Source organism: Bos grunniens, chromosome 8 (genome assembly GCF_055505025.1).
Source record: "Bos grunniens cultivar Pamir isolate PY7600 chromosome 8, Bosgru_T2T1.0, whole genome shotgun sequence".
Taxonomy (NCBI): domain Eukaryota; kingdom Metazoa; phylum Chordata; class Mammalia; order Artiodactyla; family Bovidae; genus Bos; species Bos grunniens.
The window spans coordinates 47,878,457-48,022,635 of record NC_141172.1 but is presented as its reverse complement, the minus strand read 5'-3'; the positions used below and the strand labels follow the sequence as shown (position 1 = coordinate 48,022,635).

The 144,179-nt window shown below is 37.6% G+C and overlaps 1 protein-coding gene and 1 long non-coding RNA gene across 5 annotated transcripts; one reads left to right on the top strand and one right to left on the bottom strand.

Moving 5' to 3' along the window:
• Nucleotides 1-48,475: 48,475 nt before the first annotated feature.
• Nucleotides 48,476-66,367, bottom strand: ANXA1 (annexin A1). The gene is made up of 13 exons (XM_086414340.1): nucleotides 66,303-66,367; nucleotides 60,336-60,412; nucleotides 60,131-60,239; nucleotides 59,412-59,506; nucleotides 58,239-58,352; nucleotides 57,712-57,802; nucleotides 56,030-56,109; nucleotides 55,781-55,837; nucleotides 53,905-53,998; nucleotides 52,476-52,571; nucleotides 51,323-51,381; nucleotides 49,846-49,968; nucleotides 48,476-48,821 (listed from the first exon to the last, which is right to left on the bottom strand). Exons 2-13 carry the CDS (start codon nucleotides 60,399-60,401, stop codon nucleotides 48,765-48,767), a joined length of 1,041 nt encoding a protein of 346 aa, XP_086270466.1. The 5' UTR covers nucleotides 60,402-60,412; nucleotides 66,303-66,367; the 3' UTR covers nucleotides 48,476-48,764.
• Nucleotides 66,368-79,810: 13,443 nt separating this feature from the next.
• Nucleotides 79,811-138,153, top strand: LOC147367034 (uncharacterized). Of its 4 annotated transcripts, none has more exons than XR_015169738.1 (4): nucleotides 79,811-79,941; nucleotides 125,647-125,723; nucleotides 133,330-133,544; nucleotides 137,871-138,153. It is a non-coding gene; the product is annotated as an uncharacterized LOC147367034 (long non-coding RNA). The 4 variants fall into 4 exon arrangements; XR_015169739.1 differs by lacking the exon at nucleotides 137,871-138,153 and adding an exon at nucleotides 122,363-122,491 and having other exon boundaries at nucleotides 133,330-133,610; XR_015169737.1 differs by lacking the exon at nucleotides 137,871-138,153 and adding an exon at nucleotides 107,763-113,221 and having other exon boundaries at nucleotides 133,330-133,610.
• The last annotated feature ends 6,026 nt before the right edge of the window (nucleotides 138,154-144,179 follow it).

The following is a 144,179-nucleotide window of genomic DNA, read 5'->3' as shown; positions in this document are numbered from 1 at the left end:
AGAGAAGAGCAAAATAGGCTCGATGCCCTAGATGAGCAAAATGCTTCTGGGTAGACACACTGATGAGCCCAGGAGTAACGAGCACAGCATCAGTGCTCAGTGGTAGCTCCTCCCTTCCTTTTCCTCTTGTGTGCTTCTGCTCTGCTCTTTTACCTGCGGTCACCTCCTGGCATTGATCCCAAAAAGGAGAGCACGTGCAGTCATTGCCTAATAAAGCCTTCTGTCCTAGGCTTTGTTCTCTCTGGTCACATTTAATATTTTTCATATTCTTTTGACAGTTACACGTGAAATGTAGGATCAGTAGGAATTTGATCACAGACTACATGAACGTCAGAAAGCAGAACAGAAATTACATGTACTATTTTCTCTTCAATCTGCATAGCAATTCTGACGTGATTTCTGATCAGAAATATATATATATATATATATATATATATATATATATATATATTTGGTTTCATCTCCATTCCTGGCAGAACTCCTTGGAATTTCCTAAATGATGGGGGAAACTCCTAAATTTCCCAAATGATGGAGGGTTTGTTATGTTAATAAGGTAATTTTTGGGCACCACCTAAAGATAGGGGCTGGTTGCCAGTCAAGCTATCCATGTGATTAGAGGACTAGAACTTTTAGGCCCACTCTGGACCTCCAGGGAGGGGAAAGGCTACAGATTGAATGAATTGCCAGTGGCCAATGATTTAATCAATTATTTCTATGTAACAAAGAGCCTATAAAAAGACTGAGTTCAGAGAGCTTCCAGTGGGTGAACAGGCTGAGATTTAGGGAGAGTAGTATGAGGAAATTCTGTGCCCTTTCCTCAAACCTCACCTTATGCTTCTCTTCCATCTGGATGTTACTAAATTATATCCTTTTATAATAAACCTATAATCTTTAAGTAAAATAGTCCTCTGAGTTCTGTGAGCCATTCTAATGAATTAATTGAACCCAAAGAGGAGGTGATGGGAACCTCTGATGTATAACCAGTAAATCAGAGGCATAGTTAACAACTAGACTTCTGACTGATGTATGAAGAGTGTATGTGAAGGAGAGAGGAGAGCCTTGCAGGACTAATTCCTTAACCTGTGGAATCTCATGCTGTCTCTGGGTAGAGAGTGTTCGAATTTACTTAAATTCTTGGGGCTTTGTGCTGGGGTCCAGGAATTGCTTTTTGGTGGTGTAGGAAATCTCTTCTCCCCTCACAACTGGAATCGGTACCAGAAACTACTTAACGGGTAAGTATCGGATGGCCCATTTCTGTGACTATCTATACGTGTAGTTTTGGCTTATGTTGCCCGCATGTGTCTCGTTTCTTTCTTTCAGCTGAAGGAATCAGAAGTCACAAATCAGAAGTTTGAAGTCTGAGTTTCCCAGGACTTGGAGAGTTCTGTGACTCTTTAGTTGGAGACTAAAGTCAGTGATTCCTGTAGAAGGTGAGGAAGCATCTGGTAGACAAGGCTCAACAAAGTGGCTCTGCTTTTTATTGTTCCATGTACGATTTCTACTGGGGAAGAGCTTGCATTCTCTAAATCCTCATATTCTGAGTGCTCACCAGACTGTGTACAACTGATCAGAGGACACATTCATAATCGTTCCTGCCTCCTCTCAGCAGCCAATTATCCATGGCCTGTCTTTAACTTATATCCAAAGTTTGCCCAGCTCTCCACAGCTTGTAGACCCTAAGGGGTTCATATTGACTAAAAAAATTATAGGCCTTCTTGGCAGATGCATTTACCCCCATAAGGATAGACCTCCAGCCCATCTAAGTTCACTTTCCCAAATTTCTTTTTGCATCCTCACTAATTATGCAGTGGAGTTTTTCTGCCCTGGCTGCTCCCTCCTTCATATCAACCATTTCTGAAGCTGTCTGAGGTCAGCCCTACTTGTAAGAATGTGGGACTCTCTCAGAAGTTAACCACTGAGGAGTTAACTCAATGCGATAACATCCCATCCCCCACAACCCTGAGTGTGTGGAGTCACACGTATTCATGCAGAAAAGAAGTCACTACTCTGCCCCTTCCTGCGATGCATTTTGTCCTCTCTGACTAAAAATACACTTCTTATACTTTCAAGGTCTTCCTTTCTGGGATTAGCTTATTCCTCCTATTTCTGCCTGAATCCTCTTCTATCCAGAGAGGGAAAAAAAGTGAAAGTGTTAGTCACTCAGTCGTGTCCCACTCTTTGCGACCCCATGGACTATAGCCCGCCAGGTTGCTCTGTCCATAGGATTCTCCAGGCAATAATGCTGGAGTGACTAGCCATTCCTTTCTCCAACAGATCTCCCCTTGGACACAAATTAAGATGGTGATGGCATAGCAACATCTTCTTACTTAGAACCACACTGATTTTCTCATCCACCCATCTCTTTCACCAGGAAAGCAGAGCAAAACTTTTCTTCCCACCTCCCCAGTCCCTTTATTACCTCCAGGGGACTTATCACATGAAAATAGCTGCTTTAGCCAACCTGATTTATTAAACTCTTAGTTACTTCCAGGCTTATGTGAGTGAATCTCAAAAATGCCTGAATTCCAATAATATCCTATCAATGATTATAGATTCCCATTCCTTCAAAGATTATGCTCTTTACAAGTTAAAGGGTGCATCTGATGGCATGCTTTCCCCATGATTCCATACATATTCTTTAAAATCCATTAGAATCTTTTATGGAAGAAACAGACAAAAGAAATGTGAGTTGGTGAGGTAGGCAAGGACTGGGGAAGTCTGAGAGAGTTTAGATACATGTACATGGATAGACAGATACATATACTGTATAAATACTATATGATGTGGTATGTACGTATACAGGTGTATTTGTACATATATAAATAGACACATATGTACGTGTATAAGGCCCCTTTTGTACATGTATAAATAAACACTGGAGACTTACGTCCTGTGTGAATATTTCTATTTATGATCCATCAAAGGAATAAAGGTAGAGCACTAATATAAGAAAGTATAAGAAAGCACAAGAAAGCAAGAGCTTACTATAACAGAAAAGTAAATCTCAACCATGACGCCTAAAGATTTATAAGAAAAACAAGCAAGTCAGTCATGTCTCTAACTTTCCATTGGCTGTAAAACGAGCTTTAGATCCACTTTTGTTGCTTCCCTGAAACAAGTATACAGATGTACATCATACACTTTGTGCACCTTAAACTGTCTCCTGGGTTTATTGTCTCTCCTAGGATGATCTCATTTTTAATACTGCATGTGTTTTTAAAAACTAAGTTTTTTTGTTAATTTTATCAAATTATTTGTTAAATAAAATGTGCTAAATTTTATTGTGAAATGTATAATAAACACAAATATATACATATACAAACACAATCTATGTGTGTGTATGTGTACATAGATCAAAATTTTTTAATATTTTAGAAGAATGCAGCAAATAGAGCATGTTAACTTAACAAAGGCTTATATAACAAAACCAAAATAGCTTTTGCTAAATGTTTATCAGTATTATCAATAATCTCTAGGTGCTTAAAATTGTACTATGTAACACAACTAAAGTGATTTTACATCATATGAAAAAAAATTTTTTTAACTTATTTTTAGGAATTAAGTGTATATGAGAAGATGTGAGAATGAAGGAAAATGAAAGAAATAAGGCCCAGTTCTAGAAATGGTGATATTTATGAAATCCAGAAGTAAATTTATTATAATATTTTAAAATATACAAGTACAAGGAGAATTCATGGAACTCTAGCTCCAATCCAAATGTGTTGGTCAAGCACATTAAGTTTATGGTGGGGTCTAGAAGGCAGTGAGAGGGCTTCCCCTATGGCTCACCAGGAAAAGAATCTGCCTGCAATGCAGGAGACACAGGAGGTGCAGGTTCAATCCCTGGGTTGGGAAGATCCCTTGGAGAAAGAAATGGCAACCCACTCCAGTATTCTCGCCTGAAAAATCCCATGGACAGAGGATCCTGGTGGGCTACAATCCAAAGGGTCGCAAAAAGTCAGACATGACTGGGTGGGTGAGCTCACAAAACACACAGACAGAGGGAGTTAGGTATGTATGTCTACAGCAGTGCTTTGGAAAGTATGAGTTAAGGTATTCACTGAGTCATGAAATCAATAATGTATTAGAAACCTTTTAAATGAAATAGAATAGAACTCTGCATATTCACTGGAAGGACTGATGCTGAAGCTCCAATACTTTGGCCACCTGATGCAAAGAGCCAACTCATTGGAAAAAACACTGATGCTGGAAAAGATGGCAAAAGGAGAAGGGGGCAGCAGAAGTTGAGATAGTTAGATTGTATCACTGACTCAATGGACATGAGTTTGAGCAAACTCCAGGAGATAGAGAAGGACAGGGAATCCTGCAATGCTGCAGTCCATGGGGTCGCAAAGAGTCAGACATGACTGAGAGACTGATCAACAACAAACAAAATAGAAAAAATAGAAACATGAAATAGAAAAGATAACGTCTGTGTATTATCCAAGGCAAGGGTGCTATTTCAAGATACTTCGTTTCAGGGAGACAGATATACGGTGCTTTTGGTTTAGTTATTGTTTTTATTGTGACTACCTATTGTATGTTTTGATAGCTCCTACCATTTATAGAATTAGTGAAAAATAATTTGCATGACACCAATAAGGCAATGTTCTACTTTGAAAATATTGTAAATGGTGACCTTCCTGTTCAAATGACAAAGTACTTCACAAATAAAACTCTACAGTTGAAATAATCAACATGAAATGATGATGTGTGGAAAGAAAAGGAGTGGAGAGTGGAGCAGTGGGGAGTGGTTGACAGTGATAGAGAGCCACTTCAATCTATCAAAGAAAAAAATTCAGCTATTAGATTAGCCACTGTCCACAACTAGCGCTTTCTTCTCCACTTCTACATCCCGTACACTGTGCGCTTTTTTTTTTCCAAATGTGTGAGTTCTTGGACAATACAGATTTTGACATTTCCCATAATATAGAATGGCTCAAAAATCATTACAATCAACAATCATTACAATCAACTGGGTGAAATGGCTGGAAGATGCTTAAATGCCTTTAGTGCCAGCTTCTCACTCACTGAAGCAGACCTCAGACCATCTCTCACTGTTGATTAGGCCACGGCTTAATGCATTGTAGCTGGGACTCTGATTTGCTAGGAAAAGGGGAGAAAGGGGAAAAGAGGCGAAAAGTTGAATGTTTTAATATGAACTGAAAGGTCTCCCTCCTTTCTATATTCTGTAACTTCTTACCGCTCATATTTTCCTTCTGGTTACATGGAGAAGATATTTTGGGGATTCTGCATTAGGGCAAGGTTCTGTGTGCTTCCTGTGTGACTTCTCAATCTTAAGAGAACTAAGTTTGAGAAGGTTTTCCTTAAATGCATGTGATTTAAAAATGTATTATGAAAATGAGCTCTGTGCTCATCTCAAAGATCCGGACAGACATCTCCACATGATGGAGAGAATCTTAGTCTGTAAGTCAGTTCACCCAGGATTCTTGTCCAGTCACTGACAGATGTTGATGTAAAATGGACACATTCTTGCATCTCTCTGGATTTAGTAATCTGTAAAACAAGTTAGAAACTTGGCTAAACGTTCCTAGTATTTCCTTCTATTCTAAAACCCCTCTAATTTCTCCCTGACACCATGGGATAAATACAAAAATCCTCACCAAATAATCCATGTGTTTGTTTAAGCATCAAGCCATGATAATACCAACTAAATAAATTATACCTATAGACTGCTCATTATTTGCAACCTCTTGTTAGTTATTAGTTCTTAAAAACTAGAACAATTCTAAGGAAATTATGTGAATGAAAGAGGGAAAAAGTAAAAAATAAAACCCATGTAAGATCCTACCAAGGAAAGGATCAGTACAGATGTATCTTTATGGAGAAATAATAATAGTAGAAAATTCTATTCTGATGTCCTCTGACTGGAGATAACCAACAATGCAATAGTTGAACAGAGCCTGCCCACCATAATTCCACTTGAAAGAATGATTGAGGAAGCTTGTAGAGAAAAAGTGATCCTAATGGAAGAAAAAGTTATTCAGGCTTGACCCATAACATCTCTGTATAAATACCAACAGGAGTGAGGGTGGGTGGACTGACTCAGCGCCTAGGACCTGAGTTCTTGAATAACTCTTATTTTAACTTGTTTTCTAACTGATGTTGTGGCGTAGGGTGAGGGACTAGGTAGGAGGAGGAAGTTGGCAATTATTTTGTTGGTAGATTTAAGCCCCCACACTTCCTGGTGAGTACAAATGACATGAAGTGGTTCAGAGTTGAATACTGTTCTATTTTAATAGAAATATATTTAACAACCTATAACTCGTATATAAAAACCTATGAATTTTAAAGATACTGTTGTTTAGGATGTCCAAGGAAAATAAGTAATTAATCTGAAGAAAATGGGCAGTAAATAATAATCCTTGTGGTGTGCAGATATAGCAAGCATCTTAAAGGTGACCCATGAATGGGCAAAGTGTGGGGAAACACTTGACTTTGTAATTTCCTGTCTGTGCATATGTTTGGATTTTATGCGAGCTTTCATTTCTACTTTTTTTTTTTTTTTTGGAGGGCATTTGAGAAGACATAGTTTTAAATAATCAATTTAAAATGCTAACAGCAGCCTCCCATCTTTCTACTTGTTTAAAGGGGGATTTCCTCCCTCTCAGAACAAGGAAAGGTAGGGCTAAGCACAGTTCATCAAGACCAGGAATCTTAGCAGCAATGGTCTGTTGTAGGCACTGTTGAAACAGATTGGTTATAACACCATGTCTAATAATATCACGGAAAGCAAAACTATGATGGGTGTCCAACTTGGCAGGCCTTCCTCCAGAAAGACCATTTCGTTTTTGGCAACCAAAAAATAAAGCTTCATCAGATATACATGAGAGATGATTCACAGCATCTAGTCTCCAGACCTTACTTTCCTTCCTCCCATGGAGACAAAAAAGCCACAGCTCTTACCTCTAAAAACTGCATCACAGGAAGATGTTTTCAAAGCACTCTTCCTGGTCACTAACTGCTATAGACTGGAGAATTGTCCTGTTTCTTTAATGGTAATGAATAACAATGATAATACACGTTTTCCTAACTATGTTGGGAAAAAAAATCAAGCCTTTAACCCTTAGGGGACGTTAGGTGGGAAAATGTAAATTCTTAAATACATCATTTTATAGTGATTAATAAGTTTGGTAGGGTTATGGGAATTATAATAGATACTAATTTTTTTATTATTATTGAAAAATGGTAAATCTTGAAAGGGACATTCTGTTGCTTCAGAACTATAGTATAGAGCACTGATTTGGGGGTCATATTTAACCTCCAGTTAATTAACTGTTTGGCTCTAGGAATGATATTAAACTTCTGTAAGGCTTCAGGTTACCTATGCAAAATAAAATGATAAGAATATGAAATTTAAAAGGTATATGTAATATTAAATGATATATTAAGTGCATAGGAAAGCAACTGGCATATTTAAAATTAAAGGCATTATTTTTGCATTGATTTTTATACATACAAGTTTCAAGGTCAACTTGATACTGTAGTTAAAATCTGGAAATGTCAGCTTTTTGTGCATAGCTACACTTTCATTAATGTTGTTCATTAAGTTTCTACTTTCTACATTTCCCTCCCTGCTTTGCTCTATTTCATTCTCTATTGTCTTCTTTTAAGAACTTGTAGTTGCTTGCATTGTTTCCCTGCATAGTGGAGGATATTGGCAACCCAAGTTTTTGTTGTATTTCATTTTTAGGGATGTGTTCTCAGCCCCTTAAATGTGGCACTGCATCTCCTTTTTGTATTGTCAACTTTTTAAAAAGCTTGATTCATTTAGCTGTGCACAGGCATGTTGTTAGAACTAGACTTTCACAATCCACTTGGGAGAACAAATAAAATCTTCCAGCCTCTGCTGATGCATAATCAATAAGGACCTGCCTGTTTGAGATTTTACTTATCTTATAGCTACCTCTGGAGCATAAAGGGAGATTAGAACACTTAAGAATTCTGGGGGTATTCATAAACTTTGTGGAGAGATTTTGGTTTCTGACTTAATGGACCCATGGTGAATATTTTTTATTGTTTTTCATCTACTGGAGATAGATTATCCATCTCTTTCCCTTAAGACATCCGATGTTAGCACCCGATTTACTCCTCAATTAGCAGGTTCAAATCCTTATCTCACTGCTGTTTTTGGCAGTGCTTTTGGGAGAATATAGAAACATAGACGTTTCCTGATTGACAGTTGGTGAAGGGGACTGCAAACTTTTTACTATATTATATTGTCTTTTGCATTTAGCAAGTAGGTAACTCAGATACTAACTGTATTAGTTTCCTAGACCCACAACTAAGTACCACAAAATAAGTGGTTTAAACAACAACAAAGTACAGAAAGCTCTAGGCTGAATCTGCTCCAGGGCTCTCTTCTAACTTCTGACAGTTCCCTGTCTTGTGGCAGCATGACTCCTGTCTTCATCCGACTTTCTCTCCATTTGAGTGTCTGTGTGTGAGTCAGTGTGTGTGTGTGTGTGTATTCAGTGGTATCCAGCTCTTTGCGATCTCATGGACTGTGGCCCACCAGGCTCCTCTGTCCATAGGATTTCTCAGGCAAGAATTCTGGATTGGGTTGCCATTTCCTTCTCCAGGGGATCTTCCCAACCCAGGGATCAAACCCACATCTCTTGCATCTCTTACATTGGCAGGTGGATTCTTTACCAACTGCATCACCTAGGAAGCCCTCCCTATGTCCAGATTTCCCCTTTAAATAAGGATAAGAGTCCTATTGCATTAAAGGCTTCCACCCCTACCCTGGTATGACCTCATCTTAACTACAACCACAAGGCTGTATATCCAAACAAAGTCACAAGTCAACCCATAACACAACTGAACACATAAAGTCATTTATGAATTAATTACTATATTCTAAGACCTAGTCTATAATAAGAGCTTATTTTTCGATTGATCTCTGGTAGACGAATTTACAGCATAGGGCTCCCAAGGATTTCACTCAAGATACCGAGTGACAGAAACACCTGGAAAAACACAGGGACGATACTTGTTGACTGTGAGCTGACTGTGTAAGGAGAAATAGCACCTATCTTTTCAGCACTGTGCCCCAGGTCTCTAGCAATCCCAACACACACACTAGCCAAGCATGGAAGATTCTCACATACAACATGGATTCACAACATGACAGCACATCTGTACTGTATAAAAAGTCTAGACAGACCACTTCATGAATGTAATTCACACCTACACCGAGGTGTAAAGCTGTGAATATGTTAGCTCCAATTCAGATACATTAAACAATTGTTAAAGCATCTGATTCTTATTTCATAAGAGTGAACCTGACATAGAGGTCCATCTTTACATCTAGCCACTCTATATTCTTTGAACTTACAGGGACGGGTCCTCACCATTCACATTGACCTAGGGAATTTAGTGAAAGCATGATGATAGATTTCAGGTGTACATTTACCCATAGAAGCAGAGCTTTATTTGGGAGACAGTCACTTAAATAGTTCCTTTAAAAGACTATGGTTTACTGAAAATTGTGTCTATGCCTAACAATGCTTAGCGCACAGCTGGTGCTGAACAAAGTATTTGTTGAATGAATAAAAATGACTTACCAAGAAATCAGTACTTACCCTACTTTAAATTTTTTCCATAACTATTCATTCATCATGGACATCATTTGAACTAGAGACTAAGACAAATGGGAATAAAGGAGAGAAAAGGCTGAAGACAGAAAGGTGAAGAAAAACGCAAAGAAAAGGAGAAAGAGAAAGGACATCAGAGAGATTAAAAGATCATAATTCCTGTTCTGGGCGCTACACCACATGGCCCTTTCAGAGGTCATTCTTACTAAAGTACACTGGTACTTTCAAACAGAACTTGGAATTTGAAATGGCCTATGAAAATGTAACATTCATTTAGTGTAAGATAAATTATTTGTTTCAGTGAAGTGAAAGTTGCTCAGTCGTGTCCGACTCTGCAACCCCTTGGACTATACAGTCCATGGAATTCTCTAGTTCAGAATACTGGAGTGGATAGACTTTCTCTTCTCCAGGGGATCTTCCCAATCCAGGCATTGAACTGAGGCCTCCCTCATTGCAGGCGGATTCTTTACCAACTGAGCTATCAGGGAAGCCCAATTATTTGTTAAAAGATTTTTTTTTTAATGTTCAAGAGGCTGAGTTATAGCAAGAACTCTTAAATCCTATTGGCTTCTTTTGATTGCATTTGCAAGTACCTCATGAAAATGTGCAAATCAGCCCATTCTCAGTGTTTCAAGCTTCCTGTTGATTGTGTGACAGAGTTGCCAAGCACATAACACATTTGTTTTATAGCACCACATGATGAACCCACAGTGTTTTACCTCCAGGACTGAAAGTCCTTAATTTGTTCTTTGAGGAACAGCCTGTTTTCATCAGGAGACATGCTTTCATTGATCAAGCAATTCTACAGAAAGTGAAATTCAAGAAAAAGGATCTGGAGATATGGGTTAGTGAGGAAGTATCTGCCCAGTGCCTGTGAAACATAGCAGTTCTTATTTTCCAATTAAACACATTTATTACTTTTTAAATGAAGTTTCCAGAATAGGCCTACATCCAGCATAACAGCAATCTCCAGGGCAAAGAAAAAAAAAATGAAACAAAAGCAAAGAAAACATTGATTAGTGACTCTGTACTGAGTGCTCTGTTTAAGAGAAGTCATATAAGTGTCAAAGAGTATATAGCATATTTAAAATATGACTTTGGTAAAACTTGCTCTCTGCTTAAGAATCTATTATCATTTTTTAAAATCCAGCTTAAATATGTTGTAGAGTAAGGAAAAATATATGTACAATAGATACTGTTTTTCTGGTTGGTTGGTATTAGAATTCCTCTTAGGGAATACAACAATGCATTATATATATATATATATATATATATATATATATATATATATATATATATATTTTATCTCCTCCATGTCAGCCACTCATCCCCCAGCTACCCTCTTCAGACACTGAGGAGGTAGGGGTGAAATGGCAGACACTTCTACTCCTCATGTGCAATCTACACTCTAGTCTGCATTAATGTGTGCTCAGTTATATCTGTCTCTTTGCAACCCCATGGACAGAGGAGCCTAGCAGCACTACAGGATAGTCCATGAGATTTCCCAGGCAAGAATTCTTGAGTGGGTTGCCATTTCCTTCTCCAGGGGATCTTCCCAACCCAAGGCTTGAACTCAAGTCTCCTGAATCTCCTGCATTGGCAGGCAGATTCTCTAGTTTGAAAGCATCTGAAAAAAATCACTGGGGTTTAAGGTGAGGTTTGGGGAGCTGGGCTGAAGAAAAATAAGAAAGACTTGTAATGTACTCAGAATAGGAAAGGAGGAGTAACGTAGAGACAGGGCAAGCACAAAATCAAGTAGAAGGAAAGGATTTAGAGAAAAGAGAGGGATAAGAATAAGGCAAAAGCTTAAACCTGAGGTAGTGAAAAGGTCTGAGAAACACTGAAAAATCAAATTGTCTAATATCCAGCTTTAAAATATCTGTTGAGCAAGTATTTTGTCATTACCCGTGAACAACCAGAAGAATCCTCTACACTCCTGGAACTACCACCATACATAGAAAACTGGCATTTAGAAGAAGCTAGAAACTGGAGCAGAGATGTCTAGTAAACATCACACATAGGGTAAGTCAAGGGACTCAGATAGGTCTAAATGAGAGATGAAAATCTGAGCTCATCTTAAAGTGCTGTGGGGCCCCAAATGAAATCCATTAAGGAAATCTCTTCCACTCATATGTGTGTGTGTGTGTGTGTACATACCTGTGTATATTTATTTATTATATACAAATAATTTCAGGTTAGAACTGGACATGGAACAGATGGGTTACAAATCGGGAAAGGAGTAGCTCAAGACTGTATATTGTCACCTGCTTATTTAACTTCTATGCAGAGTACATCATGAGAAATGCCACACTGGATGAAGCACAAGCTGGAATCAAGATTGCCGGAGAAATATCAATAACCTCAGATATGGAGAAGACACCACCCTTATGGCAGAAAGTGAAGAACTAAACAACCTCTTGATGAAAGAGGGGAGTGAAACAGTTGGCTTAAAACTCAACATTCAGAAAACTAAGATCATGGCATCTGGTCCCATCACTTCATGGCAAAAAATGGGGAAACAATGGAAACAGTGACAGACTTTATTTTGGGGGCTCCAAAATCACTGCAGATGGTGATTGCAGCCATGAAATTAAAAGACTCTTGCTCCTTGAAAGGAAAACTATGACCAACCTAGACAGCATATTAAAAAGCAGAGACATTACTTTGCCAAGAAATGTCTGTCTAGTCAAAGCCATGGTTTTTCCAGTTGTCATGTATGGATGTGAGAACTGGACTATAAAGAAAGCTGAGCATCAAAGAATTGATGCTTTTTGAACTGTGGTGTTGGAGAAGACTCTTGAGAGTCCCTTGGATAGCAAAGAGATCCAACCAGTCCATCCTCAAGGAAATCAGTCCTGAATATTCATTGGAAGGACTTATGCTGAAGCTGAAACTCCAATACTTTGGCCACCTGATGCAAAGAACTGACTCATTTGAGAAGACCCTGATTCTGGGAAAGATTGAAAGTAGGAAGAGAAGAGGATGAGATGGTTGGATGGCATCAGCAACTCTATGGACATGAGTTTGAGTAAACTCCGGGAGTTGGTGATAGACAGGGAAGCCTGGAGTGCTGCAGTCCATGGGGTCGCAAAGAGTCAGACACAACTGAGCGACTGAACTGAACTGAACAAATAATTAACCTTGAGAATTTAAACTTGAATCCCAAATTCAACAGCTAGCCATTTCTGTTTCTTCAGTTGTAAAATTAATCATGCCTGGTGCTACCTGCCTTCACAGAGCCTCAGTATGCACATCTGTGTGGTAGGGGTTATTTCTTTCTGTTCCACAGAACAATTCTGAAAGCCAAATTCAACAATATGCATTACAGCAATTTGTAGTTTGCCATCTCCTAAACAATAAAATAATAATAAAACAATAATTTTTATTTGGACACCTCTGAACATTCTAAACTCTTTATTGTACATTATCTTCTTTTTTGTTTACAACTACTCTGCAAGATAAACCTTACTAATACAACTGAAAGGAAATAAGAGAAAGCTCTGAGAGGCTAAATGAGTATCTCAGAGTCACACAGCAAATGTAAGAGGTCACTTCCTATTTCAAGAATGGCATTTTTTTACAACATGCATTTTTTCTAACTGCTTGAAGAGATACATCAAATAACCTGCAGGAACATCAGTTTCACCTAACCCATCTTGCCTCTGACAGTGAACCAACTCTGTACAAATGACCCACTGTCAGAGACTTTGAACTGTCTTTATATTCAGTTAAAAATGAATATCCAGAGGTATGGAGCCATTCCCTTCTCCAAAGAATCTTCCAATCCAGGGATCGAACCCAGGTCTCTTGCATTGCTGGCAGAGCCACCTTTACCATCTGAGCCACCAGGGAAGCCCAACACATGGAGAGGGTAGACTAAAAGGGAAGAAAGTGAAGAAAATGTTGACGTTGAAAACAGAGTTTTTATCATGCTGGGTAATTGCTTTCCATAGGGTCTTTTTTTTTTAAGCAGAAATTATAGATCCATAATATGCTAATGAACATTCACACTCACAGCGTGTGCTGTAATGACTCCAAGTGGAAAAGCATGCAGTTTCCATTCACTTTGAACAAGCTGCCAGATGAAATCCTACCTGGTTTCAAGCAATCACAGATTAAATAATATCAGTAGCTTACTTTAAAATACACACACACCCCACCACCGTTACCACCAACACCACTACCACCACAATAAAATAATATTCTGAATTACAGTAAAATAGAAATAGAATCAGAGAGGAAAAGGAATCTTTAGAAGAAATTGTGGAATGACTCCCAAATTAAGCATTTTAAAAGGTTAAACAAAGCAGAATATATTAGGGAATCTGATGGAAACCTCCTTCTCATCCTACTTTACTGTCAATTACGGTTGTTAGAAATGCCAGAACCTGAGAGGCATAACATCAATAAAAAATGTTGTAGTGATATTAAGCATAGGACAATCCTCTTCACACTTTTTCTAGACCAATACAACTTCTCACCTCTCCATATGGCTCAGCTGGAGTATGGGTGTATTATACATGTATGTGAATAGAGTACCCAATCTAGCCCCTGCCACCCATCTCTTCATAATAACACAGTTGTCAGCATTTCAGATCTGAGCACACTGAATTTAAATCATTTACTCATGTTCTCCCCACATCATTTTGCCAACTGATAGGGAAAACCCCGGTCAGTAAGTGCTGATAATTTTCATTATTCCTCTGTCTGTGCTGTGTGACTGCAGTATGGTACAGACATGACTCTGTGTGGTAGTCACCTCTTTTTTTCCTGTTTTCTCCACTTAGGACTACAATAGATTTAGCTATTTGTCCTAATTGCTTCCTGAAGATGAAGTTATTCTACTCTTGCCCTTCCTTCCAAAGAATTCCATGCATGGCTGAGACAATACTTCCTCAGTCCCAGAAATATACATCTTATCTAGTTCCCCAATTTAAGACAGTTCTATATTTATGTATACATGGATATACAAGTGAATATACAGGTATGGTTTTAGGTTGGGTTCCTCCAGAACCTTGAAATCAGGACTGAGTAAAAATAGTTGGTTTGGAACTTTATCCCAGGAAATGTTAGTGAAGGAGGGCAATCATAGGTTGTGTTAATTCTTCTTCCACTTTGCAATAGGGCAGACCTGACTCCAACTATTAAAAAAAAAAAAAAAGCCACTGGTCAAAGACAAACGGAGTGTGGCATTTAGAAGCCAGCTGTTTGTCAAAGACAAATAGAATGTAGCATTTAGAAGTCAGAACTGGATGCATTACTGGTTAATGTCCTAAGGAATATCACCAGGCACCAGCAGCATTTGCTTCAAGATAGATATAACGCAAACAGGATAATAATGGAGTGCACATGTCAGGGAGCTGTTAGGATAAAATGGATACATGTGTATAAGCCACTAGGGTCTGTGCGTGATAAGTATTCAATAGGCATGTTATGCCTATGATAATTATGATTATGATGATAGATTATTTTATCAATTTGTTGTTTCTTCATTTTCATTTCCATAGTTATCATTCATCTCTTCCTTTTCTGTATTCCTTGCCTGTTACAGAAGTTACTTTATTGACATGATTATAGTAAATTATTAAAATGTAGAAAATAGAGAGATACAATTGGAAATACAGAAAGGAACAATGAGTGGGACTGAAAACACATATCACAGTGACCTACACATTTGTCATGACAGATATATTATACATCAACATATAGATATTTCTCTAAAGCTGTTTAAAAGGCAAGATTAGCAAGATGGCAAGCCAGAACTAGCTTCTTGTTAAATCTGAGCAAAGATGCCAAGAAAGGATTGAGAATCTCTTCTGAAGTCAAGAGACCTGGGTGTTTCAAGATCCAAAGACAGCACAAGGAAAAAATCAGCCACATTTTCCCTAAAAAGTGTGTTCTATTATCAGAGATACAGAACACATCAGCATATGATATGTTTGCTCTTTATACACAGATGTAGTGTGTGGATTGGTTGTATTTTTATGGCACTGAGACCAGAATTAATACTCCACAGTTCTATTTATTAAGTAGCTAGCTCCAAGCAATTGAAAAAGTATTTATGGTTCTAACAATGTAGTAATCATTAAAAAAAAACACATATTTAAATAAAAAATAATATTTCTGTTTATTTCTTAAGTAAATCTTATAATGGAATCTGCTTTCTGTTGGACACTGCATGCTAACACTACCTGCAAATTCTAACTCTTGCTTTTCTTCAACTAAGAATAATCTTTGGCTTTCTCACTTGTGTTTCTTACATGCGATGGCAAGTGAGAAGTGCCAGGGAATCAAAGTCCCCCAAGAGCATTTCTTAATCAATTAGTGATAAGAGTTGATGTATAAATACTCCAGCTCCCTTAGCCATGAAGGGGTGGAACTGAGGTGTTTGTTCTAGTCTGTCTCCTTGAGTTCCCTTATGGCATTAAGTTTCAGTTACCTACAGTAGAATTCTGCATGATAATGCACCACTTTACTGGCTGCTTTTCCTTCTGTTTAATTTTCTTACTCCCCTTCTAGCATTTCCTGAAATCACCACCTAATCAATAACCTTTGTACTCGAACCCTTGTCTGAGGGTCTTGTTCTGAAGGAAATCAAATTAAGAGGAATTAATGATTCATCAGCCTTGTGCACTTGCTAGCAATTCTTTCCTTGTAAAATTTCTCACTTCTTTCCTTTTCCTTTTATCTTAGATGCTAACGCAAAGTGTTATGTATATGACCGGCACAGTTAATCATTATATTCTCACAGAGCCTAACCACACTACTGTTCACTCAACTGCAATACATCAAGCACCCAAATTTTTTATACTGTGCTCAGTGCTGGAAATACTAACATAAATAAATATAAATAGAACATACAATTCCTGCCTTCACAATTTTATAGTCCCCAGAGAAGAAATACTTACGAATTGATGACTACTAATATTAAGTAAATGCTTGAAAACTCTCAATAAATAGTTCCTGAGTACTTGAAGAAAGATAGACATCCTTCTCATCCCCATAATTTTCCTTCTTTCTTTTTATTTTTGCTGTCTTCCTCTCTGTCACTTCATACAGCATTGTCAGAAAAGAGCAAAAGCAGTGAATACAGGTCATAAATCACATGTTAGGAAAACCCCTGTTTGTTGTTTCTGCAGTGAATGTAGGGTCTATTTGACCCATTTGTTTAGAATAATGCATTGTGAGCCCAAGATTATAAATCTCACCTTGGGCAGACATAGAGAAAAGAGAGCACGAAAGAATTAACACCCATCTATCACCACTGCTAAAGAAATAGTTTAAAATTACCACTCATGGTGGGATTAGTAAAGGAGGTTGATACATAAAAAGAGTCACTTTCCCCCTTTCACAACTTATCTTGTTAATAGTAAAGGTCCCTTGGGAAAGTCATCGTCACTGATCAGGGATCAGGAAAGTGCTACCTAGGCCATAAACATGAAGTTGAGCAGTCCTTTGCCAGATTACCCATGATTCCTCAAGTGAGATTAAATTAAATAGCTAGCTAGCTAAACATAAAGATATATATTGAAGGATGCAATAATTAATTGTGTTAATTATCCTTAATTCCTTGCCCACGATCTACAACAAAGATAAAATGACTTTTAAATAACTAGGAGTTATTTTCAATTTAACTATATTTTCACCAAAGGTCTAGGTTTCCCTGGTAGCTCTGCTGGTAAAGAACTGCCTTCAATGGAGGAGACCCAGGTTTGATCCCTGGGTTGGGGAGATATCCTGAAGCAGGAAATGGCAACCTACTCTAGTATTCTTGCCTGGAGAATTCTTTGGACAGAGGAGCCTGGCAGGCTACAGTCCTTCTACAAAGATTTGGACAGGACTGAGCAACACTTTCATCAAAATTCTAGAGATGTCTTGTTAGGGGAGTAGAAGGAAAACATATATTAAAGCTCAACATTCAGAAAACGAAGATCATGGCATCCGGTCCCAACACTTCATGGGAAATAGATGGGGAAACAGTGTCAGACTTTATTTTTGGGGGCTCCAAAATCACTGTATATGGTGACTGCAGCCATAAAATTAAAAGACGCTTACTCCTTGGAAGGAAAGTTATGACCAACCTAGATAGCATATTGAAATGCAGAGACATTACTTTGCCAGCAAAGGTCCATCTAGTCAAGGCTATGGTTTTTCCTGTGATCATGTATGGATGTGAGAGTTGGACTGTGAAGAAAGCTGAGCACTGAAGAATTGATGCTTTTGAACTGTGGTGTTGGAGAAGACTCTTGAGAGTCCCTTGGACTGCAAGCAGATCCAACCAGTCCATTCTGAAAGAGATCAGCCCTGGGATTTCTTTGGAAGGAATGATGCTAAAGCTGAAACTCCAGGACTTTGGCCACCTCATGCGAAGAGTTGACTCATTGGAAAAGACTCTGATGCTGGGAGGGATTGGGGGCAAGAGGAGAAGGGGAGGACAGAGGATGAGATGGCTGGATGGCATCACTGACTCGATGATCGTGAGTCTGAGTGAACTCCGGGAGTTGGTGATGGACAGGGAGGCCTGGTATGCTGCGATTCATGGGGTTGCAAAGAGTTGGACACGACTGAGCGACTGATCTGATCTAATCTGATCTGATTGCATATAATATCATAAGGCAAGTTATAAAGTTACCATGATCCCAACTAGTGGTCACAATATGAAGACCTCAAATATCAGGAAGTGGTAAAATACAACCAAGTGGCTACCACAATGAGGGCTTGAAAGGAAGATCATATTTCCCTTGAACAATTTAATACTCTATTGGTCTGATATAGCCTACAATTTGTGTCCTTGGAATTAAGCACTGAAGGAAAGGAAACTTGAAACTAAACCAGAGCATTCCTCGAATGAATTGTTGATAAGGAGATATTGTGTTTATATGGTTATGGATGCTATGTTGCTATGGCTGCCATGTCTAAACAAGATACAAGGGAAACAGGAAGCTTTTCATGGCCCTACCATCTCCTTCAGTTTCGGACAGCAAGAAAATTCACTTCTCTGCATCCATGCATACTTTTATATAGACACAGACCCACACACACAAAGACAAGAACATTTTAAACCCCTATACAAAGTCACACATAGTACCTATGTCCCTGACAATTTTCAAAGCCAGTCACTGGTTAAATACCAGGAATTAACTAGTGGCGATGAAATGTATATTACATCATACTCAACAATTATGCATCACTTCCAAGAACAAAGGGACAGAAATAATTTATAAAAATACCTTTTTTCTCTGTAATTATTTGTAGTGACCTTTTAGAAAATAGTAGTAAAGTAACTGCTCCTTTCACCTTTTTGCTAGAATCAACATCACAAACTCAGTAACACTATACATCTTACATTTTGTAGCATTTTTTGGTAGTACTTCGAAAAGGAAAGAAGCTTCAGGCTTATGTGTTTGTATAATTTGGGGGATTTTAAGTGGGTGTGCTGAAGCAGGGAGAATAAATAATACATTTAGCAAAACTCCCCTATTTTAAACTGACTAAAAGGGAACGTCCTGAATTAATGACTATGTTGAAGTCAGTGGTATCTCTTTCCCTCCTGAGTATGTTCAGTGCCTCACACTAGGCTAATAAAATGTTGCCTAGAAGCAGTCATCAGAGAAACTACTTCACTAAGTAAGAATGTAAATAAGAGTAAGTCACAATTTGTAGTGTATTGATTGTTTTAAGGGAATATTCTGAAGTAGTATTTACATTAATGAATTGAAGATGACCCTAACAAACTAGTTTATGTGATAAAATCAAGTCATGAACTCTTATAACTAGAGAACTCATAGTCCAAAAGTTGTTAGACATTTACACAGCAAGCCCAATAAAAATGTATCATTTCAAAATAAACACTACACATCTACAGTCTTGCTACTATATCCCTTTTACTTATACTGGACAAAGAAAAGGAGCATTGGCAATTTGCCATATACAGATACACACGCATACATCCTTTGTTGATATTTAGCACAGAAGAAATAAAAACCTCATACATTTTTTTTTGTCTTGCTATCTAGGGCCTAAAAGAATATCATAAAGGGTGAAAAGTACAACATCTAGAAAAAAATACATATACTAATAACCAATAAATGGCCCCTCTGGAAACAAAACAAAGCAAAGATAAATAACAAAAACAATATTTTTTTCTTCTAGGGAATAATAATTTAAATACATTTTTTAAAGATTTAAAAATCATGATATCAGAGACCAAAGAAACAAATAAAAAACCATTGCAATGATAGTTTTGGGCAAATACTGATGAAGAGATGTATTAGAAGACAATTAAAAGAGCATCTTTAAAAACATGGTACTACTGACCGAACTAGGAGCCCAGCAGGCAAATGCCAAGAAATAAGGGTCTGATATTTCCCCTTTCCCCGACATTTGTATTCAAGAGTACTGTGATTTTTTAAATGTAGGAGACAGCAGTGTCTATAATCAAAACAAAACAAAAACAATGCATTTTAGATGTGTAATGAAGAGTTGTCTTTGACAGGCACAGAGAACAAATACTGTTCTTGGACTGATTCAGGATAACTTACCACCAATTCTATAAAGAAAGATAATATTCAAAGTCATACAAAAATATATGGTTCTTTGTTTCAGTTTGAGCCAATCTCTGTCAGTTATCAATACAGAAAATGTGAATTATTTTTATCATTAAAAAAATAACCGAAATTTTCTCCATTGATTCTTGTCTGCTTTCAGTGAAATTTCAGAGGATTTTATGCAGCCTCCAAACAAACATCAAAGCTGCAAGAGTTCGTGAAATGATTTTCTCAATCTCATAGATATTTAGAAACCCGGTTTCAGCTCAAATAAGCTGTCCTGATTGTATCTCTTAAAGAACTTAGCAGAGTGGATGTGTCTTTGGTTCAGAGATAGAACAATAGCTGACAGACAATAGAAGTTCATGTTTCCCTGTTTTTATTTTTTCTCATCAATGTTGCAAAATCATCACCAATTAACTATCCTGGCAAAAACCGCATTACAGTAATCAGCCGCCCAACAAGATGGGTCTTTTACTAAAATGGAGAGAATCTGAAGAGAGTACATTTTGAGTGTAGTTAGTCCTTGGCTTCTCTGCTTAGGGTGGTAAAGGAGAGTCAGGCTTCATTAATGTCAATGCTGATAAAATTGCTGGAGACATGGGGACTTCAGTTGTGGAGAAGTGGACTAAGTCTACCAATTCTTTTAAAACCAACATCTAACAAAGCTTTCTGAAAATATTACATATGGCATGTATCAACCTATGACATGTGACCAATAACAACAGATATAAATTTAACATGGGAAATTAGATATGAAAGGCATACAAACTCATTAATAACGTGTATTATTCAACTCTAGAGACAATGCACAAGTAATTAAGCATGACACAGTCAGAGGGTCAGAGGACAGTTTTGACCACCAGTGCTGTCAGGGGCGCAATGCAGGAATTTACAGTGAGGGACGATGGAGGTGTACCTTTTGAGTTGTTGGAGATGTTTTGGGGGAAGTTTTCCAAGAGATTTGATAGTGAAAGGAGCCATCTTGCGTATTGTCAAGATTACATAGGAATGAGAAGGCTGGTAGCAGGGAAGAAACAGAGCTTTATTACTGTTGAGAGATATGTTTGCATTAGAAAGGAAAGTCAACAGTGGATAAATAATCTTGTTTAAAGAGTAATACTGTTGTCAGATACCAAAACCAGTCATTATCTGTGGGCAATGCCCAGCACTGGGTAACATAGAGGGTATGATAGAAGTAACGGTTATAGTCCTTCCATCAAGAAACTTGTATTAGAATTGAGATACTCACAAACTAAAGGAAAGTAAAAGACTGTGTGAATAAGTGCATGCTAAGTCTCCTCAGTCATGTCCAACTCTTTTGTGACCCCATGAACTGTAGCCTGCCAGGCTCCTCTGTCCTTGGGATTCTCCAGGCAAGAATACTGGAGTGGATTGCCATGTCCTCCTCCAGAGGATCTTCCCAATCCAAGGATTAAACCTGTGTCTCTTATGTCTCCTGCATCGGCAGGCAAGTTCTTTACCACTAGAGCCACCTAGGAAGCCCAAAAGAATGCAACCTCGATGCCCATCAGCAGATGAATGGATAAGAAAGCTGTGGTACATATACACAATGGAGTATTACTCAGCCATTAAAAAGAATACATTTGAATCAGTTCTAATGAGGTGGATGAAACTGGAACCTATTATACAGAGTGAAGTAAGCCAGAAAGAAAAACACCAATACAGTATACTAACGCATATATATGGAATTTAGAAAGATGGTAACAATAACCCTGTGTACAAGACAGCAAAAGAGACACCGATGTATAGATCAGTCTTATGGACTCTGTTGCAGAGGGAGAGGGTGGGGAGATTTGGGAGAATAGCATTGAAACATGTATAATATCATGTATGAAATGAGTCGCCAGTCCAGGTTCGATGCACGGTACTCGATGCTTGGGGCTGGTGCGCTGGGACGACCCAGAGGGAGGGTAGGGGAGGGAGGAGGGTGGAGGGTTCAGGATGGGGAACTCGGGTATACCTGTGGCGGATTCATTTCAATATTTGGCAAAACTAATACAATATTGTAAAGTTTAAAAATAAAATAAAATTTAAAAAAAAAGAATGCATAGCAGTATGCATAAAATAAGTTACCCAAAAAATGTACTGGAGAAAAGTGTCATTATTGTTCAGAAAAGAAGTTTAGCATTAATAAGAGAAGAGTCAAGGCTCTTAGAGGAATTACAATAAAAGTGGGCCAATTGAATTTCTTTTTTTAATTCTATTTTATTTTTTAAATTTGTATTTAAAAAAAATTTTAAGTGTTGTCTTAGTTTCTGCTGCTAAGTCACTTCAGTCATGTCCGACTCTGTGTGACCCCAGAGACGGCAGCCCACCAGGCTCCCCCGTCCCTGGGATCCTCCAGGCAAGAACACTGGAGTGAGTTGCCATTTCCTTCTCCAATGCATGAAAGTGAAAAGTGAAAGTGAAGTCGCTCAGTCATGTCCAACCCTCAGCGACCCCATAGACTGCAGCCCACCAGGCTCCTCCATCCATGGGATTTTCCAGGTAAGAGTACTGGAGTGGGGTGCCATTACCTTCTCCTAGTTTCTATTATACAGCAAAATGAATCAGCCACACATACACTTATATCCCTTCCCTTTTGGACTTCCCATTCAGGTCACCACAGTGCACTAAGTAGAGTTCCCTGTGCTCTCCAGTGCGTTCTCATTATTTATATATTTTATATACAGTGTCAATAGTGTATATGTGTCAATCCTAATCTCCCGGCTCCTCCCACCTGCCCCCTGTTTTCCTCTTGGTATCCTTGCATTTGTTCTCTACATATGTGTGAATTTTAAAGTGAGAAAGGGGAGACGCACATGCAAGCTGTGAAGTAAAAGCAGGTGTAGGTAGGAATGATCACATTCTTTCAGGGGGATTTTGAGTAAATAGATTGGACTGAAGCACTGGGTTCTAGACTGTGGACTTTTTGATCGTCATGCTGAGAATGACATTATGTTCATGTCCAGTAGAACTTTCTGTGATGAGGGAAATGCTTTATACTGTTGCTGTCCAATGTTGTAGGCTTATGTGGCTATGCTGCTGCTACTGCTGCTAAGTCGCTTCAGTCGTGTCCAACTCTGTGCGACCCCATAGAAGGCAGCCCACCAGGCTCCCCCGTCCCTGGGATTCTCCAGGCAAGAACACTGGAGTGGGTTGCCATTTCCTTCTCCAATGCGTGAAAGTGAAAAGTGAAAGTGAAGTTGCTCAGTTGTGTCCGACTCTTAGCGATCCCGTGGACTGTAGCCCACCAGGCTCCTCCGTCCATGGGATTTTCCAGACAAGGGTACTGGAGTGGGGTGCCATTGCCTTCTATGTGGCTATGGAGCACTTTAAATGTGGCTAGTGTAACTAAGAAATGGAATCTTAATTTTATTTAATTTTAATTAATTAAAATTTAAATTTAAGTGGCCACATGAGATAAGTGGTGTCAGTGTTAAGCAGCACAGCTGTAGAGAGTAGGGAATCACTGTAGGTTTTAAGCAGGGAAAGACAAGATAAAAAATATATCTTAGGCAGATTAATTTAGCAGCAGTGTTTAGGAAAGGGAGAACATGAGTAGTTCTTTGAGATTGTGCTAAAGTTATAAATTGATCTGGGAGAATTCACGTTTTTAAAATGTATTCTGATCATGAACATGATGTACTCTTTCATTTATTTAGTTTTTAAACTTCTAAATGTCTTTCAACAGGTTTTAGAAACTTACAGCAACATAGTCCATAATAACAAAAATGTGAAAATGACCAAAATGTTCGTATATGATATGTGAGTAAAATATAGTCTAATTGTCTATTGCAAGAAAATGAAAGAGCTATAGCTATATGCAACTTTATGAGTAATATTGGATAAATGAAATAACAAAATGGTATATATAGTATCACTACATTCAAAAAGGACAAAACAACAAGCAAGCAAAATTTTATTATTTATATACATAATAAAATCATAAAGAAAAACAAATAAGGGACTTCCCTGGTGGTCCAGTGGCTAAGACTCTGCGCTCCCAATGCAGGGGGCCTGGGTTCGATCCCTGGACAAGGAGCTAGATCCCACATGCAGCAACTAAGACCCAGTGAAGCCAAATTAAAATAAATAAATGATTAAAAAAAAAAGGAAGGAAAACAAATAAATGATTTACTATAAAAGTCAGAATAATATTTTTTTAAATATGGAAGGGATGCTGTTGCAACACAGGAAATTTCTAGGGTTATTTTAAATTGGTTTTATTTCTCAATTAAGGTAGTTTGTGTAATAGACCAGTTATATTGTATATATTATGGCTCAGATGGTAAAGACTCTGCCTGCAATGTAGGAGACCCAGGTTCGATTCCTGGGTCAGGAAGATCCCCTGGAGAAGGGAGTGGCTACCCACTCCAGTATTCTTGCTTGGAGAATTCCATGGACAGAGGCACCTGGCAGGTTACAATCCTTGGGGTTGCAAAGAGTCGGACATGACTGAGTAACATTTTCACTTTTTTCAAAAACATAATAGTCATACAAATAAAACTATTATTTGCAACAAAAACAAATGTTGCTCAAATGCTTTGCTGTTACTGTCCGTAAAATTTCTAAGCTATATAAACTCATCAGTTTTCTTCAATACAATTACTTACAAAGGCATCAAAGGCTATAGAAACCTTGTTTATGCATTAAAAATCACAGGGTTTAAAAATTTTCCTACTTATTGATTATAATTTGTCCCACTTGACAATCTTTCATTATCCTGTTCCACAATTGTGTAATTTCATATTGATGAATGTGCTCCTATTGAGTTGTATCAAAATCTTCCAATATTGGTAAGATTCTGAAATTTGGTAAGCTGGCTAAGGCAAAAGTAATGATAATCTCAGAGTACCTGGCTATTAATTAAAAGAAACCTCATTTCTCCCATTCAAAACAAAATAAAAGCAAAACACAAAAAACTAAGCCTTCGAAACAAGTATACACATTAAAAAATCAAAAGAGTGCTGATTTGTATGTGTCCAGAGTTCCCTGTATTTTGTAAATCTCTGAAGAATATTATCCATGTGAAACTAACATTGGCATATGCCACCTGGATGTTTTCGGAAATAGTAAAACAAATAAAAGAGAGATGAAGATTTTTCAGGGTTATAGAATCTGAATACAATAATTTCAAGGGCATATAGAGGATTTAGAAGAGAAATCTGGCCTGCACGGGATGAAAATTTCCTCTGTTTGTTATTTGGTCACTCCCTGGTTCCTTTAATAGCTTTTCAGTGAAAGAATTAAAAGAGAAGAGCAGAGGATTGTTTGGGGAGTGACCAGGACAAGGGGATAGGGGAGCTGCGGCCTCTTGAGAAAGGGGAAAGGATTCTGAAGAGATGGGAAGAGAGTTATTAGACCCAACTATGGAAAGAATATAAAAACATTCTGAATCCCAGAGGCTCAAGCAAAGGAAACCTTGGGGAGCTTTTCTGGACCTGAAAAAGGAATAAGGGCTGAGAAGCAAAGGCAGAATGTAATTTCCTGACGTGGAGAAAAACTGCAATAAGAGCCCACAAAACAATTAATCCTGAATGCTGAGAAACAGGTACACCAGAGGACTTGTCTTTGCTTTATTCAATGAGATTCTGAATGTGAGTTCATGGTCAAGAAAAGTATTTTTCTCCTCAGCCAGTAATAGCACACAGCTAACATACTTAACTCCTTTCTGTTTATATAGCTATAAATGGGTTACACATCTTTGTATAGTTTCAGAAACAAATAAACAAACAAACAAAAAAAACCCTTACCTTTATTTCAAAAGATGTTTTCACAAGAATCCATATTATTTCCTGATAAACTCCTCTACTACCATTAAGGAAAAAAAGTTGTAAAGACTTCATGGTATAAAATTTGAGTGATGTAAAAAGAGAGTGGTGTAGCTTGGCCCCTTTTGAAAGCTTCTGTGTGGTTTTTGTGTGTGTGTGCCTTCATTAATGGATTTAGAATCATTGAATTGCAAAAAGAAGGCAGAAAGGTGATGTTTTGACAAAATGAGCTCAGTTGTTTGGAAGCGGCCCCTGAGGCAGTAGCTCTGAACTGAGGGCCTTGTGGATTTCTCCATAATGCAGATAAAACTTCATGATATATTTAAATCCTTTTCCGCAAACATTTTCCTGATTTGTTGCCAAGCTGTCACTGAATTTAGTAATCCAGACAGATTACCATAGGGGTTCTATTTTTAGGGTCCTTCTGTTACTGCGGCAGTTGCAGCTGATCGGATTACAGCTATATCCTACCCATGTAAAATGCACTGATGCTTCAAGAGAAACCTGCACTCCACTCCCGTAATTACAATGTCAGACTCATTCCTAGATATTTCTCCCTAAGTTGATTTTGTAGCTGCATTGTGGCCAATCCATTATTAACTTACTAGATGGTGTGTTTTCTTTTAGTTTTGTTCTGCGCCTCTCAATACTAGCTTACTATTGTGTGTTTTAGTGATGGGGGGTGGGGGGTGGGACGTGGTGATGGAAAATGCATGGTGTGGGTCGCAGAGGACATAAAATTTCTCTAATTTTGAAGGCAGAAAAATGTGTAACCCAGCCTTTGCTCTCTCCTATAAATGACAATATCTCCATCTAGTGGTGAAAATGAACTTAACCATGGCGCTGACTGATGAAGAAAGAGGCAAATTTGCCTCGGAGCATAAATTATATTTTACCTTTAGAATGCAAAGGGATTCCCTGGTGGCTGAGATAGTGAAGAATCTGCCTGTAATGCAGGAGACTCAGGTTTGACCCCACGTTGGGAAGATCCCCTGGAGAAGGGAAAGGCAACCCACTCCAGTATTCTTGCCTGGAAAATCCCATGGACAGAAGAGACTGGTGGGCTACAGTCCATGGGGTTGCAAAGAGTGAGACAAAACTGAGCGACTAACACTTCCACTTTAGAATATAAATTTTTTCTTAAGAATACATAGTCACTGAGCCAAACTAGGCTTCTTCCTGCAGTCTTTGCCAGGGAATAATAATTCAATTTACTTCAGGGGAAGTTTGGCCTCCAGAAACGACTTTTCAATAGCCAGGTGTACAAGTTGTCAATAATCTTTTTTGTGATTTTTTACAAGGCTTTGGAAGGGAGGCAAAGTATAAGGAAATACTAATCACAAGTGGATTTAATATCACATGGATTCTTGTATTTGGTCTAATTTACCCAACAAATTTCTCATCTCCCTATAAAACTTATATTAATTTCATAGTATATAGATTCCAGTGAATTAGTATATATTATACACACCTAAGCAATTAAATTACATTATTTCCTTGAAAGTATGGATGCCAAAGAAGAATGTTAAGATTTTCCCATTCTGTAAGATATTGCAACCTTAATTAAAAAGTTCTTGTAATATAAAGTCAATAATTTAAGGCTGTCTTTTACAAATGTTCTTGATTATTGCTATTTGTATTTGCAAACTCAGGATTGTTTTAAATTCATCTTCCAACTCCTATTAAGTTGTAGAACCAAGACAGCCACTGAGCTTGCAGCAGATTTCCACCAGGTGGCAGCACTTTTGTGGATACATTCCAGATCCTGGTCCTACGACTCAAATTCCCAATTTTGATGTGCTATGCATAGCATTTTGAGCTTCTCTTGCGACTCAGAATCTGCCTGCAATTCAGGAGACCTGGGTTCAATCCCTGGGTCAGAAAGATACCTTGGAGAAGGGAATGGCAACCCACTCCAGTATTCTTGCCTGGAGAATTCCATGGACAGAGGAATCCGGTAAGCTACAGTCTGTGGGGTCACAAAAAGTCACACGACTGAGCGACTAACACTTGCACTTTTATAGGAATTTGGTCTCTCTAAAAGGACCGCGTAGGGTAACCCAGTGCAGAAGTCAGATATTTCAAGTCAGAATGCCAAATGATTTGTGTAAAATTGAGGATATTCCTTTCCTGAAGTTATAATGTCAGAATACATAGAGATCAGAGAGACAGCTATGAAAATAAATACAAATACATGAGCACATACACATCTATTTTCCAGTTCTGTGTGCTGAGCAGCCATAAGAACAATCACATTCCAGTAGTTATGCAAACACAGTGACTAGATTTGACTAAAATCATTCTAAAATCATAGTGACTAAAATCATTCTCCTTAAAAAGAAGTGAGAAACAGAGAAATGAGTGATTTCAGGACTCACTGAGGGAAGTGTAAGATGAGCCTCGAACATATTTTTAGCCAGAAAATATGGAAGTTCTCAGATAAGCTGGAGATCTGTCAAAATAACAAAGAGTCCAGACCAAAGAGGCTCCAGTGGTCCAACTTTAGACAATATGTACATCAAAGTAAATGATAATATTAACAGATTATAAGAAATCAGGTTTATGATTATCAATGATAAACTGCGAAACTCTTCTAAAGCAAAGAAAACTAAAGAGACAGGACAACTGAATACAGCACGTGAATCTGGATTGGATCTTGAACCAGATATCGTCTGTTGGAAGGAGGACGGCTATAAAAAGACATTATTGGGACAACTGAAAAACATAAAGTGGGCCTGAAGATTAGATAAGAGTATTGCATAATGTTCATTTCTTGATTTTGATTATTATGCTATGGTTTTGTGGGGGAAATATTCCTGTTTTCAGGAAGTGCATGCCGAGATATTTAGTGGTGAAGGCTAAAAGTTGCTTTCAAATGAATCAGAAAAACATGTGTCTGTGTTGTGTGTAGAAAAAGAGAAGAATAGAAATGAGTAAAATGCTACAATGCAAGGGTCTGAGTAAAAGTTATATGAACATTATTTGCATTATTCTTACAACTTTCTACAGTCTGACATTTTTTTCTTCAAAATAAAATTTAGAAATTTAGTGTCTAGAAAAGTAATACTAACACAGTTCCTGGCACATATCATCTTCCCAAATATCAAGCTTAGAATTCATGATTTCCATAGAGCCTTGTGAATTTATCACATGGTATGGGCTTCCCTGGTGGCTCAGCAGGTAAACAATCTGCCTGCAACGCAGGAGATCTAGGTTCGATTCCTGGGTTGGGAAGGTTCCCTGGAGTAGGGATAGGCTACCTGCCCCAATATTCTTGGGCTTCCCTGGTGGCTCAGCAGGTAAACAATCTGCCTGCAATGCCAGGTTCAATCCCTGGGTTTGGAAGACACTGTGGAGAAAGGAAAGGCTACCCACTTCAGTATTCTGACCTCAAGAATTCCATGGACTGTATAGTCCACGGGGTCATTAAGAGGTGGACACGACTGAGCACCTTTCACTTCTCTCTTCTTCATGATAAACTAAGGGGCTTCCCTAGTGACTTAGACAGGAAGGAATCTGCCTGCAATATGGGAGACTAAGTTTGATCCCTGAGTTGGGAAGATCCTCTGGAGACAGGAAGGACAATCCACTCCAGTATTCTTGTCTGGAGAATTCTATGGACAGAAGAGCCTGGTGAGCTACCGTTCATGGTGTTGCAAAGAGTCAGACACGACTGAATGACTAACACTTCCTTTCTTCATGATGAACTAAAGTAATATGCCCCTGCCATTCAACGTTTAATAATTCACAGGGTGAAAAATAAAATACCTGTGTGTTATGTTTAAGTTAGAAGATATACTTTAAAAATGATGTAACAAACAGTTTAAAAAGCTGAAATGATGACAAGATTTTTCTTTCCTTCCTTCTTATGAGCTCCCTGAAATAATAGTAAATATACACAAGAAGAATAAATTACAGAAGTAAAAATAAAAGATGTCATCAAGCAACCACATAAATGTTGCATTTCTGTAATATAGAAAATATTGATATATGGATATATTCAAATAGAGGGAAAAAAAAAAACTCTGAAGGAAAAGCCTAAAAAAGATGAGAACAATTTCTTTCTAATGAATCACAAATGGCCAAGCTCAATATTGCACAAAATGGAGAATGTACAGGGGCAGAACTTGTCAGAGTACTTAGTATTAGTAAAATGTTGAGTATAGAATGGCTGAGCCTCTGTAAGATCATACTATAAACTCCCAAACAACGGCACAGAAGGAGGAGGTAATCTTGTGGGTACACTCTACCCCAGCTCTCTCTTGTGTTCAAATGAGTGAGGATATCAGTCATAGTGTAGAAGGCCAAGAGATTGCAGAATTGTTGCCAGTTAGCCTCTTGGCCAACCGTGGAGCCATATACCTCTGGACTTTATATTATGAGCAGAGAATAAATTCTTATTTGTTTAAGCCATAATTCATCAAGCTTTCTTCTATCTGGAGCCAAAAACATTCCGATATTGATCCAACATTTAAATGTGAAAATGCAATCATTAGAAAAACTCACAATAATAATATATGCTATTAACAAAAATGTGTAGGAGTAGGTGGGGCTGGGGAGATCAAGTAAGAAAGATACCTTCCTTTTTTGCAGGAGAGATAAATTAAGAAATGGATGTTGCTAAGTCACTGCAGTCGTGTCCGACTCTGTGTGACCCCACAGACGGCAGCCCACCAGGCTCCCCGTCCCTGGGATCCTCCAGGCAAGAACACTGGAGTGAGTTGCCATTTCCTTCTCCAACGCATGCAAGCGAAAAGTGAAAGTGAAGTCGCTCAGTCGTGTCCGACTTAGCGACCCCATGGACTGCAGCCTACCAGGCTGCTCCGTCCATGGGATTTTCCAGGCAAGAGTACTGGAGTGGGTTGCCATTGCCTTCTCTGAAGAAATAGATGTATAGGTTTATAATAAGAATTATTGAGTTGAGACATATTAAAATACAAACTTTCGAACGGGTTTATTTATAGATAGAAGTGCATTCTCAGACAACAGAAGAACCAATTAAAAGAAAAGAATTGATTCAAATGCCATCATTATAAATTAAAGCATCCAAAATTATGGGATGAGATGAGAGAAGATGAAAGAAGATATCATATGATTATCATTTTCTTTATTTTTTAAAGTTTATTTCTTTATTTTTGGCTGTGATGGGTCTTTGCTGCTGCTCAGGCTTTCCCCTAGTTGCGGCGTGTAGGGGCTACTCTCTAGCTGTGGTGCCGGGGCTTCTCACTGCAGCGGCCTCTCGTTGCAGAGCACACGCTCTAGGGCATGCAGGCCTCAGTAGCTGTGGATTGGATGTGTGGGCTTAGTCCCTCCATGGCATGTGGAATCTTCCCAGCCCACAGATCGAACCTGTGTGCCCTGCATTAGCAGGCCGATTCTTTACCATCAGACCACCAGAGACGTTCTTATTTTCTTAATTTAATAACGTGAATATTTACTGTACAGATTTCAAAATAAAACTATAAACAATGATTTAAGGTTTTTCCCATGTGTCTGTTGTGCAGTTTTTCCCTCAAAAATGGACATAAGAAAGCCAAAATATTTTCTTTTTTTTCTCTCTGCATAGTTGAGAAAGAATCAAATATTCACAGTGTAAAGAAACCAATTTACTTAGTCTTTGAGAATAGATTTTAAAGATCCTTGGAAAGAAGTAATTGAATGATTATCTGATTTCATACACTGTCAGTGGGTGCTTTTTTTCCCCTTACATTTCCATTTTCAGTCCTCTCATTTCTTCTCATTGTGTTAGGTACACACCCTCCATTTGATGCTAGTGGTCTTAAACATCTGCAAACCTTCCTTTAGAGTGTGACCTGACTTTAGGCAATCTCCAGTACATCCGAGAGTCCATTGGCACAGCACCAAGAAGCAAGAGTATTTAAAAGCAAGATCATTCATCCAAGAAGAGGGATGCTTTCTGCCAGAGTTCTATTTTCAGATTACCGAGTTCTAAATGGAGCCATTCATTCTAATTGACAGTTGACGATGTTAATAGCCAGCAAAGTGCTTCTGTGAGCAAACATTCCTGTTCTCCTTTGTGTCTGCTTCCACCCCAGTGATAACCATTGGCAGCAATCAGTGCCCACACTATGCTTCTGTACCAGCCCAGATGATTCTTGTGAGAGGCTGCTGTGCCTCATCCCTGCTCTCACAGACCTCACTCACTTCATCAGGACTAAAATTTACTTTCAGATTGAAAGTGAAGACATGGTGAGCTTTACTTCCCCAGGGGACATCCAGATGTTCAACAGGTCACCAGATATTCAAGGCTAGAGCTCTTGGGAATCAATTCTTACACATTATATCTGAAGTCCATCAAAATATGGACGAAGGATAAAAACGTAATGCTATATAAAATCATTACTGCTTCCATTATACACACAGCTTTCCCTCGTTGATAATTTTTGTTTTTATATTCTTTGAAAAATTATTTTCCACATTTTTCATGCCTACAGCTTATGCATCATTGGCTAAATTGTAAATCCCATGAAGAAATAGAACTTGCTTTTTAATTTCTTTACATTTTTTAATACAGAACTTTGTACATATTTAGGAGGACATTCATAGTTTATCACTAGATGGCAGTAAAGATCAAAAACTGAATGAAACCAAAAAACTTCGAAGTAAGAATTTTGAAATAAAATTTTAATTTGAATAATTGAAATCAATATAAAAGTTATGATCAAATACAAGGACTAATACATATCTGAAAAACATGCTGGCTACTGTTTGCGCTTGCTGCTGCTGCTGCTGCTAAGTCGCTTCAGTCGTGTCCGACTCTGTGCGACCCCATAGATGGCAGCCAACCAGCCCCGTCCCTGGGATTCTTCAGGCAAGAACACTGGAGTGGGTTGCCATTTCCTTCTCCAATGCATGAAAGTGAAAAGTGAAAGTCAAGTCGCTCAGTCGTGTCCAACTCTTTGCGACCCCATGGACTGCAGCCCACCAGGCTCCTCAGCCCATGGGATTTTCCAGGCAAGAATACTGGAGTGGGGTGCCATTGCCTTCTCTGACCATTTGCGCTTAAAAAGTGGATTATTCAGGGGAAAAATAGAAATATTGAAATCAAATGGTTAAAAAAACACAACTAATAATGATATGCCTGTTTGTATGATAATTATGCATACAAACAACTCCCGGGAGACAAACTTACAAGCATTTTACATTATGTGACAATCTTGCCTAAAATATTAAAGTACAATTCTGTGCCTTCTGTCAAAAAAAAAAATGCATTCCCCAATAAGTAGAGAAACTTCTTCATTTAGTATTTTAACATTCTTCATTCTAGTATAATATTTTCTTCATTTTTCAAGAACAATTGGATAATGCAAAAACATAAAACAGTATTAGAATGATGCACAATAATTCTCATTATATTTAATGACACTTTGCTGTTGTTGTTTAGCCATTCAGTCCTGTCTAACTCTTTTGCAACCATGGACTGTACCCTGCCAGGCTCCTCAGTCCATAGGATTTCCCAGGCAAGAATACTATAGTGAGTTGCCATTTCCTTCTCCAGGGGATCTTCCTGATCAAGGGATAGAAACTGCATTAAAATTTTTTAATAATTTCACAGTTTCTTTTTTTTTTTTTTTTGCCAGTGTTTTATTTAGAAAAAGTATACTGTTTGTATAGTGCTGGAAGAAGCACAAGCTGGAATCAAGATTGCTGGCAGAAATATCAATAACCTCAGATATGCAGATGACACCACCCTTATGGCAGAAAGTGAAGAGGAACTAAAAAGCCTCTTGATGAGAGTGAATGTGGAGAGTGAAAAAGTTGGCTTAAAGCTCAACATTCAGAAAACTAAGATCATGGCATCTGGTCCATCACTTCATGGCAAATAGATGGGGAAACAGTGGAAACAGTGGCTGACTTTATTTTGGGGGGCTCCAAAATCACTGCAGATGGTGATTGCAGCCATAAAATTAAAAGATGCTTACTCCTTGGAAGGAAAGTTATGACCAACCTAGATAGCATATTAAGAAGCAGGGATATTATTTGCCAACAAAGGTCCGTCTAGTCAAGGCTGTGGTTTTTCCAGTGGTCATGTATGAATGTGAGAGTTGGACTGTGAAGAAGGCTGAGCACTGAAGAATTGATGCTTTTGAACTGTGGTGTTGGAGAAGACTCTCGAGAGTCCCTTGGACTGCAAGGAGATCCAACCAACCCATTCTAAAGGAGATCAGTCCTGGGTGTTCTTTGGAAGGAATGATGCTAAAGCTGAAACTCCAGTACTTTGGCCACCTCATGCAAAGAGTTGACTCATTGGAAAAGACTCTGATGCTGGGAGGGATTGGGGGCAGGAGGAGAAGGGGATGACAGAGGATGAGATGGCTAGATGGCATCACTGACTCGATGGACTTGAGTTTGAGTGAACTCTGAGAGTTGGTGATGGACTGGGGGGCTGGGGTGCTTCGATTCATGGGGTCGCAAAGAGTCGGACACAACTGAGCGACTGAACTGAACTGATAGAGTTTGTTAGTCAGTCATCTCCAATTCTTCTCAAGTACATGGACTGTAACCCATCAGGCTCCTCTGTCCGTGGAATTCTCCAGACAAGAACACTGGAATGGGTTGCTATTCCCTTCTCCAGGGGATCTTCCTAACCTAGGGAAGGAATCCAGGTGTCTTGCATTATATGCAGATTCTTTACCATCTGAGCCACCTGGGACCTATCTTGGAGCATATTTATCATTTTGTTTATTTGCTTACTGTGAAGAGTTATGATAAAACATTTTGTTGTATAGACTTTGCCCTCTAAACAACACCATTTTGTCTTTTGATCAGAGATCAAGGGAACCTACGTGGACAGATTTACCTCCAAGAAAGATCACAAAAGTAGGATGGATTAGTGAATTGCTCAATGGATTAGAAGATCTTCCTCTCAGCTCTGTTTTGGTGTCACTTTTCGCTAAACAGTCCTTGCAATGAATTACCCTTTACTTAATTGGAGAAAGATTTGCAAAGAGTTGAACACGACTGAGTGACCGAGCGCAAGCACGAGCTTAAGCTTATGGTGGCACCAGGTGCCAGGGACTTGTACTGGACCAGATACTATTTTTCTTTTTGTTTTATCTCTTAAGATAAAAAAAGTCTTGACTCTTTTGAGTGAAAACAGGAAAGAACCAGTAAAGGGGAAGATTAAAACACAAGTAGTTAATAATCAGCCCCATGAAGTGTAAACACCTACCTATTTGATGCATTTATATTTGTATTCTGTGCAATCCATACAAACACAGAGAAGCAAGAGGAAACAATGGTTGTATCCACTTAAAAAAAAAAACAACTAACAAATGATTTTACTGCAGGTTTTTTAGTAAGAAGTCAACTTTGTGATTTTATATAAAACTGAAACTTTTTGGTTTGACTTTTTAAAATTATTTTAGAAAAAGAAAAATCATCAGAACAGAAACTTGCAAGTTTTAAGAGAAAATATTAGAAAAACTACTATACGTGACTAGGTCATAAATTCCATATGGCTAGCTTGGATGTAGAGCAATGTACAAACCTCTTATTTTGTCTTTAGTTAATTGGGTCTTTCTCCCATGCTCCCAAACACTGGAAGAAAAAATAATTCTGAGCCCTATCTTGTTTAAAATCCAATAATGTCACTGCCTCTAAGGAACAAATGAATGGCCAGTGTCTCACAGCCCAAGTTAACCTCTAATGTCAAGTTTTTCCCCCGAGTAGACGAGAAATGTGAACCAGCAAACAGAATGTCCAGGGGACACTGAGCCAGAGCCCTCAGTCTTTCCCTCGACAGTGACTCACTTCACCATGGTACACTCCAAAAATTCTTAGAGAGTAGCCAAGGGAAGAGAAATGGGAGAGAAACTAAGAAACTGAGCTGTTTTTTCTAGACAGATAGAGGAGGATCTAAAAATAGATTATTAAATCAGACTAAAATTCACACCAGATGGCACTAAAAGTTCATTTTTTTCCTCCTTAAACTGAGTATGAATTTTTTGAAGAATAATAGATTATATTTAGACAACAAAAAAGAGCTGCATTCAGGGTCGGCTTCATGAATACGTAACCTCTACACATGGGGCCCCACTCAGAAGTCACCACCATTTGGTTCAATGGTCTGCTCTATCTGTCTTGAACTTCTTAATAATTTTTGGACAAGGACCCTCACATTTTGCCATGTACCCATGCTGGGCTATATTTTCTCTGATCGATTTAGAAAGACTAAAGTAGACTTCTGAATGTGGAGAATTTAAGAGAAAAAGCACACATGCTAGATAAATGAGGACAAACATATTTAAAGTATAAAAGTTGAGAGACTTAAAGTGAATAGTTGGTTTGCATGCTGACAGCACAACATTCCCAGTGGTCACGATCTTCATGAAAATAAAACAATAATTGTTTCCAGCTAGAAGCCAGAGACTTGAAGTTTATTTCCATTACTGGCCGAAACAAAACAGACTTCTTTCTAGATGGGTGGTGTGGTGGGTGACTCAGCTTGGGACTAAGCCTGAATTTCTATGGATTCCTGTGGTGGGGTAAAAAAAAAGGTAGAAAAAAAAACAAAAACAAAAAAACCCACATACACAGTGAAATTCTTGAGGTACAGGTATATTCAAGCCATTTTCTTTTCCTTTTCTTTCTCTCATACTGTTTTTGCATTCTATTCCTGCTCCTTTTTTGCAGGTGCTTTTCCTACTTTTACCTTGGACCCATTTTTAGTTCCATGGACTTCCCAGGCGGCTGGATATTTCAAACAGCAAGATCAATAGATACAGATAACCAGAGAACATTGTTTAGAGCCTAGTTCAGAGACCCCAGACAAAAAAATAACTGGTAGTTAATTACAATTTTTTTTTTATTCTTAGGTAAAAAACCAAAGTTTTTAAGAAGAGAATGATAAGCATTAAACCTTTTATCACATTAGAACCAGAAGGATGATGTACTAGAATAGTGTAGTATTTTTATTTTCTGACAGCTCCATTCAAGTTCTAACTTATCAATAAGAAGTCTCTTTACTTCTGTTGGGCTTCCATGATTGTTCAGCAGTAAAGAATCCACCTGCTAATGCAGGAGATGCAGGTTTAATCCCTGGGTCAGGAAGATCCCCTGGAGAAGGAAGTGGCAACCCACTCCAGAAAATTCCATGGACAAGAGGAGCCTGGCAGGCTACAGTCCATGGGGCCGCAAAGAGTCCAACATGACTGAGTACACACATTTGCAGAAAAACAGAGTCAATAAATAAGCTTTTCACTGTTTGAAAGGCTAACACTACTGAATTTAATAATCTCCAGTGAGGTGAGAGTATAAAGAAGATAATCCACAACTTAGTTTACTACATACAAGAGCTCTCATTTCATTGCTCTTTGCAGCACCTAAAAATGATCTGATGGTTCTGATATTATTGAACATTTCATAATGTATTCTCGTATTAAAGGAAGCTTTCTTTGGCAAAAATGCATGGCAAGCTCCTCATCATAGCAGAAGCTACTGTGTTTTAATTTTTACTGAGTTCTTTATGTGAGCTCAATGCTGATTATCTCATTTATTAATAGTTTTCATCACAACCATCAGTGTCCTCATTTTACAGACGAGCAAACTGTGGCACAGAGAAGACAGGAAACTTAGGCAAGCCTCACAATCAGTGAGTGGTAGGGCTGGATTGGAATCATGAAACCTGACTAATTCTCAGTTATGATTATGAAGATGCTGATCGCCTGTGAATCAGTCTTCAGAGCCAGAAAAGCAAACAGTGGTAATAATTATAAGACGATGCATTGTTTATACATCACGGCTAAAGAAAAGATTTGGAAGGTGGGTCACTTTGGCTATTGAATCAATATCCCAGGTTTCTACCACTGAAACTAAAGAAAGGATCATTTCCACATGACTACACCTTAGGTATCCAGAAACGAAAAAAGACTTTTCTTTTCCACATTTCTGGCTCAGCCTGAAACAGGTACACAAACTCCACAACAAGGATTTCTTTTCAGAGCTTTCAATTTTTTAAAGTTATTTTGGTTTGGAGTTGAAAACTAGTTTGCTACTGCTGCTGCTAAGTCACTTCAGTCATGTCCGACTCTTTGTGAAACTATGGAACGTAGACTGCCGGCCTTCTCTGACCATGGGATTCTCCAGGCAAGAATACTGGAATGGGTGGTCACGCCCTCCTCCAGGGGATCTTCCCAACCCAGGGATTGAATCCATGTCACTTATGTCTCCTGCTTTGGAAGGCAGGTTCTTTGCCACTAGCACCAACTGGGAAGCCCCAAAACTATTTAATCCTAGTTTAATCACTATAAGATCTATATCATCCATAGCAAAAGAAATGGATGAAATATAAACACCATTCAATTGTATTAACTGTTTCACCTATCATTACCAATTAACTTAGGATTTGAAAGCATTGGTTTTTTTCACTTTCTCTTAGATGGTTTAAAGTATATAGTTTGTACTCCTCCACACCAGAATCTACAAGTAGTCTGTGTGTGTGCATATTTTAACAAGATCACTGTAAGTGTACAAAAACTCATGTAATCAAGCAAGGAAGGATAAATGAAATTTTTTTTTCAGCAAATGCAAAACACTAGCTACCTGCTTTGTGTGTTTGTTCATTTATTCCCTAATAAGGAGGGGGAAAGCTTTCTTATTAGCATTGTACTTAATTTCATATCTTGTCAGGGAACCTGAGTTGACAGTTTTTTATTCTTTTTCCTCTGAATTTTGACAATGAATACATTTCTCTAATATTTGATACTTACATCTCGATTTTTTTCCTTTAAACTTGGGCATTAAAAGAAAATTTGCCGTCAAAAAAAGAAAAGAAAACCACCTTTATGGCCTTGTTTATTAGAATCACCAAAAGAATAAATAAAATCACTGACTCTCTAAGGAACAAAGGACATTTTGATTGTTACCTATTAATAAAAATAACATCTTTGTCAAAAGACATGGTGTCTTCTGAAGCAGGTTCTCATTCAGTCTCACTTCTTTCTTAATTTTCCTTTGGGGTCAGAAGACCTATGTTCAAATTTATGTTCAAAATTCACTCACCATTCACATACTGTGGACCTTGGGCAAGTCATGTGATCTTAGGAACTTTAGATTCCCCATATGTAAAAAGCACACGACACTTCCCTGCCAGCCTTGTTTGAAGACTAAATTAAAAATGTGTATATGTATAACAGCTTAGACTAGTTCTTAAGAATAAGAAACTCTCAATAAATTTATTCATTCAATAATTCAATAGGATGAAGTTTTACTGATCCTTCACATATTCTTCATTTCATAGCTTTTCCCAATTCTGTTACACTCTTATTTCACTAAAGTATTTCATATATGTCTGCATATAATTATTATTACATTATATTATCAACTTTTGCATGATTCTTTCTGGATTCAAAAGTTGATTACCAATTTTTTTCTTAATATACTTTTTTTTTTTAGGAATATTTTAAGTTTGCAGCAAAATTGTATAGATTTCCCTTTTAGTCTCTCTCTATATCTCACAATTTTCCCTATTATTAACATCTTAGATTAGCAGGTACAATTTAAAATTGATGAACCAATATTGATACATTATAATTATCTAAACTCTATACTTGGGTTTCACTCTTTGTTTTATTGTCTGTCCCTGGAATTCTAAAGGTAAGAATTCTGGAGTGGGTAGCCATTCTCTTCTCCAGGGGATCTTCTGGACCCAGGGATCCAACCAAGGTTTCCTGCATTGCAGGCAGATTATTTACCATCTGAACCACCAGGGAATCCCATATAACTCTATCAGTTCAGTTCAGTTCAGTTACTCAGTCATGTCCGACTCTTTGTGAACCCATGAATTGCAGCACACCAGGTCTCCCTGTCCATCACCAACTCCCAGAGTTTACCCAAACTCACGTCCATTCGGAGAAGGCGATGGCACCCCACTCCAGTACTCTTGCCTGGAAAACCCCATGGACGGAGGAGCCTCGTAGGCTGCAGTCCATGGGGTCTCGAAGAGTTGGACACGACTGAGCGACTTCACTTTCACTTTTCACTTTAATGCATTGGAGAAGGAAATGGCAACCCACTCCAGTGTTCTTGCCTGGAGAATCCCAGGGACGGCGGAGCCTGGTGGGCTGCTGTCTATGGGGTCGCATAGAGTCGGACACGACTGAAGCGACTTAGCAGCAGCAGCAGCATGTCTGTTGAGTCAGTGATGCCAATAACCATCTCATCCTCTGTAGTCCCTTTCTCCTCCCGCCTTCAGCCTTTCCCAGCATCAGGGTCTTTTCAAATGAGTCCACTCTTCACATCAGGTGGCCAAAATATTGGAGTTTCAGCTTCAACATCAGACCTTCCAATGAACACCCAGGACTGATCTCCTTTAGGATGGACTGGTTGGATCTCCTTGCAGTCCAAGGGACTCTCAAGAGTCTTCTCCAACACCACAGTTCAAAAGCATTCTTTGGCACTCAGCTTTCTTTATAGTCCAGCTCTCACATCCATACATGACTGCTGGAAAAAACTTAGCCTTGACTAGATGGACCTTTGCTGGCAAAGTAATGTCTCTGCCTTTTAATATGCTGTCTAGGTCATAACTTTCCTTCCAAGGAGTAAGCGTCTTTTAATTTCATGGCTGCAGTCACCATCTGCAGTGATTTTGGAGCCCCAAAAAATAAAGTCAGCCACTGTTTCCACTCTTTCCCCAGTTTTTTCCCATGAAGTGATGGGACTGGATGCCATGATCTTAGTTTTCTAAATGTTGAGCTTTAAGCCAACTTTTTCACTCTCCACTTTCACTTTCATCAAGAGGTTCTTTAGTTCTTCTTCACTTTCTGCCATAAGGGTGGTGTCATCTGCATATCTGAGGTTATTGATATTTCTCCCGGTAATCTTGATTCCAGCTTGTGCTTCATCCAGCCCAGTGTTTCTCATGATGTACTCTGCATACAAGTTAAATAAGCAGGGTGACAATATACAGCCTTGACGAACTCCTTTTCCTATTTGGAACCAGTCTGTTGTTCCATGCCCAATTTTAACTGTTGCTTCCTGACCTGCATACAGGTTTCTCAAGAGGCAGGTCAGGTGGTCTGGTATTTACATCTCTTTCAGAATTTTCCACAGTTTATTGTGAGCCACACAGTCAAAGGCTTTGGCATACTCTATAAAGCAGAAATAGATGCTTTTCTGGAACTCTCTTGCTTTTTCGATGATCCAACGGATGTTGGCAATTTGATCTCTGGTTCCTCTGCCTTTTCTAAAACCAGCTTGAACATCTGGAAGTTCACGGTTCACATATTGCTGAAGCCTGGCTTGGAGAATTTTGAGCATTACTTTACTAGCATGTGAGATGAGTGCAATTGTGTGGTAGTTTGAGCATTGTTTGGCATTGCCTTTCTTTGGGATTGGAATGAAAACTGACCTTTCCATAACTCTATAGGGTTTGACAAATGCATAGTACATGTATTCACCATTATGATATTGTACTTAGGTGTTTTAATTAACCTAAAAATGTCCTGTGCTTCACCTATTTAACTCTCCCTTCTTTTTCCTAACCTTTGGCAATCACAAAATGATAGGATACTGAAAGAGAAACTCCCCAGTGTCAGTAGGTGCCCAATATGCTACTGGAGATCAGTGGAGAAATAACTCCAGAAAGAATGAAGGGATGGAGCCAAAGCAAAAACAGTACCCAGCTGTGGACGTGACTGGTAATAGAAGCAAGGTCCAATGCTGTAAAGAGCAATATTGCATAGGAACCTGGAATGTCAGGTCCATGAATCAAGGCAAATTGGAAGTGGTCAAACAGGAGATGGCAAGAGTGAATGTCGACATTCTAGGAATCAGCGAACTGAAATGGGCTAGAATGGGTGAATTTAACTCAGATGACCATTATATCTACTACTGCGGGCAGAAATCCCTCAGAAGAAATGGAGTGGCCATCATGGTCAACAAAAGAGTCCGAAATGCAGTACTTGGATGCAATCTCAAAAACGACAGAATGATCTCTGTTTGTTTCCAAGGCAAACCATTCAATATCACAGTAATCCAAGTCTATGCCCCAACCAGTAACGCTGAAGAAGCTGAAGTTGAACAGTTCTATGAAGACCTACAAGACCTTTTAGAGCTAACACCCAAAAAAGATGTCCTTTTCTGGAATGCAAAAGTAGGAAGTCAGGAAACACCTGGAGTAACAGGCAAATTTGGCCTTGGAATACGGAATGAAGCAGGGCAAAGACTAATAGAGTTTTGCCAAGAAAATGCACTGGTCATAACAAACACCCTCTTCCAATAACACAAGAGAAGACTCTATACATGGACATCACCAGATGATCAACACCGAAATCAGATTGATTATGTTCCTTGCAGCCAAAGATGGAGAAGCTCTATACAGTCAGCAAAAAAAGACCAAGAGCTGACTGTGGCTCAGACCATGAACTCCTTATTGCCAAATTCAGACTTAAATTGAAGAAAGTAGGGAAAACCACTAGGCCATTCAGGTATGACCTAAATCAAATCCCTTATGATTATACAGTGAAAGTGAGAAATAGATTTAAGGGCCTAGATCTGACAGATAGAGTGCCTGATGAACTATGGAATGAGGTTCGTGACATTGTACAGGAGACAGGTATCAAAACCATCCCCATGAAAAAGAAATGCAAAAAAGCAAAATGGCTGTCTGGGGAGGCCTTACAAATAGCTCTGAAAAGAAGAGAAGTGAAAAGCAAAGGAGAAAAGGAAAGATATAAGCATCTGAATGCAGAGTTCCAAAGAATAGCAAGAAGAGATAAGAAAGCCTTCCTCAGCGATCAGTGCAAAGAAATAGAGGAAAACAACAGAATGGGAAAGACTAGGGATCTCTTCAAGAAAATCAGAGATACCAAAGGAACATTTCATGCAAAGATGAGCTCGATAAAGGACAGAAATGGTATGGACCTAACAGAAGCAGAAGATATTAAGAAGAGATGGCAAGAATACACAGAAGAACTGTACAAAAAAGATCTTCACGACCAAGATAATCACGATGGTGTGATCACTCACCTAGAGGCAGACATCCTAGAATGTGAAGTCAAGTGGGCCTTAGAAAGCATCACTACGACCAAAGCTAGTGAGGGGATGGAATTCCAGTTGAGCTCTTTCAAATCCTGAAAGATGATGCTGTGAAAGTGCTGCACTCAATAGGCCAGCAAATTTGGAAAACTCAGCAGTGGCCACAGGACTGGAAAAGGTCCATTTTCATTCCAATCCCAAAGAAAGGCAATGCCAAACAATGCTCAAACTACCACACAATTGCACTCATCTCACATGCTAGTAAAGTAATGCTCAAAATTCTCCAAGCCAGGCTTCAGCAATGTGTGAACCATGAACTTCCAGATGTTCAAGCTGGTTTTAGAAAAGGCAGAGGAACCAGAGATCAAATTGCCAACATCCGTTGGATCATCGAAAAAGCAAGAGAGTTCCAGAAAAGCATCTATTTCTGCTTTATAGAGTATGCCAAAGCCTTTGACTGTGTGGCTCACAATAAACTGTGGAAAATTCTGAAAGAGATGTAAATACCAGACCACCTGACCTGCCTCTTGAGAAACCTGTATGCAGGTCAGGAAGCAACAGTTAGAACTGGACATGGAACAACAGACTGGTTCCAAATAGGAAAAGGAGTTCGTCAAGGCTGTATATTGTCACCCTGTTTATTTAACTTATATGCAGAGTACACCATGAGAAATGCTGGACTGGATGAAGCACAAGCTGGAATCAAGATTACCGGGAGAAATATCAATAACCTCAGATATGCAGATGACACTACCCTTATGGCAGAAAGTGAAGAGGAACTCAAAAGCCTCTTGATGAAAGTGAAAGTGGAGAGTGAAAAAGTTGGCTTAAAGCTCAACATTCAGAAAATGAAGATTATGGCATCCAGTCCCACCACTTCATGGGAAATATATGGGGAACAGTGGAAACAGTGTCAGACTTTATTTTTTGGGGCTCCAAAATCACTGCAGATGGTGACTGCAGCTATGAAATTAAAAGACGCTTACTCCTTGGAAGGAAAGTTATGACCAACCTAGACAGCATATTCAAAAGCAGAGACATTACTTTGCTAACAAAGGTTCGTCTAGTCAAGGCTATGGTTTTTTCCTGTGGTCATGTATGGATGTGAGAGTTGGACTGTGAAGAAGGCTGAGTGCCGAAGAATTGATGCTTTTGAACTGTGGTGTTGGAGAAGACTCTTGAGAGTCCCTTGGACTTCAAGGAGATCCAACCAGTCCATTCTGAAGGAGATCAGCCCTGGGATTTCTTTGGAAGGAATGATGCTAAAGCTGAAACTCCAGGACTTTGGCCACCTCATGCGAAGAGTTGACTCATTGGAAAAGACTCTGATGCTGGGAGGGATTGGAGGCAGGAGAAGGGGACGACAGAGGATGAGATGGCTGGATGGCATCACTGACTCGATGGACGTTAGTCTGAGTGAACTCCGGGAGTTGGTGATGGACAGGGAGGCCTGGCGTGCTGCGATTTATGGGGTCGCAAAGAGTCGCACACGACTGAGCGAGTGATCTGATCTGATCTGATCTATCTTTGTACTGTCTCTATAGTTTTGCCTTTTCCAAAATGTCATATAGTTGAAGTCATACAACCAATTTTTAGATTGACATCTTTCACTCAGCAATGTAGAAGATTAATATGTGTTTTCCCCAATGTCTTGATAGCTCATTTCTTTTTATGGCTCAGTAATAAATATACTAGTTTATACATTAATCTTTTGAAAGACATCTTGGTTGTATCCAAGTTTTGAAAAGTACCGATAAAGCTGCTAAAATCACTTGTATGAAGGTTTTTGTGTGGACGTAACTTTTCAACTCATTTGGGTAAAGACCTAATAGTGTGATTGCTAAATTATGTGACTGTCTTTAACTTATAAGAAGCTATCAAACTGTCTTTCAAAATGGCTGTACTATTTTTCTTTCCTATGAACAATGAATACGACTTTTCTGTTACTCCACTTGGAATGGATTTTGGCCATTCCAATAAATGTATAGTGGTGTTTCATTCGCTTTAATTTTCCATTCACTACTGATGTATGATATAGAGCATCTTTTCATATGCTTATTTGCCATCTGTGTATCTTCTCTGGTGAAATATTTATTCAGATCTTTTGTTCCTTTTTAATTTAGGTGCATGCATGCTAAATCGTTTCAGTCACGTCCAACTCTTTGTGAACCTGTGGACTGTAGGCTGCCAGGCTCCTCTGTCTAGGGGATTTTCCAAGCCAGAATACTGAAGTGGGCTGCCATGCCCTTCTCCAGTGAATTTTCTCGACATAGGGGTGGAACCCATGTCTCTTATGTCTTCATGTCTCCTGCATTGGCAGGCGGGTTCTTTACCACTAGCGCCACCTGGCAAGCCCTTTTTAAATTAGGCTACTGTTTTCTTTATATATGTTTTGGATGCTAGTGTTTTATCAGATGTTTTGCAAAGATTTTCTCCAGGTCTATGACTTGTTTTCTCACTCTCTTAACAGTATCTTTTACAGAGCAGAAGTTTTTCATTTTAATGAAGTCTAATCAATGTTTTTCTTCCATGGATCATAGAGTTATATATTTTTATCTTCTGTTTCTTTATATCTCTACTTACTTACTTCATACTCTCCTATTCAACTGTGTATCCACTTACCTAGCCTAGAATCTGGAATTTAGTCAGGAGCCTCTCAAGTAGTTTTTTATAAAACATGTAGGTTAGTATCTCTGAAAAGTATCCCCATACAGAGTCCTAGCAGGAAAAGACTGGCCCCCCAAGCTGGGAGTTACCTGTTAAGTGTTAAATAAGGGACTATTTAGAGGTGGAGCAGGTTATAGGAAACAACATTGCATCTTGCAGCGCCCAAGGACCAGTATCAGCATGAATTCCAGGATCCAAGTAACAAGAAAGGAAAGTTCTAAAAAAAAAAAATTCTTGGGAGCTTGGGCCATCCATAAGATGTTATACTTGTAGAACACACATGTTAATAAACCTGTATAGAATCAGATTTATAAATCTGTATAAAATCTCTATAGAAGGAATACCTCCTCCTGATCTCCCTTTTTCTCCCAAGGCCTGAATTCACCCAGAAGTCAGAAGATAAGTGAGCTTGTAGGGTGAAGTCTTCAGAAGTCAATTTCCAGAGGGGAGCAAAAAAGAGTAGAAAATGGATGGGGATGGTAAGACAGGAAAAGAAGAATAACAAGGTTAGGCAGTTTCTTTATAATTTAGAAGAGGAGGAAGTGTGGACTCAATCTTTTTCTTTTTTTTTTGGCTGCCCAGCAGGGCATTTGTAAAATCTTGTTTCCTCAACGAGGGATCAAACCCATGCCGCCTGCAGTTCTGAAGTGAAAATATGGAGTCCTAACCACTGGACTGCCAGAGAATTCCCCAGCAGAATTTTTTTTGGCCATGCCAAGTGGCATGTCAGATCTTAGTTTCCTCATGCCCCTGCAATGGAAGCACAAATTCTTAACCACTGGATGCCAGGGAAGCCCCACAGTTTCAACTGGCAGAAATATTATTTGATCCACCTTGACCTTATGTTTAGAACAGTGACAACAAAAACACCTGGATAAATCCATCCTGTCTCAATGAACCAGCACCACGTTCCTTCTAGTTTCCCACTCAGGTACTTCTCAATCCATCACACAAGGGAGGTATCACATATAGTAACAAAAGAACTAAAAAAGTCAGCAACGTAATAAGCAGCATGTCTAAATGGCACCCCACTCCAGTACTCTTGCCTGGAAAATCCCGTGGACGGAGGAGCCTGGTAGGCTACAGTCCATGGGTTGCAAAGAGTCAGACACGACTGAGCGACTTCACTTTCACTTTTTACTACTAGCCTCAGTTTGGCTAATATGTTATGGGCCAAGTCATCATGGTTGTTCCATAAGATGTACGTGGAGGAAAGTGAAGGAAAGGTAATTAAGGCAAATAAAGCTACAATTAAGTGAATAAAGCTAAGATATAGTCAGAATTTTAATACCCAGCTGAATTATTTGGGGAATGAATAAATTATCACCTCTGTGGTAAGAATACTCTCATAGGAAAATTTTGATTTTTTTACAAAAGTGCAAAAGCAATTCAATAAAAGAAAAATAGCCTTTTATACAAATGGTGTGAGAACAATTGGATATTCATAAGTAAATAAAAGAATTTTGACCAAGTCTCATCTCACATGTTACACAAAAATTAGTTTAAAATGAATCACAAACTGAAATAGACAACGAAAAACTATAAAACTCAGAGGAAAAACAGAGGAGAAAATTTCCAGGACCTAAGTTTAGGCAAAGAGTCTGTAGATTGTGACACCAAAAGCAAAATCATTAAAAGGAAAAAGTGAACCTCATTAAAATTTGAAATATTTCCTCTGAGAAAGTATTTTATCTATTAAGATGATAAAAAGCTACAGACTGAAAATAAATATTTGCAAACCACATATTTGACAAAGGACTAATATCTAGAATTTATAAAAAGTTCTCAAAATTCAACAATAAAAAAATAGACAATGTCAAAATACAAAATAGTGACAATGTCAAGTGCTGATGAAGTTGTGGAGAAACTAGATTACTTATACATTTATTGTGGGAAAGTAAAATGGTACACCATCCTGGAAATCAGTTTGATAGTTTCTTAGAAATCTATACAAAGCTGAAACTCCAGTACTTTGGCCACCTCATGCGAAGAGTTGACTCATTGGAAAAGACTGATGCTGGGAGGGATTGGGGGCAGGAGGAGAAGGGGACAACAGAGGATGAGACGGCTGGATGGCATCACTGACTCGATGGACGTGAGTTTGAGTGAACTCCGGCAGATGGTGATGGACAGGGAGGCCTGGCGTGCTGCAATTCATGGGGTCGCAAACAGTCAGACACGACTGAGTGACTGAACTGAACTGACTGATACATGCAACTACCATTTTTTTAAAAAGTGAGGAATTTTTATTGCTGATGCCATTTCATCTTTGTACTGGTTCATGAAATATAGCAGAATGTTCAACTGTTACAATGCTGATGCAATAAATTCCACTATTATACAGAGATACCATCTCAATAATCTGTAACCAGATGGTAAAAGGGTTAGTTCTTCAGTTGTGTTCCACTCTTTGTGATCCCATGGATTGGAGCCTGCCAGTCCCCTTCATCCTTGGAATTCTCCAGGCAAGAAGACTGGAGTGGGTAGCCATTCCCTTCTCCAGTGGAACTTCCCAACCCAGGGATTGAGCCCAGGTCTCCTGCATTGCAGACAGTCTTTACCATCTGAGCTACAATACATACAATGCAAAGTAAAAGTGTTAGTTGCTCAGAATTTAATGGACAGAGGAGCCTGGCAGGCTATAGTCCATGGGGTCACTGAGAGTCAGACACAACTGAGCACACACACGAAGATGGAAAAATGTAAAAAGTACAGTTTCTAACTCTGTGAATATTTTATTTAATATGCAAAATCTATTTCAACAAGTGATCATAATATAAAATTCAGATTCCTGTCCCTTGATATCAAATTAAGCAACTGCACTACACACAAAAGAAAATCAGAATAGAAAAATCAGTAACACACCAACTGTCCTGTAAAATCATTTTATTTTCTGCAAGGTAAATATTTTTCTTAGGCATTGTTACTAGAACAACCTCTTTGTAGGGTTTTATAGTTTGGAATAACCATATTTAAAAAAAATTTTTGTATCTATAAAGAGTTGTAATACAAAAAATGATTTATAGGCTATTTTTCAGGAAGAAGTTACTAGACTATATTTCTATTGAAGAAACTTTACTATTTAAATCTATGATATGGAATGAAAAGATGATTAAAAAGTCTTCTGATCAAAAAGCCTGAGATCATCAAAGGAATGTTTAGTCTCTTCCACAGAGAGCCACCAGGATTTTTTCATAATCTCCTTTGGTTTCATCCTGTTGATAAAAATAAAGTATACTTAATGCTACCTGAGACCACAATCAATAGAAAATATTTTTAAATTGTAGACTAATTATTGTATTAGGCTTAACATACATCACAGTATATCAATTTTTTAGGATCTTGGATAAGAATATCACTTATTTAATTAATAAAATTTATATAGCAGATAACTGGTATTTTTAATTGATTATATGAAAGCAATAGCTTTCAAAATTCAGATTGCAAACTTCTCTCGATTACTCTACATTAAAGCCATTATTTTCCAAGAATGAAATATAACACAGAATAAATATAGCAAAATATAATTTCATATCACCTCTGACTTGCTACACCAGAGTGAAGGTTACAAGTCCACGATAGTCTCAATTTTCATGTTAGATTTTTGTTATCCAATATAAATGTCAAATTGAATTTATTTATTTATTTATTTATTTTCAAATTGAATTTAAATAGTCATCTTTCATTAAGTTCAAAACTCCTTGACTTGTCTTTCTTTTTTACTTTCTAACTTGAACATGCATTCTATATCTTCTACATATGACAAAGTTAAGGAAAATTTTAGAGTAAAAAGTTTCTAATCCTCTGATCAATATTTATTGCAACATAAATCATTATATATCTCTACCAAAGTATTTTGATTGCTAAATGTATGTATGGTAAACTGTTTCCATGACTATTGAAAAATCTGCAGTCTTTCTACATAGAACTCACTAGTAGATTTTACCAGTGAAAGTTCAATTTACTTTAAATTATGTATCTTTTTAAAAATTTTTATTTTTTGGTCATACTGTGCAGCAAGTGGGATCTTAGTTCAGCAACCAGGGATCAAACTCATGTCCCTTGCAGTTAAAGTATATAGTCTTAACCACCAGACCACAAGAAAATTCTCTGTATCTTAATATAACAAATGAATCTTATATATGTAATTTATGGATACAGTAAGTCAGCCCTTCTTTATGAAGAAGTTGCAAAAAAATTATCATTTGTGGGGGTAACATTATGAGAATTACAACATACCAGGATGGCTTGACAGAGAGAGATGCCATACAACTTCTGATAGCATGCTTTGATGTCATTCATGTCAATTTCAGAGCGGGAAACCATAATCCTGATCAGTGTCTTATGACGAGTTCCAATACCCTGTCAGAAACAAATGATGGCAAGTGTCCCTTATATTCCAAGCTTACTTTTAAGGTAGGATGTGGGTTTGAATGTGAAGCTCTTTTGCTAACCTATATAGTTTTTACAGAGAAACTATTTCCACAGTAATATATGCACAAACACACACACTTCAAACAAGTGGTAATAAAATGACACGAACTCAACTGTGACAAGAGAATTATATAGAGAGCTTTTAAAACCTCCTAACTGATCTTCCACTATCCAGTCTTTCCTCTGTCTAAGCTATTCAAGAATTGCAAAGTAAACTTTCTAAGTTGTAAATCTGATCATTTGATTCATCTGCTTAAAACCTTTTAGTGACCTTCTGTTAATTTTAGGATGAAAATCAATCATTTTACCTGGGCTTACAATGCCCTGCCTAATTCTACAACTTCTTCCACCATGTACCATCACTCTAATTATATTTATTATCCTGAAAGGGACATGCTGTGTTCTCCTCCAGGACCAGACTTGCTTTATCCCTTCATTCCTTACACTTCTGCACTCATCTGGCTAATTCCTGTTCAAATAGCATGTTGTAATTTAGCTGACACCTACACTGCTTTCCAAAGTCTGGGACACAGGTCCCTCTTCTCATTTACAATACTAGGTGTTCTCATTACCCATCTAGTAACCTCACTAGGTAACAGCAGGCATGGGGTCAGGAACTGTACTGCCAACTACCTGGTAGAACATGCCTATCACATCACAGGGACTCTTTTCTATTAATTGAATGGTTAGATTGCTTTCTCCTAAGACTTCCTTACTTTGGAGTTGCAAAGGGAAAAAATAGACAACTTCATAACTTTTCACAAGTATATAGGTACCATCCTATATAATAAAATGCAAGCTAGACAATAAAGTGCAGTACTTAAAGTGATATCTCAAATACATCTTAACAACACCTTACACTTTAATGAGCTTAGAATGACATTTTAAAATCTTAGAATGACATATTAAGCAATGCCATGGAAGGCAAAATAATAAAAAAGATAAAATTTAGAAGAGATTGTAAAGCTTACAATCTTAGCAGGTTGCTAAAATCATACATTAAAAGAGGAAGTATATCGCCCTTCCTCTGCTGACTCAGATTTTACACAAATCATGAGTAATCTACAAATTGCTTTCAAGCTCACCTTACTATCTTACCTATAAAAGAGTATAACAAGTCTAACAGAACTTTATTTTAAGAAGTGTATTACCTCTTGCATTGGATAGAAAATAATCTTTTAATGAAAAGATATTAAAAAATAAATGTGATTTTTAAACCATATGGGATTTTCTGTTCTCTCCATACACAGGAATATTTTCCCCAAAGCAAATCATATGTTACCTTCATGGCCTGATGGAGCTTCTCAGCAAAGAACATTGGCTGGCTTGTAGCACACTTCACTGTAAGAGAGGCATGTTTTAGTTGACATCTTTACCACAAAAGAAGAAAGATACATATGAAAGAAATAGAAATACAGAGGTTTTCAAGTAAGATTCTGTTCTCTTTTCCTGTTCCTCATCATCCACCCCTAGTAAGGGATATTTGGCTTAAAAGAAGCTATTTCTAGACGGTGATTTTGAATATTCTGTCATCTGACAGTATCATTTATCTCCTATTATCCTAAGCCCACCGATAGCAACTTCAATAGTTCATGCTATCCTGAGTATACTCTTCATGAAAACAAGGAAACCAGTAGATATGTTAAAGGCCATGTTGGCAGGCAAGAAATACTTTTTTTCCTGTTGTAATAAGAGAAAAAAATCCAAGTGGGACAGGACAGTCATAAAATACAAGGCAACTGCCAAATAAAATATTAACAGATGTGTCAATCAGTAATAAGAAGATTCTCTACCTTCTTACTCCAAGTGTGATCTATGGACTAAAAGAACTGGTGTCAACTGAGAATTTGTTAGAAATGCAGACTTCCAGTTTCCACCCAGACCTACTGAATTAGAATCTACATTTTAGCAAGATTCCCAAAGGATTCATGTGCACATTAATGTTTGAGAAGCACTGCTTTATAATGTAGGTTTCCAAACCTCGACTAGTCATCTGAATAAAAGGGAAAACTTTAAAATTCTTTTCTTCTGAAGGTCTAAATCCTTTAAGCTTGCCCAAGATTACTCAGCAAGTGACAGACCAGGATATAGACCTTCATTTATCTAATTCCAAATGCCATGCTCTTAATGACCATTTTGACTTCCCTTTGTGCCATGCCCAGCCTGATATATTGCATGGTACAAGTAGATGCTCAGTATTTTCCACCTGCTCATCTTTTTAATCAAGGAAATAATACCTGTAATCACTAACAAGACTATTGCATCACTTTAGCTAAATATTTATTGCCAATTATCTTACATGGTACCTCTATTTGCAACATAAATTATATGAGTTTTTGTCTTATTATTATATTTTATAAATTATTGGACAACATTGACAATATTGACAATTCAATTTCAAGTTAGAAAACTCTTCCCCCTCCAGGACTACATACCAATAACTGTGAGGCATTTCTCGATGTCACCTTTCAACTCCAGGTCCAGAACTTTGTTCATGTCATGCTTGCTATACTTGGAATATTTCTGAAACACTGAATATTAAGTTTAAATTTAGAGATGTACAAAACATCCTGTTTTTTTTTTTAGCAAACTAGCAAAATCACGCATGGCCACGAAGTCAAAGCATTTCTTATGTGTATGCTAACTCACTTCAGTCGTGTCTGACTTTTTGTGACCCCATGGACTGTCACCTGCCAGGCTCCTTTGGCCATGGGATTCTCCAGGCTTATACTGGAATGGGTTGCTATGCCCTCCTCCAGGGGATTTTCCCAACCCAGGGATCGAACCCACATTTCTTACATACCCTGCATTGGCAGGCAGGTTCTTTACCACTAGCGCCACCTAGGAAGCCCAAAGCATTCCTTAGGAGGACTGAACTTCAAAAAACACAATGTAAATCTAACTATTCATCTGAGCATATTTTGGATACATCATCTTCTCTGAAGGATGTAATTCACATGGCTATTTTTGTGCTTCTGTGTATTTTGGGAAAATTTTTGCAAATGTTGACATTTATTAGAAGTGACATTTGATTGACAGCCATAACTCTACATCAGAGCCAGGTGTCACAGCAAATGGATCTTTCTTTATATAAAGATCTGTGTTGTAGATTCCTCATAATTCTAATCTCAGAGTGCTAACAGAGTGCTGTTAACAAACAATAAACTTGAAGTAATCATCACGACCTGCACTTTGTCTTGACTTCCAAAACACTCTGGGCTAAATCTTGTGGCAAGAACTCTCTTTTAGCTTTTGTTTCTGGGGTTTCTAGATACTCTTTTCTTCACTTAGCCTCAGGTGTTTTTTTCTTCATTGTAATTTCATGTGTTCTGTTTTACATGTATATATTGTCAGACCTATTCCAAATATTTTGAGGAAAAAAAAATAGTAAAAATAACAAACTAATGTTCTACATGCCAAAGTCATAAAATGTGTTTCAAATACTATCAGGTGGTGTCTGTACAAAGCTGGACAAATGCACAAGTAGCAATAAGAGATCAGGAGCACTGCATCTGTTTGGTTTCGGAGTGCCACTGATTATGATTTCTTTCTTGCTTTCTCTTGAAAGTGTTAGTCACTCAGTCATGTCCAACTCTTTGCGACCCCATGGACTACAGCCTGCCAGGCTCCTCTGACCATGGGATTCTTCAGGCAAGAATACTGGAGTGTATTTGCCATTCATTCCCTTCTCTGGGGAATCTTCCTGACCCAGGGATCAAACCCAGGTCTCCTGCAGTGCAGGCAGATTCTTTACCATATGAGCTACCAGGGAAGCCCTTTCCTTTCTCTTGCTTGTCCTCATTAAAAAAAAAAAAAAAAGTGACTTCTGCAAACAGTCCCAGGGAACATTTGTTTTCTTCTTACCTCTGCGGAGATGGGGATAGCTCCTGGTGGTAAGAATGGTAATGAACACATTCACATCTGTCCCTTTTCTTCTTTCTCCTGCTTCATATAAGGCCTGTTAAGAAACAGAAAAACAAACACTTGACCATCTGAGGACTTGATATCTGCATAAGAATGCCAGATCTCTTCAAAGATTTTGGAGGCAGCTGCTTTGTGTCCAATACAATCAGAGCAGGTGGCAATGCTAAGATTACAAGCTCCTTAGAGATGGAAACCTTGTTTTGTCAAGTATCTTCCATAATCTCTCAAGTTGCCTTGCAAACACTAGAGACTGAATCTATGCATGCAAAATAAATGTTTATTGAGTTAACTCGCTTTAAGATTACATTCTGTATCAAGAAAACTTCAAGGGACACTCTCTAATTTTTACTTTTACTTTTAATTGTTCAAAGTAATTTTCAGTGAATGGTACTAATAAATCAATAATTCAACCATTACCTAGATGTTGAATTTTGATGTAAGAATTTCTGGATTCAAATTCTGACTCGGCAACTTAATCATTCCTAGATATTAGTACTAAGATATCTTAGTAATCTTATGTAGTTTCACATTATTAAACTACAGTCTTTCCTCTTTTGTAAATGGAAAAGATAATCTCTGCCTTATTGTCACCAACATGCTCTGTTACCTTTGAAACGTTAATTACCACCCTCCTCCTGGGTCACACTAATCCATGTAATGGCCATAAATATACATCTAAGAGCCCTGATAGTCTTTTTTTACTTAATTTTTTCCTGCACTGGGTCTTTGCAGCTGCACGTGGGCTTTCTCTAGTTGTAGAGAGCAGGGGCTATTCTCTAGCTGTAGTGTGCAGTGGTTTCTCTTGTTGCAGAGCACCGGCTCTAGGCACATGGGCTCAGTAGTTGTGGCACATGGGCTTAGTTGCCCCAAGGCATGTGGGATCTTCCTGGACAAGGGATTGAACTGGTGTCCTCTGCATTGCAAGGCGGATTCCTAACCACTGGACTACCAGGGAAGCTCCCTGATAGTCTTACGATGGAAAGCAAATTCAGAAGTATCACAAGCAAATAAGAGTAATTTCTTACTATGGGCAGTTACTCAAAGTTATTCAGGACTTTCTGAGCAAACAACTGATATAGATGCATTTATTCAACAAAAGTCAATAAATGCCTGTTATGTGCAGGATAATGCACTGATACAGTGAAGAGAGTGGAGTAGTCAAGTAAGTTTCTATTTTTACTAACTCACTGTGATGAATTTGTGGAGAATATTAACTGTACCATGAGAACAGCATATGTAAATACTAGATGCCATTTTTTTAACAAAAATTCCAAGTCCCAAAATGACACAGTTTTTCTAATGTTGCCAATAGACTGATGTATTAAAAAACAAGCAAACTCACTGAAACAATATATAATAATATACTTGAAAGTATATAAATGCGATAACCTTTATAATTTTAATATCATTACCATAATATTTTTACAATATAAACTTACACCTCTAAACCAATGTTCACTGTTTAAAGAATTGTTAGATGTGTTTATTCTTTTCACTTTTACTTTCTTATACCTGGTAAAATAAAAATTCAGAGTTTTCTCAATAACAGATCAAATTTTTACTATTCTTTCTCAATCCTCTCCAGCTTCATGAACAGTGCAACCGTTGAAAACATAAAGACCACATTTCCTCTCATGGATTGTTTGAGTCCTGGCTGGTGGGCATCCTTCAGGGAATGGACATTAGGTGCCATTATCCTTTTGGAGAACCTCATATCTGCTTTCACACGGAGGCCCTCAAGTAGTACCTCACCTCAGGTCGGACCTAATTGAAGTAGCAAAGTGGATTCTAGGAGTATTCATAAGCACTTGCTTACCCTGGCATCTGAATCAGCCAAGTCGTCATTTACAGCAAGCTCCTCGGATCGGTCACCCTGGAAAATATCCCATTCTCGTGTAAGTAGTTTTCTAGCATATAATCACATGGCTTATTTATGCTCTTAAAATCAGATGAGTAATATTCTTTGCAGAAAAAGGAGTGAATTGCTCATTTCTAGAGAGAGATGAAATCTAAGATTTTACTTTTCATCAAAGAAGAGATATTTCCAGATCTATTTTAGTTATACCTTAGCAAGAGAAAGCAAAGCCTTCTCATAATCTCCAGATGTGTCTGAGGCGATGTCTTTAGCCAGATCTCTCTTCAGTTCTGAGAAATAGGAAAAGTATATTTTGTAGTAAACTAGTGATAATGGTGATGGTAATAATATGTAACATCTCTATATTGGTTCACAACTTGCAATGCCAAATGTTCAATGATTTATGGAACACATTTCAAATAGTTTTATTTTTTAATAAAGCAAAATCAGAGCGAGTACAATTTTTGATCATCAAATTTATTTCCTATAAGGCAATTAAAACAATTTAGATAATACTGTGAATGAAACTCTACAGCCCTAAAGCTTTTGCTAACAAGAATAAATTGCACAGGAATACATTACTAGATAACTATTTCTGAAATAAACTATACCAGAATTTAAGCAATGGGGTGAATAGAACAGTTATTTAAAAAGGATAAAACAAAGCGCTTGCTTGAACATAGAGTATTTATTTACTTTGAAATGATAAATATCTTATATGGAATATAATTTAGTTATGTATGCATATGTGTATGTATACACATCTACAGTAGATAAAGATTTAAAATGTTTCTTTGTTAAACACCCTTACTTAACATTAAAAAATAATGCTGTTATTATTTTTTCAGCAAAAATTTACCTGAATTTATAGTTGACTAGAAGGCAGAACATTTTAATAAACAGTCATTGAACTGTACCTCGGGAATAATTTATGGCTATTTGCCTTTGTAAACTATGTTTTACAAAATAAAAAAAAAATAGTAATAATGCCCCTCTTGATGACTGTCACTGATAAATGGACCTAAGATAAATATTGATAATAAGGTAAGAATTGCAGAATCGAAACATTCTGATTCCTTTATTAGATTGCTGTGAAAATAATACACGAGGACTATTGTATTCTCTGTGCTTGGTTTTAAAATCACGCAGAACGATCCTCTATGGTGCTACATATTGGGTTGGGAAAATAAAACAAAAAAAAAAAAACAAGAGGCTTGGGAAACTAGAAAAAGAAAACAGTGATGACTCAGCACTGCCCAGGACCCATTTGCAGATATCCTGTTTACAGTGTTAAGCATACCATTGAAATGAGATATTTCACTGAATAGATAAAATGAGCCATGGCTAGTCTCTCATCCCCATGAATCTAACTGAATGTTAACAGTGAGTAAGTCATTTATGTTCATAATGGTAGTTAGCGTCCATCAGAGAATTATAAGCACCAAGCTGTTTTCCTTTTCAAGGACAAATGTTTGGAGGGTTTTTGTTTGCTTGTTTTTGTTGTTGTTATCTTTTCAAAGTGAAAAGACAACGGGACATTTTTATGAAATGAATCTCTGAAAAGTAGGAAATGTTTTTAGAAAATTCTTTACATTCAGAGCTTTGAACTGAGGGTTTCATTGCAATACTATGTGGCCATTTGTCCCAGACATACAATTTTTTTAAAGTGCAAAGTTGATGAGGACTGAAACAATCGTGTCCCTTATTTGTACCCCACCAACTCTAATGTGTCTGGTAACCATATGTGCTTGTGAAAGACCTGTGACAGACAATGAAAGAAATATTTTAATATGTACTTTTCCCATAATTAACATCCACACTCAATTTTTCAAAAAGTATATCAGAATTCCTTTTCAACTAAGACACTGGGACTGTTAGGCATTAAAACTTACCTTCTCTATAGACTCTGTTAATTTCTCTGATCTCTCTGTTAGTTCTTGATGCCAGAATTTCATTCAGAGTGTCTTCATCAGTCCCAAGGCCCTGAATTGAAAAAGATTAATAAAAAAAAAGAAGAAATGTAGAAAAATCTTCATTCAAAAGTATCAACTAGTTATTATGTTCCAAAATTTGTCTGAATCTGACATTTAGTAAATTTCTCACATTTAATAAATATCCACAATATTTATTAATTGCAATAAAGTATGTATTATATTGCTTAAAAAAATGGGTTTAATGCCAATATTTTGGCAAATAAATACAAAGTGAGATCTATTAAATATGGTAACATCATGAAGATAGTGGAAAGAGCATAGTCGTTAACACCAGCATCTATTTTTTCATTTATTTATTCATTCACTTATTCATTTTATTACCACTGATGGGTGGCCCTGTGCTGGTTGTTGAGAATATACTAGGAGGCATAAGTGGTTTGGACATGATTTGAGGAAAGGAGCTTTGTTTAAATCAGGTGGTTTACCTTCATGGCAGCACGGAGCTCTTCGGCATCAAACTGGGCTGGAGTTTTCAATAGAGCCAAAACAACTTCCTCAAGGTGACCGAGGAGGGCTTTCTTCAGAACTTCATCCAGGGGCTATAATAAGAAGATATATAACCTTTTAGTAAATAACACATTAGGTGATATAGTAAAGCAGTGTTATTTGATGTGTAGCTAATCTTACTGAGTCCTAAACCCAACCATTTTTCATAGCTCCTTCCCTTTACATAGAAAAGGGTACCCAATATTTAATATCTTAATCTTTATGGTTCTAGAGTGATTAGAATGAAATTTACTGAATTTATTGATAACTCCTTAAAGGATAGAAGTCTCAATCTTTTATAGAGGGAATAAATGACAAAGCTCAAAAGATAGGGATTGCGTATTAACAGAAATAGTAATAAGAATACTTTAAAAATAATGTATTAATAACTTTTCCAACCATTGAGATTTGCACTTTTCAAATAAGCATTGTAATCAGACATTATGTGGTTTTCTAACTACACTCCTTAAAAAAATTACCCATATTTTGTATAAAACAGAAACCTTACTTTTAAAGTAGAATTATACATATAAACTTTACATTCAGACATTAAACAGCTCAGTTTAAAATTTAACAGAAGTCACATTTCAATCAGAACATATTTCTTACTGCCAACAGTAATCTTGATGTCTGTTATGCTCAAGTTAAAGGCTTATCTCCAATGTAGAACACCACATGTGCAAAGAATCAAAACAATGCATAAAACCAGCAAATTTGATAGAATTGATTACATTGCAACCAAGAAAATAAATACAGTAATCCCAGACTTAGTTGTAATGGAAAACAGTGGCTAGAGACTGAAAGAACTAGACAACTGTATTTCAAAATCTATGCACACATACTTAGTTGTATTCGACTCTTTGCGGTCCCATCAACTGTAGTTCACCAGGCTCCTCTGCCCATACAATTTTCCAGGCAACAATACTGGAGTGGCTTACCATTTCCTACTCCAGGGGATCTTCCTTACCCAGGGATCAAACCCATGTCTCTTGTGTCTCCTGCATTGGCAGGCAAAGATTCTTTACCACCGCTACCTGAGAAGCCCATCAAACGCTATATTTAAACATAAATATGACTGAAATTAATTATCTAAATTAACCACTGCAACCGACCTTTCCTTTCTCCTGCAGATAGGCCGCTTTGATCTGCTGACGCTGTGCATTGTTTCTCTTAGTCAGAATTTCAATGATGGTTGCTTCATCCACACCTGGAAATAAAGGGCCTCTAGACTTTAAAAATCAATTTTCTTTATTGTCAATAACAGTCAAAAAATGATTCATTATCAAGATGCTTCAAATGAAGATCTTAACAAAACAAAGAAGTATAAATTATAACAGGCTGGGACATGGATGCGACTCTGTATATCAGATGGAAGCACTTGGGATGACATTCTCTTCTCTCTGAGAAAGTGAAAAAATGGCTCATTTGTGTCCTACTCTTTGTGACCCCATGGACTGTAGCCTGCCAGGCTTCTCTGTCCATGGGATTCTCCTTGCAAGAATACTAGAGTGGGTTGCCATTCCCTTCTCCAGGAGATCTTCCCAACCCAGGGATTGAACCCGGATCTTCTGCACTGCAGGCAGATTCTTTACCGTCTGAGACACCAAAGGAAGAAGAAATTCTCCCCAGCCCTGTGTTGCAGTGTTTGTTCCTAGTTCACACCTTAAGTGTGAACAGAGGGGCTGACTTCAGCATTCAGTCTGTTAGAAACGAGATTGATAAAGATCTTGTATCTTCAAAACGAAGCAGACTCTTTCCATTGCACATGTTTGTTTTTCAGTAGCCATTCTGAAATGTCTAGGAGGGGACTGTTTGGGGAAGACAGAATTACCTTTAACTGTGATTGCTTTGTGCAAGGCCTCAACATCTGAGGATGGATTGAATGTAGGATAGGGGCTCACTGCTGACCCAGGACCACCTTTGGATCCTTTCACGGTTTTCTGTGAATGAGAAATAAATTACTGTCCATTCACTTACATTTGCTTCTATTTTAATACTACGATTTAAATAAGTTATTTTATTTCCTCTCGACTTACAATGTATTCCTGCTCTTCATTTTCAATAAACCAGGCCTGCTTGAGGAATTCAGATACCATTGCCATTTTTGAAGGATCTGAAAAGAAAACAGGTTGATGTTTTTACAAACCACAAACTCACCACATATACATACCACTCCACTCTCTTACATATGTAAGACATAGAGCTGCCTTGCTTTTACTTTCCAGGATTACTCTTAGGAGCACCATACAATGCTAGATTTAGTGTGTTTTTGACCATGCTGCATGCCAAAAGATGTGGGATATTAGCTCCCCAACCAGGGACTGAGCCTGCACCCACTGCAGTGGAAGCAAGAGTGCTAACCACTAGACTGCCTGGGAAGTTCCTAGATTTGAATTTATTTTAAAGAGACTCTACTACCTTTGAACAGAAACCCAAAGCCTCAGAAATGTAGCTCTTTCTCAGTATATTCAGGCCTAACCTTAGGGCTCAGATGACATCTATAAGTAAGCATATATAGGCTGTAAAGAGCGAAGCTGGTGTTTCATTTCACTGTCCTAAATTTACAGACCACCCACTGTATACCAAGCCCTGAGGACACAAAAACAACTGAAACATCCTTTGCCTCAAAGAACTTAAAGCCAGTATGTGCTCTTCCTAAGAAAACTCAAAAGTTTAAGAATTCTTAGAGGAAGTTCTGGGTGATCTGAGACTCTTTTGGGGGAAGGTTTGAGATTAAATTGGCTAAAAAGTTAAAGAGAACAAAACAGAGGAGCTTGTCATATTAGGGAAGTTGAAAAGAGTTTATTAGCTCAAGAAGCTCAAATTTAAAAGTTCAAATGTGTTTCCAAAGTTTTGGATAAACATTAATGGTTTTTTTTTTTTTAAGTTATATTTCAGAAAGATGACTCATCCTGTGTCATAGAGAATGCCTAGGAGATGGGCAAGATGGAAGATTAGAGACCACTTAGTAAGCTGTGGGAGAATCCATGTAGGGTTAATGAGGACTTGAACAAAGCTATTGGGTAGAGCAAGAACATTATATTGGCATTTATAAGGTAAGATAATCTATGACAATCTACAGGAGTGGATGCCAACTCAAAACTCTACCTAAAAAAAAAAAAAAAAAGATATTCTTGTGAGATTTCTCCTTGAAATAATTCAGTTTTCTTTTCCATTCCTTGGTATAAAATTATTTCAGCACCTGGAATAATCACTACACTCACATTTCTTCTATTTGAGCTGTCTGAATTCTCATCCTACGTGTGTTTTTTCTTTTTTTACCAATACAAAATAATCCTGGGAAAGAATTATTTTATACCAGCTGCTTTGCTCTAACAGGATTCTTTAGAGTGAAACTGCACCATGCATGCCCTCCATCGGAAAACTGTATGTTAAAGAAAATTGCTTGACTTACTATCATCATTCAGCAATATTTTTATTTAATAAGCTATGTATATGTTTAAAACTTGAAGTACGTTAAAAAATTAATGCATTTACTGCATTATCTACAAAAGAAACCCTCAAGGATCCTTTTTGTCTAGGATTTTTTTTTTTTTTTAGGAGCCTAAGCTCCAGGTCTATGCTCATCGATCTCTCCACACCCTTTTATTTCTCTGGAGACTGCTATTATGAGTACATCTGAAAGAGATTGGAAGGATGATCTTAGCAGTTTCAAATTCTCCCTGTGAAGCTAAATGACTCATGAGGAGTAAAACCCATAGCCTGATTCTTTACCGGTATGTTCAAGGTATTTCAATCCCCACCTGCTGAAAAGGGGCAGAAATTCTAAGTAATGAGATTAAATACATGAGGGAAATAATATCCAAAGCAGAAACTAGCTCTACTTAATTATCATGGGAATTGTTCAAATTACTGTTCTGTCATCTGTGAGGAGAACCAATATATTGTGCACTTATTTAATCTCTCCCCCCAGCAACTGATCAATTTAAAGTTAGTTCCTGAGGTGAAGTCATGGTGTACAATTTTGCACAAGGTTTTAGTTCCTATTACACCATAATCCGCTGCAACTGTTGTTGGCACATGGAGTTTCATTTTCCTCTTGCTTAATTGGCATATACAAAACTTCTTGCAATTTCTGGCAAGGTTGCAGGTATTTAAAATATCCATTTTTTATCTCATCCATGCCCTTTAGAAAGTAGAATTCTCAAAATGAATGATACAATCAGTCACTTAGTGGAGTAATTTTTCCCTCAGTAATAGAAACAGATATTCCAATATTTCCACTTTTTCCAATTAGAAGCAAAAAACTTCAAAAGTGATCAAAGAGGAGATTAAGAATATTGTCAAATATAACTTTTAAAATGATCCTCACAACTTCAAAATAAATTTTATGAAAACTTTACTGTACATCACAATTTTTTCACTTAAAAATGCTTATATAATGCATTAATTTCTTAAAAGGATAAACTTGAGAAAGACTAGAAAATATTTCTCTATTGATTATATTATACAAAATAACAAAAATAAAAGGGTTAAATAATTTGTTTCACACATGTCCATAGAGAATACAGCTTTGTGACATATCTTCTGTGTTGCTAGATTTTGGTCAGAAGCTATTTAGGTGACCTGAAAAAGTGATCTGGAATATGGTCTGGAAAAGAGAAGTAGCCTGAATAGAACCTTCTTCAGGAAAACAATTAGAGGAAAATGGAATCTCAATTCAGCCTAATAAGATCCACTAGCTCTCAGCAAAGTTTAAAGATACAAAGATTGTGACAGGATGTTAAAAAAAAAAAAAAAACTCCCTACAGGAAATAGATTTGATCATATACTGCTAGTTAAGTGCTCAAATGCAACTCCATGTTTTAACAGAACCTTGAATAGTTGCAACATACCTTACAAATACCACAAACAGCAAAAATATTTTGCTCAAATTGTATTGCTAAACCATTCTGTTTTTTCAATACCTAACCTCTGCATGAAAACCAATGTGTTGTACTCGATAAAACCCACTTAATAATTTGAAGGTAAGATTTCTTAACTATCAACAAATAATGCATGCAAACACATTTTATAGACTGCAACATGCTATATAAATGTTTGTCACATATTTTTACTATTCAGAGAATGATCCAGTCTAGAAATTAGAATTGTACATTAAAAATAAAAAATTAATAATCCCATGAGTTCACAAGAGGCTTTTTTCCATCTTTCTTTTTAGTTGCAACATTTATTTTATTTTATTTTAGTTGCAACATTTAGAATATGTACTAGGTATTTAAGAGCCTATTTTCTTAATATTCCTTGGCTCAATATATATTTAATCTGGCTACCAATGAGCTTGAAACCAAGATCATCTCAGTCCTTAGCATCATCTAATTTGAAGATGAAATTGAACATCTATAGACTGATTTACATGGAAATTAATAAAATTCCAGCTACAGTCCATGGGGTCGCAAAGAGTCGGACATGACTGAGCGACTTCACTTCACTATAGTTAAGAATCAAATTCATTCACAGTAAGCCCATGGAGACTGTGGCAGGTTTTACCCCAGCCTGAGGGAGTTTATTTTTCAGTGCTTTGGCCTGTGTAGTTTTTTCCTCGATTATCTATTTCACAAGTCTTTCCCACACCTACTCATGTGAGAAAAGACAATTAGACTGTACAAAGGCATGACTTATGAAGAAACACTTTATGAAAGGTAGTTTCATGAATGTTTCGCTTCCAGGCCTTTGAGTAGGGTGTTCTGTTTGCCTGGCATGCTATTTCATCCTCCATATCCAATTCTCTTTGCCTAAATGATGCTTCTTAGAGAGGACTTAGCCTAGATCTCATCACATCCTCCAGACGGGCCTTCCTTAGTTCAACACTGGGGTAAGCGACCAACCATCTGTGCTCTCCCAAAGCATCCTGCCTTCACCCCTACACTTGCCCCTATTGTTCTGCATTATCACTTTCTATTTACTCATCTATATTTTTAGTGGCATTCCATGGGGGCAATGATAATCTACCATGCCTGGCAGAATGCCTGGTACTTAGTATGCTGGAAAGCATTACTGAATGAACAAATAGGGTATCAGTGCTAATTATTTAGGAAAAATTCTATACTAATTTAACTAATGTTTTCTATCCACAACTATAGGATGTAAAAATAAGAACTGAGGAGTTTTGAGCCATATCTTGACTCTCTTTAGCTGGCCGTATGACCTGAAGAAAGCATTTAACTTTAGGGGTGAGGAGGGCTCTCCAATTATAAAAATAAGAGTTGGAATGCACAGTAGCTGAGATTCATTACAGCTCTGAAATGCTAGTCTTAAATTTCATCTCAAGTACCAGGAGGTGGAAAAAATTAGCATAGTGAAAGAAAAGTGGAGTGATGTTAGTCGCTCAGTCGTGTCTGACTCTTTGCAAACCCACGGACTGTAGCCCACCAGGCTCCACTGTCCAAGGAATTCTCCAGGCAAGAATACTGGAGTGGATAGCCATTCCCTTTTCCAGGGGATCTTCCTGATCCTGGGATTGAACCTGGATCTCCTGCATTGTAGGAGGACTCTTTAGGGTCTGAGCTGCCAGGGAAGCCCACAGTGAAGGAAGGTATTACATAAATTGTGTCTGTTATCTTTCTCATAAAAAATCTCTCCCATTTTAAGGAAAGAGGAAATCATTTACTCAAAAGACAGCTTTTGGTTTATCACTGAAAAATAATATGTCCGCTGGTTTCAAATATGTCATCACTTAATGGGTCTAGAGAAGATCAAGCAGCAGCTGAGCAAGCTAACATCAATAGAAACCAATCTTTGCAGATCTTCTGATTGAAAAAGTATTTAATAACCACGAAACTCTAGCTGGTTTCTTAATAATATTATTATTAGCTATTCTGTCAACATCTGTCAAATGATGGCTGTCTGCCAGATGTGGTTGATCCTGGGGCTAGGGTGGTAACCCAGCTTCAGGACAAGAGGCTAGGAATTTTGAAATTATGAAACTGGCATTTTACCACATTTGAGGTGTTCTGCAATGTGCCTACCAAAATACATTCCTGTGGGCAGAGGAGTCCAAACATAATTTTAGACACAAACTAGGCAAGAAAAGTACGTAGTTTTTGATTAACTAGCACTAAAAATTAGATATCAGATCATTTAACTTAACACTGAGAATGAGCTAAGAAAAAATTCTTGAAGGAACAGTTGTAATAAACAAGAGCCAGATATATGGTTAGGATTCAAAAATCCCTCACTTTTGCACATACATCCAACACCAGTAAAATCTCTACTTTAGATATGCTTTTTGCTTTTCTAAGGAGTTTTACAACCATTAGCTCATTCGACAATCAAGATGCTACTAAGTGGAATAATTTTTAGAGGGCCCTAATGACATTCCCAACGGATAACTTATCTGACACCACCCAGGAAATGTTTCCTTTCCCCTTAGGTTTTCAAATCTGCACTTGAAAAGCCAGTCTGTGACACAGAGGCTCCAGGGGAAAGAATGTGGCCACACCCTCTCTAAATGAAATAAGTGGATCCTCTTATTTATTTATACTGCATGAGTGAACATAACATTAATTTAAAATGTTAATTACAAAGGGCATAATTTCCACTATGAGATCTGAATCTTTTTTTTTTTTTTTTAAGAAAAATATAAATTATTTAAGTCCCTGGAACCCACCTCTGGGTTCTTCAGGCCTGGCTCCCCACAAACACCCACCATCCATCATGATTTCTACATAAAGTTCATACAGATCCTGGAAACTCATAGCTTGTAGGAACAAACACATTCATCTCTTCTTTTCCATGGTAACTCACCAACAGTACAGAAAGCCAGTATTAAGCAAAGTTTCCTTGTTTTTAAAATTGTATTTTACTAAGTAAAAATAAAACTACAATTTGTGATTTCCAAAATATAAATTCCCAATGTAATCTTACAAAAATGTTTGTCAAAGATATAAGTGCAGTAGCCTTAAGTTCTACAGTAGTAACATTAAACACTGACAGTAAAAGTTATCAAAACAGCCAAAACTTAAAGGAAAACCAAGACTTACCTTTTTGTTTTTTTCACCTTCGTACAAAGAACTAAAGAGAGATTCTTCTCTGAACGGTTTGTGCTGGAAGTGGAACCCTGAGCTTCTGATTTTATAGAATTTCAAAGAGGCCACACCTAGCAACCAGAAGTTAGTAACTGGCTGTCTTTTGTTTGAAATACAGGGCTCAACCTTGCCCCAAAGTGAAACAAGCCTTGCAAAACTATTCGCTAAGCCAACTCAGAGCTAACAGCAAGAAGGAAAAGAAACGGAAGTACAGATTTTTTTTTTCCCTTCTTTAGTTTGCACTGCTTTTTTCAGGGGAGCAGAATACAAGAGGTGTTCAAGTATGCAGTACTATCTGCCTCAATCCTGATACCAATGACTGACATTCTTTTTTTAGTTAGACGAATTGTGGAATGAAAAATCATAAACTTTAAAACAAAATAAAACTCTCACTGGTTAAGTCTCAGCTTCACCACTAGTTACTATGTGATTTGGGGGACATATTTAACTTCCCTGAATTTGTTTCAACTTTTGTAAAATAGGGATAGTACTTTCTAGGCTGCCAACTTACTAGAATTCTTGTGAGAATTAAAAAATAATATATCTGCAAAATTTAGTGTTATGAAATACTGGGTAATTTTTGTTATTTTATTATTTTGTTATTTATTATTTTGTTATTTTATTCTTTATTTTTTAAATTGGAGTTATAATTGCTTTACAATATTGTGTTAGTTTCTGCTATACAATAATGTGAATCAGCTTGGATAGTTTTCTATTTCTATTTCACCAGCATTTTTCCTACCTTCAAAACAAAATATGTTCTATGCTTGCATATACCTTGTTGATATATATAAGAAATGAAAAAGACATAAAGTTCCAAATTGTCTCAAAATCTCAAAGTTAATTCTAGAAATATAACCATTATGACATTCTAAGAAAATATTGACATTAGAGAAAGGCTTAATACATTAATTATTTTTATAGACTAAGTTATATATAAATTTTCATACAAATAGATCCTTGGTATTCTACAGAATTTGAACAATAAACCAGAACTACAAAATGAAAGGATTAGTGGAGTAGCAGCTGTTTCAGAACGAACAGGTATCACAAGAAATTTCCCACTTGACTCAAGGAAAGGAAATTTGTTTGGTAGTCTCGATGATGATTCGTTTTTATTCTTCATGAAACCTTATAAAGTTATATATGATGTTTTCATTAAACTATACGTAAGTATGAACTCTCTCATAGTATTATAGTTCAGTTTATGCTACATTTTAGTAGTTCTTTTTTCTTTTAGATATCTCAGGTTATTATATATATATATATCAGGTTTGGAAAAATCAGTGAAGATAGTTTCTTATGATTGTCAATTTTTAAAACATATTCTAAATTCTCAATGCTAATGTTAATGAAGTCAACATATCCTAAAGAGGGAGATCATCTAATCTAAATATTTTGTCGCCTACCATAACAAGTACGTTTTGAACTATTTAATTACATGCCAACTAATTAATTGATTGGTATTATTGCAAATTGGTATTATTGCATCTTGGACAGAGGTAGACCAGCTTTTTAATACCACATTTATTTTTGTCAGGTGAAAAAGGAAAAGATAATTACACAAAATTATCTTATATTTGTATTTTTATTCCTGATTTTGACAATGGAAACATTGGAACATGCACAGTGACACTCCTGTGAAATAAAGAAAAAAGTCCATGTAGCTTTTAGAAGACTACCTGAAAGAAACATTTTGTCCTGTTTTTGTGGTTACCAGTAGCATTAATGTGGAGGAATTGGGTTGTATATTTAGATTTGTGATACATTGGCAAACATATGATAGCAACAGTAGATGTGGTACCTGTGGCAGAATTAAGGACAAAAAGTTAGAAAAACATTTTTTTCCAAAATTAACTTTCAGCTGTAACTCTAAAGGTAATGAAACTCCAAAATATAAAAAGAAAGTCACTAATCATATAGGAATATTTCTGTGAGTAATCTATTGGAAACTCTGTCCCCCCAATAATGCTGTCAAGTGGAATCTGGAAATAAAACATATCATGTGTTACCATTAGCAGCTTAAGGGATAATAACTGGTTAAATGCTTCGTGTACGTGAAAAGCCACATACTCCAAGTCTGGGGGAATGAGTCACCACTCTTGCTGTTTCTAGAAGATGACTCATTAGTTCCATTTATTTTACACAGAGAGAACAGAAAATGAAGAAAAGGGGGAGAAAGAGAAAGTTAAAGTAACTATTATGTTTTATATTTTCACAGTATATTTATCTCTACTCCTGTAGTACAGACCTGATAGTGAAAAGGAAATAAAACAAGGATACAAAGTATGGAGTCTCTCACACATACCATACTTTAACAGAGCAAAAGTATTTGGACAAAATCTGACAAAACATCTGATTTAAGTAAAGGGTTTCCTCCACCCCTTTGTTTTAGGTTCTATCTAAGCATTACTTTTCATGTGAAGAAAGAGGTATGCTCAGAATCATCAAAGACCGCAATTCTCTGAAATCTTAAAATTTCCCCACAGCTTTCTCACACCCATTATTCACAGTCAATGAAAATACTGCCTTAGTTTGTATTTCTAATGGTGCCAAGAAGGTTGAGAACCTCTTAACACATCAGTACAGGAAGGTGGTTAATTGAGAATGTGAAGGAATAACATTTAGATACATTATCTTGCTTCCTTGATATGGATTTAACAGGGAAGAATGAAAGTTATCACCCTGTCTGCCAAAGAATTAACCATGACTAGAATTCCCAGGGATTTGGAATCTCCTTATTCTCATGGACTTTGGAAGGAAAATAGTTTCCTAAGTTTCTCGTTAGGGTCAAGCCAAAGTAAGACAATATTTTGTTTGTTTTGAAGGTCCAGACACATCTAGAGTAATGTTTCAACTGCTAAATCAAAATCATTAGTGAAATATGAAGTCAATTTGTTATGCACTGATCAACACTAAAAAGAAAGAAAGGAGTAGAATAGAATGAAATGGAACAATGTGGAAAGCATCAGTATGTTTCATTTATTATAAGCTAAGTTATTTTGTGAAACTTTAGCTTATAATGCTATGTGTGTGGATGTTTGTATGAATGGTGTAAAAATGTAAAAGTTTTGTGGAAACAAAATTAAGCTTTCACACCATGATTTTAAATCATTATAACTAGGCTCAACACATCTGTATTAATCAAAATAGAAACCACTACAATCAACACATTTTTGCCAATGAGAAATAAGTCTGCTTATTCCTGTAGCATAACAATCTGTGCTTTGGAATTTGACTAACTCTTGGAAAGCATTTTCTGCATCCTACTGGTTGTGGAAACGTTTTGCCTGAAAAAAAGTTGTGAAGATGCTTGAAGAAGTGGTAGTTGGTTGGTGAGAGGTCATTTAAATATGGCAGATGAGGCAAAACTTTATAACCCAGCTCATTCAACTTTTGAAGAATTGGTTGTGCAATGTGCTGTCAGGCATTGTCATGAAGAAGAACTAGGCCCTTTCTGTTGACCACTGCCTGCTGCAGGGATTGCAGTTTTCAGTGCATCTCAATGATTTGCTGAGCATACTTATCAGATGTAATGGTTTCACTGGGATTCAGAAAGCTGGAGTGAATCAGATCGGCAGCAGACCACCAAACAGTGGCCCTGACCTTTTTTTGGTGCAAATTTGGCTTTGGGAAGGGCTTTGGAGCTTCTTCTCAGTCTAGCCATTGAGCTGGTTGTTGCTGGTTGTCATATACAATTCACTTTTCATCACACATCACAGTCTGATCAAGAAATGGTTTCTTGTTATTGCATAATAAAAAGAGAAGACATCCGGTCCCATCACTTCATGGTAAATAGATGGAGAAACAATAGAAACAGTGACAGACTCTTTTTTGGGGCTCCAAAATCACTGCAGATGGTGACTGTAGCCATGAAATTAAAAGATGCTTACTCCTTGGAAAGAAAGTTATGACCAACCTAGACAGCATATTAAAAAGCAGAGACATTACTTTGCCAACAAAGATCCGTCTAGTCAAGGCTATGGTTTTTCCAGTAGTCATATATGGATGTGAGAGTTGGACTATAAAGAAAGCTGAGCGCGAAGAATTGATGCTTTTGAACTGTGGTGTTGGAGAAGACTCTTGAGAGTCCCTTGGACTGCAAAGAGATCCAACCAGTCCATCCTAAAGAAAATCAGTCCTGAATATTTATTGGAAGGACTGATGTTGAAGCTGAAACTCCAATACGTTGGCCACCTGATGTGATAGAATTGACTTATTTGAAAAGACTCTGATGCTGGGAAAGACTGAAAGTAAGAGGAGAAAGGGACAACAGAGGATGAGATGGTTGGATGGCATCATCAGCTTGTTGGACATGAGTTTGGGTAAGCTCCGGCAGTTGGTGATGAATAGGGAGGCCTGGTGTGTGCTGCAGTCCATGGGGTTGCAAAGAGTCAGACATGACTGAGGGACTGAACTGAACTGAAGAGAAGACAACACATCAAAACGACCATTTTTTTGCTTTGCAGTCAGCTCATGAGGCACCCGCTTATTGAGCTTATTCATCTTTCCATTTTGCTACAAGTGCCAAATGATGGTAGAATGGTCAAGGTTGAGTTCTTCAGCAATTTCTCTCTTGAGTCTTCTGCATTGACAGGTGGGTTCTTTACCAATGCAGGAGACTTAAGAGAGTATGTTATTCCTTTGTAAAAACATTTCACTATTTATTTATCCATTTTTCTCTGGTCACATATTGGAATGTTTCTAATTTCTGGCTATTACAAACTGTGCTACAACAAACGTCCTTATACACACCTTCTGGTTCTTTTGCTAGGTCATGGTGTTTGCATGCATTCTACTTTAGTCAATACTGCCACTTAGTTTTCCAAAGTTGTACCGAGTTACACTTGCAGACAGCAGGAAATGAGAAATCCGGTCTTTCCTTATCCTTGTCAATATTTGCTATTGTCTTTTTCATTTTAACAATTCTGGTGTTGTGAGTGGTATTACCTTGGGTTTTTAATTTAGCTTTCTTCAGTGACTAATGAAGTTTAACACCCTTATATATATATGTTCATCATTGGATATATTCTTTCTTAGATTCCAGTTCTAGTTTTTGGTCCATTTTTTCTAAAGTGTCGTCTGCCTATTTCTTACTGATTTGTAGGTGTTACTTATATATTCAAATTTTTTATACAATGTTCACAAACAGGCGAGATTTATCTATTTTAATTTTTTGAAAAATACTTTAAATTGAAATAAATTTACATACACACACATACACACTTACACATACCGCATGCACAAAGTAGTTGGTCTGACCTAAAGAGGTGGTCGCAATTCTCAGTCCTGGAAGGAACACAAGAGCTTTGGGTTTTCTAGATCATATAGTGTGCTTGAATCCTGTCAGATGCTTCTATGCTAGCATGGTCACAGAAGGGGCTGACTCCATGGGACATGAAAGAAGTCAGCACCAATTGCCATGGTCTCAGGGCCTTACTGAAGGTGCCCATGATTGAAATGGTCATCAGCAAATGAGATCATTGAAATTAAGAGCAATGTGGTGCCGTTTCTCATTTCACTAGGTTTTCCAAAACCTTGTATTCTGGTGTGATGCAGGGATAAGAGAGAAAGTGCTGAACACGCACTCAGGTTAAATTTACTGCTAGTCTCAGGGTGTGAATTTTGAGGTAAAAGTGAATCCAGTTTATAACTTTAAGAAATATTTTATCTCTCCTGTGTTCAAATTGTAATTCCAATAGCTGTCAAACAAAAAGAGGTGATAGCATACTTGTGCTAAGATCTTATATCTCTGCTCCTCTATGTTTTCCTTTGTGGGTGATAAATCATAGATAAAATAAAAATTCAAATTCAGTGGAGGCTTAATATCTATTATTATATGACTTAGGAAACGTCAGTGAATAATTCAGTGAGTCAGTTCTTACACTCCTACTAACAGGATCTTGCTAGGATTAGAAAATGTTTCACAAGTCTTTTTTATCCTTGAATATGGTGTCTCCATTCCTCTCTATGTTATTCTAAAAAGGAGAGAGAATAAAATGGTCACATTGGCTGCTGCTGCTGCTAAGTCGCTTCAGTCGTGTCCGACTCTGTGCTACCCCATAGACGGCAGCCCACCAGGCTCCCCCATCCCTGGGATTCTCCAGGCAAGAACACTGTAACTAATTTTATTTCAATAAATTATCAAGAAATTTGTAGGCAGAAAAATTAAGATGTCTGTTAAGGTCAAGAGTTCAAAATCTGCTTTCCAGGTTCAAGGAGAGCAAAGCATCTGTTTAAATCCAATGTTGTGAAATTTCAGATTTCCTAATGCTAGCTTAATTACCATATATTTTGTACACAAATTCTTTCATAACCTTTAGTAATTTGTGCTATCATAATGATTTCTTCCTTTATGTCAACCAACTTGCAGCAAAACTTTGTGATGAGAAAAATACATATATATATAAACTAATTTCATGATGATATTAGTTTGAGTAATAAATATTTATTCAAAACTCCAGTTGGCAGGGACACTTGTTAATTGCTGGTAAGGAATACAAGATGGGACTACCCTTTGGAAGGTAGCCTGATAGTTTCTTAAAAAGTTAAACATAGTCTTAGGACACAGTCCAGTGATTGTATGCCTAGATACTTACTCTAATGAGTTGAGAAAATTATTTTATCACAAAAATCTGCACATAAGTCATTATAGCAACTTTATTCGTAATTTCCAAAAATTGGTGGCAACCAAGATATCCTTTAATCGGTGAGTGGATGAACTATTATACATCCATACAGGGCTTCTCAGGTCACGCTGCTGGTAAAGAATCCACCTTCCAATGCAAGAGATGCAAGAGATGCAGGTTCGATCCCTGGGTTGGGAAGGTCCCCTGAAATGGGAAATGGCACCCCACTCCAGTATTCTTGCCTGGAATATTCTATGGGCAGAGGAGCCTGGCAGGCTATAGTTCATAGGCCACAATTCATGGGGCCTCAAAGAGTCAGACATGACTGAGCGACTGAGCATAAACATACACACACACACACACACATAATGGAATTTTATTCAACAATAAAAAGAAATATGTTATCAAACTAGGAAATGTCATGGAAGAATCTTAACTGTGTACTGCTAAGTGAAATAAGGCAGTATGAAAAGGTTGTATACTATATGATATTAACTATATGACATTCTGGAAAAAGCAACCTCCAGAGACTGCAAAAATATCAATGGTCGCCACGAGTCTGGGAGAATGGTAAGAGAATGAGTAGGTGGAGTACAGGGGATTTTTAGGACAGGGACATTTTTCTATACTATCATAATGTTATATATACGATATTTTGTATTTGGCAAAATCCATAGAACTGTACAACATAAAGAGTGAACCCTAATGTAAATTCTTGTATTAGCAAATAATAATATATCAATAGAGGTTCACCAGTTATAACAAACGTACCACACCAGTGCAATATATTAATAATAGAGGAAACTAAGGAAGAGGGCCTTTATAGGAACTCTCTATATTTTCTATTCAGTTTTTCAGCAACTCTTAAACTGCTCTAAAAACTAAATTTATTAATTAAAAAAAACAGTTGACTATATAACAATAGATTCACATCTTTTAATTAAATAATAATGCTATTTTCAACTTCTATTTGAATTCAATGGATTAAATAGATAATTTAAAACAATTCTTTAAATAGGAACAATTAGAAAACTGGATCCCTATTTTATATCATATTAAAAATATTTCAGATAGAACTAAGATTTAAATGGAAGTAAATATATAAATGGGGCTTCCCTGATGTCTCAGCGATAAAGAATATACCTGCAATGCAGGAGACATAGGAGAGGTGGGTTCAATCCCTGGGTCAGGAATATCCCCTGGAGGAGAAAATGGCAACTCACTTCAGTATTCTTGCCTGGAGAAACCCATGGGCAGAGGAGTCTGGCAGGCTACAGTCCAGGGGATCACAGAGTTAGACACAACTGAGTGACTGAGCATGCATGCACAAATATGGAAAAAACATACATAATCTCTGGGCTAGGAAACACTTATTCATGCATGGAAATCTAGTATGATTTAGAGAGAGAGAGAGAGAGATTTTAATAAACACAAATAAAAGTACATGTGGAAAAATATAAATAAAATCATTAGATTCTCATAAAAATTCAAATCTTATTTTCATATATTAAGAAAAGGCTGATATGTATACTATAGCAGGAGCTTTTATAAACTGTTGAGGAAAAAAATTCAAGCAACCTAAACAGCAATAGAAATGAGGCGGAAATGTGAATATTCAGAGAAGCAAATTCAAATGGCCAAACCATGGATTTGTGTGAGAAATTTCTCCTTGTCCAAAAGGTATTCATTCCCACTTCCTCCTCTCTGTTGACCTGATCTAGATTATGTGGCAGAATTGGGAGTAGATGTTCCTATGGTAGTTGGAGAGGCAGTGGATGGGTCCCAATGCCTCTCTCATGAAGATGAGGGATGCCTTGTCATCCCCGTAGGACTGTAGCTAAAGATTACCAACAAGCTCCTTGGTGTGCACCCCCAAGAAAGTGCAGGTCTTGAACTACTAGCAGTTGAAAAAGAAATTTATTTCACCAACAGAGAGTAAACGACAAATTTTGTTTGCACCGTTTCAGATAAGGAAGCGGTGGACGTTAGAATAAACTTTTGACTCATCATTGTCTCCTGGTACCTTAAATATTGATTATTATGAAGAATTTAAAAGCTATTTTGTCTAAAGTATATGGTTATCTGAATATCTGACTTTGACAAGGTCCTAAAGCAACTTTACTTTCCTATTGCAAAATATGTGTTACTATAGTTTGAGGGTAAAGAGTTTTGCAACAACATACCATATTTTTTCAACATGCAAAAGAATGGCATGGGATTTAAGACTGATTTTAATAACTGAATGATTCAAAATGTCTTTCAATGTCATAATTGTACAAAAATGTTGATATGACTCCTGTGTAGCTAGCTAGTATATAAAAATTATTCATTTAATTTTTAGATATTTTATAGTTTTTGTACATACATATTATGGAAGGTCATGAAACCTGTCATAAAATAAGTATCAGAATACAAGACAAAAAAGAGCAGAAAAGTTGCACACTTTTTATAACCAAGATCATCTTTAAGCTCAAAGCCAAACATGCAAATTCTAACATTTTCCCTAAATCTGCTACATAACCAGGAGTCTTTTAGAGAGACTAAAAATAAGCAAAATGTGAAAAGGAAACAATTCTAAATTCCATGTGTGTTAGCCAGGTTCAGAAGAACCCCAAGAAATTTAAATTCAGCTAATGGGTTTATAGTGAGCAATCCAGAGAATTAAAGATCCTTAGGCTTCAACAACAGCTCTTCTTTCTATTTGAAACTATATCCTGTTGCCTGATTAAGGTTTTGCATTTTTAAGAGGCAGTGGCTGGTGCTTGCAATATGCACATTTCAGTTTAATTTCCATCTGGGTGAACAAGAAGTCAGCTGCCTGGAGCTGAGGCATATTTACTGTGGACACAAGTAAATTTGCTTAAACTACCCTAAGTGTAAAGAGAATAAAGGCTTAGTTGAGTAAAGAGAGAGTACGAAAAACTCACTGGGATTAGAAATGATGGGTTAGGCAAATCTTCTTTGTAGCATTTGATATTTGCAATATGGAAATGAAATGCAGATCAGAAGAACTGCCTCTCGGACTTCTTAAAATGCAGTGTCTCCTAAACTTCCTTTAAACGAAAACATCTAAGTTACGTTTCTATGTAGCTTGAGTATACTAAGTTTAATATCACTATGAGATATTTTTTTAAAACTCTATAGATGGGCTTTTGTGAAAACTAGTACTGCATTGAAGAGAACTATTGTATCATGAATGTCACTACCATACAGGAGACTTTTTGAGAAAAAGTAAGACAGAATCCATTTTGTGAACAAACCGGTTTTGCAGAAGGAGTCACCAAAGTTCAGAATGTCTAACTGCGGTTTGATGAATCAGGGCTTTAAAATTTGCTCCAGGGTGGGGAAGACGGGGAGGGAGATTTGCAGGGAATTGCTTGGTCGTGTCAGAACTTAAGTAAGGAAAAGATAATACCATGCCTTTTCTTGAAATACCAGTATTTTTCTTTCATAGGCAGTTTGAGTTTAATGTGACACATGCTGGAAACTGAAACATAAACTCTTAAAAATAAACACAGAAGAAGCTTTTTTTTTTTCAAGTTACTCATTTCACTTTAAGGGAAAATGGCATAAAGTCACTCCCCGCTCCCTACACCCCGGCTGGTGGGAGGGCACTCAGATGTGCTTAAAATACTTCTGTCTTGAAGATGCTGCAGTGCTTAATAATTTAGGTAAAGTTCTTTCAGCTATTGAAACATACCATTCTTTATTTCTGCTGGTCTCATAAAGGCTCAGAAAAGACTCTAAGACTGATTTCTAGTGCAAGGCATTCTCTGCCTTTGAGCTTCTCTCTGTGGAAATTCTATTCATATTTTTAGACACAGCTCAAAAGCTAATCCTCTACAGCAGAACTTCAAATCTCTACAGAAAGGAGTGCTGCTTCTCAGGAAAGCAAACAGCACATTTGTTGGATCTTGAATACAGGATCATTTTAATTGAATGTTTAGTATACCTATTTTTAAAAATAATTTTTTTAATTTATTTATGGATTTTTGGCTGTGCAGGGTCTTCATTGCTTCTTGGGCTTTTCTCTATTGTGACCAGTGGAGATTACCCTCTAGTTTCAGTGGATGGGCTTCTCTTGTTGTGGAGCCTGGCTCTAGAGCACAGGCTCAGCAGTTGTGGTGCACAGACTTAGCTGCCTTGTGGCATGTGGGATCCTCCTAGACCAGGGACTGAACCCGTTTCTCCTGCATTGTCAGGCAGATTCTTTACCTCTGAGCCACCAGGGGAGCCCCCAGTGTACCTGTTTTTGTATTGTTTCTCTCACCTACTAGATAAGTTTCTTCAGGATGCATTCTTATTCAGCCTCAAATTGTCCACAGGGTTTTCCGCATCGTAGGGGCACACACACTGAAAATCAAACCTTTATTCAATTATTTAGCAGAATGATTCAGCCCTATAGTCACAATGTGTGAGCCTTCCAACAGATGTTAGCAATCTCTTGTATTAGGTCCTCTTCCAAGCCCTGGGGCTTGGTGAAACACAAGCAAAAATCTACCATCCTTACAGAACTAACATTTTCATGATACTAGTTGTATTATGTCAGAGAACCTGAAGAAGGAATTCATAGGGCCTGGACTCCATCTTAGGCCTGTTCATGCTGATCATGCTCGGCCACCTTTCCAATGGACTCTGAACTCTGTGTTTAGTGCCTGTGAAAACAACAGAAGGATAAGACCTCCTCCAGACAGGGGAACCTTGAAGATCTTATCTAGGTTACTCATCACCTAAGAGAAAACATACACTAATCACCCCTTCCTCCAGATCAGATCAGATAAGTCACTCAGTTGTGTCCGACTCTTTGCGACCCCATGAATCGCAGCACACCAGGCCTCCCTGTCCATCACCAACTCCCGGAGTTCACTCAGACTCACGTCCATCGAGTCAGTGATGCCATCCAGCCATCTCATCCTCTGTCGTCCCCTTCTCCTCCTGGCCCCAATCCCTCCCAGCATCAGAGTCTTTTCCAATGAGTCAACTCGTCGCGTGAGGTGGCCAAAGTACTGGAGTTTCAGCTTTAGCATCATTCCTTCCAAAGGAATTCCAGGGCTGATCTCCTTCAGAATGGACTGGTTGGATCTCCTTGCAGTCCAAGGGACTCTCAAGAGTCTTCTCCAACACCACAGTTCAAAAGCATCAATTCTTCAGCACTCAGCCTTCTTCACAGTCCAACTCTCACATCCATACATGACCACAGGAAAAACCATAGCCTTGACTAGACGAACCTTTGTTGGCAAAGTAATGTCTCTGCTTTTGCATATGTTATCTAGGTTGGTCATAACTTTCCTTCCAAGAAGTAAGCATCTTTTAATTTCATGGCTGCAGTCACCATCTGTAGTGATTTTGGAGCCCAGAAAAATAAAGTCTGACACTGTTTCCCCGTTTTTTCCCATGAAGTGGTGGGACTGGATGCCATGATCTTCGTTTTCTGAATGTTGAGCTTTAAGCCAACTTTTTCACTCTCCACTTTCACTTTCATCAAGAGGCTTTTGAGTTCCTCTTCACTTTCTGCCATAAGGGTAGTGTCATCTGCATATCTGAGGTTATTGATATTTCTCCTGGCAATCCAGTTTGTGTTTCTTCCAGTCCAGCGTTTCTCATGATGTACTCTGCATAGAAGTTAAATAAACAGGGTGACAATATACAGCCTTGACTTACTCCTTTTCCTATTTGGAACCAGTCTGTTGTTCCATGTCCAGTTCTAACTGTTGCTTCCTGACCTGCGTAGAGGTTTCTCAAGAGGCAGATCAGGTGGTCTGGTATTCCCATCTCTTTCAGAATTTTCCACAGTTTATTGTGATCCACACAGTCAAAGGCTTTGGCATAGTCAATAAAGCAGAAATAGATGTTTTTCTGGAACTCTCTTGCTTTTTCCATGATCCAGCAGATGTTGGCAATTTGATCTCTGGTTCCTCTGCCTTTTCTAAAACCAGCTTGAACATCAGGAAGTTCACGGTTCACATATTGCTGAAGCCTGGCTTGGAAAATTTTGAGCATTACTTTACTAGCGTGTGAGATGAGTGCAATTGTGCGGTAGTTTGAGCATTCAGACAGGCCATAAATTTTTCTCTATCTATTGGAGTGTAACCTCGGGTTTATTGATTATTGGCTAACTGTTTGAGCACATGAGCACGTAGCAAGTGAATGATGGGGTTATTGGGATTGTATTTTCCTTGGTTTATGTAAGTCTCAAGAAACTTGAAGTGGTGGGTTCAGACACATGGGGTATAAAAGATTTTCACAAATGCTGGTCGGAGTCCATGGCTAAGAGGAGACTCTGCCTTGGGCCCGCCGGTGTAATAAACTGCACTCCACTATCTGCATTGTCCTTCTGAGTGAGTTTGTTTCCCGGGACCCATGGCTACAACAAACCTATTCCAATAAGAAAACTTAAACTTTCTGTCTCTATGGAATTTTTAAATAGTCTACTCATTAATAGTGGAGGGTTTGAAACTGCACTTTTGCCTTATGAGTTAACTGCAGACAACAGACCATGTATGGAAGGCTCTCTGATAGTTTAGGTTGTTCTCTTATAAACATAGCCAATATCTTTGATTTTTTTAAAAAAAGCTAGAGTATGTTGATAACATAAGGCAGAGAAAATTAAAGCTTTGAAAGCATCTAAATGCAATTCTCTGCCCTCTGTGGACACACTGTGAAGAAATCACATCTACCCCTCCATAGTATGGATCAGAAAGGGTTATGAGAAAAGAGAACTTTGAAAAAGGCAGGATCAGCACTGTGTCCAAGGGTGAAAGTCAAATTCAAGAGGAAGTGCTTGTCCCACATTGGCCAATAGAAGCAGAGGCACACAGAGGATTAGAAGACAAATCAACCAAAGCTAATTGTAGTCGCTCTTAATAGTAGAGAAGCAAAAGGCCAGACTCTTCAAAGTTTTTGTAAAGGGCCAAAACAGGATGGATGGTATTAAGGAATTATTAATAACTACTGAGCTCTTGCAGGTAAGAGTGCTAAGTCACCTCAGTCATGTCCGACTCTTTGCAACCCCATGGACTGTAGCCCACCAGGCTCCTCTGTCCATAGGATTTCCCAGGTAAGAATACTGGAGTAGGTTGCCGTTTGCTTCTCCAGGGGATCTTCCTGACCCAGGGATCAAACCCACATCTCTTGTGTCTCCTGCATTGCAAGCAGGTTCTTTACCACTAGCACCACTTGGGAAGCTCTCCAGGTAAAAGTAAGGAGGCTTTACTAAGAAAGAGGGGAGAGGGCTAGATTCAAGACACAGAGGGAAGATCTTGATAAAGTAAGCACTATGGAAACCTCACCAACTTGCCAGGGGAAAATAGCATTAGAAGTAAAGAAAGCTTTTCAACTAGTTTGTTGTCTTTTTATATGTAAATTAACGTCTTTTTCATATAAATAGTACCTGTGGTATTGTTGATTTGTGCTGTTACATATAAGTCCCCTGGATAAGTCAGGTTTGCTAGTACAAACACTGACTCCAACAAGCTCAGTCAGAATGGGGAAAATAGAAGAGAACAGTATTAGGGTTCTCTTTTGCAACTCAAGAACAGATCTAGCCCTCAGACTCTTAGAACTAGAAATCTGCATGTGGTTTGAAGTTTCTTTCTTTTTCTCTTATCTCTGCATTAATCAGACCAGCTTTTCTCCTAATGGTGGGAAACTTGACAGACAACATTCTTGTTCTTCAAACTTCTTATCACTTGTCTATCAAAGAAGCATTGCTTCTGTCTCTGTGTTGGGGAAAAAATACTGGAGGGGTTGCTATTGGCATATTTTGGATCAGTCACTTATTTCTGAAGCCATCTACAGTGGTCAGAGAGTTAATTTACTGTGACTGAAAGCCCAGTTGGTTGATTTTATCCAAAAGAAGGTAGGGTTAATCTTAGCATCAGTAACAATATTTCTCAGACAAAGCAATAAATGTCTACAGCATTCTTTCAGGGAGGAAATCCACTGTTTTCCTCCATGTCTCCACTTTTATTGTCTGGAAAGTTTAAAATACTTAACTTTTAGCCTAAAATGTATTGCCTTTATTTTTCCCCTTGGTATAGCTGGATAAACACCTTCTATAGTCGATATAGTGATTTATGGATAATAGGAACTTTTAAATGTAAGTAAAATTTTTGTACATATTTGTACAAAAAAATCAAATCCTACTTTCAGTATCAATAGTATTATAGTTAAATTTGTTTAATTCTTTAAGCATTTGATATTTCTACAAATATGTTATAAGTTTGTAACCAGTGCCACAAACAAATAAGGCCTATTTTCCTTTTACAAATGTCATAAAACCTCACTTCATTCATTCTTTATTGTAGTGCAATATTGTGAAGGTGAGGAAAATATAGGCCGTATCCATGTCCAACTGCCAACATGAACTTTTTGTTGTTCTTTCACTTTTGTTTCTCTGGTCACAAGCCTTTATATGGTATCACTGTTTGCAGAGTCCAGTTATGTAATTCTCTCATTTTAATCATGGTTGACTGCCATATACTGTCTCGCATATGTGTGCTCACTCACTGAGTCATGTTCACCTCTTTGCAACCCCATAGACTGTAGCCCACCAGGCTCCTCTGTCCATGGGATTTTTTCAGACAAGAATATTGGAAGAGGTTGCCATTTCCTTCTCCAGGGGACCTTGCTGACCCATGGATTGAACCCAGGTCTCTTACTTGGAAGGCGGATTCTTTACCACTGAGCCACTAATCTGGGTTATAATATTTAAATTTCTTTTAAAAGAAAAGCAAAATCTAAAGCAAAAGCATTTGTTTTGTTTCAAGAAATAAAGACGTTTTTCCTTAAAAAAAAAAAAAACAATCATTTTATAAAGATTGCTACCTTGCTCTTCTTTTTTATATATATTATTTTTTATATATAATATATATATGATATAAAAATGATATAATATTATTTTATTTATTATTGAGAGCATTAACCAACATCTGTCATTTTTAATCTTGATTTTCTCCTAATGGTTGATCTTTTCATTTTACTTTTTTGATGCCTGAAGGTAATGAACCACTTTCATATACATTCATAGATTATAATTGTACTATTATAAAGGAAAATGAGGATTTAAGGTAGAACTCTGTGGAAGAAAATGTATGTGTGTATATATTATATATATTCTGTAAGTGCTGAGAATATATATATATGTGTGTATATATACATATATAGGTGAAGTAAAGTAATAGAACAATTTCTATTTTTAATTGACCAGTTTAAGCAACTGCCATGTTCATTAAGAGCCTATTGTTGCCCCAGTTCTGTACCTGTCCTTCAGATAAAATCTTATTTTGTAGTCTCAGGAAGAAACTCTTTCTTCAGTATCTTTTCTGGGGGAAAGGCAGAACATGTTTTATAAAGTAAAAATGTAAGAATTTCATCTCTTGGTTTAATGTCTCAGTTCAGTTCAGTTCAGTCACTCAGTCGTGTCTGACTCTTTGAGACCCCATGAACTGCAGCACGCCAGGCCTCCCTGTCCATCACCAACTCCTGGAGTTCACTCAAACTCACATCCATCGAGTCGGCAATGCCATCTGTCCTCCCCTTCTCCTCCTGCCCCCAATCCCTCCCAGCATCAGAGTCTTTTCCAATGAATCAACTCTTCGCATGAGGTTTAATGTCTAAAAAGACCTTAAAAAGTGAAGATAATGCAATGGTTAAATATTATTTTTGCTTGTTTTATTTTATTTTCCCCTTCTCATCTGCAGTCAACAACTAAAACCCTGAAGGCTGCCTCTTCCTTTCCCATTCTGTCCTCAGCTTCACATGTATCCTTGGCCAAACTAGACCAATTTCTTTACCATTTTCCAAATAATCTCCATTCCTGCTCTTGCACAATTGCTCATTCTGTTTCCAGTAAAGACACTCCCCTTTTTCCCCATAAATCTTTGCATTCTTTAAAGTGCAGCTGCAACCTATATTATGTACTCCTTAACTTTCTAGTTCATTCCTTTGAGTAAACAATCATACTCTTGTTTATACTAGTACCTAATAGTTCCTTAGTCTTAGAAACGTCTTTAGAGAACCGACAGACTTTTCAAAGCTTCTTTAATTTCAACCTTAAAAAGATCCAGTTAGAAATTATTTTTCTGTTGATAAAGGTGAGGTGAGGCTCACAGGATTTCAGATTTTTTTTCCTTGTAACAGAAAAGTGAATTGTGACAATATTTGAACTTTCTTTAGGACTACAAATGACATTCCTGCCTATTACAAACAGCATAGTTCACAGTAGGTGTTCCAATTGTTACTCACATGTTCCCATTCAGAATTAGAAGGAAAAATGAGAAAAATCAAACTATGACTTAAGAGGAAGATGGCACTGAATTCCTTTTTAAATAATTTGGTATGAATATACAATTACTTGTGTGGTTTTCTGTGTAATTGTGTGTTTGATATCTATCTCCCCTAACAGACTATAAGTTCCCTGATTTATTTCTTATTAGTTCCACTCCCCAGCACAGTGCCTGGACTGCAACAGGTACTTAATAAGTTCTTGTTAAAGGAATAATGAATGATAAGATATCTCTATATTAGAATGAGCTCACTTGTCTGAGGAATTCTTTAATAATAAGGTATCAATCAGAACAATCTGGTTGACTTTCCATGATTGGAAAGCTGTTACTATTCTTTTGAGCTCGAAGGAAATCTACTAGCCATGCTTGAACAGAATGAAGGTGAACCAGTACTGACTGTTAAGTAATACAATGCAGGTGCTGTGACTGAGTAGCAGATATGGACAGTTTTCATCTCTGAGGTCAAGTCTAGTTTCAGTTTCTATTTTCTAACATTCTTTTTTCTCCTTTCATTTTAAAATGAAATTTTTTTACTGTAAATGACATGATGATAGTAATGAAGAATGGCTTTCTTCTTTAATAACCCATTGAAGACCCATCGTTAACTAACAAAATTTGGAGTGAACAGAATGGGATTTAGAAGGATATCTAAGTAAGGAAAAAATATTATTTGTGTATAATTTTTGAAAACAGAACTGGAAGGTAAAGGAGGGTGGAGCGGAACATTCTAAGGGTGAAGCTCACTGAGAGAATTAAGGATGAAAGAAGCACTGTTAATACTCCCCTGACTTTAAATTCCTGAGTAAATAAATCCTTTCCATAGTCCCAGTGTAGAGTTGTCTGAAACTGAGTAGGTAAGGAGGGAATTCAGGCCATCATGGTAAACCTGAATTAAGACTCTGGCTATTGCTGATATAAAGTACATCTCTGACCAATCAACAGGATTGACTTACCCATGATTCTGAACTTTGAAACATAAAACTTTACATGGCTCTGTCCCTAGGTGGGCAGGTGGCAGAGTAATGGTGCCATTGTATTTATTTATGGTTGACTAGCTGAATCCTAGTGGTTTAAGACTGAGACCCAACAGAAACCAATCTATAGGACACACTCAGGCACTACTGATATTCCTGAGACAAGCCTGAATTTTCCACTTGCCTCAAATGGAAACCAAGGAGAGTGGAGAGCTGTTACGCAGCCCCAGTAGAAATGCTTTACATCCCTATCACAATGCTTTATCATTTAAGTTTTACAACACTGAATTGGTTCCATTCTGCTGTAACACAAATGTGTAAGTGTGTGTGCATGTGTGAGCATCTGTGTCTGTGTGTGTTTAACACTTACTCAATGTCTGGGTTCCTAGATAGCAGTGACTTCAATTTTCTCAGTATTTTTGACAATGATAATGGACATTGTCATTATCCAAATGGACAATGTCCATTTGGAATGGACATTCCAAAGCATTTCCTTTGGAAAAAGTTTAAACACATTGGAATAGTGGACTCTGCTATAGGATCTGGCTCAGAGGGAACTGTAGTTATCATGTTTTATTTATCTTACCCTCATTCCTGCACAGATACTTCGTTTTCACCAAGACTAATAAGGCAAATGTTGATTCAGAAAGGTACATTTACTTCTGGTCATTATTCAGTTTAAATTATTCATTTTACCTAGAAAATACATTAGAATGGTACTTACTAAAACCAGAAACAAATAATTCACTGTATTTATAAGACAGTTCAGATAAGGTGCCTCAAACCATTTTGTTGATTTGAGTGGAATATTTAAAATACTTATAGCTAGACATATATATTATATTGCTTATTTTTGAATATGTATTTTAAAGTTGTCTTCATGCCAAGAATCATGTTACTGTTCAAATGAAGTATATGATTGAGCATCTATAACCTTATCTTCTGACTGTGCCTGATTCTTGACAAAACCATCATGTGGGCAGGGATATTAAAAAGTGCCTAGAGCTTTCTTCTGGAGAAGGCAATGGCACCCCGCTCCAGTACTCTTGCCTGGCAAATCCCATGGACAGAGGAGCCTGGTAGGCTGCAGTCCATGGGGTCGCTAGGAGTCTCGGACACGACTGAGCGACTTCACTTTCACTTTTCACTTTCATGCACTGGAGGAGGAAATGGCAACCCACTCCAGTGTTCTTGCCTGGAGAATCCCAGGGACGGGGGAGCCTGGTGGGCTGCCGTCTATGGGGTCGCACAGAGTCGGACAGGACTGAAGCGACTTAGCAGCAGCAGCAGAGCTTTCTTCTCAATCGTGTAACTATAAAGTCTTTTAAGTGAGAGAGGTGGAAGTGAAATCCCATCTGCTACATCCAGCAAGGGTGAAATTTTCTGTTGGTTTTACATTTCAGGGCTTGCAAAACTTTTTTCACATATGTTTATTTCATCCACATAATTATATTGTGAGAAAGATTAGGCAGGTAATATTTCACATATTTCAAAACTGAAATGCACTGAAGTTGAGATTTAGTTAAACTGAATAATTAATAAATAGGGGAGTCAGGACATGAATCTAGATTTATAGTGCAGACCACAAAGCCCAATTTGACTCAGCTATTTGGAGGCATAAAATTATCTACAATTCTAAATTAAAGACTGACAAAAATTTAGAAAGACAATTTTTGATTGACAATAAAATAAAAACATAAGACTGGAATATGAGGGCTATAGTGACTACAAACCTACACATACACCTACCACGTAATACTGATAGACCCACAGGCATCCACTTTGTTTCCCTTCTTTAGGAGGGTGGGGAGCCTCAAAAGGACACTCATGTTTCTAACTACTACATCATTATTCAGTTTCCTGTATGATTCTTGAAAAACCAGCTCTTCTGGAGTTAGCACTCATGGTATGTTCATACTCTTCAAAGTTTTTTTTTTCCTTTTTGAAACTTTTGTTCTTCTCAGTAATTTTTCATACTTGACATTTGAGACAAAGCTGAGTGATGAAATAATGAGACGGTTTGATTCATTCTTTGTCTTTGTAATTAAAAAAATGCAGTGCAAAGGCACCATGCATGCCTAGTTTTTGTCCACTAAAAATCTTTTCTCTGTGTTTGCTCTTGAACTTCATTGTTTTTCTTGATTTTCTTTGACTTTGAAGTTCTTTTATCCTTGAATTACATCTTACCTTTCAGTTTTTAGGTTGGAATCTTCTTTCATTATATCTAGAATCCTGTGTCATGAAATCATTGAAATACTTAGGTTCCAATTTTCTTAGAGTTCCTTAGAAAATAAATATATAAGCTGACTGTCCAAACAATTTTCTTTGATTCTTTAAATTTCAAATAAGTTATAATCCCCACAAAACTGTCAAGAATAAGTTTTATTGATTACAACAAATGTAATACAAAATGTCATTATTCCATCTTCAAAACAAACCAACCAGAAAACTACAAAAACATAATATAAATCAAAAGCATAGACATCATGATTTACTTTGATTTCACAGATATTGGAGAATAATCCAATTAAATAAACTTCAAAATACTCTGCCACTCTGTATGTCCAATATATTTAAATAACTGATGATTTTTTGATTGGAATTTATGTTTCATTCAACTTTCTAGTAATTTAGACAGTTTCTTTTTTGGGGTTATTTCTTTTCATTTTTTTCTTTTTAATTTATTTTTTTATTGAAGGATAATTGCTTTACAGAATTTTGTTGTTTTCTATCAAACCTCAAAATGAATCAGCCATAGGTATACACATATCTCCTCCCTTTTGAACCTCCCTCCCATCTCCCTTCCCAGCCCAACCCTCTAGGTTGATACAGAGCCCTTTTTTGAGTTTCCTGAGCCATACAGCGAAGTCCTGTTGGCTATCTATTTTACATATGGTAATGTTTGCTTCCATATTACTCTTTTCCTACATCTCACCCTCTCCTTCCCTTTCCCCATGTCCATAAGTCTATTCTCTATGTCTGTTTCTCCACTGCTGCCCTGTAAATAAATTCTTCAGTACCATTCTTCTAGATTCCATATATATGTGTTAGAATATGCTATTTATCTTTCTCTTTCTGACTCACTTCACACTGTATAATAGGTTCTGGGTTCATCCATCTCATCAGAACTGACTTAAATGTGTTCCTTCCTTTGGCTGAGTAATATTCTGTTGTGTATATGTACCATAACTTCTTTATCCATTCATCTGTTGATGGACATCTAGGTTGCTTCCATGTTCAAGCTACTGCAAATAGTGTTTCAATGAACAATGGGATACATGTGTCTTTTTCAATTTTGGTTTCCTCAGGGTATATGCCTAGGAGTAGGATTGCTGGGTCATATGGTAATTTTATTCCTAGTGTTTTAAGAAATCTCCATACCATCTTCCATAGTGGCTGTATCAATTTGCATTCCCACCAATAGTACAAGAGTGTTCCCTTTTCTCCACACCCTCTCCAGCATTTATTTTTTGTAGACTTTTTGATGATGGCCATTCTGACCGGTATGAGATTATATCTCATTGTAGTTTTGATTTTCATTTCTCTAATAATGAGCTATGTTGAGCATATTTTCATGTGATTGTTAGCTATCTGTATGTCTTATTTGGAGAAATGTCTGTTTAGGTCTTTTTCGCACTTTTTGATAGGGTTGTTTGTTTTTCTGGCATTGAGCTGTATGAGCTGCTTGTATATTTTGGAAATGAATCCTTCATCAGTTGTTTCATTTGCTATTATTTTCTCCCATTCTGAGGGTTGTCTTTTCACCTTGATTATAATTTCCTTTGCTGTGCAAAAGCTTTTAAGTTTAATCAGGTCCTACTTGCTTACTTTTGATTCTATTTCCATTACTGTAGGAGGTGGGTCATAGAGGATCTTGCTTTAATTTAGGTCAGCGAGTGTTCTGCCTATGTTTTCCTCTAAGAGTTTTATAGTTTCTGGTCTTACATTTAGGTCTTTAATCCATTTTGAGTTTATCTTTGTGTATGGTGTTAGGAAGTGTTCTAATTTCATTTTTTTACATGTAGCTGTCCAGTTTTCCCAGCACAATTTATTGAAAAGGCTGTCTTTGCCTCTTCAAAAATAAGGTACTCATAGGTGCATGTGTTTATTTCTGGGCTTTCTATCTTGTTCCATTGGTCTATATTTCTGCTTTTGTGCCAGTACCATACTGTTTTTATGACTGTAGCTTTGTAATACAATCTAAAGTCAGGAAGGTTGATTCCTCCAGTTCCATTCTTCTTTCTCAAGACTGCTTTGGCTATTCGGGATCTTTTGTGTTTCCATATGAATTGTAAAATTTTTGGTTCTAGTTCTGTGAAAAATGCCTTTGGTAATTTGATAGGGATTGCATTGAATCTGTAGATTGCATTTGGTAGTATAGCCATTTTCACAATACTGATTCTTCCTACCTAGGAACATGGAATATCTCTCCATCTGTTTATGTCATCTTTGATTTTTTTCCTTCATGTCTTATAATTTTCTGTGTATAGTTCTTTCATCTTCTTGGGTAAGTTTATTCCTAGATATTTAATTCTTTTTGTTGCAATGGTGAATGAGATTGATTCTTTAATTTATCTTTCTGATTTTTCATTGTTATTATATAGAAATGCAAGTGATTTCTGTGTATTGATTTTGTATCCTGCAACTTTGCTAAATTCACTGATTAGCTCCAGTAATTTTCTGATACTATCTTTAATCTTTTCAATGTACAGTATCATGTCATCTGCAAATAGTGAGAGCTTTACTTCTTCTTTTCTGATCTGGATTCTCATATCAGACAAAATAAACCTTAAAATAAAGAATATTACAAGAGATAAGGAAGGACACTACATATGATCAAGAATCAATCCAAGAAGAAGACATAGCAATTGTAAATATTCAACATAGGGGCACCTCAATATATAAGACAAACACTAGTGTACATAAAAGGAGAAATTGAAAGTAAGACAATAATAGCAAGAGACTTTAACACCCCACTCACACTAAGGGACAGGTCATCAAAACAGAAAATCAATAAGGAAACATGTCTTCAATGATACATTAGATGAGATGGATCTTATTGATATCTTCAGGACATTCCATCCCAATGCAGAAGAATACACCTTCTTCAGGATAGACCACATCTTGGGTCACAAATCAAACCTCAGCAAATGTAAGAAAATTGAAATCATATCAAGCATCTTCTCTGACCACAATGCTATGAGACTATATATCAATTATAAGAAAAAAAAAACTGTAAGAAACACAAACACATGGAGATTAAACATCACGTTTCTAAATAATCAACAGGTTACTGAAAAAAATCAAAAGGGAAATCAAAAAAGTTCTAGAAACAAATGACAATGAAAGCATGGCAACTCAAAACCTATGGGATGTAGTAAAAGCAGTTCTAAGAGGGAAGTTTATAGCAACACGATCCTACCTCAAGAAACAAAAAAACCATCAAATAGACAACCTAACTTTACACCTAAAACAGCTGAAAAAATAAGAACAACAACAACAAAAAATTAGTAGAAGAGAGGAAATCACAAAGATCTGAGCAGAAATAAGTGAAAAAGAAATGAAACAATCAATAGTAAAGATTAATAAAACTAAGAGCTGCTTCTTTGAGAAGATAAAATTGACAAACCTTTAGCCAGACTCATCAAGAAAAAAAGAGAGAAGAATCAAAGCAACAATTAGAAATGAAAAAGGAGAGATTACAACAGACAATGCAGAAATACAAAGGATTCTAAGAGACTATTATGAACAACTATATGGCAATAAAATGGATAACCTGGAAAAAATGGACAGATTCTTAGAAAAGTTCAATCTTCCAAGACTGAATCAGGAATAAATAGAAATTATGAACAACACAATCACAAGCACTGAAATTGAAGCTGTGATCAAAAATCTCCCAAAAAACAAAAGCCCAGGACCAGATGGCTTCCCAGAAGAATTCTATCAAACATTAAAAGAAGAGCTAATGCCTATCCTTCTAAAACTCTTTCAAAACATTGCAGAGGAAGGAACACTTCAAAACTCATTCTATGGGCCACCATCACCCTGATACCAAAACCAGACAAGACAACATGAAAAAAGAAAACTACAGGCTAATATCACTGATGGACATAGATGCAAAAATCCTCAACAAAATTTTAGCAAACAGAATTCAACAACATATCAAAAAGCTCATACAACATGATCGAGTTGGGTTTATTTCAGGAATGCAAGGCCTCTTCAATATATGCAAATCAATCAATGTCATACACCATATTAAAAAACTGAATGATAAAAATCATATGATAATCTCAATAGATGCAGAAAACGCCTTTGACAAAATTCAGCACCCATTTATGATTAAAACTTCAAAAATGAGCATAGAATGAACCTACCTTACATAGTAAAGGCTATATATAATAAGCCTACAGCAAACATTATTCTCAATGGTGAAAAACTGAAAGCATACTCCCTAAGATCAGGAACAAGACAAGAGTGTCCACTTTCGCCACTATTATTCAACATAGTTTTGGAAGTCCTAGCTATAGCAATCAAGTAGAAAGCTTTATGATGTAAAGTATTGTATTTTGCTTCCATTGATGATGTGACTGATTGGGGGAAATATTAAAAATTCCAACTTAAAGACTTTCCTGATTGTTGAAGAGCAAAAAATAAATGATTTGATTTTCATCATTCTCAAAGTACCGATCTTAGATTTTTTTAAAGTATCATCAAGATGATGACTTACTCTCAGCGAAAAAAAAAAAAAAGAAAGTCCTTACGCTTTCTACAGATTTGAGCTTAAAATATAGCAATGATTTCTAAGAAGCAAAGTTTAGGAAACCCTGTGTTTCTTCTTACAGAAATAAATTTGTGAAAAAAAAAAGATCTACCATGAATTTATCTCTTTCAAGTGAGAGGAGATTCAGAAACTTTTGATGGGTCGTCAGTAAATGTTTTCCTGCTAAGACCGTGATGATTGACTAATATTTCAGCACAATTTTGGGTAGAGGAACAATGCAATTAAGACATGTTCTAGGAAATATTCTGTTCTATTTCACATGATACTTAGTTAATGCTAGGATGACATTACTTCTTTCTGAGAATATGACAAGACATATGAGGAAACAGGGAGTATCGATTGAAAGGTACCTCTTGGAAGTATTTGGATTATGGACAGTTACCTCATCTGTCACGGAAACAGAAAGCTACTTTGATGAGCAAGAGGCAGAACATATCCTGAGTACAAATGGGGAAGCTTGCTACAACTGGTTCATCAGGGTGGGGCCACAAGAGTCAACCAAGGAAAAAACTACATCATACATAAAATGCAAACATCAAGCCAATTGTTGGCCAGAGTCCTGATAGAGTCCTTAATAAGATTACTAAGAAATAAATACCTTGGCTCACCGTAGAGTATACAATGTGAATCATAAATACTCATTCAGTTCAGTTGCTCAGTCGTGTCCAACTCTTTGCGACCCCATGAATTGCAGCATGCCAGGCCTCCTTGTCCATCACCAACTCCTGGAGTTCACTCAAACTCACGTCCATCGAGTCGGTGATGCCATCCAGCCATCTCATCCTCTGTCATCCCCTTCTCCTCTTGGCCCCAATCCCTCCCAGCATTAGGGTCTTTTCCAATGAGTCAACTCTTCACATGAGGTGGCCAAAGTACTGGAGTTTCAGCTTTAGCATCATTCCTTCCAAGGAACACCCAGGATGGATCTCCTTTAGAATGGACTGGTTGGATCTCCTTGCAGTCCAAGGGACTCTCAAGAGCCTTCTCCAACACCACAGTTCAAAAGCATCAATTCTTCAGCATTCAGCTTTCTTCACGGTCCAACTCTCACATCCATACATGACCACAGGAAAAACCATAGCCTTGACTAGACAGACCTTTGTTGGCAAAGTAATGTCTCTGCTTTTCAATATGCTATCTAGGTTGGTCATAACTATCCTTCCAAGGAGTAAGTCTTTTAATTTCATGGCTGCAATCACCATCTGCAGTGATTTTGGAGCCCCCCAAAATAAAGTCTGACACTGTTTCCCCATCTATTTGCCATAAAGTGATGGGACCAGATGCCATGATCTTCTTTTCTGAATGTTGAGCTTTAAGCCAACTTGTTCACTTTCCACTTTCACTTTGATCAAGAGGCTTTTTAGTTCCTCTTCACTTTCTGCCATTAGGGTGGTGTCATCTGCATATCTGAGGTTATTGATATTTCTCCTGGCAATCTTGATTCCAGCTTGTGCTTCTTCCAGCCCAGCATTTCTCATGATGTACTCTGCATATAAGTTAAATAAGCAGGGTGACAATATACAGCCTTGACGTACTCCGTTTCCTATTTGGAACCAGTCTGTTGTTCCATGTCCACTTCTAACTGTTGCTTCCTGACCTGCATAGAGGTTTCTCAAGAGGCAGGTCAGGTGGTCTGGTATTTCCATCTCTTTCAGAATTTTCCACAGTTTATTGTGATCCACACAGTCAAAGGCTTTGGCATAGTCGATAAAGCAGAAATAGATGTTTTTCTGGAATTCTCTTGCTTTTTCCATGATCCAACAGATGTTGGCAATTTGATCTCTGGTTCCTCTGCCTTTTTTAAAACCAACTTGAACATCTGGAATTTCATGGTTCATGTATTACTGAAGTGGTTAGCTAATTTGGATTGACACTTTGTGGGTCATTTATTATTGATGGAGTTCCAAGTATAGAGGCTATTCAATTTGTTTACTGTTTTCTTTATGGGATTGGATGTACAGAAAACTTTACACATTCAGTAAATAACTTCACCCAAACTCTAGTGTGATGAAACATTGAGTTATGAAGGTGTTTTAATTAAACTATTTTATTCAAGCTATAATTTAAAACATTAGATTAAAACTAGAAATAGTAAGAAAAACAAAATTAATTTTTCACAAAAATAAAGATTATAATTTTTAGAGAATTAGTCATTACAAAGTAAATGTTACAGGTTACAGAGTAAAGCAGTGGCATTAGGTGAAGATTTAAAGCTAGATATAATTAAACTACTTTGAATCATACCCACTTATTTTTCACTCTGTATTTTCTATATGTCTTATATGTAGAACATGAACATTTTCTAGAGAAAGACTCTTTTCCATCCAAAATCAGCTTTCGTATTTTTTCTGCCTTCCCATTTTGCTTTAGCCCATCTTAAGTAATAAAGGTTAAAGGTAACATTTATTGCTCACATTCACACTGTAGAGCATTATACAAAAACTTTGTACCATGTATTACCAGAGATAATTCTTAAAACCATCTGCAAACCAGATACCTGTATTTTCCTTCCCTTACAAGAGGCCTTACATTGGTTAAATAACTTGCCCACAGTCTGTATGTGAAAGAACATGAACTTAAACTGGGGTCAATTATTTTCTAAACATCATTCTCTGAAAAGCTATGCCATAAGCAATCCAAGTGTAAGCTTCTTCCTTATAGAACTTTCATTTTAATATAGTTTAGTGTTAAGTGTATTTCAAAAATTATGAGAAAATGAATTAAGCCAGAGGAGTAAAACTTTATTTTACACACATACTTTTTTTGTTGAAGTTTGTTTATTTTGTTTTTACCATGCCTTTTTCCTTTTTTAAATTTTTTTTAACTTTCCATTTTAATTGGTGCATAGTTGATTGTTTTTTTACCATTCATAAAGAAGTTTTGGGGGGACTGAATTTATGTTTTTTTACCATTCATAAAGAAGTTTTGGGGGGACTGAATGAATGACATAAATTGTCATTTACTTTTTGTATCCATGGATATGATGTGGAGATGATGTATTTAGAATAATAAGATGAAGAGAGTTCATCTTTATAAGAATTAACAGCAGAGATTCTGGAATCTAATTACTGCAGAACAAATTTGAATTGCTATTTACTAACTATATAAATTTTACCAAGTTTCTTAATCTTTCCGTGCCTCAATTTCACATCTGAAAAATACACATAACAACTAGTATTCCATATAGCTGCTACTTGATTATATGAGAAAAATCTGTGTAGAAAGTTTAGCACAATATCTGGTAGATAGACATTTCTCAGAAAAAGATTTATTTTCTTTGTCACAACAAATAAACAAAAGACTAGACCATAAAAATAAGAATATGGCCTCTAGACCACATTAAGGAAGATGATTTTCCTATATAAAAGTGACTTTTGAAATTAGACAAGTTTAGGTTTTCTTTTGGAAATGGTTGTTTTACCAGTTTGCTTTTTTTTTTTCAGAATAAAAAGGAAGTTGTTTTAGAGAATGAATTCATTTTTAGTACTGCTTTGATGTTCTCTGAACTTCTTTCTGTGTTTTGAGACACATGATTCAATTTTCCTAAGAATTTATTCCTTAAGGAAAATAGATTAGAAGAGATCTTAAGAAGCTGAAAGAAAACAAGTGAATTATTTATGATTGCATTTCTCCTGATTGTGTTTGTGAGCTGCCATTCAGAACAAGCAAAATATTTACTTTATTATCAGAAGACTGTATGTCATAAAAAAGGAATAAGGGAAGTTTTATAAACGATCTAATGAAAAACTCTGAAGAAAAAGCAGCAGCAGGTTAGAAATGTTGCCAGTGATGCTATAGAAGCATAAATATTACTGATACTAGAAACCAAGGAGGAGAGAAAGACAACAAGGGTTTCTGAAGCTGTAATGTTTAATACTAGAAACTCAAGGAGATGCAAAGCCCAAAGGCTGAAAGTCTAAGCCTGTCACAGCATGTCTTTCTTTGGAGTCTGTAGCTGTCAAGGCACTTCCTTTGCTGGTTGCTATAGAAATAATTATAGTACAAGACATTGAGAATTCAAAGCAGATGGATGTCAAAGTAGAAACGCTGTCATCTTTGTGTGTTTACTCTAATATCCTTAGGGTGAAAAAGATAGAATTAAAGACAAAAAGCATCATATTTTGAATTGAAAATTAAGAAATATAGGTTAAATGAAGTATTTCATTTCAGCACAAAGCAGTTAAGTGAGGGCTATTCACTGAAGCCTTTAGAGTGATCAGCAAATGCTAACAAAAATAGAAACTAAGGGTTCTTGTCAAGTGGGAGAATGTTTGATTTAAATCAAGAAACTGAGGATAAGTATATCTTTGAAAGGATTATCTCATCCTGTAAGTGATCTCTTTTTAGGTTTGTAGTTATATGCCGGGATATCACTACCTTGAAAAAAATATTCAAAAAAACCAAAGGTATTTTTTTTTTTGCTATCACCATATTAACTTTGATTCTTTCTTTCATTTTAATTTCTCCTGTTAGATTTATCATATATAAAGGATATATTATAATATATAAATATATGTGTGCATATATGTACATTTGTGTGTATATGTATGTGGGTAGATATTATTTCTATCCTGTTCTATCTCTTAATCTTTCTTTTAAGCAGTACTATAGTATCTTGATTTCTAAAACTGATTTTTAAAATTTCTTGATATTCAATAGAGCAATCCCAGCATCTTCTTCAAGTTTCTCTGGGCCAAGACATTTTGATAATTTTAAGCACTTAGTCACATTTCCCATTTTGGCATGATAATTTATGGAAGGATACTATGATAGCAATTATGGCTTTTTGATCATTATGAAATAGTAGATGACAGAGTTTACTAAAAGGCCTAAGTTCTAAGACCACATACTGGTTCTACAGTGGCTATTCATTTCTTTTGACTCATCTGATGTTGAAAATTTGTAATTCCAGCTTGGGGGAAAAAAACACCTGAATTTAATCTACCTGTATACCCAAGTTAATCATTCCATAATTAATACTCCTATTTAAGTTTATCTTCAGTATCTCAAGTAATTCTGCCAGTTAAGAAATGAAAATAAATGTATGGGTGTAGTAATATTTGCATTCTTATAAGCAGTGATAAACAGCTCCAATTCTAGTTCAAAGAATGAAACGAATAAAATGCTAAATGGAAAATACTAAGAGTTGGACATGACTGAGTGACTGAACAAACAAATAAATTTTGTTAAACATGTGTGTATGTGTATGTTTAGTCATGTCCGACTCTTTGCAATCCCATGGACTGTAGCCTGCCAGGCTCCTCTGTCCATAGAATTTTCCAGGCAAGAATACTGGAGTGTGTTGCCATTTCCTACTCCAGGGGATCTTCCTTACCCACGGTCAAACTCACATCTCTTGACTCTCCTCCCCAGGCAGGTGGATTCTTTACCGTTGCACCACCTGGAAAGCCCTATTAAGATTGTGTGATGTTCAGTTCAGTTCAGTTCAGTCGCTCAGTTCAGTTCAGTTCAGTCGCTCAGTCGTGTCCGACTCTTTATAACCCCATGAATCACAGCATACCAGGCTTTCCTGTTCATCACCAACTCCAGGAGTTCACACAAACTTCTATCCATGAAGTTGGTGATGCCACCCAGCCATCTCATCCTCTGTTGTCTCCTTCTCCTCCTGGCCCCGATTCCTCCCAGCATCAGGGTCTTTTCCAATGAGTCAACTCTTGGCATGAGGTAGCCAAAGTATTGGAGTTTCAGCTTCAGCATCAGTCCTTCCAATGAACACCCAGGACTGATCTCCTTTAGGATGGACTGGTTGGATCTCCTTGCAGTCCAAGGGACTCTCAAGAGCCTTCTCCAACACCACAGTTCAAAAGCATCAATTCTTCAGTGCTCAGCTTTCTTCACAGTCCAACTCTCACATCCATACATGACCACAGGAAAAACCATAGCCTTGACTAGACGGACCTTTGTTGGCAAAGTAATGTCTCTGCTTTTGAATATGCTATCTAGGTTGGTCATAACTTTCCTTCCAAGGAGTAAGTGTCTTTTAATTTCATGACTGGAATCACCATCTGCAGTGATTTTGGAGCCCCCCAAAATAAAGTCTGACACTGTTTCCACTGTTTCCCCATCTATTTGCCATGAAGTGATGGGACCAGATGCCATGATCTTCGTTTTCTGAATGTTGAGCTTTAAGCCAACTTGTTCACTTTCCACTTTCACTTTCATCAAGAGGCTTTTGTGTTCCTCTTTACTTTCTGCCATAAGGGTGGTGTCATCTGCATATCTGAGTTTATTGATGCTTCTCCCAGCAATCTTGATTCCAGCTTGTGCTTCTTCCAGCCCAGCGTTTCTCATGATGTACTCTGCGTAGAAGTTAAATGAGCAGGGTGACAATATACAGCCTTGACTTACTCCTTTTCCTATTTGGAACCAGTCTGTTGTTCCATGTCCAGTTCTAACTGTTGCTTCCTGACCTGCATACAGATTTCTCAAGAGGCAGGTCAGGTGGTCTGGGATGCCCATCTCTTTCAGAATTTTCCACAGTTTATTGTGATCCACACAGTCAAAGGCTTTGGCATAGTCAATAAAGCAGAAATAGATGTTTTTCTGGAACTCTTTTGCTTTTTCCATGATCCAGCGGATGTTGGCAACTTGATCTCTGGTTCCTCTGCATTTTCTAAAACCAGCTTGAACATCTGGAAGTTCATGGTTCACGTATTGCTGAAGCTTGGAGAATTTTGAGCATTATTCTACTAGCATGTGAGATGAGTGCAATTGTGCGGTAGTTTGAGCATTCTTTGGCATTGCCTTTCTTTGGGATTGAAATGAAAACTGACCCTTTTCCAGTCCTGTGGCCACTGCTGAGTTTTCCAAATTTGCTGGTGTATTGAGTGCAGCACTTTCACAGCATCATCTTTCAGGATTTGAAATAGCTGGAATTCCATCACCTCCACCAGCTTTGTTTGTAGTGATGCTTTCTAAGGCCCACTTGACTTCACAAACATAGAGCATTGTAATAAGTTCTGGTGTTTAAGAGTAATCCTGTTTGCAAGGGTCTAAGCATTGGGTTGGGACTTCCCTGGTGGCTCAGACGGTAAAGCGTCTGTCTACAATGTGGGAGACCTGGGTTCAATCCCTGGTCGGGAAGTTCCCTGGAGAAGGAAATGGCAGCCCACTCCGGTACTGTTGCCTAGAAAATCCCATGGACAGAGGAGCCTGGTGTCCATGGGGTCGCAAAGAATCAGACACAACTGAGTGACTTCACTTTCTTTCTTTCACTAAGCACTGGGTTGAAAAAGTGATTTTTCTTTATGTATAAAAATTTCCACAACCAGTCAAGACTGAATATAGTAAAAGTTAAATGAACAATATAGCTGTATAGAGGAGGAAGTGACTACCAAGAGATGGAGGTCATTGGGAAAGGCTTTATTAAAGAGTTAAAAGAGGGTAGCACTCACACAAAGAAGTTGCAAAAGAGTAATGGTAAGAATTATTAGCCTGTATAAAGAAACTAGAAATGTGCATAGTGGGCTAGCCAATTTCAAATTATAGTGAATTATATGCAAAATATGTAAAATGATATGGCAGAAATCTCTGCCATAAGCCAATAACCCAGATGAGGAAATGGCATTCCATGAAAACTGATGAAATCAGGCTTCTGCTCATCCAAATTTAATAATTTTTAATTATGTGTATCAAGCCATGCTCTTGTCAGCTGTCCATCTATTTTTCCTTTAGCAACATCTTAGGATATTAGTCATCACCATAGTGATGACTCCAGAGAAGGTGATGGCACCGCACTCCAGTACTCTTGCCTGGAAAATCCCATAGATGGAGGAGCCTGGTAGGCTGCAGTCCATGGGGTTGCGAAGAGTTGGACAGGACTGGGCAACTTCATTTTCACTTTTCATTTGCATGCACTGGAGAAGGAAATAGCAACCCACTCCAGTGTTCTTGCCTGGAGAATCCCAGGGATGAGGGAGCCTGGTGGGCTGTCGTCTATGGGGTCACACAGAGTCGGACACAACTGAAGGGACTTAGCAGCATACTGATGACTCAGTGGTTGATTATGGCCTCTTCACCTCCACTCCTCAGGAATCCTATCATTCCCACTGACTACAGGGAGCCCAGTTCTCTAATAATTATTGTCTGTCCTCAATCCTGGTGCAGTCACCACTGAGCTTCCTGACATGCCAGTACCTCCATCACTAGCATGTTCCTCATAAGCTTAGTGATGAGAGCATTCTCTGCCCCTTCCAAAGAACTTAGCCATCTGGCGGGTACTCAGCTGTTACACAATAGAGCCATTGTAGCATGCTTACTTTTCTGAGCCTTTTGATCCCTTCCTCAAAGCTCTGCCAAGGGAGTTCTGTCATTTGCACTTAATTTAATATGAGCCTTTTGTCCCCACAAGCCTCCAGTAACCATCCATCCCAATAGTGTTTTAGGACCATTTCTAGGTGCTCTTGCCAGGGAGCTTTCAGTCATGGGAGAATTCTCCCTACTGGACAATTCTCCTTTATGGAACTTATCTTTCATCATCCCTAATCCCCAAGCAAGTCCAGTGCTATCAAGATCAACTTCTTGGAATACTCTCTCCCGCCCCACCTCTGATTTATTTTGCTACAATTAATCATGTCCTGAGGTTTCTTTGGTAAATAACTCCTTTTTGCCTCTAGCAGGAAAGTACTTCCTTAGTTGGCTCATGTTAAGACTTGTTATAGAACTAGAAGACAAGGGGAGGAAATGGGGTCAGATCCTGAAGAGAACAACTGTTATCCTCCAAGGCATCCATCTCAGTTGAGGGTTGTTTTTTTTTTTTTAATTTTTAATTAATTAATTTATTTGACTGTGCCAGGTCTAAGTTGTGGCATGCGGGCTCTTCAGTCTTAGTTGCAGCATGTAGGATCTAGTTCCCTGACCAGGAATTGAACCCAGGTCTCCTGCATTGCCAGCTCGGAGTCTTACCCACTGGACTACCAGGGAAGTCCTTAGTTGAGGTTTTGGTATGGTCTTCAGGCAAGAGAAAGCTGCTGTTCTTCAGGAAAACAAAGTAGACTATGCTTGCAGGTCCAGGGGTTCAGAGGAATCTGGGGGCCCTTATTCTGAGCATGTCTCTCTCTCTCTATATATATATATATCTCCATTCAATGTCTTAGGGACTCCCTTCTTCCCTATCAGGGTTTTTATTTTAGCATAAAGACTAGCCAAAGCTGTGGATTCAGTTTTCATTAGCTCTACTATTTTTACAATAAAAAAGTGTGTCTGAAATAATAGAAAATTTATATATTGCCTCTGCTCCCAGTTCTTGGCACAGAGCTCTAGAGCCTTGTAATTCCTAAGTGATAAAAGTACTAGGAGCAACTTTAGTTCTAATATTTGACCTTTGTGCTGACATGAGCTCCTAAATCCCTTGGAATTTATCCTGTGGTGATAGCAGTGTCTTGTGTTCCACGAGGTGACTCTTGGTGGGCTCTTGGATGAGGACTGGTCACCAGAAAGAGCAAACCATGATTGCTGCTGCTAAGTCACGTCAGTAGTGTCCGACTCTGTGCGACCCCATAGACGGCAGCCCACCAAGCTCCCTTGTCCCTGGGATTCTCCAGACAAGAACACTGGAGTGGGTTGCCATTTCTTTCTCCAATGCATGAAAGTGAAAAGGGAAAGTGAAGTCGCTTAGTTGTGTCTGACTCTTCACGAACCCATGGACTACAGCCCAACAGGCTCCTCTGTCCATGGGATTTTCCAGGCAAGAGTACTGGAGTGGGGTGCCATTGCCTTCTCCGAAACCATGATTAGAGGTTTGGAATTCTTTTAGCCCCACTACCCATTCTCTGGGGGCTTCTCTAGGGTAGTTCAGTCAGCAAAGAATCTGCCTGCAATGCAGGAGACTGGGTTCGATCCTTGGGTCGGGAAGATACCCTGGGGAAGGAAATGGCTACCCACTCCAGTGTTCTTGCCTGGAGAATCCCAGGAACAGAGGAGCCTGGCAGATTAGTTCATGGGGTCACAAAGAGTCTGAAATGACTGGGCAACTAAGCATGCACCCATTCTCTGGAGAGGGAAGAAGGGCTGGAAATAGAGTTAATGATCGATCTTACCTGTATGATGAAGCCTCTATAAAGATCCCAATATTATGAGGTTTGGAGAGTTTCCTAGCTGGTGAACATGGGGAGTTGCTGGGAGAGTGACATGATATACCCAGAGAAGGCATGGAAGCTCTGCACTCCTTCCCGTGTACTTTTCCCATACACATTTCCATCTAGATGTTTATTGTATCCTTTAGCATAGTCTTTGTTATATAATAAATGATCAAACATAAATAAGTGTTTCCCCGAGTTCTGTTAGTTGTTTTTTGAGCAAATGATCAAATCCAAGGGGGAGGAGACCATGGGAACTTCAGATTTATAGCCCAGTTGAATGAAAGCTGTGGGCATCCTGAGCAACTACTAAGTGGAATTGTCATCTTAGGTGGAGAGAAGTCTCATGGGACTGAACACTTAACTTGTAGGATCTGGTGCTCTCTCCAGGTAAACGGTGTCATAACTGAGATAAATTGTAGCACATAAGCTGATGTCAGAGAGAACTGCTTGGTGTGGGAGAAAAAACCCACATACCTGATGTTGCAAGTGTTGTAACTGTTGTACACAACAGAAGACCAAAAAAGTTTGGAAAAAAAAAAAGGAGACACAGAGGAAGAGTGAGCTTTTTTCCCCCTCCTATAATGCCTCATCCAATTTCCATTTCAATCAGCCTTCTAGCTACAAAAACTCAGGATCTCTTTAAATGCTCCCACACAGACTTTCTAACTTCTTTTTCACAGTACCCAGGTTGGTAATTGATTAATCTGAACCTGTCAGTTTTCTTCTTCAAACCAACAGTAGCACTTAGCAACAACGAACACAGTCCTTATAATTACTGAGCCCTCCTTATCTTGGAAATGCTTAGAACTGTGCGTCAGTGTGTCTCCTATCATCTATTCCCATCCAGACTCAACAATGGTGAAAATTATAGCCATTATAATGCCAGAGTGAGCAGGAGGTTTTAAACATGGTTTATCTCCAACAATGGGATCTCTATTACTATCTAGCTGGCAAGTGATCTAATTCCAAAATTGCATCCTAAGAGTATGCTACCTGGGACCACTTCTGAAATTACTTATTTCCAGTAGGGTTTCAGCATTAGTTTCCTAGGATTACCACAACAAAATCTCACAAAATTTGTGGCATAAAGCAAGAGAAATTTTTTGTAAATTTCCAGAGGCTAGATATCCAAAAATCGAAGTTTTGGTGGGGTTGGTGTCTTCTAGGCACTCCTAGGAAGAATCTGTTCCATGCCCGTCTCCTGGCTTCTGGTGATTAATTAGAAATATTTGGCATTCCTTGGTGTATGGATATATTACTCCAACCTCTTCATCTATCTTCACATGTTGTTCTCTCCTTTTATTTCTGTGGTCACATGACATTCTCCCTGTGTATCTCTGTCTCTTTATGTTCAAGTTTCCCTCTCCTTATAAGGACACCAGTCATATTGGACTTAAAATCAATATTGCTCAGTATAACTTTGTCTTAACTTGAGCACATATACAAAGACCCTATTTCTGAATAAGGTCACATTTACGCATTAGGATTTCAACATATCTTTTGGGGAGACATAGTTAAACCCTTGACAGTCCCAAGGACAGATAAAGACAAATCCTGTGATGAGAATTTGTGTGTAAGTGATTTATTAGGATATATTACCAAGAAAATGTAGTACAAGAGGATGTATTATCAAGCAGCACCCAAATGAGGGTAACTTTTGCTCATTCTAGTCATGGAGTCTTGGGGATGGTATAGGTCACAACTCAAGTGTCAGCAAAGACAAAGATGATTTTCACCTCTGTACCCATCAGTCACTGGTTCAAAGCTATAGCTGGAGGAACATAAATTCCTAGGTATATTTATTCCTGCGTGTAACAGGAAAAGTGTTATGATGGCTTGAAGATAGCTGTTATGGAATGATTTATGCCCCCCTCAAACTCATATGTTGAAGTCTTAATTCCAAGTGATGCAGAATGTAACTGTATTTGAAGATAGGGCCTTTAAGGAGGTAATTAAGTTAAAATGAGGTCATGTGGGTAGACCCTAATCCAATATGACCAATGTCCTTATAAAAAGAGATTAGTATGCAGATGACACAAAGACAGAGGGACAACGACCATGTGAGGACACTCCAGAAAGACATAGTAAGTGTTCTACTGAAACTTGAAACACATACTTTGTCAGTGTCGGCTCTGAAAAATTACCCAGGTTTGTTTTTATACAATGGAGACAGAAACAAGTATACACATGGACCTTAGGGAGATTCCTTTAGATGCATCTTGATATTTCTACATATGGTGATAAAATGGTGGGTTAATCCAGTAACAGGAGTTGGATGAGTGCAAGGTACCAACAGAGCATGGATGCTTCAAGGTTGAAGACATGGATCACTCCACAGAGTGATTAACCTAGACCACATACAATTTTAACCAAGGATGAATAGTTGTAGAGGAGTAAGAAGAGCCCTTAGTTGATGGCTGCTGTTGAAAACTCTGCTTCATTCGATATATCTTATATTCTGTTTTCATATTTGCACACACAAGGGACTTATCTCACAGTCCTAAAAAATACAATTCATAGCCAAGTTTGAGGAATTGTTATATGTAGTTGGGGAAATATATGAAACAATCACACAAATAGCAGAATCTCTTTGCCTCTCTAAAGGACAATTTAAGACTCATATTATTGCCCATTAAGTTAAACCTGTTTTTATATGCTTTTATGTTTTCATATCTAATCAGTATAATGTCTCATTGAAAGGACATTCTACTATATAATGCAATATTAAAGCTGATCTTACTTTAGTCATTACTAATCACAATTGTATTGTTTGCATACTTTTTATCTTTAGTTGGAGTTATAATTTTATATATTCATTTCCTACAGAAATGATTTTCTGTGGATCTGTAACTCAATTAGTATTTCAAATATTTTTGTTAATACACACTTAGAAAAATATCACAATAATGATAATTTAACTTTCAAACATTTAAAAATAGAATGTAAAGATGCAAGTTTTATTTTAGAAAAAAAAAGCAAAATGATGGATATGGTATTATCATTTTTTTCCAATTAGGAATATTTTGTGTAAATATATACAAAAGTCAGTTTACTATAATCTTGATTCTGACAAGCATAATAATAAATGTGAAATCACTTAGTTGAATTTTTAATAAATAAATTAAAACTTTTGCATGTGACACTATAAGTGATATAAGAAAATTATAGGTTAACTGCAGGGATGAATCCATTTAGAGGTATTGTTTATAGTCATAGAATGGAAACTATTCCCAAAACAATTCAACCTATGGTAGAATAGTCTTCAAGACTTTTCTCAGAAAATAAACATCTAAATAAACCTTGTATTATATTCTATAGGAATCATTATTTTGGTGTTAGTTTCACAAATGTTATTTTCACACCCAATGTTAATTAACTTTCAAATCTGTTAATTAAAACAGCAGAATCTCATGTTGTAATATAAATAAAAAGACAATTTTCTTCCCAGGGAGCCAAGCTAAGTCAGTATTCAGAGCCTAGAAACAGAATATAGACAAAAATATTAACCTTACAACTCAGGCAACCTCTAATTACGCATACATGAAAATGTAGATTAAACAAAATTATTAAAATTGAATAGCTCCATGCTTACAGTTCATTAGCTCTTGATGAAAAAGAGGACAAAAATTGTGTAATTCTTGTATAACTAGTTAGGAGCTGATGGTGGAAACATTTTGTGAAAACACAAATCAGTTCACATTCTAATATTATCTCAATCAAACCTACTCTTACTCATGTCTCTACCATCCTCCTTGTTTTCTCTAACCTGCAAAACTTTTGCCTTATTTATCATCCCTTGGCCAGTAACTGAGAAGAGCTTCTTGGAGGATATCCTACCTGCCTTCTCATCTCAACCAATATCAATCAAGTCAGGCAATATTTTAGGTACTGAAGATATAGGAGTGAACAGAAGTCCACATACCTGTCTTCTTCAAGATTATATTTCACTCAAGTGATAGACATAAATAAATTAAACATAACTAAATAATGATCTTCTCCACCTTTGGCTGCAAAGAATATAATCAATCTGATTTCCGTGATGTCCATGTGTAGAGTCTTCTCTTGTGTTGTTGGAAGAGGGTGTTTGCTATGACCAGTGCATTCTCTTGGCAAAACTCTATTAGCCTTTCCCCTGCTTCATTCTATACTCCAAGGCCAAATTTGTCTGTTACTCCAGGTGTTTTTTGACTTCCTACTTTTGCATTCCAGTCCCCTGTAATGAAAAGGACATCTTTTTAGGGTGTTAGTTCTAAAAGGTCTTGTAGGTCTTCATAGAACCATTCAATTTCAGCTTCTTCAGCATTACTGGTTGGGGCATAGGCTTGGATCACCATGATATTGAATGGTTTGCCTTGGAAATGAACAGAGATCATTCTGTCGTTTTTGAGATTGCATCCAAGTACTGCATTTCTAACTCTTTTGTTGACCATGATGGTGACTCCATTTCTTCTAAGGGATTCCTGCCCAGAGTAGTAGATATAATGGTCATCTGAGTTAAATTCACCCCTCCCAGTCCATTTTATTTTGCTGATTCCTAGAATGTCGACATTCACTCTTGCCATCGCCTGTTTGACCACTTCCAATTTGCCTTGATTCATGGACCTCACATTCCAGGTTCCTATGCAATATTTCTCTTTACAGCATCAGATCTTGCTTCTATCACTGGTCACATCCACAACTGGGTATTGTTTTTGCTTTAGCTCCATCCCTTCATTCTTTCTGGAGTTATTTCTCCACTGATCTCCAGTAGCATACTGGGCACTTTGGGCTCCAAAATCAGTGCAGATGGTGATTGCAGCAATGAAATTAAAAGACGCTTACTCCTTGGAAGGAAAGTTATGACCAACCTAGATAGCATATTCAAAAGCAGAGACATTACTTTGCCAACAAAGGTCCGTCTAGCCAAGGCTATGGTTTTTCCAGTGGTCATGTGTGGATGTGAGAGTTGGACTGTGAAGAAAGCTGAGCACTGAAGAATTGATGCTTTTGAACTGTGGTGTTGGAGAAGGCTCTTGAGAGTCCCTTGGACTGCAAGGAGATCCAACCAGTCCATCCTAAAGGAGATCAGTCCTGGGTGTTCATTGGAAGGACTGATGCTGAAGCTGAAACTCCAGTACTTTGGCCACCTCATGCGATGAGTTGACTCATTGGAAAAGACTCTGATGCTGGGAGGGATTAGGGGCAGGAGAAGAAGGGGACGACAGAGGATGACATGGCTGGATGGCATCACAGACTCGATGGATATGAGTTAGGGTAAACTCCAGGTGTTAGTGATGGACAGGGAGGCCTGGCATGCTGCTATTCACGGGATTGCAAAGAGTCAGACACGGCTGAGCGACTGAACTGAACTGAACTGAAATAGTGATCTTAAATCCTGAATCTTACTCTCTTGCTTTGCAACCTTAAACAAGTTATTTAACCTACTAAACCTCAAACATTTTTTAACCTATAAAAATGGGAATGATAATATTATCAGTGGCTGTGTGTATACAGACACACACGTGGGGCTTCCCAGGCGGCACTGGTAGTCTACCTGCAATACAGGAAGAGGTGAGTTTGATGCTTGGGTTGAGAAAATCACCTGGAGAAGGAAACGGCAACCAACTCCAGCATTTTTGCCTGGGAAATCCATGGACAGAGGGGCTTGGCAGTCTATAATCTGTGGAGTCACAAAAGTTGTACATGACTTAACAACTAAACAACAACAACATACACACACACACACATATATAAACATACATAGAAAAGAATGTATATATACATATATACTTATCTTCCTTAATACAAAATTAGCTTTCATTAACAGAGAATTATAAATCCCCATCAGATTGAGCAAAGATTCTTATGTAGACAGAAATCAAGCTCATATAAATTGCCTTTGTTGAGACGATGAAATAGAGAGAAAAATATAAATTACGGATGATCCAGTGAGCAAAGAACCTTGTTATTCAATTTCTTGTGTTGAGGCAGAATCCAGAAAAATAAGAAGGTTAAACATCAAATATTTTACTATAAGGCTGCTTACCTAACCAGAGAGGTACTGATTTAGTTCATGATATGATTTCTGTAGAACAAAAGAGATCACCCTGCCCCCAAATAATTTCCAATGTCCTACCAGTAGAAAGCCAGTGTTGTTGTTGTTCAGTCACTAGGTCATGTTCGACCCTCTGTGACCCCCCTGAATGACGGCATGCCAGGTTGCCCTGTCCTTCACTATCTCCCGGAGTTTGTTCAAACTCATGTCCATTGAGTTGGTGATGCCATCCAACCATCTCATTCTCTGTCATCCCTTTCTCCTCTTGCTTTCAATCTTTCCCAGCATCAGGGTCTTTTCCAATGAGTTGGCTTTTCACATCAGGTAGCAAAAGTTTTAGAGCTTCAGCTTTAGCCTCAGTCCTTCCAATGAATATTTTGAATTGATTTCCGTTAGGATTTACTGATCTGATCTCCTTGCTGTCCAAGGGACTCTCAAGAGTCTTCTCCAACACCACAGTTCAAAAGCATCAGTTCTTCAGTGCTCAGCCTTCTTTATGATTCAACTCACACATTTGTACATGACTACTGGAACAACAGACTGGTTCCAAATAGGAAAAGGAGTTCGTCAAGGCTGTATATTGTCACCTTGTTTATTTAACTTATATGCAGAGTACATCATGAGAAACGCTGGACTGGAAGAAGCACAAGCTGGATTGCCAGGAGAAATATCAATAACCTCAGATATGCAGATGACACCACCCTTATGGCAGAAAGTGAAGAGGAATTGAAAAGCCTCTTGATGAAAGTGAAAGTGGGGAGTGAAAAAGTTGGCTTAAAGCTCAACATTCAGAAAATGAAGATCATGGCATCTGGTCCATCACTTCATGGCAAATAGATGGGGAAACAGTGGAAATAGTGTCAGATTTTATTTTTCTGGGCTCCAAAATCACTGCAGATGGTGACTGCAGCCATGAAATTAAAAGACGCTTACTCCTTGGAAGGAAAGTTATGACCAACCTAGATAGCATATTGAAAAGCAGAGACATTACTTTGCCAACAAAGGTCTGTCTAGTCAAGGCTATGGTTTTTCCTGTGGTCATGTATGGATGTGAGAGTTGGACTGTGAAGAAGGCTGAGCACCGAAGAACTGATGCTTTTGAACTCTGGTGTTGGAGAAGACTCTTGAGAGTCTCTTGGACTGCAAGGAGATCCAACCAGTCCATTCTGAAGGAGATCAGCCCTGGGATTTCTTTGGAAGGACTGAAGCTAAAGCTGAAACTCCAGTACTTTGGCCACTTCATGCGAAGAGTTGACTCATTGGAAAAGACTTTGATGCTGGGAGGGATTGGGGGCAGGAGGAGAAGGGGACATCAGAGGATGAGATGGCTGGATGGCATCACTGACTCGATGGACGTGAGTCTGGGTGAACTCCAGGAGTTGGTGATGGACAAGGAGGCCTGGCGTGCTGCAATTCATGGGGTCGCAAAGAGTCGGACACGACTGAGTGACTGATCTGATCTGATCTGATCTGACTGGAAAACCTGTAACTTTGCCTTTGTTGACAAAGTGATGTCTCTCTCTCTCTTTTTTAATACACCGTCTCTGTCTGTCATAGCTTTTCTTACTAGGAGTGAGTATCTTTTGATTTTGTGGCTGCAGTCACCATCCACAGTGATTTTGGAGCCCAAGAAAAATTCTGCCACTGAAAAAAATCTGCCACTGTTTCCACTTTTTCCCCATCAATTTACCATGTAGTGATTAGTCATGATTGATTGCCATGAAGAAAGCCAATAGGAGTAATTTTTAGTCCTCTTAACTGTTTTAGGTCAGTGTAGGTTTCAAGAGATATGCATTTACTATTAACAAATAAATAATAAATAAAATTGCTTGTTAGGGTGCAGAACATGAAGAGACAAGAAGGGTAAATGGCACTGAGGGTAGAGGCCAAACGGTGCAGAGGATGTACTGCCTGCATGGAGCCTTTTAAATAGATGATCTTGTTTTAGTATCTGGCAGCAACCTAATTTTTTTTGATAGAATGTGTCATAATTTACCCAATATAAGTAGGAGCAGAGTCAGAGGGTATATCCCAATCTATACGTAATTTGAGGAAGTACAAAAGCAAGCAAGTGTCTATTTGAGGTGGAGAATGGCAAGACCGGGAAATAGGAGAGGGACTCGAGCAGTGCATGTTGCCTCACCCATGCAAATTCAGAAAGCACTGCTGAGTCAATCAGGTGTAAGCAGTCACGAGGTACTCTGGGAAAATCCAGAAAAACCAGGGAAACAATTACAGTAAGTCCTTTACGTATGAACCTTCAAGTTTCAAGCTTTCAAAGATACAAACATGCATTCACATGTCCAGTCATGAAAGTTAGTTCACATGTCTGGCATACATTGTTATGTGTGTGCATCCTCTACAAGTGATTGTGCTTTTATGCAGTTTACTGTACAGTACAGTATAGAATACAGTAGTACAGTATCTTTATTTCAAGCTAGATCTGAAAGAGGATGACTTCATTGAACTCCTTTCTGTGCAACACAAGGAACTTAATACTGAAGACCTTGGAATTGGAGGCCCATTGAAAGGACGAAGAGAGACAGAGAAAGAAGTGATTGAAGAACCAAAGACTTTCACGATGCGGAAAATGACAAAGGGGTTTTCTTTATTGCAGGAGGCCCTGTTAGTTTTTTGAGGTACAGGACCCAAAAGTAGAAAGGAGCAGGAAGGTTGCAGCAGCCATTCAGAATGCAGTCCGGTTCTACTGTGTCATCTGTGACAAGAAAAAATAAGCCACATTCTGGATCATTTTTTCAAGAGGGTAAATAGAACTGAATCCAGCAAGAAGCTGGAGTGAAATTGCAGCTTGCCCTCTGTCTCTTAACACTGACAATGCTTCAGTTCTGCCATCTCCCACCTCCTCTCCTTCCTCCAGGCAGTAACTCTTCTTATGTGTCCACACGATGCCAACCCCTGTATGCCAGCTGTTGTACTGTACTACTGTACACTTCAAGTACTGTACTGTAAGATTAAAATGTTTATTTTTGTGTTTTTTAATGTATTAATTGTGTGAAAAGTAGTATCAACCTATTACAGTACAGTACTATATAGCTGATTGTGTTAGTTGGGTACCTAGGCCAACTTTGTTGGACTTAACAACTGCTCTCAGAACAGAACTCGATCCTATGTAGGGGACTTACTATACATTAAATCAGGAAGAGAGAGTCACTAAAGCAGGCTGAAAAGGGAAACAATCCATGTCAAACCAGAAGAAATATTAGTGGTTGCAGAGTAGCAAAGGAATGTATGAATAGTACCCACATGACCTTTTGTTAGAAATTGTTCCATCCCACTCGTATTCTTGTTTATTCCGTACATAAATGTCTTTAGCAGGCCTTCTGGAATTTTTGTAATTATGACATATTATTCATGATGCCAAGATATTTCAGAATTCACTGACCTAAGACTCAGGGAAAATAATTAAGTGGTGATTTCTTTTTATTCCTAAATCATGATGGCAAGAGTCATCCCACTGGATTGGTAGAAAGTAATGACCATGAAAGCGTAATTTCACTTAAGGTGTCTCATATGTTTTTCAAGTCAATTTTTAGCTACCATCAGCATACAGGGTCTGTGGTCACTACTGTGCTGGATAGGGTGCCCATGAGCTCACAAGAGTCAGCTGTGCACATTTATTGCAAATCCATGTTTAGTGAATTTATGTTGATAGCTTTAAATTGGCTATGGTGGGAAACACTAAAAACTCCTCCCTGGAGAGCTGGTTGTCAAATATTACCTACGCACCATTAAGTTTGCCCTGGTCTTCCTTTCCACCACCTCTCATTTGTGGTTTGATTCCAGTGCTTATGAAGCCTTTTGGAAAAGCCTCACTATTGCCATTCTCATGGTTTCTCTATTTTGTTAACTTTGTGGTGTCTCAAAATGAATTCAACAAACAGTGTAGGAGATAGATGGTATTACAACCCTTCTCTGATTTGTTTTATTCCTTAAGAACCTCCTGCCAACTACCAAAATGTGTGGTTCTCCTTCCCTGATGGCATGTGTGTGTATGTGTGTGTGTGTGTGTATGTGTGTGTGTGTGTATGTGTGTGTATGTGTGTGTGAGTGTGTGTGTGTGTGTGCACGCACGCATATGTGAGGGTATGGGAAAAGAGAGAGAAGAAATGTTGTCTGATAACAGAAGGGGCAGTCAAAAAGTAAGCAAGCCATTTAAATTTATTATTTAAAGTTATGCATTCTTTGTGCTCTGTCTACATCTCTTTTGCCCCGTTTCCCAGATTAGCTCTTCACTCCTTTTCACTCTGCCCTTTGTTCTGGGAAATTAACACAGGGGCTAGCTCAACGGTTCTCTTTCTTCCCAACCCGTTGAGTTTGGCCAAAGGAAGACCTCAGCAGGAGATCTGAAGACTGAATGATCTGCTCTCTAGCTGCTCTCACTGGGTTCTCATAACTGTTCTTTGCTGTGTCCCTCTGTTCCAGGCTCAGAAACAGCTCCCTGCTGTTGCTACTGTCAGGATACAACACCATACGTTATCGTTTTCCTAAAACCTCACCCTGTTCCTTAAAAAACAAAATCCTTTCTATTAAAATCTCGTCAGTTATCCTGTTTAAGTAGGCTATTCCTTATACCACTGGGATCTTGGCTGATACGCCATTTAAACTAAGTCATAGTCCATGAAATTTAATATTCTTCTCATTAAAAGCATTTCTAGTTGGTGATATTAATAAATCATATACTCATGTTGTTTTGACTGTGGAAAAACAAAAAACCTAAGAATAGTTCTGCCAAAAATAGCTGTTTATATCATCTTAATTATTGTACATCTACCTCACTTATCATTTTATGAAATCTTGCCAGAGTTTAGTAATTTTTTTCTGAATAATTACACTGGACATAAACAGTAAGAGCCATAATCAAAGAGAAAAATAAGGATAATGAAGGAATATTGAGGGCACCAGCTCTCAAAATATATGTAAAAATATTTCTAATGCATATTGGTGTAAGAAAAATACAATAACTTTATCAGTATGTTAAATATACAGGATGAATTAAAGCAAATAGATTCCATTTCATGAACACTCTTTCTGGGTTCAGTTACATTATGGTGACTATCTGGTGATATAATTTGGTTTAAAGCAGAGTGGTGTTAGAAAATCTACTCTCGTGTTAGCCAAATCTTGAGTTTCACATTATTTTGTTGAAGAGTTTCTGGAAAAATATTTCCCTACTCATTTATTCTCAGAAAACCATCAGGAGTTAATCAGGAAACATTTCAAGCTCTCTAACCTTCTATGCTTCAGGCCATCCATCCTGAGTCAGTCATCTAGCTAAAATGTTGCTCCAATACTAATGCAGTCTCAAGAGTGAGAAAGAGGGCACTCTCACTTTGACCTGCAACTAAGAGAAAGGTCGTGTGACATGACTGACACTTTGCGAAAGCGTGGGAAGGAAATATTGGCTCATGTTATTATAACCCAGTGACTGCAGAGTTTGTACAAACTATGTATTCAACTGAACAAGGGTTTTGTTAACATTTCCTCTCCTTATATTTTCTATTAATTTACCTAGTGGCTATAAAAATGTGATCTTGTAATTCACCATTTAAATTTAGTTTTAAAATAATGTGATAAAAATGATGAATAAACCCAAATAAGAAGAAAAAATATTTTTAAAATGTATATACTGTATATAAAATGACAATATGTATACTTGGAGAGAAAAAAGGCCTAAATTATTTCCTTATTCACTCCAACTGTCAAAGGTTGAACATAATGATTTGGACATATTATGACCTCAAGACCTGTTTATTGGATTTAACGCAAATATTTGAAATAAAATTAAAATTGTATTGTCTATTTATGAGAGAAGTTCCAAACTTAAGCATTTGTTTTGTTTTTTAACACATAATGAAAAATTAATCTGCTTACAGAACCTTGGCAACACCAAAAAAAAAAAAAAAAAAAAACCCAATGACTCTTTCAAGGTGCTGAAGATTACCTAAAAAGGCTTGTCAGCAGAACCATGACACAAGTAGATGTGGTGCCTGATGCTCCTTGGCTGAGGATTCTTTCTGATGAAATACAAGCTACCCACCTGTGACTAAAGGTATTAAGAGTGATGAAAAATATGGACAGGGTAAGAATTGCTTAGTGCTGTGAAACTAATCCAAAATGTACATGAATTCTAATATTTCATGCTCATTATAAAAGAGGTCTCTGATGTCTTAACACACCTTCAAAACCATTGATTCAGATATATTCTTTTACCTTCACAAGAATCTCCACTCATGAGCTCTCAACTCAATAGCAGCATTAATTCTAAAGAAAGTAAACAATCTACATGAATCAGGTATAAACTTTCCCAAGTTGTCATACATAATTAGCATGAACAGTTTTGAAGAGACTAGTTATGCTGTTGTTTCTTTACAGATGAATTTAGGTTGATAGGTTAAAATATTTTCTTGATTCTCTTCAGCAAACAAGACAACACTCTTGTTTTTGTTTGTTTTGTTTTTCGGGATTGGGGGGGGTGGTTTCTGTCTTTTTTTATTTTTGGCAGTAGGGGACAGTTCATGTATAGATCCAACATCAGAGAGCACTGAACCAAGAAGTGTTAGGGCAAAGTTGAGACTAGGGTAAAGTTGAGATCTCAGTACAGAGCCAAAGTTGTAGCAATGGTTTCTGACAAAACTGAGGAGTAATTTGAAGATAGAATTGTTGGAATTTGTAGTAAAATTGATGATCTGGATGAGCAAAGCAAGACAAAAGACATTTTCAATCCAGTTGCATTATTCAGGAAGGGATAGGCTACATTGTAGTAGGAAAATGACCCTTGAAATCTCACCAGCTTAATATATAAAAGTGTATGTCTTGTTTACCAAAAGTCAGTTAGAGTTTGAATTGATGCTTTTGAACTGTGGTGTTGGAGAAGACTCTTGAGAGTCCCTTGGACTGCAAGGAGATCCAACCAGTCCATTCTAAAGGAGATCAGCCCTGGGATTTCTTTGGAAGGAATGATGCTAAAGCTGAAACTCCAGTACTTTGGCCACCTCACGCGAAGAGTTGACTCGTTGGAAAAGACTCTGATGCTGGGAGGGATTGAGGCCAGGAGGAGAAGGGGACGACAGAGGATGAGATGGCTGGATGGCATCACTGACTCGATGGACATGAGTCTGAGTGAACTCCGGGAGTTGGTGATGGACAGGGAGGCCTGGCGTGCTGCGATTCATGGGATTGCAAAGAGTCAGATATGACTGAGCGACTGATCTGATCTGATCTGAGCTCTATACAGCAGGGCCTTTTCCAGTGGTACCACAGATACCTAGGCTCTTTGTATCTTCCAGGGCCACCATCAGAAATTCTTATTTTCCAGGGTAGCTACACTGAGGGAAAAGAGAGCTGAGAATTGTCAGGACTTCTCACTGCTGAGACTTAACATTGGTATGTGTTCTAAGCCTTAGAATCTAAGGCACAGACCATAGAACTCATCAAATAACCCATGTGCTTTCCTTCATCTTCCAGTCTATATGTAATTAGATCAGGACAATACGATTACTTCCGGCCAATAGGCTGAGTGGCAATGGTGTGTCATCTCTGGAATGAGACATTTAAGAGTTAGTGTGATTTCATCAAGCTTTTTCTCCCCCTGTCATATGACTGCAGTTCTAAATGATAGATCTACAAGATTGTAAAGAAAAAAAAAAGAAGAAGAACCTATTTCCTAAGTCACTGTTTAGAAGGGAGCTGCTCTAGAGAGCTACTGGACCCACATATGTCTTTGTGTGGGAAAGAGCAAGGTTTTACCTGCTAGGCCTTAAAATTTGGAACTTGTTTTCAGAAAATAACCAAGCCTATCTTTACTGATACAGCAGTGAAGATGAGTGCTTCAGAACTAAGCCCTCCAGTGGAGAAAGTTATAATGAGCTTGGTTTCCTAGAATCCTACAACTGTTGAAAGATGAACGTTGCTGTTGTTCAGTCTTTACATCATGGCACTCTGCGACCCTAAGGATTGCAGCAAGCTTCCCCCTTCTTCACTATCTCCCTGAGTTTGCTTAAACTCACGTCCATTGATTTAGTGATGCCATCCACCCTTCTCATCCTCTCATCACCCCTCTCCTCTTGGCCTCAGTCTTTCCCAGCATCTGAGGCTTTTCCAATGAGTTGGCTCTTTACTTACATCAGGTGGCCAACATGTTGGAGCTTCAGCTTCATCATCAGTCCTTCCAATGAATACTCAAGGTTGATTTCCTTTTAGATTGACTGGTTTGATCTCCTCGCAGTCTGAGACTCTCAAGATTCTTCTACAATACCACAATTTGAAAACATCAATTCTTCAGCACCCAGCCTTCTTTATGGTCCAACTCTCACATCCACACATGACTAATACTACAGCTTAGTATTAGACATGAAATGATTGGACCAGATGCCATGATCTTTGTTTTTTGAATGCTGAGTTTCAAGCCAGCTTTTTCACTCCTCTTTCACCCTCATCAAGATGCTCTTTAGTTCCTTTTCACTTTCTGTTATTACAGTAGTATCATCTGCACATCTGAGATTATTGATATATCTCCTGACAATCTTGATTCCAACTTGTGATTCATCCAACCCAGCATTTTGCATAATATACCCACTCCAGTGTTCTTGCCTAGAGAATCCCAGGGACGGCGGAGCCTGGTGGGCTGCCGTCTATGGGTCGCAGAGTCGGACATGACTGAAGCGACTTAGTAGCAGCAGCAGCAGCAGCACTCTGCATATAAGTTAAATAAATAGAGTGACAATGTACTGGTTGACATACTCTTTTCCCAATTTGGACCAGTTCATTGTTCCTTGTCAGTTTCTAACTGTTGCTTCTTGACCTGCATACAGGTTTCTCAGGAGGCAGGTAGGTTGTCTGGTATTCCCATCTCTTTAAGAATTTTCCACAGTTTGCTGTGCTCTACACAGTCAAAGGCTTTAGTGTAGTCAATGAAGCAGAAGATGTTTTTCTGGAATTCTCTTTCTTTCTCTACGATCCAACGGATGTTGGCAATTTGATCTCTGATTCCTCTGCCTTTTCTAAACCCAGCTTGTATCTCTAGAAGTTCTGGATTCACATGCTGCTGAAGCCTGGCTTGAAGGATTTTGAGCATCACCTTGCTAGCATATGAAATGAGCACAATTGTATGATAGTTTGAACATTCTTTGGCATTACCCTTCTTTGGAACTGGAATGAAAACTGACTTTCCCAGTCCTGTGGCCCCTGTTGAGTTTTCCAAGTTTGCTGTCATATTGAGTACAGCACTTTAACAGCATTATCTTTTAGGATTTGAAATAACTCAGCTGGAATACCATCACCTCCACTCGCTTTGTCTGTAATAATGCTTCCTAAGGTATGCCTGACTTCACACTCCAAATGTCTGGCTTTAAGTGAGTGATCACACCCTCATGGTTATCTGCATCATTAAGACCTTGTATAGTTCTTCTGTGCATTCTTGCCACCTCTTCTTAATACCTTCTGCTTCTGTTAGGTCTGGGGCTTCCCTGGTAACTCAGTTGGTAAAGAATCCACCTGCAATTCAGGAGACTCTGGTTTGATTCCTGGGTCAGAAAGATCCACTGGAAAGAGATAGGCTACCCACTCCAGTATTCTTGGGCTTTCCTGGTTGCTCAGACGGTAAACAATCTTCCTGCAATGTGGGAGACCTGGATTTGATCCATGGGTTGGGAAGATCCCCTGGAGAAGGAACAGCTACCCACTCCAGTATTATGGGCTGGGGAATTCCATGGACAAAGCCTGGAAGGCTAAAGCCCATGGAGTCACAAAGAGTCAGACAGGACTGAGCCACTTTCACTTTCTGTTAGGTCTTTGCCATTTCTTTCCTTTATTGTGCCCATCTTTACATGAAATGTTACCTCAGTATCGCCAATATTCTTGAAGAGATCTCTAGTCTTTCCCACTCTATTGTTTCCCTCTATTTCTTTGCATTGTTCACTTAAGAAGGTTTTCTTATCTCTCCTTGCTGTTTTCCAGAACTCTGCATTCAGTTGGGTATATCTTTCCTATTCTCCTTTGCCTTTTGCTTCTCTTGTTTTCTCAGCTATTTGTAAGGCCTTTTCAGAAAACCACTTTGCTTTCTTGAATTTCTTTTTCTTGGGGATGGTTTTGGGCCCTGCCTCCTGTGGAATGTTACCAGCCTCTATCCATAGTACTTCAGGACTCTGTCTACCAGATCCAATCCATTGAATCTATTTGTACCTCCACTGTATAACCATAATGGATTTTATTTAGGTCATACCTAAATGTTCTAGTTAACAGCATTATATGAACAAGGGTTGTGGGTCACAATAAACTGTGGAAAATTCTGAAAGAGATGGGAATACCAGACCACCTGATCTGCCTCTTGAGAAATTTGTATGCAGGTCAGAAAGCAACAGTTAGAACTGGACATGGAACAACAGACTGATTCCAATAGGAAAAGGAGTTCGTCAAGGCTGTATATTGTCACCCTGTTTATTTAACTTATATGCAGAGTACATCATGAGAAATGCTGGACTGGAAGAAACACAAACTGGAATCAAGATTGCCAGGAGAAATATCAATAACCTCAGATATGCAGATGACACTACCCTTATGGCAGAAAGTGAAGAGGAACTCAAAAGCCTCTTGATGAAAGTGAAAGTGGAGAGTGAAAAAGTTGGCTTAAAGCTCAACATTCAGAAAACGAAGATGATGGCATCCGGTCCCACCACTTCATGGGAAATAGATGGGGAAACAGTGGAAACAGTGTCAGACTTTATTTTTCTGGGCTCCAAAATCACTACAGATGGTGACTGCAGCCATGAAATTAAAAGACACTCCTTGGAAGGAAAGTTATGACCAACCTAGATAGCATATTAAAAAGCAGAGACATTACTTTGCCAACAAAGGTTCGTCTAGTCAAGGCTATGGTTTTTTCCTGTGGTCATGTATGGATGTGAGAGTTGGACTGTGAAGAAGGCTGAGCGCCGAAGAATTGATGCTTTTGAACTGTGGTGTTCGAGAAGACTCTTGAGAGTCCCTTGGACTGCAAGGAGATCCAACCAGTCCATTCTGAAGGAGATCAGCCCTGGGATTTCTTTCAAGGAATGATGTTAAAGCTGAAACTCAAGTACTTTGGCCACCTCATGTGAAGAGTTGGACTCATTGGAAAAGACTCTGATGCTGGGAGGGATTGGGGGCAGGAGGAGAAGGGGACGACAGAGGATGAGATGGCTGGGTGGCTTCACTGACTCAATGGACAATGAGTCTCAGTGAACTCCAGGAGTTGGTGATGGACAGGGAGGCCTGGCGTGCTGCGATTCATGGGGTCGCAAAGAGTCGGACACGACTGAGCGACTGATCTGATCTGATCTGAAGGCTATGAAATAAGAAATGTTTCTGTGCAGTTTAGAAGCAGTGATACATTTTAAATATAGCAGCTAGTTTTTCCCAGAAAGATTTTATACTACCCCAACAATGTTTTTTCACTCTTTTTTTCAGCATATAAAACAATCTGATAAAAGTTGTTTTTAAGTGATGCATGCATCCAGTTCTTTTATTAAAATAAATCTTCCAAATTTACCTTTTCTCATATCAAAAATAATTTCAGGTATCTTTAATTGGGCATGATATAGATTACAGAAACTGTAGACTCATAGTTTCAGTTTCTGCATAAAAGATACTATTAATATTTTAAATGTGTTGGCTTCAGTTTTTTTATAATATATATGGAAGAAGAAATTGACTCTCTCAAAATTGGAAACAATTCATATTACATAATCCTAGGAAAACAAGCCAAAAAACTACTTTTACTAACTACAGATTTTAATTTAAATATAAATTGTACATAGTTTGAAATTACTTAATGGGAGACAGACATCTTTGCCTCTGGAAGAGCCAAATTTCATGACTGGGAAATATACAGTCAAAGAAACAATGAAAAGTATATCTTAAATTTTGCTTTAAGTTTCAAATCCTTTGGTTTCAGTCAAGATATATGAAGTCAGGTTTATGACTAAGAAAGCCACTTTTTCCCTCTCATGCAATGAATCAGAGGCAACGAGAAGTTAGCTAGGGCTTAACATGGATTAAAAGCAAGAGAATTGATAAACTGTCAAATGCTCTCTTTTTAACACAATAACAGGAAACAAAATGTCCAACCACTACTTATATTTATAGAACTATTATAGACCTAGGAATTGTTTTATAACTCAGAACAACATAAAAGAGATGTCTTAAAGATATCTCATAGAAAAAATGGAAAATCAGTCTTGTTATGAAGTCATTATAATAAGAAAATCTTTCTCCTTTTGTTTATATTTCTCTAATAATTGATTTTATATACATTATTCTTTTAAACATCTTACCCTTTGTTATGGTAAAGAAAAAAATTGCAAGTGAATATTTAGAATCTCTTGTATCTCTCACATACCAGGAGAATTTTTCCCTTGTCCCCATAATTTGTGGCATGGTTGTGCAGCCTGGAATAGTGAGTGAAGGACGAGAAATAAGAACAGTATACTGTAATCCATCTGATTGATTTCCATTGCTGAAAATCAATGAAAAGTTATTCACAGTAAAAAAAAAAAAAATGAACAGCAAGGACAGGAGATGCAAGAGTCTGGGTTTAAGGAAGATGTTAGAAATTGAGGGAGAGGGACTTGTGCTGTAGTCCAGTGGTTAGGACTTTGCTTCCAATGCAGGGGGTGAAGGTTCAATCCCTGGTTGGGGAGCTAAGATCCTACATGCCTCACAGCCAAAAACCAAAGCAGAAAACAGAAGCAGTATTGTAACACATTTAATAAAGACTCTAACAATTATTTTACAGTAAAAATTAAGAAAAAAAGAAAAGAAATTGAGGGAGAAGATTGGGATTAAGTTGCCATTCTGTGATGAGTGTGTCTTTGGGGTAACTGAGAGAGAGATGAAAAGGATTTCTATGTTGGGTTATGTGTTATGAATGGAAGCCTTCCCTTCCAGAGGATTCAGCAAAAATTAGAGAGCCCCTCTCTCAATTAGAGATGATTTTTCTCAATAAACTGCTGAAATGGGCCAAAGAGTAACCAGCTTCATAAGTTGTCTTGACTTTTAACAAGATATTTTAATTATCTCAAAAAAAAATAGTTCACCAGATATCATTTTGTTATACCAAGCCAACAGGAAAACAACAAATAATGATTGATCAATGTGATTAATCACTGAATGAAAATTCTCAAAATAACAGACTGGACTCAGGACTTATATTTCAGCGAGGAATGCTTCTACTTAGAAGTAACAGAAAACAGGTCTAATAGAAGTTTAACAACGGAGGGACATTTTTCTTATATCACAAGACATCTGAAAGTAAGGCTGTGTTGGCATTTGTTCGCAGTTCAATAATGGCAGACCTAACATCTCTGTTAACTTCTTTTCCTCTCATAACTGAAATGTGTCTGCCACTTTACAGTAGCAAATCCTTGAGATGAGAGAGAAACTGGTTTGATCCTTCTAGCGCATGAAGGAGGACAGCATGGGAAATAGAGTGGTCTCAAGAAGGAGGCTTTAGGGAAGACTGCAGAAAGTCTTCTGTGTAGTTCCATATTATCTACTTCATTTGATTTCTAGGGATGTCCCACAGAAAGCAATATTTTTGGTTTTTATGACTTTCCTGTGACTCTTCTCACTATTCAGATATTTCCTAGCCTGGTGAATAGCAGGTTGAAATCAGAGTCAGGGAACAAGGATGTATCTAGGCCCTGAGGCATAAATTATTCCTTCCATCCAACTTCTTCCTGAAGTAAACATCTTTTCACAAAGCAGGGTTAATATAAGCAATTTGGCATATATTTTTATCAGAAAAATCAGGCATTTTAATTCTGAAAACGAGCTGTCTTTTGGGTAGCAATAGAGGGGAAAGTTATACCATGAAGGGCTTTATTAGTGATATGAAATAACTGGCATATTTTATAATCTTAAAATCTCTAGTAACATAAACGAAATGATGTTCTGTAGGAAAAAGATTGAGTTTAGTGTGGTTCCTGACTCAAAACTTTTATATTTCCACCTGGATGATGGAGATTTGAAAACTCGAGAGATATCCACCAGAACAAAGTCAACATAGCCTATGCCACCTACTTACATGTACCTTCAAGCATGTTAAAATAATGCAATGGAGTATAGCTTGCAGCATCCTTGATTTTGTGCAGCGCCACCTTTCTGTATGTTTTGTTTGGGAGGCTGGAGTGGCTCTGGTCAGTCCCTGTTTAATGACTATGAACATCTTTGATCTGAGACATTACAACCCTGGGAAATAATGAGGAAGCATTCATTGGGAGTATTTTGTTGTTGTTATTGTTCCTTACTGTGGGTTCTAATACCACATCTCTCATTTAGCGTTGGTATGAGATTAGACCTCGATCTCTTCTAGATGCCTTCCCATGTGTGCTTTTCATCTGCATTTACTTGTCTCTTGAAGTTGAAGAGCTGGGAGTGCCCTGGATGGATAGACTTTGCATCAACAAAAAGCTGAGTTTTTTCAGGTGGCTCAAAGAAAGAAAAGAATTCAACTGTGGAAAAAAGTATTTTGTTACACAATATGCAAACATTTGTACTGACTTGTAGAACAAGTTTCATAAAACACACCCCCAACTAAGATAGATAGCATACAAATAGCCTATTCTTCCTACTGATTCTAGCACCATATAGAATGTGTTTCAATTTCCTCATTGTTACAGATTGTAAAAAGGAAAAAAAAAATCAGATTTTGGTGCTATATAGATAGAACTGAAAGGTAACAACAATTGATATAATCTAAAAGTGGTAAGAATAAATGTAGTGTAGCAGTTGGCATGCAGTTAGAGGCTCAAAGAATAAACGTTGAGTATCTGAGCTGCTCAGAATTTTACAAATTTCTGAATATTTAACTCAAATTAGATAATAGCAACAAGTGCATGCATGTGTGTTAAGTCACTTCAGTTGTGTCTGATTCTTTGCAACCGTGTGGACCAGAGCCCACCAGGCGCCTCTGTCCATGGGATTTTCTCCAGAATACTGGAGTAGGTTGCCATGCCCTCCTCCAGGGGATCTTCCCCACCCAGAGATCGAACCCACATCTCTTCTGTCCCATCTCTTCTGTCCCCTGCAATGGCACACAGCTTCTTTACCACTATTGCCACCTGAAAAGTGAAAGTGAAGTCGTTCAGTCGTGTCCGACTCTTTGCAACTCCATAGACTTAGCCTACCAGGCTCCTCTGTCCATGGATTTTTCCAGGCAAAAGTACTGGAGTAGGTTGCCATTTCCTTCTCCAAGGGATCTTCCTGACCCAGGGATTGAACCCAGGTCTCCCACATTCCAGGCAGACGCTTTACCATCTGAGCCACCGGGGAAGCCCCAAAACAGGTATATGTATGTGTGTGTGTGTATATATATATATATTTTGTACAAGGCCAAGTTCTAGGTGCTTTTCTCATATGAACTCATTTATACTTGTTAAACTTATAAAGTAGGTGCTGTTTTTGTTTCCATTTGTTACATGAAGAAACAGAGGCTTTAAGCAACCTGCCCAAGGTCACACAGCTAGTAGGTATTAGAACTGGGGATCTGAACTTAAGTTAGCTTCCCAGGTGACACTAGTGGTAAAGAACCCGCTTGCCAATGCAGGAGACACAGGAGATGAGGTTTGATCCCCAGGTCAGATTGATCGCCTGGAGGAGGACATGGCAACTCACTCCAGTATTCTTGCTTGGAGAATCCCATGGACAAAGGAGCTTGACAGGCTACAGTCCATAGGGTCACAAAGAGTTGGACACAACTGAAGAAAATTAGCACCCGCACACATCTGTCTCTGAGCTCTGTACTCTTAAACAGTGCACTATACTGCCTCTGTAGGACTTTGCTACTGCTACTGCTAAGTCGCTTCAGTCGTGTCCGACTCTGTGCGACCCCATAGATGGCAGCCCACCAGGCTCCCCCGTCCCTGGGATTCTCCAGGCAAGAACACTGGAGTGGGTTGCCATTTCCTTCTCCAGTGCGTGAAAGTGAAGTCGCTCAGTCGTATCCGACTCTTGGCGACCCCATGGACTGCAGCCTACCAGGCTTCTCCATCCATGAGATTTTCCAGGCAAGAGTACTGGAGTGGGGTGCCACTGCCTTCTCCAATGCACGAAAGTGAAAAGTGAAAGTGAAGTCGTTCAGTCGTGCCGACTCTTAGCGACCCTATGGACTGCAGCAGGCTTCTCCATCCATGAGATTTTCCAGGCAAGAGTACTGGAGTGGGGTGCCATTGCCTTCTCCACTGTAGCTCTTTAGGGATTATCTAATCTAAATCAAACCTCCCAGGAGATCTCAAGCATTATTGACACAATTTGTTAGATTAGGTCTTTGCTCTTTCAATCCAGACTCACATTTTTGTCCACTACGTCAAAGGAGATACTAACAATCCAATCAAAGGAAATGGGTGGTGGTGGAAGTGTTTAAAGGTTAGATGTTTTGTAGTTTTAAATAAATAATACAATTCATATTTAACTATTCTTTAAAAAATCATTCAATCTGCTTGGCATAGAGTCAGGTTAAGCAAGAGTTGTTGAACAGAATCAAAATAGTATTAATTTGGAGATTACATGTTAAAATTAGTACAAGATCTCACCTATAATAAACAAAATCAAAGTTTAGGGATTGCCAATACAGATAATCATATCCTTAAATAAACAAACAATTATATCAATACACACACACAAAAATTAATGAATAATGACTCCATGTAAACAGAGCTTATGCTTCTGTTACATGTTTCTTTTTTTCATAATTTATTTATTTATTGGGTGTGCTGGATTTTCCTTGCTGCATGGACTTTCCCAGTTGTGTATGAGCCCGAAAGTGAAAAAGTGAAAGTGAAAGCTGCTCAGTCATGTCCGATTTTTGTCCACGGAATTCTTTAGGTCAGAATACTGGAGTGAGTAGCCTATCCCTTCTACAGAAGATCTTCCCAACCCAGGAATTAAACCAGGGTCTCCTGCATTGCAGGCAGATTCTTTACCGACTGAGCTATCAGGGAAGCCTTGTACAAGCAGGGCCTGTGTCAACTCTTCATTTGTCTGCAGGAGCTTCTCATTGAAGTGGCTTCTCTCATTGCTGAGCATGGCCTCTAGGGCATGCTTACTTCAGTAGTTGCAGCATGTGGGCTGAGTAATTGCAGCTCCTAGGCTCTAGAGCACAGGCTCAATAGTTGGGGCCCATGGGCTTAGCTGCTCCACTGCATGTGAGATCCTCCTGGACCAGGGATAGAACTTATGTCTCCTGCATTGGCAGGTCGATTCTTTACCACTGAGCCACCAGGGAAGCCCTTACATGTTTCTTATTATAATGTATTTTGTGTGCAATTTCCAAGAATTAAATGAAATTACTCAATAACTCACCTTCCTTTTTGATAACAAGGTGTCAACAAATAAGACCCAACTTAGCTTTTGAATAACATATACTGCTGGTTATCTTGATTTAAAAAAAGTTTAGATTTAAGACATCTTTCCTTATATCCCCAAATGCAATTATAAGGCATGATAATTTTATCAGACATTGTAGTAAATACAGCATAAATATCATTAACAAAGCCACAGTGGGGATATGTGGACAGATTCCATTTATCCTCTAGTCAGCTTCTTAATGATTCAACCTCTTAGTCTCTGTGGTTTTCCTGCCATTCTGGACAGGTGACAAGGCCACTGACTGCCTAAGTTTTCCAGAACATTCTGCTGTATGTCAGGCCCAGCTAGAACACAGCAGAATGGCAGACTCATCATAACATAAAAGTAACGCTTTTGAATTCTTTGAATGACATTAGCACTTTGGGCTTCCCTTGTAGCTCAGTCGGTTAAAGAATCTGCCTGCAATACAGGAGACCCAGGTTCGATCCCTGGATTGGGAAGATCCCCTGGAGAAGGAAATGGCAAACCCACTCCAGTATCCTTGCCTGGAAAATCTCATGGACACAGGAGTCTGGTGGGCTGCAGTCCATGGGGTCACAGAGTCAGGCACGACTGAGCAACTAACACTCACTTACAGAACAGCACCCTTAGCACATGATAAAATTGAGCAAGATGTTTTTCTCAAGTGCAGACCATGAGAATGAGGAAGAGGAAACTTATCTCTGAAGAGAGAATAATCTCATATACTAGACATGTACCAGCAGCTGGGCAAATAGCTGATCAGAGGAGTAATTTAGAAGAGAAAGTTACATGGAATTAGAGTAAAAAACTAGGGTTCAAATGTTAAATTAACCACTTTTTAGTGCTTTAAGCCTGAAGAAGTCTCCCGTCTTCTGTAAGCAATGATTCCTTCATCAGTAAAATTTGATTAATAAAACCAATTGTGAAGATAATTTTTGAGAATTAAATAAGAATATGTCTGATAAGTGTTTAATAGAGGGCTAGTACGTAGTAGATGATAAAAATTTTGAGATAAATCCAAACATCATATTAAATTTTTAAAAGTGGTTTATATGTCATATGGACTTTTACTGTCCTTTTTAATTTTTCCATTTTTTTCCTGAATATCTGCAGATTACAAAGGATGTGCACCAAATGCAACGTAAAGACAAATAATCAAGCAAACGGGTTTTATGAGAAAAGATGAAAAGGTAAAGGATACACACCTTGTCTTACTGCATGAATTGCATGCGATTTCAGTTGTATCCAACTCTATGCGACCCTAGGGACTGTAGCAGCCCAGGACCCTCTGTCCATGGGATTCTCCAGGCAAGAATATTGGAGTGGGTTGCCATTTCTTCCTCCAAGGGATCTTCCTGACCCAAGGAGTGAACCTGAATCTCTTACGTCTCCTGCATTGGTTGGTGGGTTCTTTACCACTAGCACCGTCTGGGAACACCTATGCTATGGTACATAAGTACTAAAATCCACCATTGACCTAATTTATTATCTTGTTAAAAATTATACACCATCACTAACTTGGCCATAAAAATTTATAGGCCTTATTTTGAGAAAATAACGTATACAGGACCTGATGTACAGGTCCCCACAGAAAATCAATTTGCATTTGTACCGTCCTGCTTCAGCGGTAGGTGATAGCGCCCCCTATTGACCAATAGTGTAGAGGAAAACATGCACATCCGGTCACACCTCTAAAAGCTACTAAGAACTTATCTTGTGGGTCTATAGGTGGGAAGACATCTAGATAAACACATAAATGCAAGTACACACACAAAACCACTATCTGCATGTATGCACATGCTAGAAGGGTCACACTTTCACTCCTGCCCCACATGCATAGGCTTGACAAATGCTGCGTATATGGAGAACCTGTTGATGCAACTGAACAATATCCTCTTTTATATATAGCAGGAGTACAATCTAGGTGAACTAATGTAGGTCTTTAATAATAGCTACGTAAATCTCCATGCCAGGCACCAAGACAGTCTGTATTTATTTATAAGTTATTTATGTTTAATGCTTAAAGTTTTGAATGCACAGTCTACCATAATTGAAGTACTAGAGGTCAATACAATGCATTAGAACTATGTACAATCCACAGGTTAGTACCAAAACCTTTCTACCCTATAGAGTTTTACAAAACTATCAATGACGTCAGACACTAAGCACTTAAGACACCATTTTTTTTCCTTCTACTACATTAGGAATGCCAATGGACAGATCATTTCAACTTGCAGCATTCGCCCATTTCTAGTTTGAAATTAAGTAATTTTCTACATATATAATAAAGTTTATCTACACCATTTTCTTGATTTTGATTCATTGCAGCAAAGACACTATACATCAGCAGATCCAGACAATATTTTAATTTCGTTATGAGGCACTCAGGAATCAGTAATGCCTGCATTAAGTTTAACTATTGTTTCATAGTGTTTTATTAGTTTCTGTGTCAGACTCTTTAATTCATTGAACTGTTTAGTTGATGTTCTATAGAAGTCTACTCTGGGCCAGGCAGTAATGCTAAGTGCCAGCTATGCAGCAATGAGTCAACCAAGCAAAATCTCTCCCTTCATGGAGATTACATTCTAATGGGGAGATATGAATGTTCCCATTCAGTCACATCCAGACTCTGAATATTTCAGATAAGTAAAAGTGAGTATTCATCATTCCTTTAATGAAGTTTGGAAATGTAAGTTTTTATTCTCTTATGATTGCCTGGACACTATAGCAGACCTGTTTTTAGTAAGCATGTGGCTGTATTTTTAGTTTCTTGTTGATATTTTTAAATGGGTTCAAAAATGCTAATAGATACCTTATGGCTATCAGATGTTGTGAAATAAAAATGTGAAATTCGTGGTGCTCACGATGTGTAACTTAGTGGGAGATGTGTGTGTGCGTGTAAGAGAACTTATTGTTATTTAAGACCTTGATCTTTTTCCAGTCTCCCAAAATATAATCCATCTCTATCACTAAATTTACCATTCTCCTCATTTGCAGGGAGTTATAGAGAAACACTAAATAAAGCATGCTTTGAAAAATCCTTATAAGCTTTAAAAGAGCAGGAAAGATCATCAAAACAAAAATACCTGTATACAGACCCAAATGGGGTTCATGTTTAAGGTTACCTTCTGTTAAAACTCTGTTTTTAAGCTATTCAGATTAAATTCTTGAAACCAAAAGATACCCTTTCCAAGAGTGATGTGTGAGCATGTTTCTAAGTCTAGATTTGACCAAGGAAGGCAGCTGCTTTATCATTTAGCTCCAGGTTGTATTGATTACCACTGGGCTGAAAAGTGACGCTACCTATGCCCGAGTGCAGGGGAGACGTGATCCAGAGTCTCAGCTACTCTTCATGTTACTAATACCAGCACAATAAGAAATGGGTGGCCTTAACCATTACTGTCTCTCCTTATAAGTGGGGTTTGTTGAGGTTTTACCCTATAAAATGTGTCCAAATAGTAAGGAGCAAAGATTGCATTTAGCTAATACACTTTTAAGGATTCTCTCTCATGTTTCTATAAATATGACCATGAGAGGAAAATGAAAATACCAAAGAGAATATTTGAACCAGGTTATGACCAAGTAGTACGAAGAACAAACACTGGTAAGGTCCAGTGAAGGTAATTGGAATGTAAACTTTTCCCTGGGCTACCCAGAGGGCACAATGGTAAAGAATTCTCCTGCCAGTTCAGGAGATGCTAGAGATGTGGGCTGGATCCCTGGGTCAGGAAGATCCCCTGGAGAAAAAAATGGCAACCTGAAGAAAGAAATAAATTGCCTGGAGAATCCCATGGACAGAGGAGCCTGGCCTGCTACAGTCCATAGCGTCACAAAGAGTCATACACGACTGAAGTGACTCGCACACACAGAAAAAAATGGTATCTAGAAGGATAGTCCTGATGTACCTAATTGCAGGGCAATTAGGAGAGGCAGGCATAGAGAACAGACTTATGTACATGGGGGCAGGAGTCGGGAATAGGAGGGAGAGGGCGGGATGAATGGAGAGAATAGCATGGAAATATATACACTGACATGTGTAAAATAGATAGCCAGCAGGAATTTGCTGTGTGAATCAGGGAATTCAAACCAGGGCTCTGTGACAACCTAGAGGGGTGGGATGGGGTAGGAGGTGGAAGGGAGGCTCAAGAGGGAGTGAACACGTATACCTATGGCTGATCCATGTTGATGTATGGCAGCTCGTTTTTAATGTTAAATATCCTTCCTGTGATTATCCACATGTTTCTTTTCTTCTTCCCTCTACTGTTAGTATTCTTGGTTAGTAGAAGGGAAATGATTCAGAACTATTTGCAGCTGCCTTCTTTGCTTGCTTGCTTGCTTGCTTGCTTAGTGGCTTCAGTCGTGTCCAACTCTGTGACCCTATGGACCATGGCCTGCCAGGCTCCTCTGTCCATGGGTGTTCTCCAGGCAAGAATACTGGAGTGAGTTGCCATTTGCTTCTCCAGCTACCTTCTTTAAGTAAGGTAAAATTCAACAGATAAATGCAAGTTCTTTCTCAGCCTTCAAGAGGCTTAGTGCTGAAGAATAACGCTTAACATAATTGCCGTACAGTTACTCCACTTTTTTTCTTATTTGAAGAAAACTACTGCAATCATGTATTTAATCATATATTTACATTTGTAAAAGTCTGAAATGGTCTTGTAGACAATTTGTAGAATTCTGTATCTTTTCAAGTGTCAGTGTTGATAGTTGGTCTTCTGGAAGAGGAAACAGAGAGCTTTCATAGCCCCAACAGCTCAGTTTGGAAGCTTCTTCACACTCTAAGACTTAGAACTCACGAAGAGAAACAGAGGGAAGATTAGAAGTTTGGACCTTGGGATGCTAGCGTGATTACTTCCTTGTATTCTCACCTGGGTCAGTACCAGAAGTTATTCTCCTTAATTGTAATCTTTAAAAAAAATATTATTGGAGTATAGTTTCTTTATAATGTTGTGTTAGTTACTATACAGCAAGGAGAATCAGCCACATGTATACATATATACCCTCTTCCTTGGATTTCTTTCCCATTTAGATCACCACAGAATATTGAAAAGAGTTCTCTATGCTATACAGCACATTCATATTAGTTATCTATTTTTATCTATTTTATACATAGTACCAATTGTGTTCAGTTCAGTTCAGTCGCTCAGTTGTGTCCAACTCTTTTCAACCCCATGAATCGCAGAATGCCAGGCTTCCCTGTCCATCACCAACTCCCGGAGTTTACCTAAACTCATGTCCATCAAGTCGGTGATGCCATCCAGCCATCTCATCCTCTGTCATCCCCTTCTCCTCCTGCCCCCATCCCCTCCCAGCATCAGAGTCTTTTCCAATGAGTCAACGCTTCACATGAGGTGGCCAAAGTATTGGAGTTTCAGCTTCAGCATCAGTCCTTCCAATGAACACCCAGGACTGATCTCCTTTAGGATAGACTGGTTGGATCTCCTTGCAGTCCAAGGGACTCTCAAGAGTCTTCTCCAATACCACAGTTCAAAAGCATCAATTCTTCAGCACTCAGCTTTCTTCACAGTCTAACACTCACATCCATACATGACCACTGGAAAAACCATGAATCAAGGCAAATTGGAAGTGGTCAAACAGGAGATGGCAAGAGTGAATGTCGACATTCTAGGAATCAGCAAACTAAAATGGACTGGAATGGATGAATTTAACTCAGATGACCATTATATCTACTACTGTGGGCAGAAATCCCTTGGAGGAAATGGAGTAGCCATCATGGTCAAGAAAAGAATCCAAAATGCAGTACTTGGATGCAATCTCAAAAATGACAGAATGATCTCTGTTCATTTCCAAGGCAAACCATTCAATATCATGGTAATCCAAGTCTATGCCCCGACCAGTAATGCTGAAGAAGCTGAAATTGAATGGTTCTATGAAGACCTACAAGATCTTTTAGAACTAACACCCAAAAAAGATGTCCTTTTCATTATAGGGGACTGGAATGCAAAAGTAGGAAGTCAAGAAACACCTGGAGTAACAGGCAAATTTGGCCTTGGAATACAGAATGAAGCAGGGCAAAGGCGAATAGAGTTTTGCCAAGAGAACACACTGGTCATAGCAAACACCCTCTTCCAACAACACAAGAGAAGGCTCTACACATGGACATCACCTGATGGTCAACACTGAAATCAGATTGATTATATTCTTTGCAGCCAAAGATGAAGAATGTCTATACAGTCAGCAAAAACAAGACCGGGAGCTGACTGTGGCTCAGATCATGAACTCCTTATTGCCAAATTCAGACTTAAATTGAAGAAAGTAGGGAAAACCACTAGACCATTCAGGTATGACCTAAATCAAATTGCTTATGATTATACAGTGGGAGTGAGAAATAGATTTAAGGGACTAGATCTGATAGACAGAGTGCCTGATGAACTATAGACAGAGGTTCGTGATATTGTACAGGAGACAGGGATCAAGACCATCCCCATGGAAAAGAAATGCAAAAAAGCAAAATGGCTGTCCGAAGAGGCCTTACAAATAGCTGTGAAAAGAAGAGAAGCAAAAAGCAAAGGAGAAAAGGACAGATATAAGTGTCTGAATGCAGAGTTCCAAAAAATAGCAAGGAGAGATAAGAAAGCCTTCCTCAGCAATCAATGCAAAGAAATAGAGGAAAACAACAGAATGGGAAAGACTAGAGATCTCTTCAATAGTGTAGTCTTAATTTAAAATGCTTCTTGTAAATTACAAAATTAATAGTGTACTTGACAAAAAATGCTATGTTATTTTTCTCTTGAGTTACTTTTCAAACTTCAATTTGGGGAGTGAAGACTATATTCATTTACTATATTCATTATATCATTATACATTCATATATTAACTTATATATATATTTGTGAATATATTCACTATATTCATATTCATTATATCTTTAACTAATAACCACAAATTAAGTGACTTAAAAATACACAAATTTATTATCTTATTTTGCAGGTCACAAGGCCAACACAGTTCTCACTAGGCTAAAATCAAGATGTGAGCAACCTCTAGGGGAAAATTCATTTCCTGCTTTTTCCAGCTTCTAAAGCTGCCTGGGTTCTTTGGTTTGTGCTTTTTCCTCCAACTTTGAAAGCAGCAACATAGTATCTGACAGTACATCTGTTGTCACATCTCTGTCTCTGACTCTCCCTTCTAAGAATACTTCCACTTTTAATAACCTTTGTGATAACATTAGAGCCACCCAGATAGTACGGGATAATCTCCTTAATTTAAGCAGCTGATTAGCAACCTTACTTTTACTGCAACTTCAGTTCCCCATTGTCATGTAACATAGTTCACAGGTTTGGGGGCATTAAGACATCCAAGGGGAGGATATTTTTCAGATGCCACTATTTTGCCCACTGCAGAGATAGTAGGTGAGAAGTACTTAAGTAAATATGATAATATAAAGTCAGTTGATAAATCCACTTAGCAAAACTTGAATGAAAGCTTTCAACCTCACTTCCAGATTATGGGATGATTGAATAGCTCATTTTAAATAGCATGCAGACATGATTTTAATAATATTCCCAAGAAATTCACTTAAAAAATTTTGAGACTATAATTGATTTTTAAGTTTCTTTTTCTGTCTCAAAAATAAGCATATATAAAGATAACAATGTTAAATAATGGAAAATCTACTGTTCTGCCCTTCTCCCTTTAGCTTCTTCCAGTGTATATAGGGTCTGATGAAGGAAAATGATAGGTTTATGGAAGGAAAGAACATTTCCTTTAACAAGCAAACAAAAAAAAAAAGAAAAATGCAAAGAGAAAAGGTAGGTTGGAAAGTGTACTTTATAATTCAAAGTTTGGGCCTGGTAGAGTCTCAGTTGGAAGCTTTTATTGTATCATTCATTGCTCTGTCATGGTTCAAAGTTTTATCTGCATTTTTGTGAATAATAAACCCTCATTTTTTTCAGTCACAATTTATGAGGCAAAGTGCTAGATTCCAGGATTATAAAATGGAATAAGGGTGACAGCATCAGGACATATAACTTCAGTGCAGTAAGGAAGTGTGGTAAGGCAGATGCTGCTGCTGCTGCTGCTAAGTCGCTTCAGTCGTGTCCGACTCTGTGCGACCCCACAGACAGCAGCCCACCAGGCTCCCCCGTCCCTGGGATTCTCCAGGCGAGAACACTGGAGTGGGTTGCCATGTCCTTCTCCAATGCATGAAAGTGAAAAGTGAAAGTGAAGTCGCTCAGTCGTGTCCGACTCTTAGCGACCCCATGGACTGCAGGTAAGGCAGATATTTGTGAATTATTAGGGGAGCAATAAGAAATTGTATCTAACACATCCTGGAGAAGAATAGCAAAGACAGATTCAGGAATAACTTCTAAGCAGATAAATGCCTGAGCTGAGTACTAAAGCATAAGAATGTATGGGTAGAAGTGGAACACACGTTCTATGCTCATGGAACACCATGAAGGGGAGTGTGGAGAAGCCCCTAGGGTACCGGGAGTTCCAAGCCTCTCCTTGTCACCGGGGTCAGCTTCTCTCCACTCTTCAAGATACACCTCAAACCCATCTGCTCTGGGATATGGTCTCTAACCAGCTTTACATAATCAAACGTCATTACCACAGCTCCCTATTTACTTCTTTAGTGGTATTTATTGCGATCTTTAATTATGTTAATTCACATGTTCAGCATTTCGCTTCTTTTTTCTCCTCACCACAATCTAAACTCTACCAGATACTCTCCCATCAGCGCATTTTTCTAAAGTTTTTCATTAATGAAATATCTGCAGTGATTTTAATGATACTTTCTGGTAAGGTTCAACCTTATCCTTCCTTGTATTTCAGCTGCCCATGAACTGCAAGGAATCAGAGTGGAACTGGAAAAAGCCCAGAAAAATGTGAAACTTGCACACGGTCATCCCAATGCAGCAGTGTCCCCATGGAAGATGATTTCTTGGGATTTGGACAAGAGAGAATAGACAAGCTTGGAAATGTCATCCTTTCTCATGACTTTAGAGTAACCAAAATAATTTTTAACAGCATTAATTTTTGGCCTTTCAGTAAGTATCTTTCTGATATTTGAATTTGTATCGCAGAACAGTGTATTAAAAAAATTGAAACCATCACATTGCTTGACTTCATAAGCAATACATTTGAAGGCATTTATTTCATGGCTATCCAAATATATAGATGCTGTTTTCTTTTACAGATCTACTTTTTTTTTTTTTTTCTCTCAAAGGACTTTTGAAAAGTCACTTCACAATGTCATGTTGAGAGGTAGGTTCCGGCTGTTAGGTAAAGCACATTATCTGGATAAGTGACTAAATTCATACTGTACCACAGCTTGAGAATCTTCCAAACTATATCTTTGAAAGTGAAAATCTACTCTCTCTGATTTTTGTAGAAAATAGTCAGATGTGTCTTTTAATTTAAAGTTCTACCAAATCACTGGTTATATTAATAACTAACACACACACACACACACACACACACACATGTCTTCTTAGGCTGGAAATAAGGATTTAGTTGCCTAAGACTAGATTTTTTATTTTCCATTCTTTCCAGCATCTGGTAGCTTAGAATCAGACACACAGCAGGTACCTAAAACACATTCGATGAAGACTCAGCCATAATATCCCACTGGGTTCACAATTCAGCATCTAAATTTATTTTTCAGGTAAAACAAAATGCTTCCTAAACCTAACTACATGAGAGACATTTTTTTTTCACTTTTTATTTAGAAAAAAATTGGTAAAATTTATATGTAAGAAGCATATATCTTAAACAGACCTTCTTTTGATTAAAAGGGGGAAAAAAAACCCTTTTATCTTAATACGATGACTTGTCTGCATTTGGTCTAAGAAAAAAAAAAAACACACACACAATTATGTTTATTTCCAGTTGGACTGGACAAAATCAGTATGATGGGGCCATCCAAGCCAAAAACAGTAATCTTCTTAATCAAGATTATCCTTTAAGACTACAGAAAGACTGGGAGGACATTTCATTTGTATTTTCTTCTTCCCACAGCCCCCCACCATGATTGTTATTATAACTGATCTTCAATTACTAATGTTATTATTGATTTTCAGTGGTGAAACTTAATCATTAGTTATTGCCATTAGTTCCCTTGCTATATTTAATTTTTAAAATTCTTTTTAGTATAATGAATATTTACTTTATTCTTCCTATCACAGCCTTTTCAGATTTACTTATTTGAAATATTCTCATCTGTAAGTAGCATCCTACTTATAACCTTAACTGTAATGAATGTTTTCTATCTTGGAACTGTACATATTTATTTCTGTTATAAGATATAACATGAACTTTGAAAGAGGTAGAAGTTTTATGAAAGTAATCTCATTATTATTCAGTAGTGTTCCCATAAATGTATATAGTATCCCTAAAATATTTATCTGTTTTTTAAAACTTTATTGCACCTGATAAATCAACATGAATTCCATAAGAAATATTTCAAGATGACCTGAAAGTTAATGAGTTAGTAGGCTAGGTTCAAAGCTCAAGAAACCCATGAAATGTTATGAGAAACACTTAACTTTTGAGTTTGCAAGTCTTGGAAGAGAATTAATTTTATGACAAAAAATAAAATAGCATGCGGTTATAAACATGAGTTTTCATTTAACTTATTTTTATCACCTCAAATCCATACTCTCATTCCACACTTCTTTAAAACACTGATGTTTGATAGCCTCAGAGCAAATTAAACAAGATGATGGCTGGCTGAAGTCATTTGAACAAGTGATTTTTGTTAATAAAATATCAGCTGTCATTATACATTGTGATTTAGAGGAAATATAAAAATATGAGTCCCACTGGTTGTAACATTAATTGCTTAAAATCTTGTCACTGCAAAACTTCTATACGCTGTAGAATTTTTAGTTTATACAACTAAAATTTATGGTGATACACCACTAACATTTAGACCATTATTTAAAATAATTATGTGTTCTCTATGGAAGAATGATTTTATCTCTAGAAGACAAGACTCAACCATAAATATGGTATATATTTTTCTTTCACGATTCTTGTAGATAGCCAAGGTTCAGGGAATAAATATAGTGGAAAAGTGTCTTAGAAATATGATTAAAAATACAAAATTTTTCAAGATATTTTTAAGACTTAAAACACTACGCTTGATTGCATATCCATTCATTCCACACTTATCTATTAAGTTAATATTGGCTGTCCTCTTGGGACACTTTAGTTAATAAAATGTTCTTTTTATATTTACCCTTTCTGTTTGTTACCTGTTTAGAGTACAGGTAGTAACTTTCTGTGAAACATATTTCCAAATAGTCTTTAAAAGTCTGGTATTGTGTTTTATAAAGTTATTTTTACAGCTGTTTTTCTCCCCTCAAATGAGCACCCAGTTACTTGAAAAGATTTAACTACAAAGGCAATGAACCCCTCGATTTTTACAGTTTTAATCCATTTCCCACACATTTCTGGAACATTAAAAAATATTTTCAAAATGTACATCTCAAAATTTAAAGTATATGGTATTTCATACAGGATTCTTTGCTTTTTATAAGTAATTTTTATTGCTGTTTTTACAACATGTTGGCATAGTACTGTTTGCTAATAATTTATTTGAAAGGATGCCTCATAACGTGGTAAAAGGTGATAAGGTCACGTATTAACATAGACTTTTCCTTGTGTTTTTTACCTCATTAAGAGGTTTCTTGTGTCTGTAATACAGTTGATTATAACACTGGAATAATCATAGGTTTGATTTCTGTGTGGGTTGCATGGTATAAGTCCTTCATTGGCCTTTAATTGAAGCCACTAATTATCTTTCAAATGCTAAAGGCAAAATGTTGGATTGGTATCTTAAACCTTGAAAGCCTACTAAAAACAGATGCTGGAGTTATGATGGCCACTATCAAGTTTATATATATTTATAAAGTATCCTATCATTAATATAAATGTCTTAATACACATTTAAATGTCACAATGGTGTTTCAAATTTTATGCCTGTTTTGTTTTGTTTTCTCTTGTCAATAAATTGGATAGGTTAATGCCAGCTTAATGATAAAGTTTGTTCTCAGAGTTAATATTTATAACCAAGTACCTAAGTACAGGAGTAGTTAAGTCTAGAGCCTGAATTTAAATGGTTGAAGCTTAGAGAACATCCATGGACAAAATGACATTTAAGGGAAAAATCTCAACAGTAGGGCATATCTTTAAATAAAACAACTGAATCATTTTTAAAGCATAATATGTCTATATGCATTTTCAAAAATTATACACTATTTCATAATAGAGAAATTAGGAAATTTTAGCACACCATAGAAACTTTCGCAGCCTTGAAAAAAAAACATAAAATTGGAGAAAAGATTTTCACTATTTACAAAATGTGAATAATATTTTGCTTAAAAAAGTCATGAAAATAAATATTGAGCTATGACAGTGCATAACTATATTAAAACAAAATACCATAGTTTCCTCAAGTTATATGGAGTGAGTTACAAAAAAAATATGGTATTTCTGTAACAGAGAGATGCAAAAACAAGGATTTTGCATGAAAAAAAACAGTCCCAGCTCACTTGTTTGAATTTAGGGAGGGGGCGCAGAATAAATATGCCTTCAGAAAAGTTATAGAATCTGAGTCATAATGAACTTCAAATGACATCTAATACATTGACCTTCTTTATTCCTGAGCCCTTCTCATAACTTCCCAGCTTATTGGCCATTTACACTTTGTCTGCATGTCTCTTATGATGGAAGAAAATAGCTAAATAGTGCTAAGGAGAAAGTTCAAAGTCTCTGTTAAAAAAAAATTGATCGTATCTATTTTTATCAGGTCCATATTATTAACCGTGATATCCCAGCTGCATAGCAAACAATCCACTACCTGCTCACACAGACACACACACACACACATACACACATAATGTTCCTGAGATGTTTGAGCACAGGTAAAGAGATAATTAGGAGAAGGCAATGGCACCCCACTCCAATACTCTTGCCTATGGGCAGGGAACATCTGATCCCGTAAAGCATTTTGGAAGGAGATACTAGAAGATCTTGAAAGGTACTTTGAGGCCTTGTGAATTTATGAGATGTATTCTTGGACTTTATTTTTATATCAATCATTCATTAATAAAATCACTGCTTTCAGTGTGGAGTCATAGCTTTTAACCAATCCTATCTTGTTGGAGATTTGAATAAAGAAGACAATCATGTGAAATACCAGAAAGCAACACAAGGAAAGGAAAACTAGTCTGAGTCCTCAGTCATATTCCTCTGCCTTTTAATATGCATTACCAAATTTCCTACAAAATATCTTAATATATTTATTTTTATTTTATGTGAATATTTACTTTCTCAGTGTTGGGATCTTTTTTTTTAATCTGGCGATTTAGGGCTTCCCTACTGGTGCAGTGGTGAGGAATCCACTTGCCAATGCAGGAGAAATGGGTTTGATCCCTGATCCAGGAAGATCCCACATGCCGAGGAGAAACTAAGCCCATGTGACACGACTATTGAGCCTGTGTTCTAGTGCCCAGGAGCTGCAACTGCTGGACTGGCTCACTTTGGGGTCAGTTCTCTGCAACGGGTGAAGCCACTGCAATGAGAAGCCCGCACATGGCAACTGGAGAGTGGCCCCACTTGCTATAACTGGAGAAAAGCTCGCACAGCAATAAAAACCCCATGCAACCAAAACTAAAATAAATAAAATTTTAAAAATATTTATTTACCATATTTATTATGTTATAAAAAATCCTGCATAAAATGTAACATAATCATAGGAATAATACCTCATCATATTCACAGTTCTATCCACAGCCAAGGAGGGGAGATTACACAGATTTTTAAAATCTTTTTAAAAAGAGAGAGAAAGAAGTTTCTGCACTGCAATGAGGACTCAGAGCCTCAAAAAAAAAAAAAAAAAAATCTGGCCCTATCTTAATATCTCTAAAGACATGAAAAATGTTATTTCCTAAGAAACAATGGGACCCCCATTTGTAAAGCTATTTTACTTAACACAATATGCCTTCTGTTTTTACTCAGACTGCATTAATTCCAGTATCAAAATGTACTGTTAGAATTCTCAATGTCTTTGTGACTTTCTAAACTGTAATTGATCACTTTGTGACAAACCTTTTCAGAAATTTTAGAATGACTAAAAACTCATGTGAATCCTCAAGACCTAAAGAAAACAACATTGGATTGCGTTGAAAGGGCAAACTCTTCAAATTATTTATTACAGATAACTCACCATGGCAGACACATGAGATTAATAATTACTAACACGCATTGTACACTTTTAAAATCCATACTGTGTGTTGGATTTAAAAAAAAAATGATTTTTTTAAAAAATCATTTTTAAAATGATTTTTTAAATCTGATATGTGTGTGTGTGTGTGTGTCTGTGTGAGCAAGTAGGGGATTATTTGCTATGCAGCTGGGATATCACAGTTTATAACATGGACCTGATGAAAATAGATACGATCATTTTTTTTTTTTAATCCAACACACAGTATGGATTTTAAGCAGTATGGATCCATGTCTGCTTAATCACTGGTTCATATGGTCTATTATAGAAAATAATTTTTTCCTAAATTTGCAAATTATTTAAAGAATAAAATTGAGTTTTAGTAAAATTTTATCCATTCACAAATATATATTGAATGTTTTACTATAACCAGACACTATTTTCATTAGTCAGCTTTATTGTGGTATAATTTCGCTGAAATGAATTCACTAAAATGAACCAATAAGTGTTATAGTTCAATGAGTTTTAACAAATACATATACTTGTGCAATCTACACCATGATCATGATACGATATAGATACTTCATCACTCTTAAATGTTCCTTATCCACATTTCCTCATCTAGGTAGCCATTGATCTTTCTGCCATACATTAGTCTTGCCTATTTTAGAATTTTATATAAGTGGAATTATTCAGTAGGTACCATTTTATATCTGGATTTTTTATTTTTACTCAGCATAATGTTTTTGAGAATCACTCATATTTTTGTATTTCAGCAGTGCATTCCTTCCTGTTGCTGAGTATTCCTACTATATGGATAGGCCAGAATTTGCTTCTCTATTTACCTGTTGTTAGACTATTTTGCCTATTTCCAGTTTTAGGCTATTATGAACCAAGTGTTATGAATATATATGAATATATCTTTATGTGGACATATGTTTTTATTTCTCTTGAGTAAATATATACAAGCAGAATTGCTGAGTCATATGATAAACTTGTGTTTAACTTCCAAAAGCTCCAAAAATGCAGTAGCGGTGAAAGTAAAGAGTCAAGATTTCTTCTCTCATCAGACTTACATGTGGACTTAATTGGATTTATATAAAACATCATGCCGTTTCGATGTTTTAAAATTGAATTGATATACAAGGTATATTAATTTTCTAGTGCTTTATAACAAGTTACTGCAAGCTCAATTGATTAAAACTACATACTATAATATCTCAGTTTCTATGAGTCATGAGTCTAGGTACAACTTAGCTTGGTCATCTGTTCAGGATCCCATAAAGTTGTAATCAAGATATTGGTCAGGCTGTGGTTCTTTCTAGAGCTTGGAGTCCCCCTCCAAGTTCATGTGGCTGTTGGCAGAAATTAGTTCCTTGTGGTGGCAGAACTGAAGGCCCCATCTTTTTTGTTGGCTGTTCAGCAGCGGCTGAGTGCAACTACTTGAGGCTGCTCACAGTTCATTGCCACATGGCCCTCTCAAAGACCTCTCACAATACAGAGGTCACTTTCTGGAAGCCAGTATGAGAACCTCTCTGACTTCAGGGAGGACCTGATCCTTCTTTTAAAGGGCTCACCTGATTAAGCCAGACTCAACTAAGATAATCTCTTTGCTTAACTCAAAGTCAGCTGATTAGGGACCTTAATTATACCTGAAAAATTCCTTTTGCCAAAGAAATGTAACATAATCACGGGAATAATACCTCATCATATTCACAGTCCCGTCCACACTCAAGGATAGGAGATTATACAGGGCATGTACACTAAGGGTCAGGTATGTCAGGGGTCATACTGTACAATATTAATTTATAAATCATGAGGCAACTGATTAAAGTTAATATGTCCTGGTTTTGATGTTATTTTGTAAGATTGTTGAGGCATTAATTACTCTATACTTTTACATTATGTATGCTAAATTAATTTTAAGTAACAAAAAAACTGAGTGCATAATTTCCAAATCTGTAGAGAAGTACAGTAATTATTTAAAAGAAAAAAAGATAAAGGAAAAAGCAAACAAAACAGAGAAATCAGGACATATTCAGAATAAAATTATTATAATAAATCCAAATGTATTAGTAATGATAATCCATGCATATAGACTGAAATGGTTATAATCATTCCCATTGTATATGAAGTGGAGCAAAACTTGTGTGACTTTTATATTACTGGTGGCATTGTTAAATGCGGTGCACTTTGGTAGAAGGAAATTTGGCAATTTGACAACCACTCTGATAGTTTTTTAATGGAAAAATCAGAAAATGTAGAGAAAGCCATGGATGCAATGCATTATTTAAAGTTCTAGAAAGGAGGAGAGGGCAGAAGTGACGAAAGAAGGGAGAGAAGAGAAATGAAAAGAGAGAAAGAAAGGCAAATAGTTTAATTCTCAGAAATACAGTGGAATGTTAGCATAAATTGTGTCATTTGCTAGATAACTGCAAGCATTTGATACCTAAGAGACTAAGTCACACTGGCAAAAATTACCATCAAATAACAGAACTTTTTCATGAACACTCTGATTATAACAATATATATATATATAATATATGATGAGGAAAAAAATATTTGAAACTATGTAAGCGATTATTTGGAGTCATGTAAGTATGAATGACTTTATTCCTTTCAAACTCACTACAATGTAATTTAAATTTAAAGAAAGGACTTCTTATTTCAAATACACCTCAGAATCTTTCTGAAGATATATATCATAAATTAGATGGTCTCCATGTTTTTAGATTTGCTGAGGTATACATTTCACAAGTGGCCATCTAAAAATATCACAACTACATTTCAGGCTAACATAAATCTTTGGTGCCACTCTGCATTTTCTTTGGTTCCTATCATGGAGAAGCTAAAGTATACAAAAATCTTCTGCTGTTTCTACCAAACCTTTGGGAATAAACTCTTAATATTGCTTCATCTATTGTTATGATCTTGGGCAAAATATTTCACTTCTCTCTCTCTCTTTCTCTCTGTGTTTGTGTGTTTAATTAATATGGGTAGAGAGTTGGCTATGGGGCTTCCCTGGTGGCTCAGTGGCAAAGAATCCACCTGCAATGCAGGAGTCACAGAGGGGTTCGATCCCTGGGTTTGGAAGTTCCCCTGGAAAAGGGCATGGCAACCCACTCCAGTATTCTTATTTGGAGAATCTCATGGATAGAGGAGCCTGCAGTCCATAAGGTCACAAAGAGTCAGACACAACTGAAGCAATTTTAGCCCACATATTGGCTATAAGACTTCTGATCTCTTGGCTTTGTAGAGTAAGAGTTGCTCAGTTATGTCTGATTCTTTGTGACCCCATGGACTATATGGTCCATGGAATTCTCCATGCCAGAATACTGGAGTGGGTATCCTTTCCCTTCTCCAGGGGATCTTCCCAATGCAGGGATTTGCCAGGAGCCCGTGAGGCATTCCGCTCGTGACAAAGGTCATGAGAAAGGAGGCTCAGCATATGCAAAGGCGGGATCGAGCCTCAGGAGTCCGCCCGGATATTCTCGAGCATTTTCCCCTCAAAAACCAGAGTCTGCCTACTTTATTGCTTTGTGCTCTCACCTCTGACTTTACTGGGGGCTGTCCCCCACCACCATCTTGCTTTCTCTGTCAAAGAGTTAACTTACAGCTCCAATTAATAAAGTTCCTGGGCAATTAGGAGTGTTTAAATCCAAACCCCTCAGATGGCTCTCTAACTCGCCTGACAAGTTTACCCGGACTCCTGCAGCTATGCATACGATTGTTTACAGTCTCCCAGCCTCAAGAGGCACGGGAAGCTTAAGATATTCAAATAGCTTAGAGCCTCTCAGAGAATTAGAAACTGTCAGAATAAAACTAGTAAAGGATTTCATTGATGAGTCAATGTTTGTTGCCAAGTTTTCACATCCCCTGAATTGTATCCTTGAATGTGTATTAATTAATATAGTTGGTATGTAGAAAAAATAAGTAGTGGCCTTGGTGTTAGTAACTTTAGACCCTTAAGGTAATAAATTCTTTTCTTTGTTGTAAACCCATTACACATCCGCCCTATAGGAATGCAATTTTATCTTCGGAAGATGGCGCCAAACCTTAAAATAATTACTCTTAGAGAAAATAAGTCTTTGTTGATAAGTCCTTGTCAAGAGTCATAAAATGTTAGTAGGCCTTCTGGCCAGAAGATGATGTAAATCACCTAAACCATTTGTATACGATAAATTTGCAGGAAAGAAACCCTGGTTTTTGATAAGGATCAAAAACTGCTGACTTTGCATCCCCTATTATCCTCTATGTGTAACTTAGGGTATAAAAGCCCCTGTTAAAAATAAAGCTACGGGCCTTGCTCACCAGCGCTTGGTCTCCCCATGTCATTCTTCCCTTTAACTTCCAGCTGAGTCTCCATCTGGAGCACGGAACCCACCATGCTTACTAATTATGCCTGGGCTTCTAAGACCCACTCGAGAAGGTGTCTAGGGTGAGGCACCTTCCGCTATTCGAGAGGGCGCCTGCGGCCTATGTAAGTGGTGCAAACTTCTTGTCTTGAAGTTTTATTGGTCTCCCGCGTAAACCAAGCTACTCAGCCTCTTTTCTCCACTGAATTTTCCTACTGAGCTATCCTCATTCTATTACTCTTTATATCTCTAATTACCATTTGAATAGGTCGCCGACGCCGTCTCCCCTTCGAATACCCTGGATCAGCCGGGGCTGGTCCTCGGCAGGGATTGAACCCAGGTCTCCTGCATCTCAGGCTTTACCAACTGAGCTATCAGGGAAGGCCTTCTCTTGCCTTTAATTATAGACAATTAATAATCTCTTGGATTTACTTATTTATAATTCCATTTTACTTGCTCCTGTCATTTTAGAATAAAGGCAGCAGAATGACAGCCAGTATTAATGCTGAATTATTACTAAACAATAACATTTTATTTCAGCCCTCATCTATAAGGTTGGCAGAATAATAGTAAGGATATTAGGGCTAAAGGACACTTTAGACTTTGGATAGCCTACCCTTCTCTTAAGGAAACTAAGCTTCAGTGCTCAGTTTTTACTTAGAAAGTTAACAATAAAACAGAGAGTAAAATCAAGACTCTGGACCCTCTGTCCAGTAAATATAATAATATTTACAAAGGGATTAGTAGAATGGCTGGCTCATAACCATGATAATAATGCTTTTTTTCTGCTTTACCATACACAATAGATATTCTGCTATATATTCAGACAGAAAATAGTGATTAAATGTTTTCATTAGCTTTCTAAAGAAAAAACATTAGAATTTCAAGGATGAGAATAATATCACTATTTATTTGCAAATAATTTCATATTTTCCAAATAGTTAATTCAAAAGGCATTTGTTAAGTTCTTACCATGTATAACGCCCTCATGCTCTCTAAGGTGATGAGATGACTGAAAATCCGAATTTCATCTTCAGAAAGATAATAATAATAGAAAACATTGTTTACACATTTACCACATGATAAGGTTCTGTGCCAAA

What these genes read in the sequence shown, in the direction of transcription:
- ANXA1 (XM_086414340.1), bottom strand. Translation starts at nt 60,401, where the DNA reads ATGGCAATGGTATCTGAATTCCTCAAGCAGGCCTGGTTTATTGAAAAT. An exon ending in CAAAGCAATCACAGTTAAAG is followed by an intron (nt 59,507 to 60,130) that starts GTAATTCTGTCT and finishes CTTTATTTCCAG; the next exon opens with GTGTGGATGAAGCAACCATC. An exon ending in TAACAGAGTCTATAGAGAAG is followed by an intron (nt 56,110 to 57,711) that starts GTAAGTTTTAAT and finishes CCTATTTCTCAG; the next exon opens with AACTGAAGAGAGATCTGGCT.